Here is a 134,741-nt window from a genome sequence, read left to right on the forward strand (position 1 = left end):
TTGTATCCATCTGATGGGTTAAGCCTTCTTAAACTGGTTTTCATAGTTTGTTCTGACACGGAACCAACACTGACAAATTTTACCCCGCCTTATTTTGTTTGTGTCTGTCCAAGTAAGGAGCGTGTGATACAGTTGTTGTTGTTTGTTAATGTGTTTTATACTTGTTAATACAGTGGTTTTTGTTTTGTTAATTATTTTGTAATGAACTTTGTTTTACATTTGTAATTTTGTGTCCTTTTATGCGATATGGGCTTTGTTACTTGTTGAAGGCCGTATGATGACTTCAAGTTGTTAATTTGTATGTCATTTTGTCTCGTGTGGACAGCATGCTCCTATGGTTCCTCAAGTCATCAAATTAAGTTGAAGTTTATCTTAATCCTATCTGTGGTGAACAGCTTATAAGCTCGTTTAAGCAAATCAAGAATAAAATTAATATTAATTTTATAAATCAAATATTTTGCATGTTTTTAATTTGGCATCAACAAAAAGAAATTTCAGAAGAAAAACAATATAGAGGTAAACTATAAAAATATTCCCTCACATTCAAATTACATTTCAAGTAGTACACATTGTATATTCTGTCAAATTTAATTTTACTAGAGCTAAATTCCCTATCAGCAAATGCTTATGTATTGCATGCAGGTTGTGCAGGACAAAAACAATAACATCAAAATAAATACGTTCCTCACCCAATAATGATAAAAATAAACAGAAAAAATGTAATAAGAAAAAAGAATTTACTAGACGTATATTCCTGATAAGATAATTAAAAGTATATTTCAATTACGAATAACTGGTTTTTAAATCAAGAATGCGACCTCGATTATTTAATCATAATTTAAAATCAAGATAACATGAAAATGATCCAATTTCAAATACTAGTTATAAAAAATAAACAGCAAAAATACACTTAATTGAACAGAATTATAGCAGTACATTGTATTCGTTTTTTTATGTAAAGGCACCTTGCTCTGTCCAACTGGTTGGGAATCGCATGGATTGAAATGTTATAAATTGTCTCATCACGATTCCAACTTTTTAAATGCAAAGAAATACTGTCATGGCGAGGTTATCATGCCAAAAACAGAAGAAGAAAACGAAATAGTGAAAAAGCTGCTTTATCAGTAAGTATTTTGATCATATTAAAAGATCTTCTTCTAAGATTTAAAAAAAACTTGGCTGAAAGGAAACGTTTTACTTTTACATTTTTAGCGCTCAATAAAAATAAGGAAATATGATTGCCTTTGAAACAACATTCATCCAGCGTCTACATGACCGTAATCACTTCTAAATGATTGGCTTCTAAGGGTCTCAACTGTCTAAAAACTATTAATAAATGCAAGCTACTTACACCATCGTATAGCTGAGGTTAAAATAAGCTTAGAATAATGTTAACGAGTTTTGACGTAAGTCAGTCTTGTCTTTCACAGATATTTGTATTATAGATATCATTCTCATTTTATAGAGCATAACTATTTGCGAGGAAAAAGATTTAAAAAAAGACGTTTCATTTGTCAGTTTGTCATTTACTTTGTTCATGTTGTTTGAATCTGCATTATGTAAAAATATATTACCTGAAGGTTTAATATATACACATGTACTTGAATAATATCTTTACAATATAAAGGGTCAAGTTCGAAATTTCCTCTGAATGGAATGGAATATGGATTGGACTAACCGATATTGAAAATGAAGGATCATGGATTTGGAATGATGGCACAAAGCTAGATTCTGCATTCAATGATTGGCATTCTGAAGTTGGTAAGTATGTTGCATGATTAATATACTAATTGAACAGTTGTAAAGAATCATGTTCAAGATTCCTGATATCTTGAATAGAATTTGGATTGGAAATACCGATGATCAGTATGAACGAACATGTACTTGGAATAAAGGCAAATATTATACTTCTTCATATGTTTAGTGATTTGGGATAAGTATGTTTCATGATTATCAAAACCCAAATTGCACCTATTTTGACATTTTTTTTACCTGTGTTGTTTTATGATCCAGACAAAAGTTTCCATTTAGTGTTTATTTTGTAGATGTATCATTTGTTACTATATAGATACACAAATTAAATTTAAACCTCTAAACTGTGAAACGCCATGACTGCCTAATGTTAATGATCAGCATTACATGCAGTGCTCACAACATTATATGCAGTGATCACACCATTATATGCAGTGCTCACACATTTATATGCAGTGCTCACAGCATTATATTAAGTGCTCACAACATTATATTAAGTGCTCACAACATTATACGCAGTGGTCCAAACATTATATGCAGTGCTCACAACATTATATGAAGTGGTCAAAACATTATATTAAGTGCTCACAACATTATTAGAAGTGCTCACAACATTATACGTTTTTGTTGTATGATGAGATTGATGTACGATGAGATTGGTGTATGATGAGATCATTTGGTAAACTTCGTTTCCAAGTGGAAATTACCGAATCCATAATTAGTAAATTACTGTAATGTCCAGCAAACAAATTTAAAAAGTTATTAAAATCATTTTATCATAAGGCAGTATACAATATAAAACTGATTGAAATAAGTAATGAAAAGACGAAACTAAGAGGTGGATGATTGAAGTAGTTCTGTTCGTCGTAAGAAATAGGAGTGGCAAAATGTAAGTTAAATAATAACAAGTTTATTTAATGAAATATCGAAGGACAATTATTTGTATGATATATTCCTCGAGTTCATTTCCTACTGAAGAAATTTAGCAAGGTGCCACTTTATAGTCTGTACTCAGTTTTAAAAAGCTTAATTACCCTTTAAATAAAACATAAGTGTCATATTACGCCAGCTTATATATGTCATGATAGAGTCATTTTTGGCATCGATTTTCAGAATTTGGCATTTTTACATGAAAAAGTATCTAACAGATATTGAAAATGCAGTTTAAGGATGTGTTCTTCTTACATTTCAGTCTCGTTCAGTCTCGTTGAAATCTCGTTCTGGAATTATGTCTAAAACATGTGGTACAAGTGGAAAATATGAATGAATTTAAAAAATGTTATAATCAAACTCAACTATTTGAAAAAATTGGGTATTTCCAATGAGTAGTTTTTGAGTAATCAATTTTTCAAATTTTATTACCAATCAGGTCAGTATTTTTAGCCAAAATTTCGAGAAAATGGGTGAGGGATTCAAAAAATTATTTTACCAGAAACATGTACATCGCACATCCATTTTTTCTTTTCAAATTTCTTAGATATGTATGTTTTCAAACATTTATAACAAAGAAGTTGAAAAAATATGCAATTTGTACTTAAAACGGAGAAAAATCACAAATTTACAAAATTGACAACATGGTAAATTTGGCACAAAAAAGCATCAAAATATGATAAAACTTTCTTATATTAACACCAACCTATAGTTTTTGTAATTCAAATTTATTCAGATTGGTCCCCTTTATCTTTATTGAAAGTATGACAAAAAGTTTAATTGTGGAAATGTGATTTTTTTCATGATTATAGCCCCAAAATAGGTAAAAACTGATGAAAAATGAGAAAATCATCAAAATTGAGTACTTTCAAAGGGCCGTAGCAAAGAAAAAAGTGCACCACCATATGATTTTTTCTTCACCAATTATTTTTTTACAGTCATATGAACCCAAAAAACAGGGTTAGAAAAAAAGTTTAATTCTAGAAATTTTTGGCTCCTCAGAGGTGTACATCCTTAAAGCATTTCATTGTAGGTGTTAAACATAACTTTACATCAATTATTCCAATATTTTTACAAGCTTTTTAGCACGCCAAGTAGTTTGTCTTCTAAATATGATCAGCAGTCTTATATAGAAATATAAACGTTCATAAGAAAAAAATACTCTTTCAAGACCCAGTTTAACATTTTCATTTAAAGTTATTATCTCTAATGAACACTGAGTTTGTGGGGATGAATAAAACATTTACTACGTTTGTTCGTCAGTTTGCACGGTTAATATATATATAAAAAAGTGGGTCACAGTACGGCCTTCAACAATAAGCAAAGTCCATACCGCATATATAGTCAGCTATATGAGTATGACTGTCCCTTTGGTATATTTCGTCCCTCTTCTATAGAAGGCCCCGAAATGATAAACGTAAAACATTCATAATGTATGTACAAACAAACGATCGAAAAACTAACATGTATATAACACATAAACAAACAACAACCATTGAAATAAAGGTTCCTCCTGACTTGGGACAGCCACATATATACAGAATGTAATTTTTTTAACATGTTAGCGGGATACCAATCCTCCCTCCAACCTGGGACAGTGGCGTAACAGAACAACTTAAAAAAAAATTATGAAAATCAGTTGTAAAAGGCTTAACTCATCAGATGGGTACAAATATAAATACATCTAACAAGAAAATGGAGTGGACGTGGGCGGGAACTTGTATATCCCACCAAAAAAAAAAAGACACTATAGGTACTGATCTGAGTGTACTCGCAGTTACTGACAGCTAGTTCAAAGCCACTAACAACTAATAAAAATAAACATGAATCTAAGTTTTGCATTTAGGTAAAGATTGAAAGAAACTGTGAGTAAAAAAGAATGATTTGCTATTATTGGATAGTAACGATTGTCCATGAAAAAAGAGTCATTTTCAATGCACTTCAACTTTGTACTTGTTTGGATTTATAAATATTTTGATATGAGCGTCACTGATGAGTCTTATGTAGACGAAACGAGCATCTAGTGTAGTAAATTATAATCCTGGTACCTTTGATAACTAATTGACCTAAATTTATTCTGGTTAAGGTACATTAAGATTCAAAATATAATCAACTACAAGTCATAGAAGAATAATGTCTTCTAGATCGCACTTCTTTGATAACAATGGACCCCGACAAAAGATTTGTGTTTAGGTCCATATGATAGAAACAACACATAAAAGAGGAATGCTATTTGTTGCTGAGCACTTCTTCGATTTTATTTTATAAGTCCAAACAATTTTATTGTTTTTGTAACAGAAGCACACAAAAACAACAATACTCGTTATTATGTCAATATATAATTGTAATATAATGATAATAATGGAGAACTTCTAGTATTGTTTTACTGTGAGTTCTTCTCGTTGTTGTTATATATTGGCGTTCTAATTCTTATCACATACAAGCTTGTCTATAGTCTGGGGATTTCTGTTATTTTTGCAAACAATTTTTTCCCCATATCCCATGTTAGGATCAATGTAAAAGGTTGAAAATTTCATATCTGAATATTTTTTTCGTTATCTGGAAAGTTACCTTAGACGACGGTTCTTGATTGTTTCTGTGGGGCTTCTTTCTCATGGATATGGATCACTCACGGGGGGGGGGATGGAATATTGTCGAAACTAATTTAACTTTTATGTATAGCATAGTCCGAATTATATTCTTAAAAGAATTTAAATTCACAAACTAGTTATTTTGCACCAAACATTGCTGTGACATGCCCTTTTAAAATATGATTGAAAATTGTAAATGTTTAAGTAAAATTCTATTTGCAATTGCTATCCAACATTGATAAAAAAAAAAATGCAATGAACAGTATACTTCTGACAGATATTTGGTTCTCCTTGAAAAATACCGGGTCATAACATATCTGAATAACAATCCCGAGTAATCTCAATATATTTATTATTCAGAAATGCACAAAATATGTGTATAAATGTACATGTTTTAATACGACTGTCACTGCAAAAAAAAGAAATGAAAAAAAATGGTCGTATACTGCATCACGTCGTCGTCGTCCACGTCGACGAAGACAGATGTTTTCCGGATAATAACTTTTGTATAAGTAAATAGAAATCAATTAAATTTTAACACAAGGTTTATAACCACTAAAGAAAGGTTGGGATTGATTTGGGGGGTTAAGGTCTTAACTGTTTAGGAATTAGGGGCCAAAAAGGGGTTCGAAATAAACAATTTTTGTAGTTTCCAGTCATTAAGTGAATGAATCTCTCTGAAATTATACCACATGTTTCCAAACTTTAAAAGGGATGGTTATAATTTGCTCGGAGGGTTAGGTGTTATGGCTCAAACCGTTTAGTACTTAGAGGCAAAAATGAGGAAAAACAAGGGTATTTTGGTTAATGGTCAATTAAGACAATTTGAAACCAGTGTAAGGAAGGTAATCCAAATATATTGAGGTAATCTAGACATGTTTGATTACCTCCCTTACACTGCTTTAGAATTATGTGTAATAATTTTTTTTCTTATATCAGATTTCAGAGATTAAAAAGTAAAAAAAGTGGGGGATAAATCTTTCTTTTCTTGAGGTTGGGGTCAGTATGCAACAGCATAGTATATTGCACAAAACAACAAAAAAAGGAGGGATTTTTTTTTTAAATATTTGGAGCGGGTGGGGCAATTCGCAACAGCGTAGTGCAAAAGCAAAAAAAATAAGTATAAATTCAAATTATATAACCAATTTTTTGTTCTTTGACTACAGTTATTCTGTGTCAGAAACCTATTATGTGTCAAATATTTAATTACATTCCAAATTCAGACCTGAATCAAGCGTGAAAATTGTGTCTATTTTCGTCCAAACGGTTCAGGGTTGGACATCTGCGGTCGTGTCCAACTTCGTTCGGCGAAGCAATTTAATAAACACTTAAATATATATACATATTAAGTTGTGAATATGGTGAAACTGATCCTCAAAATAAGTTTAAAATGCCCTGGTTTGGAATATATTTGTGTTAAATTGATCATACTTCTTAATTTACTTATTTCAATCAGTTTTAAATATTGTATACTGTCTTAATGATAACATATATAATAATAAATGTTCAAATTTGTTTGCTGGGCATTAATTTACCGTAATTTACCAATAACGGATTCGGTAATTTCCGCTAAAAACGAAGTTTACCGAATGACCTCATCATACATCAATTTCATCATACAACAAAAAAACGTATAATGTTGTGAGCATTTCATATAATGTTGTGAGCACTTCATATAATGTTTTGACCACTTCATATAATGTTGTGAGCACTGCATATAATGTTTGGACCACCGCGTATAATGTTGTGAGCACATAATATAATGTTGTGAGCACTCACTATAATGTTGTGAGCACTGCATATAATGGTGTGAGCACTGCATATAATGGTTCGAGCACTGCATATAATGTTGTGAGCACTGCATATAATGTTGTGAGCACTTAATATAATGTTGTGAGCACTTTATATAATGTTGTGAGCACTTAATATAATGTTGTGGGCACTGCATATAATGTTGTGAGCACTGCATATAATGGTGTGAACACTTCATATAATGTTGTGAGCACTGCATATAATGCTGATCATCAACATAAGGCAGTCATGGCGTTCCATACTAAACGATCCAGGATTCCGTAATGAGGAGTACCCAAATTGCATCCATGTTTAAATTCACATCCTTAATAATTGAATAACAGATATTTAGTTCCATTTCTTCAAATATTAAGAACCATTTGGCATTTGGCATTAGTCCATGCTTACTATCGATTCTATAAGAAACAGATGCTTGTAACATTTTTAATTTACTCATTTTGTAGAGATGACTTTTTGAGAACGTCCCACGACACAGTTTCTGTAGATTTACTTTTTTCAATGAACGCTTCATTTGTGATATTTACTGTGAACGTTTTTTGTAATAAAATAAAATAATATTTCATTAAGTTCAGCTATTTTGAAAGACGTGTATTGTGTTATATCATAGAAATATCGAGTTTTTAATCTCAAAGAATTTAAGATTTTCTAAGCTATTTTTGTTGAATAGGCATGATAGGTGCAATTTGCGTACTCGGTGCAATTTGGGTACTGTGACGTTATACAATTTTAAAAAGTTAAAAGTATACCACAGCCTCCAATCGGAGATTAAAAATTTCATCAATGCTATCAATGCAATAAGAAGCTTTTAAAAAAAGTCACCAAAAAATTGATACGTATATGTTTACGCGTATGTATGATAAGCTTGGTATCTTTGATTACTAATTACACTCGAAATTTTAAGGATTTGTTTAGACTATCGAACACAGCAAAGGAGTATGTTCAGTAAGACCCACAAAATTGTGAAAATATAATGTTTTGGCTATTCACTGGAAAGTAGAATGTACAATTTTAGCATTATAGTTAAATTTTACACGTTTTCCGTCTTAAATGAAAGCGGTCGCATTCGTGTTCATTCATAATATTGGAATATAAGTTGTATTTGATATTACATAACATATATAAAGGTTGAGGATGAACACGGATGCGGCCACTTTCATTTTGGACAAAACAAAATATGAAAAGTGACGTTTTTTGGCATATTTGATACTAGATTTTTCATATTTAAGCTTGAATCGGAGCGTTTTTAATGACTAGATGTGTTGAAATCTTTCACATATACTAATTAAATTAACTGAAATAGACACTTAAGTGTTTAAAAAGTGTCCTAAACCTTTCGTTATATGAACCTAAAATTGGAGGCCAAAATTGACCCTTACCGGACATACTTCTTTAATTGATTGATCGATATGGAATATATGTTTCGCATATGACGATTAGAATGAACCGATAATGACACAAGTTATATATCAAAACTAAATTGATTTTTGAATCATCATAATTTTACTTTGAAGACACCAAAGTTGTTAAGCACCGATCCTTCTGCCAATAAAAAAAATTATTCTGTCCTATCCGATAAAGCTATAAATCACGTTACATAAACTGACTGATAAACGAAACAGGTACTGAACATTCACTTTTGAATAAACTCATCATACATACCAGGACTAAATTTAGTGTATACGCCAGACGCGCGTTTCGTCTACTAAAGACTCTACTAAAGTGACGCTCGAATCCAAAAAAGTTTAAACTCAACATATACCGACACAAAGTTTACCATTCAGGGAATCCTAAATAATTATAGATCTGTTCTTGGTTCCTTTGGAATTTTAAGCTAAAAATCAACGGTATTGTACATCTGAATTGTTTTGAAAACAACGGTATATTGCCGAGTCTACCAAGTGCAGAACAAAGCCTCTTTTAAAATAATTGTCATCAGAAATCAAAACTGGGCATTAGCGTATTGTGACTCTAGATAATGTAGAGAAGAAATGTGTGAATTAGATGTAAAAATGTAAATTTAACAGATAAGAATAACAAATAATCTAAGTCCTTTTCTCTAACAATAGTATTCAATCATTTGTATCCTTTGTTTTTTTCCTCATTTTTACCATTTTACTATGACTGTTTGTTTTGTTGACACATCATTGTCAATAAAATGGAATTTTATAAGTGAGAAGTTTAGCTAGCTTTCAAACAAGGTTAAATCCACCATCGTCTCCACAATCAAATGCCTGTACCAAGTCAGAAATGTGAAAGTGTTTATCCTTTCGTGTAATCTGTTCCAGCTTTTGATTGATCATTTGTGTGTTAATTCTCTGTGAAAATTTTAAACTCAGTTGCAGGAATCACCCTTGAATATGTTTAAGAAAAGGTACTTGTCAACGGGAACATAAATATCCGTATGATAAGGAGGGATAAATGATACTCTACAAATTTAATCATAATTATTACCACGTTTGTTAAGCTTGGCAGCTGTGTTTTTAACAAGCAATCGGAGTGCATATGTGATCAAATTGTACCAGCTTGTTCCTTAAATTATTAAAACGCAAAAGACTTGATACAGGATGAATAATAAGTCAGCTAGTGTTATCATCCTAGTCTTGTTTCCGCTATATAGATATATTCTCCGTAAATATTTCTTGTTTCATGGCTATGGTAAATAAAGTATCATGTTGACCTTGACGTAACGAATATCTCGGTTATGAGTAAGTCTGTGTCTTAAAACATCACTTATATCTAGCAATTAACAAAGTGGGTTGGGTATGAGTAAAAAAGTTTGCCTAATAAAAAGGGTTTTCCAATTTCTATGAAGCAACATTTCAACAGCGTATGTAGTATGTGTCTCCGAGATGATACCTACAACGATATTTATAATATAAGAGGCAGTAGGTTGTGTACCGTATAGCGGGTTATTTTCGCGGGGTGTTTATTTTCCCTAATTTTGGCGGGTCAGGAGAAATCGCCAAAAATAAATTCCGCGAAAATTTATGCATATGTTAGATACTTTCTTAAAGCTAACGCGTTTTGTAGACTATCTATTTTATCCCGTTCGACGGATCAATAACGGTTTATGTTAATTTAAACAATATAGATGCAAAAAGCCATAGTTTACTGGCTTTCAGGTGTTCATTAGTTTATTGGTTACATTATAAAATAAATAATAATAAAAGAGTGTAACGAAAGCTTGTCAGGTATTTTATCCTTAAAAATTAGGGTCAAACTATATACGAGTTGCAAGTCACTCATGATAACTTTATAAACCAATTAGTACATCAAAGGTCCGGTCAATTTCGTAACTAATCAACCGTAACATTAACAAGAAGTTTGTACACCTGTGACAAGTAACTATGTAGCTATTGATTAACTCTATCAAAATATTACCAATAAACAAGACGTCATGCAGGTAAAACAATCATTTAACCATAACAATAGACCCGTGTTTGTCAATTTTTTAAAACTGTTTAGCTGCAATCATTTCAGTTTCCGCCAAAATATTTAATTTGATCTCAAAATAAAAAATCGCCAAAATTTTTCGTATACTTTGTTGCCCCTAAATCGCGAAATTTTACACCCGCAAAAATAACCCGCTATACGGTATTTGAAACCTGTTACGAAACAAAGTCTCTTGTTTTGTTCCATTTATACCTGCATTTACAGTAATTAATGTGCATATTTTCTTTTTTTGCAGGACAACCAAGCAGGAGCCATGACGAAAATTGTGTTTGTATTAATAAGAAGAATAAAAAATGGCATGACGTTCCTTGTAATAAAAACTTCAGTGCAGTTTGTCAACTGAGAGGTATTTCTTACTTTCAAAACACTTGTAGTAGCGTCACAGAGGAGTACTATGTAGATAAAATGCGCGTCTGACGTATTAAATTATAAGCCTGGTACCCTCTGTGACTATTATCTTGCTATAGTCATATGAGCAAAATTAATGAGTATTCTTGACCTTAATATCAGGCGCAGAGCTCACATCCGTTTCGTACTTACTTCGTATCATTCCCAAAACTGAATATAACACACAGGAAGCGTACTTGGTATACGGAATGGAAACGAAAGCTGTAGGGAAATTGACAAGACGTGTGCCTCGTCTACGTAATAATCAAACAGATTCGCTATCCATATACAACCTCATTAATGAAATGATTTATAAAAAACTTATGTAATTCAAGTTGATTGAAATAAGGCAAGTACTTGAGGGTTGAATTCAAATTTGGGCAGAAAAGGTTTAAGGGTATGATATGTATAAGGAAAACAACTTATGTTTCATGTGAGCCATTTGAAATATCAATCAGTTTATAACAGGTTTAAATCTACAAAGGGTCGTTTAGACAAAAAAACGGGTCCCCATATTTTTCAAAGGACCTTGTTTTAATCAAAATAAGGCATCTCAGTTTTCACAACTAATGAGCAGAATGTTTAGTATGCACAACATTGTGAAATTATGCTTAGTTCGACAATGTAATATTTGCTATATATATTTAGTTTGTAGCACTCTCTTAATTATTTCTGTGCAATTTCAATCTCTTTAAGAAATGTTTAATTTAAGCAATAGAGAACATTCCTTTATCGTAGATCAATTCAAAACGAAATTTATTTTCAGTAATTGTATGGACGTGTACGATTAGTATCATATGATTTACTTCCAAAACAAAAATAAAAAGGATTTAGTTACTCTAAATTACTCTAAAACTTTTCATGATTACAAATACTAGATATAGATTGATTTTAAATGTTGAGTTCTTATTTAGTATACCACTTTCTAATGCTACGGTGATTTTTATGGTAATGTTTTTTTTGTAAATCCCTGGCATTTTTATATGATCTAAGCGAGCAAACTGTTACTTGTATCGGTTGACATGTTTGCCAATTAGACAAGTGGCCTCAGGAGAAGGTACAAATGTTTACAGAAATTAGAATATTTATAAAGAACTCTTTCAACATGCCATTTAGGAGGCGTTGGTTTAGCTGGCTTTCATTGATATAATGATGTCATAAAAAAGAATTGCTAAGAAACTTGCTTTCACAGTTTTTGATTTTAAACGTTTGAAATGGAAACTATCATCAGATCATAGATATCATTTTAACAGGATTAAAGTGTATCATAAGATATTACTATTTTTATTACAGATTTTATAGTCAACGAGGGTGAAAGTGTTAATCTTACTTGTGGTGGCGTGACATACACACTAGATGGACCAGATCTGTAAACGATACAAGTGTGATAGTGTCTGAACATGCAAATGGTTTGACTCTGCCACATCTATTATTAGATTCTGTTAAGTGGTCTGATGAAGGAATTTATGAATGCAGTTTTACCAATGCCGCAGGATCACTGGAAACCAGAATCACAAGACTACTCGTAAATACTTGTATGTTAAATTTATTTCATAGTAATAAAGTTGCACTATAAATTAGCCATGCTAACGATATTAAACTAGCTTCTTTTATATTTGTCTAGGAAAAGCAGGATAACTCTAACGTAAATATAGTGAACATAAAATTTCAATCTCTGACCACAGTATTTTACATTGAGCAGCTTTACAAACTAAGTAATGTTAGTCTTGTTTTTAAGTCTTAAGTATCAAATAACATTAACTGCTATTAAGGTAGAAAATTAACAGAGACCAACATACTACTTGATACGTATACAATTGTTGCACCCATCTATATTGATATGATGTACCGCCTTCAGCAACACTCACCACCAAAAATCGAAAAAAGGATAAATAAATAGTACGAGCTAGACGAAAACAAGAGGATATGTTCTTATACTACTTATATAATTAGATAAACTTTGTCAATTATGAACCAATGAATTTCTGTTTTTTTTCCACCAGCCGTTATATCCATGCAAGACTAGAAAATGAATTGTATATATCTACCACATTTATTATTGCTGCTATGTACTTAAGCTAGAGTTTCCAAATATCATTTATTTGACAGAGGTTTGCTGCTGACAAAGATATTATTTAACCAAGGTTTTTTACTAGTAAGGTTGACGTCATCCATTTAAAAGTTTTTTGGACGCCATTATGATTTGGGTGATGGTTATGGAATGAATTTGTTACAGATGACAACAAACACATACATGTCTTAGTTGTAGTAGAAATCGCTTCCAAATTTCTCGATTATGGCATCACCAAATGAGAATTATTACCAAGTATATATTTATTTCCTAAACATAATCAACACACAAGGATAGCATGTGTAGTGTACGATCTGCTTACCCTTTTTGAGCAGTAGAGATCAACCCATTTTTCACAGTCCTTAGTTTTATATAAAGTGATTTGTAGACTTGTTTATCATGCAGTCACTTTTCTTTTAAGCGACGATTCTTTGGTTTTCTCTTCGACTTATGATTGTGACGTCCGTAATACCTTGTTCTTTCAAATAAGTTTGGTGCATTCGAAGTGCTTCTAGTGAGTTGCCTTCATTCTGTAAAAAGAAGCTATTAAACCAAGAGATCAAAATGTTGAAGTTGAAATCATTTCTTCATAAATTTTATGGACGCTATCACGGGTTGATTGACCGTTAAGGAGTAACCGTTTTACAGATGACATTGGATGTGTTCCTTCTCTCATAACTACAATACCCTTCCCTTTTCACGAATATGACGACACCGAGATAACTTTGTCGAAATGCAAACTCCAATGAAAAATCTAAGTACAAAACAAAACCAAAACAAATCTAAAATACCAAACCAGGCACATGTGAACAGTTAGTCACGAGTAATTTTATCAAATATAGCAAAGAGCAGAAAACAGACAAAGGCCGTCAATACATCGTTAATAAAGCCAAAATATTCCTGGATGTGGGCTTGAGCTGGCCTTTATGTAAATCGTGTACCAGAAAAATACTGTCACACCAAACTTTATTGCATATAAATGATTTTAAAAACAAATCAAATAAAAGACTGACAACATGAACAAAGACCTACATAACATACATGAATTAATAGAGGAAAGGGGAATTAACTGTCACCAATACATTCTGGGAAAACTACCCATTACCCAAAACATTTCGCGTATCAGAAGGGTAACTCTGTCAGTTTTACTTAATACATGCATCGTTGAAAACTATATATATCTGTTGAAACAATAACACAAGGTTGACTGATGTATCCCTATCTTTGACATTTTACCTATGATGTTTGTTTGTTTTGTTCACACATCGTTGATGGAATTTTATACGACTGTTTTACAAATGACTGATTAAACTAACTATACAAAAAGAAATAATCCGCCTTTTTCTACATAAGAAAATCATTATACCAAGTCAGGAATGTGACAGTTGTTGTCCATGTTGCTTTATTTGTATGTGATTTTAATTTTTCCATTTAATAAGGGACTTTCCGTTTTGAATTTCCCTAAGTGTTCAGTATGATACGACACGAATTAGCGAATCAGTTTCTAGAACACAGAGACATTAATAAAATTTAAAAAACACATTTATACCAATATTAGTTTAATATACGGTTCCATTCGTTTTTGATGCGTTTTGTTTTTTGATTTTGCCATGTGATTATGGACTTTCCAAATTGATTTTCCTCTGAGTTCAGTATTTTTGTGATTTTACTTTTTTCTATATCAGGTGAATGAGGTTTATTTTGATACTGACATTTTTATCGTTTTATTAAGTAATTGGACGCTTAGAATACTAGTCCGACTTTGTATAATCACATACAGATAACATAGAAAACAGTATCTTTAGAGAATATGTATTGCTCCGTTTGATTTTACTATTTAACTAGTTATGTACTAAAGAAACAAATTATTTGTGAACAATGCAATACAGTTTGGTTGTCGAATCTTCAATTTTCTGCAACCCTACAGTGGTGTTATCGGTCAAGTTAATAATTTACAGTTACACAAAGCATATTTTGCTGTACACATATTTGCATTAAATTGAAAATTAATAGATTTTTTTTCAAAATGTACTTTTTGTAGCACAAATATTTACTAATAGTTTCTAATATTTTGCAACGAGAGATGCCAAAATACACCTATACAAATATTAAAATAGCGCTCTGTTTGTTATGTGTTTTCAGTAGTCCCATATATTCATTTTACATATATCAATTGATGAATTGTTCCTTTTTCAATTAAAACTATTTGATACTCATTTTGTCTATTTTAGCAACGCCAATGTGTCCTTGCCGATGTGAATACAGAAGAAAACTAGAATATTGGGGGTCGAAATTGCAACAAAATCAAACAATTGAAGAATTGAGGAAAGAGTTAGAGCCAGTCAATAGGCAGATTCAAGACCAATTAAAAGTAAACAAAACTGAGCTATCATCAACAATCCGCAAACTAACTTCGGCTAAAGACGAACGCAAGTCATCTCACATGATAGGTTATGTTGGTGCGTTATTCATCACTGTTATATTTGGAACTGTCTTTTTCATGGACCTAGTAATGTTTCGACAACACATAGACAACATCAGGCAAATCTGTGGTTATAGGAAGAAAAACAGGAAACAAAAACTTTCCAGGAACATCAATCATGAACAATAAAACTTGAAAAGAGCAGAACAATCGATGACTTTTAGATTTTTTTGAAAATTATTTGATATGCTTTTCAACGTTTTTTTAAAAAGTGTAAATGCTTTTCTTGGCAATGTCATCCTTTTCAAACAGATGAGTGTTATAGAATATTAAAATTATTCTTATTTAGCGTAACAAAAACAAAGACACAAAGCAAAATCTTCTAAAATGTCTTTGTTTTCAATATTTGTACATTACGACATGATCTACTTATAACTTATCACTATTGAATTTAGCAGTTCAATCAAGGGATTATAATTTATTATTCTAGGTGAAATAACAATTTTCTGTATGATATTTCACAATAATGTGTTGCACAAGTGATCTGAGAAATAAATAACCGAACTACCAACAATTACAAATTTACCGATTTGCTTTCATCGCGAACAATTTAAGAAAGGAACAAAATAATAAATTCTAGTTCATATCAAAACCTTTAAACATACACATGGTAATCAGTCAGAATAAACATGTTTTTGAAATAAACGCGCATTCTACACTGAATTAGTAGTGTTGTATAGAAGAAATTTCTAGAAAAAGACAGACGAAATGATTATAATCACGGAGTAATCGTTCCCTCAATAGCAACAGATCAGGAGTGATTTCCGTAAAATAAGCTTTATTTATATTATCTATACTATGTTACCAATGTACTATTCATACCATTTATATATGACAAAGTATTTTGTAACAAATCAATACATGTAGTAACATTTTTTGTTTGATTAAAAGTTGTTTCCATTGATAGTTATCTTTATTAGAACTTCTGAAACAGGAATATTCCAAGAAGAAATTTTCTTTCTCATGCCAGGCTTCATATTTTACTTTTTCTTCTTGATACATGGAGGTAATTAATGATCGGTGTATGGTTTTGATTATTTGTGATACTGTTTTAACGTGAATTATTTCTTATATAGCCATATCAAAAATGAAAGATAACTTGTGTTTATATGTTATTTAAGAATTGAATGCTTTTTATTGTAGCTTCATAGGCTTGTAAAAGCGTTGACCAAAATACATAAAATACATTTTGTATGAAGCGCTTCATTCTGAAAATGTGTGCTCGGTCAAAGCTTAACAACCCTATGAAGTTACAAAAGGAGCTTTCAATAATTACATTGTTTAGCTAGGAACATTAAAACGCGATTTTTAGGAAGTTTTTATTTAATTTACCTGTGCAATTTATTATGGGATCACGTATCATCATGAATGATAAATTTTATTGTTAGATAAAGTTGCTTAATGTATAATGCGAGATTGCAGTGTAGCCAATACGAACAAAATATTAGAATGAAACATCCGTCTAATGTAATTATATGCTGTTGGAACCAAAATAAATGTTTTCAAATTACCTTACTTTGTTTTATTTTGCCTTTTTGTGCTAATGCGGCCTAAAGCAACCACCAATCAATCAATTTATTTTGTCTTTTTTCTTTAAAGGAAGTAAATAGCATTGCTATCATGCTGTTTGTTTTTCCGTCATGTTGAAGACTACACGTATGCTTTTTTATGTATATATTTTGTCTTAGACGCACATTAAAAATCTAGTTGTTCTCATATTTAAAATAAAAGGTAAGCTTTAAACAGATTATTTGTATATGTCTATTAAAAAAAAGGTTTCTCAATGTTATTCATTAGTTGTACCATTCAACACAACATAACGATATATATTGTTCTACATCGATCCAGGAGATTCGCTTAACTCCAAAGGTATCATTTGATGTACATTTTGGAACTTAACTTAGTAACATTACAAATATAAATTGTTTAGTTTTTTTTTTAAAAGGCTGACATGTAAAAATAAATATAATAAAATCGAACAAGAGCATGAAAAACAACACGCTATATATAAAATAATGAAATGAGAAAACTTTCTAGCTGTGACCACGGATGAAGATAACTGGTCTCTGTACGGAATTCAACAGTGATCAAAACCAATACCGCATCGTGAGTCAAAAGGTATCGGCGCATGGAAGAAGTTTACAATACAAAAACATATGACACCAAATAAGCAAAAAAGACAACCCTTGATACCACTTAATTACAGGATATTAAATAGAAGAGCAACATGAAGAATGTGGCGTGGATGGAAACTTTAAGTGAACTCTCAAACATCAACATTAACTGGGACAGCATAGAATATTAAAAACTACAAAATAAATAAAACATTATGTATTTTTTTTCAGATATGGAGATTTGATTTTAAATACAACTAGTTTTATATTGATTCTCCAAGTAGTGTAAATCAGATATATATAAAATTGAAACTGAAATACGATATTGACAAGTGACTTGTTTCTTTGAAACCAATGGTTTAGAACACAATTTTGAACGGGAAACAAAATCTGACCAAGTAAATTTTTTTTAAAGCACAGAATATAAAACAACGATTGATTTTCTGTTATACAAGTTTCAATCTGATTAAAAGTAAAATATACAGCAACTCGCTTACTTTTATGAGCATATCGAAATCACGGATCAATATTTCAAATAAATTTCACAAGTGACACGTTTAGGTGGAATCTAGGTATTTTTTAATCGGATGGTTTATTGTCAATTTGAAAACTTGTAAAACATTTATGATTTGATTCCGATATTAGTATATTCAATAGCTTTCCATTCATTTATGTGATAATGAATAGAGTAATGATTAACAGGAGCATGTCAATTTGTTCAAATAAAATTTAAGATATTTTAAAAGAGGGTCGAAACATCCCAGAGGTACAGTCAAACTCATAGAGCGAGTTTAAACTAACAACGCCATGGCTTAAAATGAAAAAAAAACAACAGACAAATAATACACATGACACAACATTGAAAACCGAAGACTCAGCAACACGAACCCCACCAAAAAAACTTGGGATGTAAAATCAATTTTAAAATGACAAGGATTAATACACAAATGTTGATATTACCTCTAGTCTGTTAAATATTTGAATGTAATTCCATTCTTAAACACTATGAGTAAATACTTTTTTAAATTTAAAAAAAAAACTGATCTAAACTGCATTGTTGAAATTATAGATGGCAGTTGATATTAAAGATAAAAGACGTATGAAGTTAGATGAAATAGAATATTGATTTTTAAATTCTGTAAAGTGCTTGTTAAAGATGAAATGTTTAACTTTTCAAACGAATGAAGTTGGGAATCAAACGTGGAAGGTCGACAATAGAATGTTAAAAGATTGAAATTTTAATATTAAAACAAGAAAATTGAAAATATGAATGCTAAAACTAGAAAATTGAAAATATGAATATAAAAATTTGGAAAAAAGAAAGATGCATGTTGAAACAAAAATGTTGCATGTTGAAAAAAGAATGTAAGATATCAAATTCAAATGTTGAATTTTGAAATTGAATGTTTGAAAATTTGTATCCAATACAAAATAACGATTTGAATAAAATTGACAGTTGAATAAAGACAGCAGTCTAATTCATTTAGGTATTAAACTATATCAGTATGTGCACTCAGATGGAAATTGAAATTTAAATCAAGTAGATTCAATTATCCATTATTTAAAAAATTCTCGTTACTAATATCAGATATAGCTTTAAAACAGTTCGTATTGTTTTGTTTAAATGATTCAAACCGGTTGTGTCTGTCCACTTGCAGGAACATTGGTCATTTCTACGTTCTCACTGCTAAAAGGATCACGGCTAAGTAAGTACATAAATGGTATTCATTTTTTCTCTCCTTTTACTTACAATCTCATCATATTAATTGCCTCTTTTATCCCAAGAAAACAAAATACAAATGGTTAATTCTAATTGTCATGGATCTGACCTCCGATTTGTATTTATATAATTATAGTATTTCTATATATAAATATCCAAATACTGCTTTATATAAAATAAATATAATCTGTTTGTACTAGAATGTACTATGTATGTTCATACACTAAATAAAATGCAACAAGGATAGTTTTTGGACTTGATTTTATTGTACAGAGTCTTAAACGGCATTCATATGACATGTATTAAACATGTTTAGGTTAATAGTATTCTGAAGAACCGTTAAGACTAATGTCTCTTTCTGATAAATATAAAACTAGGAACTAAGTTATGATTGCCAATTAGGCAACTTTCCGTCAGATACTAATTAACTCATCGCAGATACCAGGATTACATTTGTATCAACGCTAGGCGCGCATTTCGTCTTCAAAAGACTTTTCAGTGACACTCCAATCATAAAAAGTTAAAAAGGCCAAACACGTTGAAGAACATCGAAAATCTAAATTCCCCAAAAAATTGCCAAATACAGCTAAGGTAATCAATTTCTGAGTTAGGAAAGCCTTAGTTTTGTATACAGTTAATTATAAATATATATGACAATATCAATGATAATTTATGACAGTAAAAAGCCTCACGGCATTCAACTTTAGAGAAGCACATACATAATGTTGGGATTTTATCCTTGTTTGCAGGCGCCCGACCCACCTCTAAATTAAAGCAGTGGTCTAACAGCACAGCATGAGATAAAAATTTAAGAGAGTAATTTGCTCATTACAATTTCGGTTTATTAGACTATATTTGTTAGCAATCATAAGCATATTAGAGTAATATTTCTACATATTTTATTAGACTATATTTGTTAGCAATCATAAGCATATTAGAGTAATATTTTTACATATCTTAAATGAAATAATTGTGTCGTACATGCCCATTTCATAGCAACAGATTTAAAACGACTAGAGAGATTAAAAGGCGAATGATTAACAGGTTTGTATTTCTCTTTTTCCAATGATGTTGCATGTTTAATTTTTTACGTTTTACGTTCGTCTTCAAGTCAAACAGTTTATAACTTCACGAGTATCTACCTACTTGATTTTCTTCCCGAAAATAAATTCTACAGCCCTAAATGTAGGTTAACTCTCTAAGTTCAAGTCTTCTTAACAATTGTGTGAAATGAGGCAAGGCAACTGGTCATGATTCTTAACTTTTCTGCATGTTTAGCCGAAATTTTAGAAGAAAGAGAATATAACAAGAATAATCAGTATAAAAAAATATTAATTTAATGACTAATATCGTCAAAACTAATTTTCTTTTTTACTGAAGTTGTTAACCAAGTTTTTACCGAAATTAGAGTATACACCGATGTAATTCATATTGTTGTATCGCTCATTCAATAATTATGTTCTTCATGTGTTTAGGTGTACAGCATTTGACGAGTGTAATGAAAATCTAAAGACACAATGTTTAACTCAACACTTTTGGGAATTATTTTATTTGGAACCTTTAGTCAATCTTTTTCAAGTAAGTAAATTTTATGAAGATATTTTATTTTGAAATAAAATAAACTAAACTAACATGCTAGTTATATATGGAAAGCTAAGACAACGCGAAATCTATTCATCAAAAAGATACAAAGAGTTGGTTTTCACGGTACATGTGTAAAATCAAACCGTTAAAATTCATATTAATCAGCAATATTTTTTCAGATCACTCTTATCGAAGTCTCATCATAATCTGTAGCAGTCCCGTATGCTACGTAGGTACGGTCTTTGAAATATATAAAGCACTTAATATTAAGCAATATAGGAACGGGAGTAAAACATGTAAAATATGATGAACTGAAACTTTACGCTCCACTTGTAGATTATTTTTTACCAAAACTAAGAAACGGAATTACAAAGATGATACATACATGTTTATATAAATATAAACAAAATGGTGCTCTTTCTTCGCTTTGTTAATTTTTTATTTAGACAATTTAGATTCATTATCATTTTATTGGTGTTATCTGCATACGCATAGAACACACGTGAATAGAAATTAATAAACATAAAATAGAAAATCGACTTAACTAAAAAAAAGACCCGTAATTTACAGTGCAGACAAAATTTATGATAATACAAAATCATCTTATTTCATAATTTTCAAATACGTGTGTTGTTTCTTCCGTTTAGTGTTGATAGGCCGACAAAATTATACACCGTTTGGTCAATTTGTCCGTTTGAAAAATATTAAGATGTATACCTGAATATATTAGTACTTGCGTGGGATGATGACAGTCGAGAAACATTTCTCCGATTGTTTTCGATGCTTGACCGAGGGATATGAATTAAAAAAAAATAACGCCATGGATATTACTGATCGAGTAGATCTTACCCTTTTGACATACCATAAGTGTTTTTGGGCAGTTGTGTTTATACCCAAGCTTCAGATATTTTTCTGCAGACTGTTGTTTTGTTTTTTCTTCTTTTCCATTTTGCCTAGTGTTATGAGAACTTGTAAAATAATGTGCTGTCACTACAAAAAAATATTTTGATAATGATAAGGTATAAAGGCAATAGTAAATAAAAAAAATCAAAGTGTTAATATTGATCAAAACGATCGAAATAATTGGTCATATATTAGAAGGTTAATGATGGTGTATTATAAAATCATTATAGATCATCCTGGAAGTGCAGTTGTATTTGACTAAGTAGAACACGCTCGATGAAATTGCAAGCTAGTAAAGATTTTGAATGTAATATAACGTTGTTTGTTTTATCTGCTATTTGAATTTTGATTTTAATATTTACACAATATATATATCTTTGGAACCAACTGTCTCATTTCGATGTTAAAAATCTTTTGACGTATTTATCAAAAGATGTAATTTTAATAGGTTGTCAATTCTACGTCGAACAAAAACATTAGAGAAGCACACAAAAGGACCTATAACCGTGGATTAAGGATTGAGGAAAAGTTCATTGTTTGCAAATAATTTATTTCGTGGATTTGTTTAAGTGTATTAACAGGCCTATATAAATTGTTTTTCAATCGTTGAACATTTAATTTCCGGGTTCTCTTGTACCTAAGAAATTGATAAATAAGTGAGTCCACAGTAATACATGTATGTTACTTTTTTGTATTATTCAGGCCTATTTACATGTTCGGAAGGCTGGAATCTCCAAGGTTCGAAATGCTATAAAGTGGATCAAGAAAAGAGGAATTTTACAAATTCAAAGATTTTTTGTGAGAAACTTAATGCTGAAATAATTATGCCTAAAACTGCAGAAGAAATCAGTGTATTATCAGTGTATGTGACATCTTAAACTTAAATGTTTTAATCTATAAGAAGTCAAGAAACCGTTTTGCGCAATAAAAAAACAAAATATCTGTTTCTTTATTTTTCAAAACGTCATTTGTTATCATTACACAATTGTAGAGTATTATTCGTTTAACATAAATTTTAGACATAACTTTTATAGAAGCGGACAAAATTTTGAGGATAGTGGTTGGCCTTAATGTCCAATGAATCTATTATTGAAGGTGACTGTAAAAACTGTATTGCGTCGATTTCAGACTTTCTTTCTTCTAACCAATTTGGGAGCGTTTTTCTATTTTGCATTTTGTAGATGTGTCTTCTCTTTGTTATAACTGCAACTTTGATAATAGTTATGTTTATCTGATCAAAAAGTAGTAGGATTGATTTTTGAATGCCTTTACGATCATGAACATTATCTCTTCTTTAGAGTGTTCCTGGTGTAGTAGTTTCGAATTAGAGTCACCTAATTTCAATGAATATATAAATGATATTTTTGTTGATGCTTTGTTCTAATAAAAAAAAACGTGAATTTGCTGTTGACAACACGAGTTGTCATAGCAATAATGCATTCTAAGTTGTATTAAAATTATATACACGTAAAGTAAAATGACTTCAATAATTAAGCTATAAAAAAAGAATTAGTTGACATTTCATACAATAAAAAAAAAAAAAAAAACGCAATCAAAGATCTTATTTATTTTCTTAATGATGGCATGACTTAAATTCTTCCACAGAATTGGTAATTTTTTTTGGATAGGACTTTTAATCGATCATGATAAAACAATTACACGGAATTGGAAATGGAATGATGGCACTGAATTGGAATCCAGTGATAGATGGTCACCAGGTATGTTTATAAGTGTCAGTTTTAAAAATAAAGAAGTAACCAATGATTCATTTTATTAAATTGGTTGCAATGAATAACATAGCTTTCCCAGTGAAATACAAACCGATAATTATCACAGGTGATATAAACGTGGTTATTTCACTCCTCTGACGTCATACAACAATAGGCGTTGTCAAGACGGCGGATCAAAACAAATTGTAAATGCGAAGAAAAAAATAAACCCAAAATGTGTAAACTGTTGTCATGAAAAGGTATGAAGAGATATTATTTCACATTATAGTTAAAATATTAAAAGCATGCAATCAAAGAGTTTAAATGCCTTTGTTGCAGACCGTGTTATGGTTGTTTGCTCATGCATTGTTATTAAGATTGACGTCTTAATTCAATGCCAGGGTAGGTAGAGTATAACAGTTTTAAAATTTGATACGTCGGACGTGCGTTTCGTCCACATAGGACTAAACAGTGACAGTGTGCATGTTACCATATGATTTACCATTAATTGTCATTTTGCTGACTTTTAAAAATCGCTCAATAATTGTCTGTTATATTCTTTTTAAAGCATTGTCGAGTCTTTAAGCGTCTCGTAGTTCATCAACAAATTAATTTTATTTGTCTCGTTGGTTTTTTACTAAATGCAGAAAGATTTATTAAAAGATTACAAACTATTTTTTTCTTTTAACTGAGGCGAGCCAAATAATAGTCAATCTCCAGAAGATTGTGTAGCTTCTGGTGAAAATGGATGGCATGATGTTCCATGCACGTTTGAGTATGTTATTGTTTGTCAGAAAAATAAAGGTAATATGAATACAATTGTGTTTTATATCAAGATCTTGTTAAATGAACATTACACACAAATCTCTCGTTGCTGAATCAATAAAAAACATCTTAAAAAAACAAAACCTCTTGTTCGTGACATCAACAGAGTATGCACCGATACAAAATATATCATATCAATACATGCAATAAAACGTTTAAGAATTTTATAAATCAATGGAAATTGGAGTCAAATTGGTAACCATGAATTATCCCCATAAAGGTGTAAAAAAATATGTGAAATTCAAAAAAACTGTCGTTAAAATGTAAAGTTTATGGTTTATTTCTATTGCCTACATTTTGTTCATTTGCTGTTTAACAGAAGGCATAGCAGACGAGGATAAAAGAGTAACCATTTCATGTGATGTGAAATACACAGCGGGTATTACAAAACTGTTCTGGACAAGATCAGTAAATGGTACCAGTATGATCGTTTCTGAATACGCAACAGGTGGGAACGTAACATCTCCTAGTCTAATTTTTGAACAAATAAAATGGACAGACGAGGGATTGTATAAATGTCATGTGGCATACATTTCCGGACTGACGCAAACAGATGAAAAGGTTCTCTTTATAAATGCAAGTATGTAGAATACAGTTTCCGTTTGTCATTTTGTTTGTTTTGTATTGAGTAAAAATTAAGAAAGGGGTTTGGGAGATTTAAACGCACATATGTTAATGATTTAAATTCGGACAACACTTACATGGTCATTTTTTATGCATGTTAATGTCATAAAGTCTGATAATACAGTACAATCAAGAAAACTATTTTGTTAGTTCGATTTAGAACACAAATATTCAGTATATACCATGTCTCTAGTTTCATGGTTGAAATAAATAAAATTGAGATTGGACATAAGTAATGTGTCAAATAGACAACAACCCGTATTTATATTTATACTGCACTCGTTCTATTTGAGCAGTCAAAATGCGTTGACCGTATATTTCTATGTCATATACAGTCACTGACCTGATATCACTTTTCCTCATGAATATTTAAATAGAAAATGTCAAAATTATATCTAATTATTCACACGACCTCTTCAACCTGTTCCTGTTTCCAATGTAAACGACGATGAGTTTAACGACTCAAACTTATTAAGAAGGGATATAATTACGATACTGTTGTCAAGTCATTAAAGATTGCATATTTTGGCGTTAATATTGAGTCACTGATAAGGTCTTTGCGTCGGAACTAAATACATTTAATCTAAAAACAGTTGTTGGCATGACACGGGTTATGTTCTTCTCATATATGTTATGATGGTATGATACCAAATCCCTAACGGGAAGGATTGTGCCTGATGTTCATATGATGAAATCATAATCTTTCAGTCAGTTTAATTGAAGTCAGTTAACTGCTAGTAGTCTGTTGTTATTTATGTATTATTGTCATTTTGTTTATTTTCGTTGGTTACATCTTCTGACATCAGACTCGGACTTCTCTTGAACTGAATTTTAATGTGCGTATTGTTATGCGTTTACTTTTCTACATTGGTTAGAGGTATAGGGGGAGGGTTGAGATCTCACAAACATGTTTAACCCCGCCGCATTTTTGCGCCTGTCCCAGGTCAGGAGCCTCTGGCCTTTGTTAGTCTTGTATTGTTTTAATTTTAGTTTCTTGTGTACACTTTGGAAATTAGTATGGCTTTCATTATCACTGAACTTGTATATATATGATTAGGGGCCAGCTGAAGGACGCCTCCTGGTGCGGGAATTTCTCGCTACATTGAAGACCTGTTGGTGACCTTCTGCTGTTGTGTTTTTTTTATTTGGTCGGGTTGTTGTCTCTTTGACACATTCCCCATTTCCATTCTCAATTTTATTGTTTCTTTTACATGTTTTACAATTTTTAGGAAAACATATTTCACTTATTAATATTTTTTGTTTTTTCAACCTATAAATCATTATGTTTTATGTTTATTGATGATATGTTAGTCTGTAAACAAGCGAATTCGTTAACCATTGATTGCGGTTTTCAACAGGTAATGATGTACATTTCATCGTGTTGTATATTTCTCCGCCTGTGTAATATGAGGCCTTTTTAAAGGGGGATTTTCCAAATATCTTAATCAAATAAATAACATTAACACACTAAACAACAATTGAAAATGTTTTTTTAGATTGCAGTTTAAAGAAAATAATAGTGCATTGACTTGACATAGCACCGATATAAGGATTCGGCCCGAAACAATATATGTTTAAAAATTTAAAGGCAAAATAGATAACGAAATACTAGCAGTTGTTATTATTTTCAGCAAATATGTGTCCATGTGGATGTGAATATCGGAGAAAACTGGAACATTGGGGCTCAAAGATAGTTCAAAATAAAACCCGGGAGGAATTGCTAAAGGAACTGGAATCAGAACTACAAAATATTCAAAAACAACTAGTAGTAAATAAAACACAGCTGTCTTCAAGCATCCGCAGACGATCATCTGCTCCTGATAAACGGAAATCTTCCAAGACGATGGGATTAGCCGGAGCTGCTTTTATTTGTATAGTCGTTGGACTAGTTGTACTCGTAGATTTTCTCAGTTTCGTTAAGTTTGTAAAGTCGACGAATACCTTTTGGAATACCAAGAAAATAGGAGAAAAGACAAAGAAAAAGAGCAAAGAAAAAAAACGAGCAAAATGAGATATATATTTGATATTAACAATAGGAAACCTCACACTTATGCATAAGAGTAAAATTCGAGCCAAAAAATATCTATGGACTTTTCTTCCAGATAAATTTGTAAAGTAAACTCAATATCTTGGCAGTTTAATACCAAGTAAATTAGTGTGATTTAGAAAACACAACATTTCATTGATCCTCTTTTATATAAATGTTTATAATTATAAGTTAATTTTGCAATAATCATTATTTAAAAAATTCCAAACACTTATATACCAATGTAGAGACACTTTTCAGAACGTCGGGATTTTAGTTTGAAGAATCAACCTACACGATACCAAGATTAAATGAGCTCTAATAATCATATTGTTCTTGAAAAACTTTGTAGATTTATAAAAATTATAAATGTGAGGGTCATTCCTCCTGGTTAGTTTGTAATTTAATGTTTATGTTTGTATTGTTCACATGTGCTTCAATATTTCATGTAATTGCTTATATATTCTCTGTAACTATGTAACTTGTAGTTTATGAGAAATAAAATTCATTCATTCATTCATTCTCAAAGCATGAAATAATGACCTGTGTCTTGTCTTCATTTTCCTTGATTAAGATGCACACTTAAATTTACTTAAACCATAAATTCGTCTGACAGTTTTCGCGGACTGTTGATAAAGACATAAACAAGCCTATCCTCCCTTTTAGACTTATCAATAAAATAATCATCGTAAACGCACATTTTAACATTCAAAACAGAAAATACTTACACAGTACTATGTATTTTGAAATTTGTGTCTTGCTTCCCGTAGTTACAGTTATATTTTTATTATAACGGTATACTGATTGTTTATGCTTACATGCAGATTGAATAGTTATTTTTATTCCATGGAACATTTGAAAACCAACACAGATTAAAAAAGAATTACCCACTTTAACGAATCGGTAAATAACATAAAATCCTGCAGATCTTTGCAGAAAATAATATTTGACGGTATATGAGTCAGTTCTTTCATATTCGAAGTTTTTGTGGTATAGCACACATCGGGGTGTCATGATTGCCCAAACGAAAAACCTCTCTACGGTCGGTGATTTACTTGACCAACCCTGACACCCCTCTGTGCGGAATAACGTGAACATGGTGGATATATCAATCATGACTTTCATAAAACATCGACACATATCCGTTTAACGATTCGAAGTATAACAGGAGACTTAATTCTTTTTGAAATTGTTATTCAAACCACAGAATATTTAACTTGGACTTGCTCCACATTCAATGTAAACTAAACAAGGCATATTCAGACATATAAACAAATTTTAAATTTATCTCTTTTGTGTACACTGTAAAACAAGATTACATATTGACAGTACAATGAAATACTTTCAAATTGTTTTTACTTTGCAGAAAGCGTGGCTTTCGGAATTGAAAACATAATTCCTATTACGAGTTGCTGCATATAAAATTTAAAACGGAAATTGAGAATCTGTCAAATAGACAACAACCCGACCAAAGAGCAAACAACAGCCGATATGTTACCACCTTTCACTGCTAACGCTGATGCCGTCTTTTGCATTAATTGATCTATAAGTTAGAAACGCAGGCGTAAATACTTCTGCTGTTGTTTTTTTATTTGGTCGGGTTGTTGTCTCTTTGACACATCCCCCATTTCCATTCTCAATTTTATTCTAATATATCAATCCATCTTAATAACACTCCTAATATAATTAACGTTGATATCATCAACCTCTATTAACAAAATGTTGTTTAGTCTAAAATACATCCTTTCCTTAACATAGTTCAATACATTACTAGTCCATAATTTGAAACGCGACAGTATATGAATGAACAATGTGGATCAATGTAATAAGCTGTTATTCACTTTAATGTTACTTATTCTTTCCAATTGATGATGACTTACGGGAATTTTGATTGAATTTCAATATGTCAGAAACACCAGTAGACCAGACAAAACACTTATACTGCAAAGAAATTTCACAATTAGATAAAGGCAGCAGTAGTATACCGCTGTTCAAAACTCATTAATCCATGGACAAAAAACAAAATCGGGGTAACAAACTAAAACCGAGGGAAACGCATTAAATATAAGAGGAGAACAACGACACAACACCGAAACGCAACGCAACACACACGGAAACGGACCAAGCAACAGACAAAACACCACGAGAATAACAAATATAACATCAAAACCAAAGACATGAATTTAAGAAAGACAAGTACCGTGCCACGTCTTAAGATACCCCAACTGGAAATTGTTTGGCAGATCAGACAAACTTGCCGCACGATAAGGCTTGGCGGCCGCCATCTTTTCCGCTGTGTCTGTCTGAGTCTCCGTGACAATAGCTGTTTAGCATAAATATGCGGAGCATAACCCAATATGGGCGATAGGTGAATTGATAATGACTCACGGAAATTTTGTTGAATTTCAATATGTCAGAAACACCACTAAACCAGACTAAACATTTATACTGCAATTAGTGCAATGCAAATTTCATAATGAAACCATTTGTTTACAATCCAGGGTTCAGTAAGGGATGCAAATTTGAAATTTGAGTCCTTATTTAAATTGCTTTTAAAATTATTAACTAAAGTTACAGTATAAAAACAATATTTGGTCAATTTCATAGAAATATAAACTATTTTTGTAATCGGTACAAAACTGGGGACGGCAGAAAATGACCTCATATTGTATATACATTCGCTTGATTGTTTTTATCAATAAGGGATATGAATATAATCAATAAGGGATATGAATATAATCAATAAGGGATATGTATATAATCTAGACTATTTAAGGAACAGACCCCTGAATCCTTACAAAGTCAAAATATTTGTGATATGACGTATAAATGTAGTATTTTGTACTTCCTAGATTTGTCTTTGAACAAAATTTTCAGCACAGAAAACGCTAAATTTAAGAAAATATCAACCATGTCCACATGTGGAGAGCATTATCGATCGGTGTATTATACAATGTATTTGTTTATCTAATTACTCAAAGACAGTATCATTTCAAGCCTTTTTGACTGATAAAGACACTTAGGGGTTTGAAAAATTACAAATAGTTGTCATCAGATGTATTTTATGTTTTAGACCAACATAAGCACTTAGTGGACTTTTTTCTTTAAATTGCCAATGAGTTTAGTTCAAAGTAACGATGAAGAAAAGCACAATTTCCTAGTAACAACTAGGTACATTATGTTTTCATATCCTTTATATTTATTAACCGACTGGCACCAAACAAGAATTTTCTTAAAGGGGCACAATTTACTATTTATAACATTGCGATTAATTTCTAAAGAGAAACAGTCGTCCGATTTTGAATAATTTGGTTACACGGATTTGTAAAGGCCGCTATGTGTCATAGAGGAGAAACATTTGAATTCCACTCAGACTGTTTTTGACCGACATTTTTTTATCATTTATATATCTATAGATATATTTGTATTCAAAATTTAACAGTTAAACACATTCACTTTACAACTAGAATGAAATAAACAAACCTTTAATTACCAAAAACGTAAATAAATATTCATTGACCATGCCAACTTTCCGCTGCAATTAGTTTGTCTTTTGATCTAAATTATTCAGATAATAATTTGATTTTCAAAATCTAAAAGGACAGTTTTGCTTATCGGACAATTAAAAAAGAAGGTGGTTCCATTTTCTTCTCTTCCAAAATCCTTTTCCCCCATATTTTTTGTATACCTCCACTTTTAAATTCCACAAAAATATTATAACTTCGTATTTTATAATTTTCTCATATTTCTAAACTTGTTTCTCAGCTATACCATAAAGGAAGATTTGACTACTATTTGTATCGGAAATGTTAAAGTGAATATATTTGTGTACATGCTGAATAGACTGTATCTACGTCAAAAATATATATATTATTTTTTTTTAATTTTTAATAACCTCCATAGCAGATACACATGAGACATAAAAGTTAAAAAAAAAGTCTGCTTAATTGACACTTTAGATTTAAAAATTGAAGAACATTCGGTGATTAATGACAGTTGAGGAAATGGAATCAAATGCCTCATAAGGTCTGAATTTTTCGTCCGAGACCGGTTTGTCGGAGGAATCTGCTTCTACCAATTGTGCAATCACATAATTCATGAATTAGAAACGACATAGGGTTGTGCACTATAAATTAGACATCGGCTTTCTCATTATGCGCTTAGTTTACCGTTAGTTTTTGCAATTGCCTTGTTTCAAAATTTTTAGAACGGTTTCCAATTATTGCTTACGTCAACTTCTTTTGAATGTTGGTGGATAGTTGTCTCACTAACAATCATCCAATATATCCTTATTTAAATCAGCATTTATATAAATTGAACATTAAGGATGTACACCTCTGAGGAGCCAAAAATTTCTAGAATTAAACTTTTTTTCTTAACCTGATTTTTAGGTTTATAAGACTGTAACAAAACAATTGGTGAATAAGAAAAAATCATATGGTGGTGTGCTTCTTTTTTTGCTACGGCCCTTTGAAAATACCAAATTTTGATGATTTTCTCACTTTTCATCGATTTTTACCTATTTTTGGGCTATTATCGTGAAAAAAATCACAGTTCCACAATTAAACTTTTTTTCATACTTTCCATAAAGATGAAGTGGACCAATCTGAATAAATTTAACTTACAAAAAATATAGGTAGGTGTTAATATAAGAAAGTTTTATCATATTTTGATGCTTTTTTGTGTAAAATTTACCATACTGCCAATTTTGTATTTTTATGATTTTTCTCATTTTAAAGAACAAAATGCATATTAATTCAACTTTTTTGTTATAAATAAATGAAAAAATACATATCTAAGAAATTTGAAAAGACCAAAATGAGATGGGATGTATATTATTCTTGTAAAATCATTTTTTGTATCCCTCACCCATTTTCTCAAAATTTTGACTAAAAATACTGACTTGAATGGTCGTAAAATTTGAAAACTGGATTATTCAAAAACCGTTCATGGTAAATACACAATTTTTTCACAGAGTTATGTTTGATTATAATATTTTTAAAATTCATTGATATTTTCCACTTCTATCATATGTTTTGGAAATAATTTAAGAACGAGATTTCAACGAGACTGAACGAAACTGAAAAGTCAGAAGAATACATCCTTAATGTGCTTATTCATTATGACAAAAAGGCTAACAGCGAATGCACATAATAAATAATTATTTCACATTCATACTATTGTTTGATTGAATTACATACAAGTTCGAAATATGTTTTATTCAACATAATAATTTGCACAGATAAAAATGTAGATATCATCTGAACCTATAAAATAGTTTTAAGGACGTTCTTTATTTGAAAGTATTGTATTTAACCCACTGCATGTAACTGGTAAACAGATAGACGAATACTGAAACTAAATACAGCTGTGAAACACTACAAGATAATGTGCATGCAGAATATTATTTCAAATCGAAAAGTTAGTTTACTACATTTGGATTTCATTCGATTTTCACTATTCGCAGTAACTTGTATTATCTTTTTTTTATGTTTTTACAGGCGTTTCTGACTCATTCCATTCACCGCTGCACTAATTTTTAAGGTAAAAGAAACAGGAATATTTGAACAATGAAACAAAACGACTATTGAAATATTAAAAAGAATGATGAATGTTGAAACAAAAATGTTTGATATTGAATTCAAATGTTGAATGTTGAAATCGGATGTTTGAAAATTTGAATCGAATGCTAAAAAGAACATTTTGAATAAACAAAATTGATTGTTGGATATTTGAATGTTGAGTATTGACACCAGTTAAATCATTCAGTTAGTAAACTATATCGTTCTGTAATCCTAGATGGAATAAATGAAATTCGAAGAAAAGTACATTAAATTTTATAAATTATTAACTAATTTCAATAATTAAAATAACCGATATTTGATTAAGCTTCAAAACAGTTCGTTATGTTATGATGTTTTAATGAGTCAAACTGGTGTTGTCTGTCAACTGTAGGATATAACATTTTGTAAGACTTTTTGTCATTTCCTAGTTCCAGCTTTTGGTAGGATCACAGTTAAGTAAGTTCAAAGATTGCATTCATTCTTATCTCCTGTTACTTAAATTTTATCTTATTAACTAAAGGAAACGAAATAAAATTATTTTGATATAATAGTCTTGGATTTGAACTCCGATTTGTATTTCTATAATTATATATTTTTTTGTAGATCATTATCTAGAACATTGCTTTATAAAAATATATATAAACTGTCAAAATTAGCTTTTACCAGACCCTTTTCCTGTATTTGCCATTGGGTGAAGTTCAAATTAACGATTTTGAAAAGATCAATTTCCATAGTAACAACTCGGGATCTTGTGGCATCATATCCTTCATATTTACTAAACAACCAGCACCAAATGAAGACTTTTGTTTAAGGGTCCCCAATTATTACTCAAAATAATGCCATTAATATCTAGAGTGAAAAAGTTGTCCGATTAAGAATAATTTGGTTACACTGACTCGACAAAGAAGCTTTGTATATACAAAATTTAGTCCAGGAATCTATGATGAGTTTAGTTGTTTTAGAGAGGAGAAACATCGGAATTCCAATCTGACGGTTTTTGACCAATATGTTTGTACCATTATACCCCGACAGATTGATTTGTAAGCAATAGTTACATTAACAGGACTACTGTACAACTAAATGTAATATACAAAACTTGTAATTATAATCTGAATAATCTCTACATTTACCAAGTCCACTTTATCTTTTTACTGTACTGTGCAGTTTTTGATAAAAGTATCGACAAATTGTATACGTTCAGGCATAGTAGCTTTTTTTGATTAGTTTGTCTTTATATCATATATGTTCATATTTGGTATCAAATTATAATTTGTTTTTCGAAATGTAACAGTAGTTTTATGATTGGGATAAGTGAAAAAGAGTTAGGTTCATTTTCTACTCAATTAAATTAAACAATTAAAACTTCCCTTTTCTTCATTCTCGTTTTGACCCCCCCCCCCCCCCAAAAAAAAAAAAACAACAAAAAAAACCACCTCTTTTATAGATATTTTTAATATTTTTTAAAACTTTTGAAAAAAAATCATTTGTTTTGTAATCGATTTTACCATCAAAGAACATTTGAATGCTGTTATGTTTAAGTTAATCTATATTTGTGTACCTATTATGTAGCCTGTATCTTACGTCAAATCTATCAAAAACTTTGACAAGTTGAATAACCTCCATGTCACTTACACTTGAGACTGAAAGTTTAGAAATACGGATTACATTCACCAAGTCCGCTTGTAACATAAGATTTAGAGATATGCTTGATTAAAAAAAAAAACTTATGACTGTTGAGGACATGAAATCAAATGACTTTACAAGACAGAAACGTCCGTCCGATATCTGTTGACCGAATTAGTTTTAAGATGATTGTGCAATCACATACAGATGGGTGCAGTCCAAACCTGTACAGCAAGTTAACTTGATAACCAATGATGAATGCAAAAGAACGGAAGTACACAAGCCATAATTTAACACCCGGGCCGATAACCTAGATCAGGGGACGCTCGTGCAAAAAACCCATAACAGTGCCTTTCGTGCAAGTTACTTCCAGTATTTCCGGTATTCGTATGTTTCCATTTTCCTTTTGATGTCAGATATCTTATTATTAAGACATCAACATTTTAAGGGGACTTTTTGCGGACAATAGCGGTAAGGTGTATTGGATCCAGTGGTTAATCTGTTTATACATAACCAGCTGTTATTGAAAAACAGTTGTTTACATGACTAATCTATGGACGTCGCCCAGTATAAAAAAGTCCGAAACAGACGTCACCATGGACACGGTGTCGTCTGATACGGCAGGTGTCCCCTCATCACCAGACATGACAAATAACCTAAACACGACTCATTCAGATCATCGTCCTAGTGACAACAGCAATATTACACATATACAGCCTTGTTCAGTTCTCCTTAAAGACATTTTGATTTTTGATGACACAGTACAACACTGTCGCATTTCAAAATGTGAGACCAAAGGGTGCAAAACTTGTGCTATTTTAATTACAGATGCTGAATTCACTAGCAATTTGACCAAGAAGTCATATTTTACCAGAAGTTACGATGATCTGAATTGTAAATCGATAAATGTCGTCTACGGATTAGAGTGCAACCTTTGCGGCTTGGTATACGTCGGTGAAACGAAAGGAAGGCTAATGAAACGTATGTGCGGTCATAGATCAGACATTAACCTCAATGCTAACGACATTCTATACCAGCATTTCAATCAGCCCGATCATTCCATCGTTTCTATGACAGTTCGAATTATTGAAAAAATATACCATAGCTCGAACAATCCTAATCTTTCAACGACTCTCCGTAGACAAAAAGAAGACTACTGGATTAGACAATTGGGAACTGCAACACCGTATGGCTGCAATGACAAAATTGATGGTATAGGTATTCTATCTAGTCCTTCGTGTAACTCGGTGAATGTGATGAATATTTTCAACTCGACTCCTCGACGTAGACGTAGTCATGGCCATCGTCATTATACATCACCTTCTGTGCATGATGTCTCTATTAATGACTTGCTGCCATGCATACAAAAACCGTTAGGTATTCATCACATTCGCACGAAACTTCATTCATTACCCCTTTCAAAACTTCATTCTCTGTTCAATTTATGTTTGGATTCCACTGTTACAAACCCTCATTCAAACCAATACAAACTACAAGCTATAATTTCGGATATTGCTAGTCACAGACTTTTCAAGCCAGTTCGCATTGGAAAAGATGAAAAAGAGAAAAGATCTTTTCTAAATCTTTCCTTTGCCAACAAAGGTCTCGATGGCGTCAACCTAGGCAATATCCTTCATCATAAATTAGTTCAATCAAAAATACCTCCTTATTTCAAAGACCAGTCTGTACCAATAATTTCTTATACCTATACCAGACCTATTGCAACTAAAATTTTCAATTACAAACGCGTTTTGCAGGATCTCGATATTGACGACTTCAAGTCTAAACCTCCTGATTGCACTTGTGCTCGTTCCCAATTCACATATAATCCTGCTGGCCACGTTATTACCGGTGACCTTAACATTGTTAAGAACACTTCTCTACGAAACGTGTTTTCGAAAGGTCCAAAATATCGTGAGCCTAAATCCATCAATTGGAAACACAACTTTAAAATTTTGAAGATTCAGTCGAGGATTATGCCAGGCAATGGGCTAAGCGCGAGAAGGAAGACGTAGACACTCTATCCGAATGGATTAAGGCAGTGAGGTCGTTAATACAAATCAGAATTAAGAAACTGAATGGGTCCATCAATGCCCATGCTACGTCAATCTTCAAAGATCCAAATGTTGCTAAACACCTATCTGACCTCCATGATGAATATGTTGTTGTCCCCGCAGACAAAGCCCCAAATAACATCGTTTTTATCTGTAAAAGTCATTACATTAATTGCTTGATAAACGAATTAGGTATAGACAATTCACTTGGAAACCCAACATATACCCTCACGACACTTACCAAAGAGGAAATCCTGGATAATCATAGGTCTGTTCTTTGTTCCTTTGGTATTTCAACCAAAGATGAAGAACTGGATCTTCCATCACTGTATTGGATACCTAAACTACATAAGTGTCCTTACAAACAACGGTATATTGCTGGGTCTTCCAAGTGCTCCACGAAACCCCTTTCTAAATTATTAACATCCATTTTATCAGCAATCAAAGACGGCCTTCAAAGTTATTGTGAAACTGCCTATTCTAGAGGTGGCGTGAATCAGATGTGGATACTTAAAAATTCCAAAGATCTTTTAGAGTACATACAATCTAATTCTCTTTCATCTTGTAACAGTATTAAAACATTTGACTTTTCTACTCTTTACACAAGTATTCCACATTCCAAACTAAAAGACAAATTAAAAGAGTTGGTATTACTTTGCTTCATAAAAAAGAATGGCCAACGTAGATACAAGTATCTTGTCTTAGGGAGGGATAAATCATACTTTGTAAAGAATCATTCTGATTCAAACAAAAAATTCTCTGAAACCGATATTATCAAGATGCTTGATTTCTTGATTGACAACATATTTGTTACGTTCGGAGGACGTGTTTTTCAACAGACTATCGGCATCCCAATGGGAACAAACTGTGCCCCTCTACTTGCTGACTTGTTTCTTTATTATTATTAGGCTGACTTCATGCAGGAACTTCTTAGGAAGAAAGATAAGAAGTTAGCAATATCCTTTAACTCTACTTTCCGCTATATAGATGACGTTCTTTCACTAAACAATTCAAAATTTGGTGACTATGTGGATCGCATCTATCCCATCGAATTGGAGATAAAGGATACTACAGATACAGTTAAGTCGGCTTCATATCTTGACTTACATCTATAAATTGACAATGAGGGTCGGTTGAAGACAAAACTTTACGACAAAAGAGATGATTTCAGCTTTCCAATTGTGAACTTTCCATTTCTAAGTAGCAACATTCCAGCAGCACCTGCATACGGGGTATATATCTCCCAATTGATACGATATTCCCGTGCTTGCATTTCCTATCACGATTTTCTTGATAGAGGGTTACTGCTCACAAGGAAGCTATTAAACCAAGAGTTCCAAATGGTAAAGTTGAAATCATCCCTTCGTAAATTTTACGGACGCCATCACGAGTTGGTTGACCGTTATGGAATAACCGTTTCACAAATGATATCGGATATGTTCCTAACGTCGTAACTACAATCCCCTTCCCTTTCATTAATTTGACCTACCGAATTAGACTATTTACCGGATTTGTAATCACATAAGCAACACGACGGGTGCCGCATGTGGAGCAGGATCTGCTTACCCTTCCGGAGCACCTGAGATCACCCCTAGTTTTTGGTGGGGTTCGTGTTGTTTATTCTTTAGTTTTCTATGTTGTGTCATGTGTACTATTGTTTTTCTGTTTGTCTTTTTCATTTTTAGCCATGGCGTTGTCAGTTTGTTTTAGATTTACGAGTTTGACTGTCCCTTTGGTATCTTTCGTCCCTCTTCTATAAAATTGAACGACATATATTTCAAAATGATGATAGTTTAGAACTTGCTAACAAATGCCATTGACAATTATGAATCATCTTATATTACAACAGGTAGTAATAATTATCGCAATTATAAAAAAGAAGATGTGGTATGATTGATAATGAGACAACTCTCCACAAGAGACAAAAATGACACAGAAATTAGCAACTATAGGTCACCGTACCGCGTAGCTAGCTGAAACGGTAAATACTTCTATTCTTCAAGCTTCCAATTTGTTTATGTTTCAAACTGCCTCTGTCATTGTCTATAGGAAATGGTACCCTAAATTTGTTTGTTGATGCGTTATTCATCTCTGTCATTTTTGGGACTGCCTTTTTCATGGACTTAGTAATGTTTAGACAGCACATAGACAACATAAGGAAAATATGTGGTTATAAGAAGACAAATATTAGACAAAAACTAACCAGGAAAAGGAATAATGAACAATGTAACATTTCAAAACAAGAATAGAGGAATCGATAGCTCTAATAGTTTTGTTCAAATGATTTTCAAAGGCTTTTCAATTTTGTACATAAGGTGTTGTTAAATCATATGTGATTTTCTTGCCACTATCAGGCTTTTTGAAAAGATGGGTAAAATTGGTTATTCGGAGGTAACTCTTATTTAGTGTGATAAAAAAAAAATTGCTATAATGTCATATTTTCTTATATTTAAAAAAACATATATGAAGCTAGCTGAAAATCAACAATATCTTTATATCCTCTTATCGTTTGGTAGTTCAAACTAAGGATTCTAGATTCTAATTTGATATGACAATTTCTTTAGTAAAGCTACGTCATTAAATGTAAAAAAATCTCTATATATATAATTACATGTATACTTCAAAAGGAAATTTCATATTGCTGTAAAGTGATCAGTATGAACTGTAGGCTACTGCATCTTGGTGTCCGTGTTTACAAGCACCTTGAAGTAATGTAACTCCGTTATCTTTTCGATGATTTACATTGGCCCCATGACATAACTGAAGTTCTATCACACGAAGTTTGCTATTTTTTGTGGCATAAACTAACGGCGTTTTACCTCATCCTCCACATACATTTATATTTGCCCAATTACCTATCAGTAGTTGAGTTTTATCTACGTGGTCTTTTGCCGTGCATTATGTTACGCAGTTATATTATCATTTTTTTTAGCATTTATATATCAGTCGTGTTGAAGGAATAATTTGAACTTATCTAATTACCTTTCGACGCTCGAAACAAAGCTGTAAAGGAGTAGGCCCTAAAATGGACCTTTTTATTTCTAGCTATAATTTCAAATTACCAATGTGGTAGAGTGAATTTTATGCCATTTATACTAGATGCATTGATTATTCCATATGTACTAATTTTAAATATCATTTCCAAATGATTTATCAGATAAAGAACTCTAGATTTCCTGACGTCAGAATACATTTGCATAGTAAATACCCAAACACAAGGCCAATATGGCCTTGAAAAACTGACCAATCGACTAAATGAACTACAATGCATTGTGGGATACTACGAGTTTATAGTACTTGAAAACACGTGAAATTAGTGAGAAAACTGTCAATTAATACAATGTCTGGGACTCTCAAAATAAATGTTTTTGTTCTGCAAATTGATTATTGTATAAATTTTATAACATAATCTGCAATTTGCATGCGCAGATTAAAAAAATATTGTTGCAAAAAAAAATTGAACAGGTTTTTTTCCATTGTTACGCATTGTCCTTGTGCAATTATTTCACGGCGTGAAACAGTGAAATTTTAGCTGAATTGAACACTGTCTAGTATGAACATTTTTTAAGCTCTTTTTAACCTGTATAATGTCATTTCAAAAACATTGCTGACCCGAAAATCATGAAACTGGCACAGAAACATTTCTACCTGTACTGGATGTGTAAAGTTTTTCATCAGGACCTGAACTAAAAGTAAGAGCCCCACAATATTCAGTATACTAAAAATAAGTTTTATAAAAGCGGGAGGTTAATAGCTTAACATATTTTGTATTATAAGTCTCATCAATTGATAATGTATGTCTGTTGCTAAGTTCATTCCAAAATATACCTCAGAGGTATTCTTATTGTTCGGCTGCTGTCTTATTGATGTATTTGCAAAATCTAAAATTATTTAAATTCTCTGGATCAAAGTGAGTTTCATATTACCTATTACGTATTTTTTCTAAAATGTGCTTTGTTTAACATAGAAAAAAGAAGACGAGGTATGAGTGCCAAGTGAGACATCTTTCCATCCAAGACACACTATTGTAAAGTAAGCAATTTTAGGTTCAATCCTGAAAAGTAAGCTATAAAAAGACCAAAAATAATATGTGTAAAACAATAAAAAAAAAAACCCAAAAAAACCCAACGGCTTTATTTAATTATACAAAATGTATACAAAAGAAGAAGAAATGTATCCGATAAATAAAACAAATATATTAGCTTTATTCCAACGCTGCGATTTTTACAAAATATATGAATGCTACGACCTTGTCGCACATAACATGGAAAATGTCATTAATGGTTAAAGGTTGGTAAATGCACGAGTCCATAAAAAATCCAATGTCTCAATCAGAACAAAATCGAACTTTGCAAAGACAAAAAACAGTAGTTTCGACGAAATATGATGGATGATAAAGGTTTTGTGCATGTTCTTTACCTTTTAAATTCTCAAAAGGAAAATATATCTTAGTGTTCTAAAGACGTTAGTAAATATATTTCATAATGGAAAATTGATCTTTCTGAAAGATTTATGTATACAAAAATAAGGATATGCGGTATGATTGCCCACTTAAGCTCAAATGAAGTGGGTGTAAGTTAAGTGATAGGCATATGTAATGCCTTCGACAATGAAAAATACCCATACCGTATAATCGGCTATAATTGGCCCCGATTGATAAATTTTCCTTGTTGTTTAAAACAAAGAAATAAACACATTGTTTCCTCGATTTAAATTACTTTTTAATCATAAAAGAAGGTACGATATCTTAAAATAAATTTTGTGTAATCTTAGAAAGTTTAGTAGTCTTATCAGATCTTTAAAAACACTCTAAGTCTTCGCCTTTTTACGAACACAAAATCAAAGGATCCTAATTTTTCTTAAACTATCTATAGCTACCAGCTATACAAAAGTTGCTGAACCCCATGACTATAAGTACCGGCTATTATCAACGGCTAACATTACATAGGTAAGTTTGTCTGATGGGTACTTGTATTTTTCACTGTTGTTTGCTGCTCTCTGGTGGACCAATACCTGAAATCACTGTGTCATTATCAAACTTATTAAAGGCTGTACATCGGGTAATTCAAACATTAGTTTTTTTCGCATAGAAAGAACTTTTCGTTAATCTGAGCATGGGACGAATACTTTATATCACGAACTATAAATGTGCGTACAAAACATCAAAAATTAAGCAATAGTGTTAATCCACTGGCAGCATTGCATGAAAAAATAACACGCTTGTTTGGTTGATTGTAAACACGTAGTAGTCCATCATGCATTGTTACTCATTTATTGGAGTGGTCAAAAACCCAGGTAAAAATAAATTGCGTCACACGTTTATAAACAAGTATATGTGCGAGTACATAAATATGCTAATTCATGCATTTCCCGACCTGTTTATTGTATTAGGTGATTTGTTTGCAATCTACTTGTGATTAGGTCTTATCTTATTGGTCATCGGTGGTCTTGTTATAATCATACAGAGGGAATTTCATTAAATGGCTGGTCAATTTTGTTCTTTGTTTATAAAAGTTGAAATAGTTTATTTATTGAGTATCTAGTCTTCGTAGCTACTTTTCATATAAGGATTGAAAAGGGGGTTGTCCTTTGCAATTAATTGCATTTACATCCATTCCTATATAAATCAATACTTTTCCTATTTCAATATGTTCGTTAAAGCAACCACTTAATTGCATCAACAGGTGCCTTATGTTTTCTGGTCTGTGCCTCCGTTCGTCCATTCGTTCGTTCGTTCGTTCGTCCTTCCGTGTGTCAGTTCACCCCACTTCAGGTTAAAGTGTTTGGTCAGGGTAGTTTTTAATGAAGCTGAAGTCCAATCAACTTGAAACTAAGTACACTTGTTGCTTATGGTATGATCTTTCTTATGTTAAAACCAAATTAGATTTTTGACCCCCAATTTCACGGTCCATAGAACATAGAAAATGAAAGTGGGAGTTTCAGTTTAAGTTTTTGGTCAAGGTAGCTTTTGATGAAGTTGAAGACCAAACAACTTGAAACTTATTACACATGTTCCCTATATGGTATGATCTATTTATTTTAATTCCAAATAAGAATGTTTACCGAATTTCACGGTCCTTTTAACATGGTAAATGTTAGTGCGAGTGGGGCATCCGTGTACTTAGGACACATTCTTGTTAATTACTGAGCTGCGTCGGATAGAAATCGACCGAATAAAAATGAATATCCATACATATTTCAGCTAAGTATAGGTTTAAGTAATCTAAATGCAAAGTCTGTGATTGTTTGAAAACGGATTTGTTACAAAATTCCTAGAAAATAAATACAAAAAAATCATGTTTATTTCGTAATCGAATGTTCTTTCCGTAGCAGCTTATTTGTTCTCGTCCAGAATATGCATAAAATAATTGCCACTTTACGTTCCAAAAATCCAAACGATTTAACACAAATTCCGATGCAGTAAATCGGTAATGCGTAAAAGAAAAAAAAGAAAAAACATCACAAAATTGTACTTTGTGTGTGTCATTTTAGCTCCATTCATCGCTTCAACAATTTAGGTAGCAAACACCTACCATTTTTTTTTTCATAATTATTGAAATTGAACTATTATCACTACCATAATCATGATAATAATATTTTAAAACAATTTCTATGAAATGAATTTTGAAAAATCGTAATTTCAAAAAATATTTTAAATTGTATACATTTATAACATTTATTCTAAATACTACCTACGTTTATCGTTTTTGTTTATATTTAAGTGCTGGACAACTCTAAATGCATATTTACAAAATTTAAAATCCGGAACGCTTTTTTAACAGACAAGGCATGTGTATGACCGTGCTGAAATAATTTTATGATTATTAAAGTACTGATCCTGCTCCATTAACCAAAACAAAAGCAATTACGTTTCATTTGTTTTTGCCTTAGCAGTTATTACACTTTTACTTTTTATGTTAACTAAAATATTTCATGAAAATATAAACATAATGCACGAACGTTATAGCTTAATAGTTAATAAAGTCTGTTTGGTTAAGGCTATGTCAGTGCCAATATAAATGATGATTAAAATTACATATTTCTATCTAAGGTGTATGCATATCCCTCGATAAAGCTAAAAACACCTTTCAACAGATAACTGTGACTAAAGGATGGAGGCTTCATGTATGGAATTAGAAAATAGTTGAAACTGTATATTGTCACCGATAGCAGTATGCATCGACGATGTTTCATATTATTTTTTTAACGTATCTCTGATTAATGGATGCTTTGCGGGAGTTAAATGTTTTGCATTTCATCGTGTCATAGAATGTTATATTTGATGAAATCAATAACTAAACTCTTGCTTTTTCATCAACTCTTATTAAATATGATAATATACTAATGAATCGTTATACATCGAATAGCTATAGAGTGACGCATTCATGTACTTGATGATCAATTAAACGTTTCATTATCAAATTTCCCTTTTAAGGTGGTACCTAACACTACAGGGAGATAACTCTGTAAAATCAGGTAAACGTTTTAATGACGTTGTGTTGTATAGGGAATATTAAGCTTCTCAATTATCAAAATTGGTGTTTGTCAAACTGCTATATAACCAGTGTAATTTTTCTGACAAAACGGTTGGTTCAAAATTATTGACATTTTTATATTTTTGTTAAAGGGTCAAAGTAAATACATTGACAAGATTTTATGAAAATTAAACGAGCCAAATTAATTTTAGTGAAAGTGTTGGGTATCACCTTAATTACATAATTGTTATTGAAAACTGGTCATTATCGTGATAAATGGACTTTCCTACGGGCAGTCTATGTATCACGATAATGACCAGTTCTTCAATAACTATTATGTTATGTCATTGAGGAACCATGTTTATTAAAATTTCTTATAAATTTTAGTTGTTCAAAGCAAACTCGAGTTATTGTACGATTTCTATAGGAAAGAGTGAAGACCAGTCATAATAATAACTATAAGTCACTGCCATTCAATTTTTTTGCAATTTTTTAGTTTGCATACAAAATATCTATAATCTTATAATTAACGAATTGCTATTGGGTTTTATTAAAGGGACATCACTCTAAATAGAGAAACCACGCCCCACTGGTCATTAACATGGAAAAAACCCGTTTACGACCGGTTTTCTGGTCCGTTTTTTTTCTGTAAAAGACCGATGGAAATTTTAAGTAAAGAATAAACAATGTCATTTGGCTACTTGTTATCCAATCAGAGAAGCTAATTTCAAATCGATAAGAAACAATATAGGATTAAACGCCTTTTTAAAGTAATTTATTGGTGTAAAAACTCGACCAATTCACTCGCAAAAAATCAAAAAGTCCGAATGCCTTTAATGATATGTTTATGAGTGACTTGGTCAAGTTAATACACCAAAACATCCTTCAAAAAAGTGTATAATCCTAACAATTCTTTTAAATTAGAGATACGAAAAAGTACTTAGGTCAACGTCGTCTATCGAAAAAACAAATAACGTCAAGAGCCTTTACTGGAAGCCCTCTCGACCAACTATGTAAACGTATTTCTTAAAACGTAAATCACATAGGAATTGTTGCACTTTGCCTAGTACAGACAGATTATTCAAACCATTTTGCTTATGGTTACTTTGATACGCGAATGGTCTATTCAGAACTATTTAAAAGTGATAAAAAGATACTTTCTATATAAAACACAACCCTCTCAGTGTTGTTATTACTGCACAGTAAGAATACGAAAAAAATAAAGGTAGTTAAACAGTTCCCTTTAAATGTAGAGATAAGTATAAATATCACGTTCAACATACTAATTCTACAGTGAGCAAAACATAATTTTATAGTATAGACAGCTATAATATACCCCGACATGACGAAAAATGAAAGAATAAAAAAAACAGAAAAAAAACGGCTTGAATAAAGAACAATAAACAAAAACACAAATTATGACAGACAGCAGTCAACAAATACCACTGAATTATGGGATGATGACGTGGGACAAGCACATATATATCAAGAATGTGGCCGAGTGAAACATGTCTGTAAGCGCTCAACCTCCTATAGAATGGAAAAGTGGTGTAAATCACCATATAAGAACAAACTGTTGAAAACGGTAGGAAATGTCTTGACATAAGATCGGCACGAAGCAAATAAAAAACCCAACAAAAAAGCACTTACATAAAGACAAAAGACACACAATACCAATATAACAGTACTTGCATTTACTGAAAGCTAGTTTCAAAGCTCATAAATGAACCATGTTCTCCCAGATTAAAGTATAAATCAGTACACATCAAACGAATTCAGTGTGAACACGTCATCCTTCTGAGAAAATCATATTAACCTTGTGCAATGCCAAAATATAAGAACTTGATATCGACAGGATGTAAGCCTATGATGTTTCATAGATGTATCATAATACATATTTTAGTTTTAATTATTCATCCTTAAAAAAAAACCTAAGTAATGTTAATACCAATAAATACATTATTCAAAAATCTATCTATGCAGTCACATTGATACTATTTAAGAAACTTTCTATACATTGATTCTCTTTGAAGCTGTCCGTTTCATTGATGAAGGCTATAAAAATTATTATATGACAAGAAAAAATCCTTCGAATGACAATTGATCAATGCATTTGATGTCTAACATTTCCAACTAAAGTAAAGACAACAAGTAATTGAAATGCAAACGCATTGAAAATATTGTTTTAGGTGAAGCAATGTACACACCGTCCAATAATAGTTAGTGTAACGTTTCGAGTCGTTAGCCATACCCTGGCCGTTTGAATAGAAAGTTTGTATTGCAAATCTTTGGTTTTCTGTCTTTTGAATTGTTGTTTGTCTGTTTGTCTTCCTCTTCTCTTAGGTATAGTATTGTCTGAATTTTTAGATTATGGTTTCAATTGCCTCCGGATCCCCTATTGGCAGTTCTCCGTTTTTTTAGCCGATATGTTCAGATAGTGACTGAATTCAGGAATCATAAAGTATTTTAAATTTAAATATAAGTCTACCTTGTATCATTTCCCCTAAATTTACAAAGAACACACCAAAACCAGGGGACACAACTTCAATCTGTACAAAAAAATGAACGTCACTGATTTTCTGACTAGACCAATACACTACTGAAATAAACCATTGATATAACCGTTTAGATAAATTTCATAAAAATTTAACAGAAAAGACAAATGTATGACCGTACTGAAATAATTTAAGGATGATTAACGTGCTGATCCTGCTCCATTAACCACAAAATAGTCAATTTAAAATATTCCATTGAATGACAATTAAAATAAGATTAATTTCACGATTTGAAAAATCTACATATAATGCTCGAACGTTATAGCTTATTAGTTAATAAAGTCTTTTTGGTTAAGGCTATGTCAGTGCCAATATAAATGGGAATTTAAATGACAAATTTCTATCTGAGGTGTATGTATATCCCTCGACGAAGCATATATTCCCTTTCAGCAGATAAATGTGACTTAATGATATAGACGTCATGTAAAATAGTTGAAACTGTATGCATCGATAATGTTTCATATTTTTTTCGTTTAACAATCTCTAAATTATGGATACTTTATTAAAATGTTTTCAATTTCATCCTGTCATAGAATTTAATATTTGATGAAATCAATAACTTAGTTTTAGCTTTTTCATAAAGTCTAATTAAGTATTTTTTTTTAATTTATGAATTGTTATACATTCAATAACTATAGACATACATCTACTTGATGATCAGTTAAACGTTTTATCATCAAATTTCGTTTGTAATGCACTTTGCCTAGTACAAAAAGATTGTTCAAACCATTTTCCATATGGTTACTTTGATACGCGAATGATAGAAGGATACATGTTAAGTAAAACACAGCCTTCTCAGTGTTGTTATAACTGCAAAGTAAGAATACGAAAAAAATAAAGGTAGTTATAAAGTGTCCATTTTAAAAATAGAGATAAGTATAACTATCACGTTAAACATATGAATGCTACAATGAGCAAAACATACATAGTATAGACAGCTATAATATGCACCGACATGACGAAATATGAAAGAATACAAAAAAAAAGAAAAAAAACACGGTTTCAATAGAGAACAATTATTAAAAACATGAATTATGACAGACAGCAATCAACAAAAACCACTGAATTATAGAATGATGACGTTGGACATGCATATATATAAATAATGTGGCCGGGTGAAACATGTCTGTAAGTGCTCTACCTCTTATAGCAAGAAAAAGTTGTTTAACATCACCATATAAAAACAAACTGTTGAAAACAGTTGGAAATGTCTTGACTCATCAGATCGGCACGAAAAAAATAATAAAAAACAACAGAAAAATCACTTACATAAAGACAAATGACAATTAAAACACCTACGTTGCAATTGCATTGAAAAGAGAAGCAGTTAAACAATTATAAATAATTAATATTGTGATATGGTTTATTTATTAGGTAAGTTCTTCATGTGTGTAGGTGTGCAGCATTTAATGAGGTTGATGGAAATCTGGAGATACAATGTTGAACTATAAACTTTTAGGAATTATTTTATTGGGAATTTTTAGTAAATCGTTTCCAAGTAAGTACATTTAATGCAGACAATTTATAAATTTCCAACAAGCAAATGTGGTTATATTTTGGAATAATTACTGTGAAAATATTTTAGCATTCAATTTGGTGTTTATGATAGAATTATATGCTGGTTATATGTCGATCGATGAGACAACAACGCAACAATACATTACACAACATAATATAAAGAACTTGTTTTCACTGTACATTTGTGAAATCAAACCGTTTTAGATTATATAAATCGGCAATTTTATTAAAGTTAATTGTTATCGAAGACCTGTCGTGTTCTGGAATAGCCCACTTGTGTATTCATTTAAATGAATCCAAGTGAAGGATTAATAAAGAAAATAGATACATGTAATTATCAAAAAATTGGTGCACTTTCTTCGCTTTTTTATTTTGATAGACAATTTAGATTCATAATTATTTTATTGGTGTTCTTTGCATTAGAATAAAACAACAATAAATTAAAATTATTACACAGATGATACAACATTATCTTATTACATGTATTACGCAATTTAAATACAGAAAAAAAATTGTATCCATCCGAAATGGAAGATCTGACGGCAATTCGTAAACCTGTTTTCTTCATGGTAGACCATATTCTTATCGATTGACAAATGACATTCAGGTCACCTGAAATATTAATAATGATCACTGACTACTTCATGTACTTTGACGTCATTTCTTGAAATTGGTTAGATTTTGGTATAAACGATAAAATCGTAGCTACCATTTGAAAGTGTGTCAAAGTGTCTGTCTTTAAAATGGTCGTTATTTAATTGACGTCTAGAATTAGCCATGGTGGCTTTATAAAAAGAAAAAAAAACAGAAGGTCTGGACTACACAAGTTAATTACTTTAAAAAAAATATATTTTAGTTTATCAGCAAATGTAGACTTTTGACATATAATGATATTATTGAACTGTTATGAAAGTTCCATCATAAATGAAATGCTTAATACTTTATAGTCAATACTTATAGTTAAGAAGAATCAAATAATAATCCGTCAGAAGCGGACCTTTTATATCTCACACTCAAGGCTCTGAGATAATATTTAGAATTTATAAACTGTATCAGCATTTAATTGATAAGCAATTATGCGCATGAAGGTCTGTCATTTTAAACATGAATAATCGAAACATATTCAGTATTGTATTACTAAAAAGTAGAGAAAGTTGCTGCATACAAGGAAGCTGTTTGCCATTGCACAGAAGGTTCTTAATGTTGACGTTCGTGTTATTTCCATGCTTGTTTTACGGACGTTATCATGATTTGATGTTCTTTATTTCATATCTTTATCTTTGACCCAGATCACCAATTGTCTATTGCATTTGGCGGTAACATAACTATTTCTTGCCGAATGTATCGATTGTTCCATTGCTGAATGTGCCATGAAAAAGATTATAACTTTCCACAAGCACCACGACGGTGGCTACATATGGTTGAAAAGGTACTGCCCATCCTGCCGGAACACTATCGTTTTCTAGTTTTATTCGAAGAGGTTTGGTTTGCCATTCTTAGTATAAAATAAGAAGATGTGGTATGATTGCCATTGCGACAACTCTCTACAACAGACAAAATTACAAAAAATAAACATCCTTAGGTCACCGTACGGACTGTTATTAAGAGTAAATCCATACTGCACAGTCAGTTATAAAAGACAACAAACGACAACCACTGAGTTAGAGGCTTCTGTCATGGGACAACCACATACTGGGGGGGGGGGGGGGGGAGGGTTAAACTAGTTTGAAGGCGCCAATCCTCATCTATCCTTGGATAGTGGTGTAATGATAAGTTCTCATTGCTATCTTATTTCAAATGTATGTGTTGATTTTGCCACTAGATGTTTTAAGGACAAATTAAAAACCCTAAAACCGATATTTTTATCTCAAACTTTCACATTCGGTCAATTTTTTGCATTAAAAAAGATTAACCTGGTACTAGTATAGGAATTAGGACACGACAAGGTGAATTTTCCCGCTAGTTTTCGAGTCGTACCCACCGGATATGAATTATTCAGAAATTTTGATACGATTAACACTATGGGTATTTCTAATCGGATAGAGGTTACCTAGTTTAAGGGAAAAGCGAATCGATAAAAACGTTTCTCATATAAGTTTTTTTGATGAAAAATATGTTTTGTTAATAAAATTCAAAATTGTAAACATATTGTTCAAATACAAACAACCATTAATTCTACATAAATTATCATATAATATTCAATTGTTAGTTAAAAGCAAAACATTATGTTCGTGTAAAATTTGAGGTTCTATGTTCTTCTTACATTGTATGTGCATAAATAAACAAATGCTATAAATTGTAATACGGATGCAATACTTTTAAAATATAATAGCAGTATTTTTTTAATGTCACTATAAGTAACATTGTATGTTAATAGGCAGTTTTAAGGTCACTGCTAAATGTCAAACTTTCTTTGTTAGCATCTTTTCAACGGGTAAAAGTCTTTGATATCCAATAAGAACTGTTTTCCTTGTCAACAAGTTTCTCAATGTTAATAATAAATACATCTTCTTCGTTGCTAACAAGTCTTGTGTCAGAACAAACTTCTGGTTTTACTCCAGTATATAGTGCTTTCTTTTAGTTTTTATGATCTCGTTAATTTGAAACAGAACATTAAGAAAGTCTCTTAACGTATCAGTGTAAAGTGCTTTCATTATGGTTACTATGACTGATTTCGGAGGAATATGTTTTATTATGCAAACAAAAACTGTTATATAAGAAAAATATTGCAATCAAATTTTTTTTCATATTAAGAACACATCGCTGTTATATTAGAAAAATATCGCATTCATATTATAAAAGATAGCAGTATCATTGAATTATAGGTGATTCTGGTTTAGAAAAGAATTGAATTAATCGAAATTGAATTCCACCAATTTTGCTAAATGATATTCATTGAATGTGTACATCTACAAATGAAAAATCGTGCATTTATGTTTCATTTATTCGACATATCGATTTTCTGATATTAATACAACTTGCTTGTTATTATATTACACAATTCATGAAAGTAATACCGGCATACGTTTGTTAAATGTTATCCTGTTTTAAGAAGAATAACCATTACTTACCCAGAACTCTTCATTTCTTCATACAAAGGTAAAACATCGTCTGAGATTTCCCACAATGCAACTCGTTCATCATGTTCATATTAGACAATATCGCTATTTCATATAAAAAACGTTTTTATCGATTCGCTTCTTCAATACACAGTTACCCTTTTGAAACAACTACTTGTATAGACATCATCGTTTTTTTTTGGGGGGGGAGGGAGGATTTGTTGTTATATTCAAGCTTTAGGTTTTCTGTATACTGTTGTTTGTCTTTTCGTCTTTGGAAAAGAATTCTGACGATTTTTACCATGTTAACATGTAGCTGATAAGAACAGAAAATGCAATTTAAATCATGATATGGTATAAATGCAATAGTAAGTGAAAACATCATAGAACTAAATATCTAAAAGATTAAATGATTTGTTATCAAATAATAAGGTAAATGGTTGGGTATTGTTAAAAAATAAATCGTTCTTGATGTGCAGTTGTATTTGATAAAGTAGGACACGATTAATGCAATTACAAGCTGTTAAGGAGTTCTTGTTCATTGTCCCTTTTTTATCTGCTATTTTAATTTTAATATTTATACATATTTCTATTAAACCAAAAGTCTCATTTCGAAGTAAACAATTGCATATCCGTTTTACGTATTGCTCTAAAGTCGTAAATTCAATGAGTGGTCAATTCTACGTCAAACACAAACAAACGAGAAGCATCCGTAAGGGTAATACATATACATTTCTTGTATTAATCAGGCATATTAACCTGTTCCGAAGGCTGGAATCTCCATGGTTCTAAATGCTATAAGCTGGACCCAGAAATGAGGAATTTTACAAATTCAAATACATTTTGTGAGAATCTTAATGCTGAAATGATTATGCCTAAAACTGCAGAAGAAAACAGTGTATTATCAGAGTAAGTTGTTTTATATTTAAATTTTTCAATCTATAAGAAGTCAAAGAACCGTACGGTTTTGTACAATAAAAAACTCAATACCCGTATCTATATATCAACGTTATTTTCTATCATTACTTGATTTAAGAGTATTTTTCGAATAAAATTTGAAGATATTAATTAATTTTCATAGACATGGAGAATTTTTACATATAGTTGTTTGTTGGATTGTTCTCATTTCTAGAAATCCGAATTAGTGTAAATCAATAAATCAGTTATTGGGGGTGACTGTAAAATCTGTTAAGTGTGGATTTCACATTATCTTTATCATAATCCAGCTGGGTGAGTTTTGCATTTGGTGAGTGTTGTTCTTGCATTCTTTAATTGCACCTTTCATTAAAGTATTATGTTTTTTCATGTTTCTTTTCTGTTACCTTCCAGAAGATGGATATCTGATGTTGATTTTAATTTTTGCCTTCTAAATTGATTCCCCTTTAACATAGGTGATTTTGACATTTACTACTTACAGTTAACGTATTAAGTTTAACTCACTCAGGGACAATTGCATTTAGATGGTTAACTACTATCCCCCTTGTAGTCATATTGGTCTCTACTTATTCAACCACTATAGATTGCAATTCTGTATATATAGAGAATACAATTTCCCATAGCAACTCCCTTTGCGGCTAAAACTGTTATGCTTTTACTATGAAGTTTCGTGACAAATAATATCACAGAACGGAAAGTTTATATTCGCTTCTATTTTATTTTAAAGGTGAAAATATCGGGCTGTGCGGCATATTTTCAACCTTTATATGCCCTGAACTTTTAAGAGTTTAAACTTATGCTAAAATTCTATATTACCCTTACCTCCATTTCTGGACCTCCTAAGAATTACAATGTAGGCGCTACCATGTTTTTCTATATATACTGGTTACATTTCAAAGTGATGTCTCTTTTTGATGACACACAGAGATCATAAATGGGAACCAGTACGTTAACCAATTATCATATCTATTAATATTATATATCTCCCCAAAAGGGGCGTCGTATGAGAAACATTTGTATTTACAAAGTGCAACCTTAAACACCATTGCTCAACACTTCTTTTTGTGTTGTATTGTTCCTGTTATAGATAACACTCCAGAATAGCGCTTTAGACGCACCACATTTATAAAGTATTATTTCATTTGATATCATGTTCTTATTTAAAACGTTATATTTCTGTTGCCAGCACGGGTTGTAGCGGATTTAATTTTTTTTTTTATTATTTTTAATTTAATACCCTTTGAAATTATAGACATGTAAAGTACAATGACTTCGAATGATTAAGCAATTAAGACAAAGTATTTGACTGTCCTGACATTAAAAAAAACCTGCTAGCAAAGATTTAAATATTATTCACCACGATTGCATTACTTTTGTTCTAAAATAGAATTGGTGAATGGTTTTGGATAGGACTAATCGATCATAATAAAACAACAGCACTGGATTGGACATGGAACGATGGTTCTAAATTCGAATCCAACGATAGATGGTCAAAAGGTACGTTAAACTTTATTAGTGTTATTTTTTTTAATTCCTTTTATCAGTGATTCATGGCATTTGAAATGATAGACTATCGACGATAAATATTGCAGGTATATTGAACATGTATATAATCTTCAGTGCCATGTATGGAACAGGAACCTCAGAGCATCTGAGATCACTCCTGGTGTTTTGATTGGGTTCAAATTGTTCAGTCTGAACTTTTCTTTGTAGTTTTCGTAGATTTTTGTGCATTCTTTGTCGTGTTTTGAAATGTAATTGTTGGTTTTTCTTGGATATCTGATTTTTGATAGCCGCTATGGTACTTTTCTTAATTTACCAGTATTATCACTCGATTGATGTCACTAGTACTGCTAGTGGACATTTTGCATCATCTGCCTAGCAGCGTGCAATGTATGGAAATGAGAATTATGATGTCATGCTCACTAAACTATTTAACGTTTTGTGTCTATGTTGAACGTATTTATTCCATCGAACTTGAAATAAAGGATACCGTTAAAAATGGCTCATATTATGACTTACACCAAGAAACTGAAAATAAGGGTCAGTTGATGAATAAGTATTTCGACAACAAAGATGATTTGAATTTTCCTTTCGTGATCTTTGAATTTTTATGTCCCAATATTCCAGCAGCACCTGTATATGAAGTATATGAAACGTCATATCAAATATGCAAGCAACAGTCAATCAATCGTTTTCTTAAAACTGTGTAATGTTCACATTATATTTGCTACTTTTTATGTTTTAAAATATTATCAACATTGATACTAATGTTTTTTCTCCTTTGATGCATTCTATCCCCCCCCCCCCTAACCCAAACCCAAACCCACACAAAACAACAAACAAACAATAAACAAACAAATTAAAACAAAACAAAATAAAAAAAACAAAAACAAAAACGAAAACACAGTTAGTTTTAATAGAGGCATAACATAGAATAAATCTGAAATGAGTCCCACTCAAATAACATGACTCTATGTTTCAATATATAACAATGCATATAGCTTCAGACTAGCTGCATACATATGGTTCACATTTGATCTTATTTTGGATCAATAGATTTCTTGTTAGCTGGAATCCCATCTTGAAATGTTATTGCTATTATGATAGAAGACGCATGTTCTGGACACTTGTTTCAATGACTTTATATTTTCATAGTTAACTTTGATCGTTTTCCAATTCAATGTACTTTTTGAAGATTGAATTATTAGTGATGTCATCACTGATATACGTATATATTTCTCCTTTTGTGCGTTTTTCAATGTGATTTACCGTAAAATGTTATTTTGTTGATGTTTTAAAATCGCTCAATTATTGTCAGTTCTATTCCTTTTAAATGATCGTCGACTTATATATCGCTTAGATTCATTGATTTCCATAGTTCAGAATGAAATCTAATTTTGTTGTCACCTGGGAATTTTACCAATTGTGATGGAATACATAATCTACAAAGTAACTTTTAATAACGCATCCAGGGCTTGCCAGTCAAGAAAAGCGTTTCGGACGCTCTAAGGTTGGGAAAATGCTATTAAAAATTTAAGAAATTAAGTGATCATTGATATAGTTAAGGTAAGGTTTATGTCAGGATACATGTATAATCTTGTATGTTCAACATTAATGCATAAATATTATTCAGGGGGGAAAATCAGATATTTTGCAAAAACAGTGTCGAGAAAAATACTTAAAACTCCCTGTAAAGCCAGAGGGTAAGTTACAAATCAATTAAAACTGCTTTGTTTTTTTTATTGAGGCGAACCAGATAATAATGACTCTCCTGAAGAATGTGTAATTTCTGGTCCGACTGGATGGGCTGATGTTCCATGTACAGGCACAAAGACAACTGCCTGTCAGAAGAAACCAGGTAATCTTCGTGTTGTGTAACGACACCTTCATGAATAAATATAACAAATTGTCTCCCATTGCTGAAAAAATCAGACATATGCCTAGAGAATTACGGCGACAGTCGCGTCTAATATGGGAAAAAATCAGCATATATTCATAAACACTAAAGATAATAAGCTAGGACGATAACACAGTCTTAATCTTTTACAAATACAAAAATAAAAAAGCGGCACCGGTATGATTGCCAATGAGACCAAATGAAGTAGATTTAAATCCCGGCTTACAACAATAAAAAATACACATACCACAAGCTATAAGAGGTCCCAATATGACTGAACATAACACTATTCAAACAAGAAAACTATTTTTTTATTAGTTACAAACAAAAAATAGCACGATATGTCAGACTTCGAAACCACCCAGTTCGACTATTAGAAGAAATTGAAGACAACATGGTGATGTTTTTAACTTGGACTGATAATTATGATAATCCAATGATATATTCTTTATTAAAAGAGGGTGACTCAAACAAAACTTGTTAAATTTTCATTGAGCCTCCCAAACAAAATACAATGTATATTTATTTACATAAATAACATTTCCAATAAATAAAAATGATTGTAACAATGTTTCTTGAATAATTCTACATAACAATATTTTTAGCTCACCTGGCCCGAAAGGCAAAGTGAGCTTTTCTCATCACTTTGCGTCCGTCGTCCGTCGTCGTCATCGTCGTTGTCCGTCGTGGTTGTCCGTCGTCGTTTACCTTTACAAATTAAACCAAACTTGGTCACAATCATCATTGGGGAATCTAGTTTTAAAAATGTGTCGGGTCGCCTTGGTCGCCTTGGCTGAAAATAGAACATAGGGGGAAATTTAGATTTTGGCTTATATTTCTGAAACGAAAGCATTTAGAGCAGATCTGACATGTGGTAAAATTGTTTATCGAGTCAAGATCTATCTGGTCTGAAATTTTCAGATGAATCGGAGAACCCATTGTTGGGTTGCTGCCCCAAAATTGGTAATTTTAAGGAAATTTTGCGGTTTTTGGTTTTTATATTGAATATTATTATAGATAGAGGTAACAATAATGTTCAGCAAAGTAAGATCTACAAATAAGTCTTATGTTCAAAATGGTCAATTGACCCCTGAAGGAGTTATTACCCTTGATAGTCCATTTTTTGTTTTACAATTTTTCGTAAATTATTGTAATCTTTTACACAAATCTTCTACTTCGAAAAGTCAAAACCGTCATTTTAGGGCAATAATTTCGTTTTCATAAATTAGTGCAGATGGGGAAAACTTTAAACAAAAATATCAAACTAAGGAAAATATTATAAAATAAAAACTAGACAAAGGAGAAGTTCATAAAATCTTTCAAAATTAAACGCTTTCAATCAACGGAATAAGTAAAAAAAAGCAACAGTTGGTTTATTTCTGATTTGGTTTATTTCATTTTTCAAAAAAAATGGTGGGTTAAACCTGGTTATAAACCTAGCTAAATCTCCCACTTATACATGTTATATGATAATTTTTGATTGTTCCGTTACATTGACAAAATTGGATTAGTAAGTAAAGCAAACAGACATAATAGGTCAATGTGATAATGGTTTTGACTCAACTAAAACTTTGTAAACATTAATCACCAGTGATCACAGAGAAACAACACAACTGACTTAAAATTAAAAAAACACTTCAGATTAATCTAGCAAAAAGATAGTAAATTTTATACGTTCAAAACATAGCTTAATAAACTCATCATAGACACCAGGACTAAATTTAGTATATACGCCAGACGTGTATTATGGACTTGCAAGTTTATAATTTAACCTCATTGAACCATAGTCATGTCACCTTCTATAAAACTCCGTAGCTTAAGATGGGTTGTGCATGTACTAGGCGTGTTAAGCATTAAAATGAAAAAGAACGTAAATATTGAAAGTAAGACTAGGGTGAATCATTGTGTTTACTGATTCGATACACAAAAATAATCATTATTACACAGGAAAAACATATTTTCCCCCTGAAACATGAAACCGAACAGACTAAGAAAAAAAACCAAATACATGTGCTAGCTATCTCTTTATATGTTTTTTATTTCCGGTTATATGACCTTCGGCAGTCTTCGGAGGTCATCTCGATGGTTAATTAAATGGAGTCTAGATTTAAATACACACGAAATGCTGATATATATATATATTATCGAGTCCATGCTTTGTTAATTGTTTGTTGGAGAATTTTGTAATTTGGATATACGTTTAAGTATTTTCTAAATCAAACCCGAGAATTTGACACCATCCCCATTTAAGGTGTACCGGAAACACATGAAGTGAGCCCTATATACAAAAAGTATGCTGTTAAGTTGTACAGTTTAGGATGAATGCTTTATTGCCTGCATTTTGTACATTTTCTGCTAAACAGATATTATAGCCGACGAGGATGAAAGTGTTACCCTTACCTGTGACGTCAAATACAAAGAGGGTATCACAAAACTGTTTTGGACAAGATCAATTGATGACACCAGTGTGATCGTTTCTGAGTACGCAAAAGGCGGGAACGTTACATTTCCTAGTCTGGTTTTTGAACACGTAAAATGGACAGACGAGGGATTGTATAAATGCCATGTGACAATCATTTCCGGACTGACGCTAACAGATGAAACGAGTCTCTTCGTAAATGCAAGTATGTAGAATACATTTTACGCTTGCCATTCTATTTATTTTCTATTGCGTAGAAATTAGGCAAAGTAGGTTGGGAGAATTAAATACAAATAGTAATGGTATAAATTCAGACAACACTATCATGGTCATTGACTAAACATCTTTATGTCATAAATTGTGATGATACGTTACAACTACTGTAAAGAAATTTAGCATTAATGGTAAATTGCATCTTTATTAGTTTGATTTAGTTCACATATCTTTAAAGTCTTAAGTTTCATGTTTAACACGCATGTATACATAAGTAAAATTACAATATGCTATAACAAACCCGCATGCAGTGTATTAGCCACCCAAGATAAGAAAATGAAGGTCAATTCCTATTAGCATTTCGAACGATCCAAATAAATAAAATATTATTTTAGTTTCCTCGTCGGCTTGAAAAGAGGGCAATATTTAAAATTGTAAACTGAATACCTCGCAGATACGCTGTTTTGTGAGTCGTTTAGGCTGATAAATATTGCCACGGAGTCACATCAATATATGTTATTTCGTACTAAGTATACAAACAACAACAAATATTTTATTTGCCAATCACGGCGCCCAGAATGAGCAGAATAATTATAATATAATTTTCAAACATAATGTAAAGTAAATTCAAAATAGGTTAAACAAAGTACATAATATGATTGATTTTGATTTAGTTGATTGATATAATATTAAAGAAAATGAAGTAGGCAATTTGTAAATAATAAACATATATAATACAATATGACCAATAGTCTGTTATTCTGGTCCCTTTATTGGACAGCACACCTCGTAGTATATACTAATAATTTATCAAATGTAAAAGAAATAACTTATATATGTAAATGCGTTTTTGATCATACATAATTTTATATAGAGAAATCTTATTTAATATTGTATTTCTGTTTATATTTAAAACCTCTAATAACTGACAAATTATTATCAAAATGTTTTTATCTTCATTTTCCATTAGCCAAATAAAAAGAGATTTGTTATCAGGTTTTTGAAATATTTTTATTTTTACTATATATTTTGCTTAGAAAGGGATTTCTAACATTATCCAGAGTTTTACATGTTAAAAGAACATGCATCTCATCTTCTATTTCCTCATTACAGAGTTTGCATATTCTATTTTCTAGTTTAATATTAAAATAACGACCTTTTTCTATTTCAAGTTTGTGAGCTCTAATTCTAAATCTTGTTAATAGTTATCAAAAGTACCAGGATTATAATTTTATACGCCAGACGCGCGTTTCGTCTACATAAGACTCATCAGTGACGCTCAGATCAAAATAGTTAAAAAGCCAAACACATCTTTGAATATATGGTAATTTCAATAAGTAAGGCTCAAAATTAAAATTTGGTTTAAATAATCGATAAGTTCTAAGTTTATTTCCAGAGGTCTTATTTTGTCTTTTATCATTAAATAATTCTTTCTTCCATATGCTGCAATACTTTAAATATAATTTCTTTTTCACCATATTTCTAATGTTTATTTTAGATGAGAGCACCTGATACTCTTTTAAATCAAGTAATTTTAAGATAGCATCAATACTACTAGCCCAACAATTCTTCCCAGCTTTAGATAATGTATTTGAGAGAGAGTATGCATTTGTTAATAAAATATTATTTTTAATATGAATTCTTTTCCAATATTTAATCATGTTTGTTAAAATATCTATCATTAGAGGATAACGACCTAATTCGCCAAATATGGCTAAATTTGTTGCGTGCTTATTCACTCCAAATGTAAATCTGCAGAATTTTAGATGCACTTTTTCATTTTTTAGATCTTTACATAATCTATAGAAATAATTAAGTTCTGTGTCATTATTTAACTTTTTTTGAATTAAAACAGCCCCATATTTTTGAACCATATAATAATACAGGTTTCACTGTGTGATCAAAAATGTGCATTAGAGTGGAGATATTAGGTTTATAATTAGTAAAATATTTTGTATATTTAAAGAATGCTTTTAAGCCTTTTTTATATAACATGTTTTTGGCTTCTGAAAAGCTGCCAGATGCACTAAAAGTTACGCCAAGATAAGTATAATGTTGGGTACTTTGGATGTACGTGTCCTCATATGAAAGCTGTTCATCTTTAATACGGCCAGATGTATTAAAAACTACAGACTTTGTTTTTTTTAAATTAACTTCTAACCCCCAATTTTGACAATAAATTTCCAGCTTATTTAATGCATTCTGTAAGCCTTTTTTAGATTCAGAAAGCAGTACAAGATCGTCAGCATGAAGAAGACAATTTAATGAAACATTTGATAGCAATACTGGGTCACAGGTTTCATCTAATAAAGATTTAAAATCATTTATAAATATTTTAAAGAGACTTGGGATAAGATTATCTCCTTGTCTTACTCCAATATATGATCTAAAGTCTGAAGTTAAGGATTATGTACCCTTCTTAACAAGCAAAATACAAATCATTGTTATTTCAATATTTCAATTCAAATATATACATATGATACACCAAAATGTTCCTCATAAAATGTTCTACTCATTTGCATGGGTAATTTCTTTAGTTTCATCACCAAATGATCATATTACCATAAAAAGTCACCAATTCTTGCAGAAAATCCACCATTGTCATTTCTTCACCAATTTATACAAAAAATTGTGAAAATCAAAGAATGAAACATAAACAATATCATGCTAGTGTTTATTTGTGATAAATAAGTTTCATGAACTGACAAATTCAAATCATATAAAGGGTCTCTTGAAAAAAAAATGGAGTACAAATTTTATTGGAACTACTTTTTTAATACTAGAGTATGGAGTGTCATATTGATATAAATAATAAGAAAATAATTTAAAATTCCTTAAACAAGTTTATTTATGTCTATTATACATATGTGTTATGTTAAATTGTTTTTGAAATATAGTTTTCCATAATTTGGGCTATTGAAATTACTGAAAACCACAAAACAAAATTTCAAATACAAAAAGGGAGATAATGCACCTTAATGATAAAACAAAGATTGATGGAATTCATATATAAAGTGTTGTGTGATAATTACAATCTTATATTTTTTATTGGCTAACTTGAATATTGTAAAATGGTTTTAAAATCCTTGCATTTAAACTTTTTTTTCTTTTAAATAAATAATTAAATCTACTGTTTTTGATAAATTTATGGAAAAAAATATATAATAGTCTTGATTGACAGGAGTTCAATAAGCGACAGGGGTAAGGTTGTCTGACATCACTTTATTACACAAGTAAACATAGTGATAAAAATAACCCAATGTTTTATATATCTAAAATATACAGTCAAAAAATTATGTTATAGGAACATGATAATCTATGTGTTCAGATATAAAGAATGTATTTCAAATAATTACATTTGTTCTTATTATGGAAACTTCAGTGAGTAATAAAAAACACAAAATACGATGTCTCTATATAAGTTTCATCACTATATATGGTTTAAATAAGAAGTATATATATTAAAATATGTAGGTCTCCAATTTTCAATAGTGAACATTACTGCTTTTCCAAAATCTTAAAAATGTATGTATAATATATAATTTACAAAGTCAAATATAATACATGTATATATACATACAGTATCAATTACAAACCGTAGACTACTAGTAACTCTTTACTCTTCTACCTACATGTATGTGTCACACTTTTAAAAATCTCTAATGCAAGTACAGTAATGTGTTCGAAATCCAATTGCATTATCAAATTCTAAGTGAAATTTCAACAAAATTTTACAACAAAAAATTAAATCCAAATATAGCCTATATATGTAATAAATAATTTTAGATGATTTCCTTAAAAAAATTCTGAAAGTTTTTGAAAAACAAAATTCAAGTGACACAATCAATGTGTGTCTTACAATTTCAGTACCAATAAAAACAATACATTCAATGTCAATCAACTAATCAGTATATATGAAAAGTTTTACTAAATGATGTTTAATTATAAAGTAAAAATATACACCAGTATATACATACAGATCAGTTTAAAAGTAACATCTAATGTCAAGTGGTAAACACTCAGGTGTATCAACATTTATGAGTATCTTATATTGCCAAATTAAAATCAATTCTTCATAGTCTTCTTCATTCATCAAAAACTTCTGATATTCTAGAAAAAAACTTGGTGCCATTATAAAATTCTTGGTTTATAGGAGTTCCATAAAAAATAAATAATCCTGCAATAACAATAGCATATGATAAAATCTAAAATACTAATAAATAATTTGTGAGACTTTTCTTAATGCTAATATGTTTATATTTCTCTTTTATTTGTTTGATAAATATTGTAGTTACATACCTTATGTTTAAAGAATTAAGTGAAATAAAAAAAGTCTAAAAACACAAGAGTAATACATGTATAAACAGAAAAATATGAAGGGTACAAAAGGAACCTATGTCTCTATAGTTAGAAAAGCATAATCAAATATTTATAGTCACATTATATCCAAATCATATAATGACTGAATAAAGGATGAGGAGAATTTAAAATAAAAGTCAACTGATGTAAATTTCTAGCGGATAGGTACATCTACATATTAATTTTACTTTCATTTAAGAATTGAATCGTTTTTTTTTGTAACGTTATTGGGGTGTAAAAGCGTTGACCAAAGTACATTTTGTTCCGCGCTTCAATCTAATTATGTGTGCATGGTCAACGCTTTTACAACCCTATGAAGTTACAAAAAGAACCATTTAATACTCATAATTACATTTTTAAGCTAGTGTGATCATGAAAACACAAAATTTATAATTGTTTTATTTAATTCACCTGTGCACTTTATTGTGGGACCACATGTTATCATGAATGAAGTTTCATTGAGTAATGCAATCGCTTAAGTAATTACATGTGATGTGCAGTAAGCCAGAATAAAGTATCATAATGAAAGAGGGACGAAACATACCAAAGGGACAGTCAAACTCATAAATCTTAAACAAACTGACAACGCCATGGCTAAAAATGAAAAAAAAAACCAACAGAAAAACAATAGTACACATGACACAACATAGAAAACTAAAGAATAAACAACACAAACCCCACCAAAAACTAGGGGTGATCACAGGTGCTCCGGAAGGGTAAGCAGATTCTGCTCCACATGTGGCACCCGTCGTGTTGCTTATGTGATTACAAATCCGGTAAAAAGTCTAATTCGGTAGGTCACATTCATGAAAGGGACGGGGGTTGTAGTTACGACGTAAGGAACATATCCGATATCATTTGTGAAACGGTTATTTCATAACGGTCAACCAACTCGTGATGGCGTCCGTAAAATTTAAAATGAAACGTACATCTAATGTAATTATGTGTCCTTATAACTACAAAGTTTCATGTAGTTTCACCGGAGTGTCACTAACAAATTGTTGCAATTATATATCCTGAAAAAAATCTTAAATTCAAAGCGGCATAACTCCTAAAAGTTTGAATCTATAATTCGTGTTGATATGCACATTTACATAATATGTCCATATAATCTTCAAATCATGATGAAATTCTTTTGTGTGGTATAAAAAGATTTGAACAACATGACAGATGGATGGGTGGGTCAAAAACACTATACTCTAGCAGTGTTTTTGAAGTATGAATAAGTAAAATATCCAGGCTGTTGTTAGGTGTAATACATACCTCACAAATCAATAAACTGCACTGATGAGTCTCTGAAATCTTCAACTAAATGGTTCACTATACAACTGGAATCTTCACCAAAGTATGTCATATCTGCCAATCTTTCACCCTCTTTTCCAGAAACTGCAGCTAAAACTGTTCCCTCATACCAAATTTCTTCTTCGTTAATCGTCCACTTGTGTTTGATTCTACGACCAACAAATTTAGTGTTTGAACACCTAAAATCATATCAATACTGTTGAATAATAGTCTTGTCTATGAAATTAATTTTTATACTATAGGATGCAACACTTTTATATATTCTACAATGGCATTAGTATAGGGGTTGGGGGGTGTTGTGATCTTATAAAACATGTTTAACAGAGTATTTGTGTCGCCTGGTCCAATGTTGCCTGGTCCAAGTTTACAGTGTTTTTGAGTTGTTAGTTTTGTATTTTTATATTTGTTGTTCATTTCTTTGTTTTGGAGTTTGGTGAACATGCATGAACAAGTACACTTTTTGTTAAATAGGGACCAGCTGAAACATTTCCCCTGGTGCATGAATTTGTGGCTGTGTTAAAGACCCATAAGTGGCCTACAGCAGTCTTCTCAATGGACAACTTGCTGTCCCAATGATACATTCGCAACATTCACAATATTCATTCTCAATTTTATAATTCCTTCTTTTACAATATTTTTTATCTGTAAGCGAACATTTCAATCAAATAGTAGCCTAAAACATGAAGACAGTTATACTCTTTAGAATTGAGTGAGTATTTAAAGGTATATAATATAGGCATATTTTATACAGAAAATATGCATTGGTGAAATTTTTTAGTTAATCTTGGGTTAGAGAGCAAGCACTGGATTCTAAAGGGGTATACAAAATAAATTTTCGAAAGAGAATTTATACTTAAAATGAAAATTACATGTTTGACAAAACAAAAACAAAAATTTCTTGAAAATACAAAAAAGTGTAAACAGAACAAAAATATGATATAAAAGAAAGAAAAGACAGCATTTCAACAATTTGTTTATCTTCAGTAGTATAACATTACAAATTCTTGTTATGCTTGGTATGAAGTTAGTGTCAGATTCAGAGGTTTTATTTTTTGGCTGCTGTGTTATGTTTTTTTTTTCCATTAATTTTTGTACATTCTATGTATGTTAGTTTTCTTGTTTGTATTGTTTTACATTTGTAATTTTGGGGCCTTTCATGTATGGTGTATGAGGTTTGCTCATTGTTGACGGCTGAACAGTGAATTAAAGCTGTTAAGTCCTGTATCGTTTCATCTCTTGTGGAGAGTTTTCTCATTGACAATCATACCACATCTTCTTTTGTGTACACTCCTATTTAATAAAAAAAAAAAGTCATTTCATGAATAAAAGTTTCAAAACTGACTAAACAGTTATCAAAAGTTTGGAAATCTTTTAACATTATAGACACTTAAATACTTAGTAATTAGAATTCAAAAGTCTATACACTTTTTAAGGGATCAGAAAGTAAATGATAGAAACAGTTGAATCACAGCAGTTTTACAAAACATCTAGACAATTCTTAGAAGGAAGTGAATGGAGAAGAAGCCAGGATTTGAAAATCAAAATGTGATTTTGAACAAACAACAAATAAATATTTTTTGCAATATTTACAGCTGATTTCCTAATGCTTGCAAAGTAAAACTTTGGTTGGCTTGCTTGCTTTGTGTGTATAGTTGTTTATGCAAGCTTTGAAAATAAGACTTTAAACAATATATATATTTTTATATTTGAATTTAAGTGTTTGTTATCCTAATATATTTGTACAATATACAATCAAAGCATGCAAGTTAACCAAAGTTTTACTCTACATGAATTAGGAAATAAGCTGTAAAAAAAAAGTTTTTTTTGTTTTAAGGTTAAAAATATAAATTTACCTCATTGATATTTTTCTTTTACCAGTGTATTGTTCAGTTGTACTTGTAGATGGCTTAATGTTGTTTTGCTGTTACTTGCATTCCTAGATGTAAAAAAGAAATCTCATATCATAAAAAGCTCATGCGTGTAATATTAAACAATTAAATGTGCAATACATCTTTTTTTAAGCCAAAGTTTATATATTTGGGCCATTAACAGCTTTGTGATATAATTTGCTTCATTATTGGCATTGTTCATTGAAATCTTAACCATTGTTAATGTGAACTTTGGCCTTTTTGTCTGAAAACCTAACCAATATTTGTAGTCCAAACATTAATCTCAGTACACAGTTTTATTGCTTGATTAATGAATGCTAGGCCACGATTCATACTTGATATCTTTATGACTGTAAGCCCCAGCATGCATAAATTTTGTATGCATATGTATTGAATCTCTCATTCATTGTCTCTTTGACATATATCTACATTTTGAGTGCTATACACCTCATTATAATTTCATTTTTGATATGAACACCTCTTCTATGTCATTTATGTGTATTAAAATGGAAATCATCCCAAACCCCATTAAGGCTGTCAGCTGTAATTTATATGAGGAGTTTATACTGTATCTTAATGATATCATTACTGATAGGGAAATATCTGTAACAATCATTATCTTATTGCTCTGGCATGTGAACTATTTTCCACTGAAAAAATATTGCTGGTTTCAAATTGTATGCAGTATGGCTGCAAAAAATGTGATGGTTGCAATACATACAAAACATAAAAATGTTTCACCTAAATCCTTTTTTTTGGTCAACATTATTAAATAATAAATTTGAATGAAAAATGTAAAGACCAGACCAATGTTTTGTGGAATTTAATGAAAATATAATTCAATTATATTTTCTCAGATAGATAGTTATACCACAAGAACTATTGACAACTACATGTTGTTTGATACATGTATCAAGTTCAACTCTTGTTTTTTTTTTAAATTACCATAACAATAATAAACTGGTTAATTTAGTATTATGTATATCAAGCTTACATACATGTATCAAGCATTTGTCAATTATAAGTCCTTGTGAACTCTATATGCATGATAAGTATTGATTATAAATATATCTGATTACAAATTTATACATTCATGACATTTCTTACTTAGAACTCTGGTTTTTGTTGGTTGTTGAATTGTCAGTATCCTTTCTTGTTGTAGTTTTTTTCTTGGCTACAGGTATTTTTCTTGGATTTCTTCTGTTTCTTGTACATGTTTTTATCTTGGAAGTGTTGACTAAAAACTGCAAATAAATAAGATAACAAATTAAAATGATATTAAAATTAGTATCCTAGGTATGGAGAATATTAAGTTATTATCATAGATTTTCTAGTGTAACTCAAATTGAAACACTTTGTATTTCTAGGGCAGCCAAATAAAAAAAATACAACTTTCAAATTGCACATTTGCAGGATTTATTTTCTCTTTAACACATTACTGAAGAGCTTCCATATATTTTTTTCTGCTTATTTCTGCTTACATTTATACATGTTATAGAATATTCTATGTAACTATTCAACTGCTCAGAGGGGGTAACTATATTCACATCTTGTGTTTTACAAAAGATATAACTGTCATGACTGTACTGCAATTTAAAAAAAATATATATTTGAGTACATGTTTAACATGTACATGTACATTTACTGACTAGATATAGGTAATTAAAAGTTCTATCAAACACCCACAATGTGATACATTTTATCATGAGTAAAGCATGTTAAATTACTGTACCATGTCATGTCAAGTGTATTTATAAAGAATTCTCATAGCTGGTTACTTTTTATGTTACATGTATATTTTTGTTCTTCCGTTTAATATTTAATATATATACTGAAACTCTTTCCTATCAATTGATTAAGATCTGAGCCTATTTTGGATAAGAACCATTAGGATTTTAGCATGCAATTTATAAATTTGATAATTGTCATAGCAATTAATTAATCCCAATTTGAGAAAATAACATGAATAAGCAATATATGCCGTACCCAATCACCAGGTTCTCTAATTCCTGGACTTTTGTTGTAACGTGGTGCAGCTAATTCCGGTAAAAATGCCAAAAAATAGAAAGCTTCTAATTTTGGAAGCATTGTATCATTCCAAAGAACCTCATCTCTGTATATCCTCTCTATGTGAATCTAATAAGGGCTAGTAGACCTTGCAATGAAGTCAAGCCAGGGTAGGCCAGATATATTCAAAAGGCCTTGACACTGAAAGTAATAGTTATGTTTCTTTTTTCAACTGGACTTTTTCATCGGTATATTGTAAACAGAAATTTGACACTTTTTTCGTTGCTTGAATGAATGACATATTCTTTTTCTGCAGAGTATTTTTAATTTCTATAACGCCCATTTCTCCATTTTCATTGACAAGTCCATCTGGACTGCAGGCTAGGAATTTGTGATTTTTGTCAATAATAAGTCCACTACTTTCAACGTTGACATTTACCGCAGATTCAGCTTTTTTCAAAATGTATTCATGAATTGAATTTCTTCTTGCCAAAATTAGAAGCTGTGAGTCTTTTTTTTCTTTCTGTTTTCCAAACTTGAGAGTTAGATTGGGTTTTTGTTTGTCTTTCAATAGCCAATATCTGATCATGAGTCAATATGCTGAGATATGTAATTATCTTTAAGTTGGTCAAGTTCTAATTTTTCTACATCTTTAGTTACTTCCATTGAGTCAGGACCATATTCATATCTTGCTTTTTTGGTGGTACTGTCAGTCCAGCTTTTCATTTTTCTTTTCCACCTCCTTGTTTTCTGTTCTGGTTTGTTTGTACAGTTTTTAGTGTTTATAAGATGTTTCTTTCGTTTATTGTATACTGTTTTAAAATAAAATCCTGCTTCATTGCCAGTTGTTTGAGACCAGACTTGGGGGGCCCACGCTGGACCTAGATTTTGTCTTGCAGCAGCTCCGTAGCATCGTGCGTGCCATGACCCACGATTACACAAGTTATAAAATTTACCCCCATCAAACTTACTTCTGACATGCATCCATGACTCTGCAATGTTTGTAGTATCATTTCCTACCAGTCGTTCACTCTTTGTAGCAAGTCTATTCAATAGGACTGTAATATCTGATAGCATTTGCTTGTCTAAGTCAGTATAAATAAGGTTGCTACTAAACCTTGATTCCTCTTGAGCTAATAAAGATGTACCTTCTGACCAAAGTAAGCTTTGACTTTCAAAAATGTCTTGAATGTCATTTGTACTTAAATTATCACTACTAGCTGTAGATGTTTCATTACGTTTCTCATTAGCTTTGCAGAAATTACTGCAGTTTTTGTGATTGCCAAATATGTGATGAACTGAATTTCTTATGTCATGTGTCAAAAGTTTTATAGCTGCAGATCGATTAGACTCCTTGGACCTCATTCTAATAGCACACCTAACTGCACTAACAATCTTTACTCTGGTTGTCTTGGTTAGCTTATTTTGACCCTTATAGTTTGGATTGTCATTTACCAGTTTTTCCAAATTTGAACGTAAACATTTGCAAGCATGATTTGAGCATTCCATTTTTGTCACAAATTTACCCCAAACGGGTACTCCTTCCTGAATTTTCGCATATACTGAGGAATCTCCATCTGCTATTAACTGCATATATCGCAAACCATGTACCTTTTCCGCCTGCTTGAATCCTTCAACTAATATGTCGCTTTCCATAGCCTGACTGGAGGCTGACCAATTCTTAAAACATATATGTTCTGGTGGTTCAGTTTGAGTATTTAATGCCCTGCTGCAGATATAACAGTATTTGTTTCGGACACCTATATATAAAATTTTGCCAGTTTGTTTACCAACTATAATTGCTACCCCACCTGAAGCATTATACGTGTGTTTGTGGGACCTTTCACTCCACCCACCATCAGCGATTACAGTTATGCTGGGTACACCTTCATTATAGTTGTTATTTTCAATGGCAATACGCCTTTCTTCTGCACCTGCTGCTAGCATTTCTTCCCCTTATACAGTATGCCCGAATGTAGCTTGTCTCAAACCCGGTGAGTTCATCGTCCCTAACAGCTCATTTAAATGAGATGCCCCATTACCAGTGACCATACTTCCCCACACTGCTCTTACATTAACATCAAAACGATTAATTTTGTCCTTAGACGTTTGTAGTCTTGAACTAGTGTTCATGGTGTGTATATAATTACACCCTTTACATTTAATGCCAAGGATACAAGCTATCCCATAAGATTTTATTTCTGTTAAATCTGTGTATGGTGAAATACCTTTTAATGCAATTTCAACAGCACGTTCACATGATATTGAATGCATTGTAACTTGTGAAATGAATGACTGCATTTGTTGAAGATCAATAAATCGGTAACCATTCTGCGTTGGTAGTTTTTTCTTTTTCAAAATTGCTTTCAAATAATTTGCATCCCTATATATAATATCATATTCAGAATCAAAACATGGTTGTTGTTTTGCTTTATTGATTTTATAGTTCAATTTGAATTTCGAAATGCAAATTTTAAGTCTGTTTCTGGGTCTACCGTTCAATTTTCTGTTGCTGTTACATGTGAATGAGAACATAGGTCTCCCCCTTTTCAAAGTACATTTCCCTTTTCTGATACATGTTCTTTTATAACGATGACCACCACCTCCTAAACCAAACTTATTGGTTCTCTTTTGATACTTCATGTCACTGTGACTAATAATATATACTTCTGCTAATCTTATTCTTGCTTGTGTGTTTAGGACTTTTACATGTGTAAGACTTTTATGACAGATGAGGCCATCCATACATTGTATGATGTTTACATACATGTTTGGAAATAGAAATACAGACTTTAAAGTTGAAATTCGGACTAAACTTACCTTTGTAAAACTGTTTGAAGCAAAATATACCTTTAAATTCACAAAATAAATTTATTAAAAAGTTATTTTAGCACCGGAAGTTTTCCCTTATCAACCCGTTGCATGCGATTGTATTTTACTTATTTTCATCAAAACCACTTACCCGATCTATATACAACTTTGCTCAATGCAAAGATATTACCAAAATGGAAATATATGCTCTACACAGAATGCAATTCTCATAAACGATTTTCTAAAATTCTCAATGTTTTCATCTTTTGTACCCTAAGAGCACTTCCGGAAGTAAATGCGTAATAGTATAGTTCTTAAAGAAATATTTTCATATTTTATCTTGTTTCAAAAATTCATGTATCATTTTCGTTGAACAACAGTTTAGAAGAATTCAGTAAGTTTTTTTTTCGAAAAACGATGTAAATTAAATGAGATATCAATACCGCGTAGTAATTTAACAATCAGACCGGGAAAGACAAAATGTAAACATTACGAACATGCTCAAGATTTTTTTTTTTTTTTTATACTTTGTAAGTTAAACTTCAATGGAATAGTCAGAAGTTCCGGCTGAACATGATTGCCATGAAATGAATGTGAAAAATATCAAAACTAACACATTTCGATTCTTCTGTGCGTGTGTTAAAAAAATCGTCAATAGTTTTCTTTAAAACCCAAACATGGCGGCCTCCATCAACACATAGGGACACATGTTTAACACCAAGGTACTGCATTATTTGGGGGGAAATAACCAGAATAAATGCTAGCACGGTATTTATCATAATCATATGCATCACTATATGTATACAAGATTACCGAAATGTGTGATTTCAATGTGCTGGATTTTCTATAAATTTTGCAATAATTTCAATAAATAAACTGAAATAGCTTCGTTAGGTACAACTTTTAACAAAAAATAATAAGTCAGAAGCCTTTCCCCCAATATGAATTACAGAGAAAACCTCAAAAGTTGGCATGTTTCCTCTGTTATGTTACTTTATTTTGGTATTAAAATTTTTTTAGTTTGAAAGACCAAGAAGGGTACATAAACCTTAACATGTTTCGTGTTTTTATACATAGTATGTTATTAGAATACATACTTTTGATTATATTATAAAAATGAGTTCCTACTCCAATTTTACTAAGTTTATAAAACAGTCCTGTGTGATTAACCGTATCAAAAGCTCTTCTAAAGTCAACAAAACATGATTATAATGGTTTCGAACCTTTTTGTGTGTGTTTATCTATTAGAGTTTTTAAGACAAAAAGATGATCACTAGTCATTTTACCTTTAGAGAAACCAATTTGTTCTTGGGATATAATGCCATGCTTTTCTAAATATTTTTCTAATCTATCATTTAATATTCTAGTAAACAACTTTCCAATATTACTAATTATTACAATTATATACATGTATAATATGTGTCAATTAAACGGAAGATATTCTCCAATAGATATCGTATATTTTAACATGGCAGACACCACGTGACACATTTATTTGTTTGATTTGCAAGCTTGGAGTATCATTTTAACTGGTCATGTAGCTTCCAATAGTCGACCTCACATGTTTACACCATCTGTTTTTTCAATAAGGATGAAAGATTTTCCTTTCAGCTTATACCTGCATTGAAATGACTACTTTTCTGATTGGATTCCATTAATATATCCCCCATAACTAGAAATTAAAGAAACAACAGACACGGCTTCCTCCGCCTCATTTTTAGACTTATACCTCGATTGTGACATAGGTCCGAGACCTCCATTGTCGTTCCTTGATTTTGATATAGTCCCTAGTGTTGACAGTGGGTTACTTGTCATTACTTTTTATTACTCTTCCAAATTTATTTCTCCATGTTTAATGCCTCAAATTGCAAGAAAGGGGATGAAATTACATTGTAAAAAAAATTGGGTCCAGAATTTTAAAGGAAAGTAGTGATATGGTCCAGCTGAAAAAGGTTGAAAATGAGCACTTCGGAATCTGTCAAAAGATTTCAAGACGCCCTGAACATAAAATTGTCCATATTTTCAGTTAGAGCTGATGAAGTTTTCTATAATTTTGATATAATTTGTCCCAAAAGTAGTACAACACACTGTAAAAGTTTCTTTGAGAAAGCGCAAGTGGGATTTTTTTATTTTCATTTATGTTCTAAAAGAAATGCACTACGAATTAAATGTGTTCTTGGACCATACATGGTCATCTCAGTACCAGAATCTATGACAAACGAGACGATTTTATTTTGGAATTATCCAGTTCCCCCACCTAAGTACCAATATTGCAACTTCACCTGCATACTGGATATACATTTTCCAAATCATTCAACTTACAGCTGCTATTCAAACTTTGTATAATGTCACCAGTGTCTGAGTAGAAAGCTGATGAATCAGGGTTATGTCACAGAGGTTCAACGGAAGGTACCAAGATCATGTTCGTAAATATTCCTTGTCAACTTCACAAATAATACACGATGGTCTTAAAGTATAGATACTAGGTTCTGATGTTGTTTATCATCTTAATAAACTTGTCATAGTATTCTTTTAAAATTTGTCTTTATGGATTATACTTTTACTGTTTAGTCTGTTTTTCAATGTGTAATTGTTCTTTGGTAAAGATCTTGTATTCTTGTATTGCATTTTTGCTGATGTGCTTTTTCTATATGTCCTTTTGTGTTTCTTTGTTATATATTTATTTGTTTTGAAAGTGATAAAGATTGTAACACAATGTTGACAGCTGTACCCCTATTGTTGACATTTTTACCTATTATATCTGTATGTTTTGTTCACACATCGTTGTCAATATAATCAAATGTTATGCGACTGTCATACAAATGAGAGGTTTAGCTAGCTATAAAACCAGGTTTAATTCACCATTTTCCACATAGGAAAATGCCTGTACCAATAATTAGAAATATGACAGTTGTTATACATTAATTTGATGTGTTTGAGCTTTTGATTTTGCCATTTAGTTTTCGGTATATTTGGTTATTAAACTTTTTAACACTACATACTCGATACCATATTTCCTAAAATTATTTAACCGAACGATGAAGAACATGCTTTTCCTTCATTTCATTTAAGACAACTTATTTTAAATGACAGAAGTGTGTTATTTTGCTATCCAAAATATTTTTTGTGATTATTTGCTTTTTTTTTCAAATTTGTATCTTAGATTAGTTATAATCATGCATTTTTATAATGGATTTTGTAAAAGACCCAACGATTTCTATTCGCATTATTGTCACGTCTTGTAAACAACAATACATTATATATATAAGTAGGTCTAAACAAGTGATAACATTACGACAGATCCATCCATTGGGTTACCAGTGAAGGTGATACACGGCTGAAATTACATATTATATTCATATCCACTCTAAGTATCAGCACAACAATAATAAATCTGAAAATTTGCGGAAGTAATTTTTTTTTCTTTCCTCGCTGGTGTTCGAACTCATGCTGTGGATATATCGAGACAACATCACCTGTACAATGTCCAGCGCTCTAGACCACTCGGCAATTAGACTGAACTGAAACATTCAGCTTTCGGCAGCCTTGTGTGACCTTTACTCGTCAGTAAAATCTACAGTTGTAAAACAAAACATGATATATTAGGCATGAAGATAGAATTGATTGCAGATTAGCTAAATTATCGTTGTTTTATCGATATCTCAACAGCATGAGTTCGAATCCAGGCGAGGGAAGAACAAACATTTACTCTATCAACCCCCAAAAAGTTGTGACTTGTAATAGAGAAGTCTAGATGACCCGAATAATGATTTTTTTTATATTCTTACTACACTAATGTACTACAACAACGATGAGTAATGTCAAAATATAAAGGTAAAACTAGAAAAAGAATATGCCTTATGTTATCTCAACTTTCATATTGTATTCTACTTCGACAAGGATTTGCAAGCTTTATATACCGTAATAAAATATAATCAAATGACACGAAAATATAGCATTGACACTTTATTGACTTTATTTTGAAAATTTGAAAAAGAGGTAGATAATACAAAGGGAATATTAAAAACTCATATGTCCAGAGGAAACTGACAACACCACTGCAAACTAAACTAAAAGAAGACAAAAAGACAAACATGTTAACACAGCGCTTCATAGAAAAACTTAGGACCCAGCAATACGAACACCATCTAACACTGAGGTTGGTCTCATTTGCTATGTACGGGTAAACCAAAACTGCTAGCTCACATAGCTGCATCCCTCATGTTGTTAATGAAAAGTACACATTCGAAAATAAGCGCATTTTAGTGATATCACAATCAAAATAAAGGAGACGGGATTATGGTTACGACAATTGGAACATATATGTAGTCATCTGTGACATTGATGTTCCAGGTTCCAAGATATTAAATACTTGTTCATTGACAGTGTTATATATACGTATTTACATATATGTTTACAAATAGAAGGACAAATGAATAATCATATAATATCGGTGTCATTATTTTCAGCAAATATGTGTCCATGTAGATGTGAATATAGGAGAAAACTAGAACATTGGGGTTCCAAGATAGTTACAAATAAAACACAGGAAGAGTTGCTGAAGGAACTAGAATCAGAATTACAGAATATTAAAAAGGAACTAGCAGTAAATAAAACACAACTATCGTCCAGCATCCGCAGGCGATCATCGGCCCCCGATAAACGCAAATCTTCTGAGACGATTGGATTAGCCGGTGTTGCTTTTATTTGTATTGTCGTTGGACTGGTTGTCCTTGTTGATTTACTCAGTTTAATTAAGTTTGTAAAGTCGACAATTACCTTTTGGAATTCCAAGAAAATAGGAGAAAAAGCAAAGGACAAGAAGAGGAAAATATTTGATATTCACAAAAGGAAAACCCAAACTTCAGAATCTTCTGCATGAGGGTAAAATTCTAGCAAACGAATAACTTTATGGCTTATAATTTCGAATGAATTTGAAAGAAAACTAGATATCTAGATAGGCTGTTTAATATCAAGTTGATTAGTGTGATTTAGAAACAAAATTTTCATTGAACAATATCTTTAATACCAATGTATCTATTAGCAAGTTTGGCAATAATTATTAATTAAAAATTATAAACACTTATATACATGTACCTATGTAGATTAAATTTCTGTCAGAACGACAACTCTTTTGTTGAAGAATCCACCTGGACGATACCAATTTTCAAGGCATACAATAATGACCTGTTTATGGTAATTATTTTCCTTGATTAAAATGCAAACTTTCATTTTCTTAAACATTAATTCGTTTGATAGTTATCGTGTGCTGCTGATAAAGACATAAACAATACTGTCCTTCATTTTTTAGACTGAATTACAAAAAAAACGTCGGAAACGCACATTTTAACTTTTGAAACAAATACTATGAAATGTTGTTAATTTATCGCTAAAATAAAGTGGCAATATCTGAGATGAATTTGATTATGCAACACTCGTCATTACACTTTTAAAACAAACCAGAACTAACACATTCGTGGAACTTGGAAAATCTTATTGTGTCACTCTATTGGAAAATACATTAACCTATGGATATTCGTTTTTGTGTTATTTGTATATGTATCACGATGTCTTGCTCTATTCGTGTCAGTTCTGAATAATTTGATATATATATATATTTTTATCGTTGTGCAAATCTTTAGAGTAATATAATTTATTCCTTATCTGCATAGTATCGTATTTATTAGACGATCCGGTACATAGTAAATTTGCTGGTTGGTCCTTTTTATAGAATATATATATATACGAGTCTAAATTGAAAACTATGTTCAAACCTATGATTGCGTTGGATAAAAACCGATTTTTTTTTACGTGTGCATGTAAATCAAATTTCTTTGTAGAAGGGCCTAAAAACAACACAAACAACATTTTCCAAAAAGACCCTACAAAAGTGAAAAAGTATATTTAAACAAAACGCTTTTGACTAACAGGTCGAACAACTGATGTTCTTTAATCCTGCTGACTTCCATTGGCGATTGCCAAAAGAAATTGATCACAAGATGTAACAAAATGGATCCTAATATAAATTTAATACTAAACAGAAAACAATTTAACTTGTGGCCACGATGTTATGCCACAAATATACGGTGTCAATATTATGTTAGTACATCAGATCCGGATTTCGACCATAAATGTCTCTTCAGTGATGTTAGGGATCGAAACGGTTATTGGAAGGCCACATAAAAAGTACCCTCATTTTTAGAAAAAGTACCTCATTTTTAGATAGACTCGACTCTTGAATTTAAAGGGTCAATATAGGATGAACGGATCATGTAAACCGGAGGGAAAATATGATACACGCCCAAACGAAAAAATATAAACGAGTCTAAATTGAAAACTACATTCAAACATATGATTGCGTTGGATAAAAACCGCAATTTTTATACGTGTGCATGTAAAACAAATTTCGTTGTAGAAGGGTCTAAAGACAGCACAAACAACATTTTCCAAAAGACCAAAATAGTGAAAAAGTATATTTAAACAAAACGCATTTGACTAACAGGTCGAACAACTGATGTTCTTTAACCCTACTGACTGCCATTGGGGATTGCCAAAAGAAATTGATCACAAGATGTAACAAAATAGATCTTAATATAAATGTAATACTAAACAGAAAACAATTTTAACTTTTGGCCACGATGTTATGCCACAAACACACGGTGTCAATATTTTGTTAGTACACCAGATCCGGATTTCGACAATAAATGTCTCTTCAGTGATGTTAGGGATCGAAACAGTTATTGGAAGGCCATATAAAAAGTACCCTCATTTTTAGATAGACTCGACTCTTGAATTTTAAGAGCCAATATATGATGAACGGATCATATAAACATGAGAGAAAATATGATACAACCCCAAACGACACATTTATATAAACGAGTCTAAATTGAAAACTACGTTCAAACCTATCATTGCGTTGGATTAAAACCGCAATTTGTATACGTGTGCATATAGATATGTGTATATATATATATATAAATATACCTTTTTACTCTATCTAATGATCAGTTACTATAGAATAACTGTCATGTACTTTATGATATTGTTGAGTTGGGGATGGGGTATTATATTTAATTCTTAATTCTTTGTTTATAAAAAAATGCATTGCCATTCAAAAGTGAAGAAACACAATAATTCTGAACAGCCTGTTAAAAACTGTTGACAAAATAATCTGCTTTTCCGCTATGAAAGTGTGACGAAAATGAACCCATAGCCCCCTGTCATTAACTAAGTTGTTGATAGATTACTTACTTACACTATGACTTGCATTTTTCATTCATCGTAACAATTCATTTGAGTCTTGCTTCATGCAGTTAAAGTGATATTTCTGTTATAACTTGATAATCATAATCATGATTGATCATGTTTATATCTAGATTAAATAGTGAGTTTTACTTCACGTTACAAAAAAGTAAAATCACAAAAATACTGAACTCAGAGGAAAATCAATTAGGAAAGTCCATAAACACATGGCAAAATCAAATAACAAAACGTATCAAAAACGAATGGACAAGAACTGTCATATTCCTGACTTGAGCCATAGAGCGTATCAAACTGACACGCATTAGAAAAGAATATCCCACTTTAATGGGGTCGATAAACTAGGATGTAAATCCTGCAAATCTTTGTAGAAAACGATATTTCTTTACGGTATATAAGTCAGATAATTCATATTCTAAGGTTTTTTATGTCGTAATTCCTATGGCGAGTGGTTGCATATGTATACACCTCTCACAGCCAAATATACGCCTTGTTTTGTTTTAATTGTACAGTCGGATAGAAATACAGGGGCCAATACTTCAAATACATCAATTAACACGGTGGGTATGGTTGTGCTGCGAGAAAACATTATGTGCTGGTGATTTGGTCCTGTCAGGTGCTGGTGGGTCCTGATTCTGTGCTGGTGGGCTTGTTTACATTGTATCAGAACGGCAATAAAACGACTGTTTTGTTGCTTAATTTTTCTCTGATGCGTCATAAGTACCTTCCAAAGTATATTACAACAATATTATATTGCAAAAGTCGTGCAAGTTCGTTAAACGGAATTGTCCTGACGTTGTGCTGGTGATAAGAAAAACTGTCCTGGTTCTGTGCTTCCATGTCCTGGTTCTGTGCCTTTATATTTTACTAAGTAGTTAAAAGTGGCATATATTCAAGATCATTGATGCTCTACTGTTATTGAATAATTAACTTATGTCTGCTTTCTTGAATTTGAAATTGTTGTGAATCTGTTTACTGTTATTATGAGAGAAAAAATACCCCTAATTTTTTTTTTAATTAACTGTAATCTTATTTATTGGCTTGTTAATGGAACCCTTCCTGTCCCCTTTTAAGATAAGAAAATATGTTTACGATTTTCGGGATAACGATCATTTTGCAAGATCACCAAAAAACGTTGTAATGTATACACTACTTATATAAAGTAGATGATGTAGTATGTTTGTTGTCAACAAATTTCCATAAGAAACCACAGGAAGTATGTGTTTACAACCATACGTCATCGTACGACCTTCAACAATAACCCATAAAATAAAAATGTAAAAGGTTTTGCATAAAAATGGCAAGCATAAATATAGAACAAAGGACTTTCTGAGCGTTTGAATCATATGTCTTTAGCAGCTTAAAACGCATTTGTTTGTGAACAATTAAGTGCTGACTATAAGAATGACAATAGTATTTCGGGTGTGTTTGGGGCTTTTTTTGGGGGGTGGGGGGTGGTGATGGGGGATAATATAGTATAGTAAATATCACTAAGCTTTTAAGTTTTGTGTGTCAAAGACACCATCTCTGTAGTAATGACTCCTTACTAAGATATTTCACTTCATCCATTTTTTTTCGGCATTTTTTTCAATTGTGAATTCTTAGTATTATTATATTAAAATGTAGCCTTAATTTATATTTAAAAAAACTGACTTTAAAGCCAGATATATCAAACATTTTTGTTTCCATCTATCCGTTTTCAAGACTATAACAATCAACGTAAACACGCCTGGAAAGTAAAATGCGTACTCGGCTGTCTGTAATCGACCATTTATAACGCCCTCCTGAAAAAACAAGCCGGGGTGGGGGGTTCAGAGATGCAAATTAAGTACTTAGATCAATATTTTATCTTTTCGTGTATGGTTTATGACCCCTTCAATGGCCTGTCAATTACGAAATGTGCAAACTGCAATTGTATCAAAACAGAACAGACAATGAATAATAGAGATAAAATGTTGTACATATATCAAAGGGAAACTTCTTGCAAAGCATTGTTATTTATAGTTAATTATTGTATTTAGTAGAAAAAGAGAATTTGGTAAAAATAAAATCACTATTTTTGTAGAAAATTCACAGACCTTTGTACAGAGATTTTTGTTATGTTTAGCATGGGATCGTTATAAGATCATATATAAGCTAACCTGTGTCGAGGGGTCGTGTGAGGTTCATTTATTGTCTTGGCGTCCGCAATTACAAAAAGATCTTTTCTGAAATTGATACTGGACCAAATGTTACCAAATGATTTTTCAAGAGTATATCTAGGAAAAACAATATTCATCAACAAACATGACCACTGTCTGTTAAAATGTATTCGAGTTTTTAGTTACAGACGACTCCATTGAATTCTTTGGTTAGCTTGCTTGTTGGCTAAACCGTGAAGTCATTGTTAGGTAAGGTATACTACCCTCCTTTTCCTTTAGCCTGGTCCTACAGACAGAAAGATGTGTCATTTGTCGGACTAGTCTACTCCTAAAGTAAAGTAGTTTACATAACCTAACAATGACTTTTCTGTTCAGCAAGTAAGATAACCAAAGATATTACCTTTGTCTACACACTCATTGAAATCGGCTTTAATATTGCAAAAGTTCAAGCAATTGGGGCAAAACTTACCGAGTAAACAAACTCAAAATGTCTACCTACCTTGCGCATTTCAGAAAATTCAGATCAGATAACGAAACTGGGTCCAGCAACATTTATAAGCAATTTAATATTTTGATCCTCACAGTTTCCATTCACCACAAATATTCTCGTTACAACGAATCATTTTAAATACAAAAATACCAGCTGCAGCCTTTTGTTTATCTATTAATATATGTATACGGATAAAGTTATGAAAGGCAGCAGGGTCACCAGGGTGAGGAGTCCAAGTCATCTGAAATAAATGCTAAGCATAGATCTAGAAAGCGACAGATAATCATGACATTAAAAAAACTCTCTTCTTTTCGACTTTTTTACTCGACACGATTGGGATTAAAAAAAAACTATTGATTTCTTTTTTTCCTATGTATTCTTCCGTACCATTTCCTTCCATTTATGATCATTAAATTGAACTGTAAATATTTCTTGGTACCTCCTTCTTAATTAATTTATCAGTCTTATGTAAACATAATTATGACAATAACTGGTGTAAGCACATAATTCACTGCACACTTTTAAAGTTCTACTTCATCAAACAATAAAATGTGAACCTAAGTTTTGAGACTTTTTTAATCGACACGATTGGGATTTTTGTATATGAGAACATAGTTTATCTATTAGTTGAAAATGCAGCTTTGAACTAGCTTTCAGTACCTGCGAGCATTCATTGTTCAATAATGCGTGTCTTTGTGTTATTATTTTACGTGGTACATTGTTGTGTTGGTACACCACTGTAACAATGAAGGAGGAAATGAGGAGGGTTGGTTGGATGGAAGTGGGGAGCGCTAACAAACATGTCTATGCAGCATGGACTTTGATAATTGTTGAAGCATCAATGTAAGGGGCATTTAATATCTTAATAAAACTATTCTTATTTTAGATACTATATATTATTATCTGATATTGAACGAAAGATGTGCCCTTTTATGTAATTATGTTATACAAGTTACGATCATTTGAAAACACATATTAAACAGCCAAATGGATGCACAAGAGTTAAAATAGGAGTCATAGATCCTATTGACAACAATTATCTGCCCAATTTTATTGATTTGGTAACATTTGTTTCAAATATGACCAACTTCTTATCCAAAATCACCAGCACCGTATCAGGACCTACCAGCACAATGACAGGACCCACCAGCACAGTATCAGGACATGAATAAATTGAGAAAATGCTAAATTTTAATAAATTGCAATGTTTTTTCACAAAATAATCGAAGGATTGATTTGCATTCAATAGTTAACAAACAGGAATACAATGCAACAGCAGAAGGTCACCAACAGGTCTTCAATGTTGCGAGAAATTCCCGCACCCGGAGGCGTCCTTGAAAAGACCGATTTTTTTGAGCTACAACTCCTTCGAACCCATACAAAGTCGAAATATTTGTGATTTGACGTATAAATGTAGTATTTAACACTGCTTGAATTTGTCTTTGAACTATATTTTTTCCACAGAAAAAGTCAAATTTTGAGAAAATACCCACCATGTCCATATATATAGATACCATAATTGATCCGTGTCTTATACGCTATTGCGCATGCTCAATCAATGTACTGCCCACACAATTTATCTAAAAAAATAAAGTATTGTAAGACAGGGATATATATTCACCATTCCAGGCCCCTTTTACTGCAAAAAACACTTATTGGTTTGAAAAAAATCAACTATCTGTCATCAGATGTATTCTGAATTTTAGGCTAAAATAAACCCTTACCAGACCTTTTAATTTGAATTGCCATTGAGTTAAGTTTATCGTAACGATGTCAAAAAGCTAATTTCCCATAGTGAAAACTAAATCCTTTTGTAGCATATCCTTCATATTTGCTAACCGACCGGCTTCAAACGAACTTTTTTTATTAAAGGGTCCCATATCATTACTCATTATATTTCCCATTAATATATAGAGTGAAAAAAGTTGTCCGATTTATGATAATTTGGCTACACACTGACTTGCAAGGACGTTATGTATCAGAGAGGTAGAAAATTTTAATTTGAATCTGACGGTTGTTAATAATTTATACCTCGAAGGATTGATTTGCATTCAATAGTTAACAAACAGGAATACACTACAACTAGAATGCAAGTAACAAACAATTTAAATAACAAAAAACCTAAATTAACTATACTTGTGTAGAGAATCCACATTCCCACTGTGCGCTTTTTGATAAAAAGATGGACAAAGTGTATACATACATTAATGGATATTACATATTTTGATTAATTTGTCTTTTTCAGAAATATTCAAATTTGGAATCAAATAATAATTTGCTTTTCAAAATCTAAAAGGTTCATTTTCTATTCTATTAAATCAAATGCTTGACAAAATCTTTTTCATATTCTCTTTGATTTTCCCCCAAAAGTCTAAACTTTGTTTTTAAAAGATATTTCTCATATTTTCCAAATTTTAAATATTACACTCCGGCTTTCTCGTCATTTTTCCGTTAGCATGGTTTGTAAACTGAATTACATAGTTTCATATTTTTCATGTCAGGGTCTTTTGAAGCCGACTATTTGGTATAAGACCCCATGGTTTGAGGCCGCACGGCTGCCTATGATTACTCCCATCAGCAGCATTTGTACCTTAGTTGAAAGTTGTCTCGTTGGTAACCATGTCACATATATTGATCTTTATGTAAATCAGCATTGATTTAAATTCAAAATTGATGATGCTTTATGACAAAGAAAAATAATAAAAGGTCAACAGCGAAAAGTACATAGATAATATCACATTCACTATATTGTTTAATCAAATTCTATATAATTTGCACAGATAACAATTAAAATGTTGTTTTCCGACCCTACACAATCGTTTAAAGGAAGTACTTTATTTAAAGTATTGTATTACACAACTAGTAAACAGGTGGACGATTGTTGAAATTGTATACAGCTCAGGAACATAACAATATGATAATATTTCAAATTAAAAAAGCTAGATTATTGAACAGCCTATTGCTTTTCCGCAACATCATTGTGATGAAAATTGTTTCTACGGGTATTGTGAGAATACTTGTAATCAGTGTATGTAAAGTGCGGATCCTAAAATATCATTTTTACTGTATGTGCCATAAATGTCTAATGTAGAATGATAAATAAACAGACGAACTTTTTTTAATTTTTGAAGAAAATGAAGAAAATGAGTTAAAATGTATATGTTCAGAAATACATAATACTAATAAAACATAGTAAGAGATATGAGCGGGGTTTTATCGCGCCTAAAGCCATCCAGCTGTGAAATATATACCAAAATAGGTGAATATTTATGACATTTCACGAACAGATCGTGCAGGTGCTTTATAACTAACAAGTAAGATGTTGTTGCAGTAAAAAATATTCATTTTAATACAATTATTAAAGTTGTATAACGTAGAATATCTTTTGTCCTTCAATTTTAATCATATTTAACTAAATCCCACTATGATGATTTCGTAATGCTAGTCATGTTTACTGTCGAATAATGAAACTAATCATTCTTTTTCACTGTGGAGCGAATCATTAGTATTGTATATGCGGTATAATTATTTTTTTTATCTATTACAGCTCTTTTCTTTAAGCATGTAGAGCAAGACTTTAGTTGATTTGCTTGCTTTTTTTTGTTGGATAATCATTATGATAACACCCAATTCAATTCAAATATTAAAAATACAGGTTAAACTATGCCTATTCATATGGTTTAAAAATGTCAATCTTATTTACAAAGTTTGTATAAACAATTATACAAAAAAAGCAAGCAAGCCAACCAAAGTTTTGCTTTACATGCATTAGGAAATTAGCTGTAAAGCCTTAATTTAGCCGACTTGCTCAAACAATAGATAAAGTAAGAGAAAGATTTGATAAAATTTTACTTACGGAGGAAAGTTTGGTTTTAAAACACTCTTATAAATTCAATAGAAATAACATTTATTTCAAATGTATTCCATTTAGTTTCTTATAAAGCGTATAGGAATTCTTTATCCTTATTTTTTTATCCATTTCCATGACACTTCACCACTAATTACGTACATCTTGATATAGATTGCACCTTTGTTTTCCCGTTTAAAAGGTTTTACACTGGAGCCCTTTATAACTTGCTGTTCGGTGTGAACCAAGACTTCATGTTGAAGACCGTATTTTGACGTAAAATGGTCTACTTTTATAAATTGTGACTTGGATGGAGAGTTGTCTCATTGTCACATACGACATCTACATATGGCCCAAAAACGAAACGAGACGGGATAAAAAGGGATAAAAAAATCCACACTACTTTTTTGATATATTTATGATGGGCTTAATATGAGTCAAAATAGAGTAAAATAATGGGTCGCATTTGGGTATAAGCGTCACGTCGGATTGCCGATTTTTTGCAAGCGTGACAGGTGAAAGTCAAATGATTGTGTAGTGAAAAACGGGAAATGAAGTCTAGCGGGACACGGATAATTACAAAAAATTAGAACTGCATAGTATAAGCGGGATACGGGAATCTGACAAAACAATAAGCGGAATACGGGAATCTGCCAAAACAGTAAGCGGGATCCGGGATCAGAACCCCCCATTGAGACCCCAGAATAAGATATTTTTGTATATTCATCCTATTGTTACAGTCATGCCTTCAATAACAAATGTATCCGATGCATGCATTTTCTTATATTTTTGGTCCCTTTTTCAATTTTGTGGGGTCCAAATTATTAGACAAAATTCCTTTAATATAGATATTTGGAATTCGTTGACATGCTGAATCTAACCGTGTATCTAGTTTGGGGATTTTTTGCCTTGTTGCTGAAATAGCCCACATAGAGTTCCAAAGGGTCTAAAATCAACAAAAATGAATTGTAGCATGCATTTCGTGTACAATAACCCAAACGTGCATGGTTTTACCTCTGCGGTAGTATCCATTCGCGGATCTAGATTTTTTCATAAGTAGGGGCCCACTGACTGCCTAAGAGGGCCCGCTGCTGTCACGCTCCAGTGATTCCCTATATAAGTTAAAGTCAAGGAGAAACGTAATCTGAAGAATACAATATGACATTTTAAGAATCGCTTTTGTTACAAGTTTGAAAAGCTATATATTTGATGAAGAATGAATGAGGAGTTTGTATTTCAATTTGAAAATACATGTATCATAAATCCTAAAGTCATCAACTATTTTTTTTTTCATTTGTTGCAAGTGCATTTATCACATAATTCTACAATAAAAATTCCTCGCATCTTTGAAAATTCTACATTAATAATGACTGCACTAACAGTGATAATTCATCGCATCTATAGTTAAAATGGATCGCTTTCAATAATCGATAATCTATATTATGATGCTTTTATAACACTTATTTGAACTTTAATGCTATGTTTGTATATTATAAAGACATATCACAATGAAAATTTGTTAAAACTTAACTTAAAATCCTTTTACTTGATATTTTCAAAACGTAAACAAATACAGTTTTCCCATGATCCTTTATTCTACAATAGACATACCCGCATATAACAGTAAAAATGAACTAGCTGGATTCGCACTTTATATACACTGTGTAATCAGATTCGAGATTGCTAGATTGCTAGAAAGTAAAGAAATCTTGTCATTGTTTGATATATAATCTATCGTTTATAGAATATGCATGTTGTATCGTTCCATTTTTTTTAGTCGTGCGTTCTGTAAGCTAAATGATCATGCGGTTTTTTTGTTGTTGTATTTCTTTTACAAAAATATTTTTAGATTCAATGATAAAATAGAATGCTGCATGTTAAATGCTTGGATTTGACTGTCAACATTTGAATCAAAACGAATATTGTTGCAAAAAATCTAATATGAAAGGTCTAAAATGAAATTTAAAAAAAAAATGTTGAATGATGAAAAACGAATATTAAAAAGTTAAAACGAATATAATTAGTTTCAAAAAACGAATAATGAATGTGGAAAAAGAATGTTCGATATGAAATGTAAACAGTGGATGTTTGAAATCTGAATTCTGGTTTATAAATCGATTGATGCAAATAACAATTTGAATAAACTAAATTAATGGTTGGAAACCTGTAATGTTGAATATGGACACCAGTCTAATTCATTGAGTTAGTAAACTACATTGTTCTGCAATCCTAGATTGAAAATGTGAAATTCGAAGACAAATAGATTTAATTATTAATTAATTTCAAAAATAAAAATTACCAATATTTGATTTAGATTTAAAACAGTTCGTTATGTTACGTTTCAATCAGTTAAATGGGCCGTGTCTATTTAATTGCAGGATGCTTTATTTTTTAAGACTTTTTGTCATTTCTATGTTCCAGCTTTTGATAGAATCACAACTAAGTAAGTACATAGATTGCATATATTCTTTTCTGCTTTTATTTATAATGTATCATACTTAATTCCACCTTTTACTAAAAAATATGAAATACAATTGTTTTATCGTGTGTCTTCGTTTTTATTCTCCTCTTCTTATTCATTAAAAAAGTCTATAGAAAAATATCTATAATATTGCTTTATATGAAATACAGATACTGTTTTTAATGATATGTATTAATTAACAAGGAGTATGTTTTTGGATTGATGACCTAAAGACGACAAAACACAGTTACCCGTTTATATATATTTAATTCTTGTATTGATGATGCTTCCCTGACGCAATGGTCCCAGCAACCTATTGCCATCAGTTGGATTCGTTTGTGGTTATCGTCTGTTAGGTAGATTGAAATATTCTCTTCTGAAACAAGAAAATCATTTTAAAACAAAATAGGCCACAATCTTTATGTAGATATCAAATTCATCAACTGTGTACGACGAATTCGAATTCCGACCAAAATTACCCTATGGCTCAATATAGAACGTGTGGGTAAAATCAATGTTTTCCTTTATCATCCACATAACTGCTATTGAAAGAAAGATGCTTACATGTAAGTATCTAATGTCAAGGTACATCAAAACTGTAATACTACAATTAGAGGAGTTGTTTTCCGTAGATAATAAATTTTACATTTTTTGTTCTTTCTTTGCTTTAATCTGTAAACAAACAAACAGAAAGAGACAAAACCGCTATTGCCCTTATATGATGATGTTTTACCTTGATTTCGTTTATTATCTTGACAAATATAAAAAATATATTGAAATTTTAAAAAGCAAGACTGATGAACAGGACGAGACGTCAAACACGTCAACGTGACTAAACATATTGGTTAACTCTTAACAGAGTTATTTCCTTCTATTAATGAGTTTCACCAAAACGTGAACATACATGTTTGAAGGTGCAGGAGAGCGACCCATGCTCTCTATAGTCTCTTTTTAGGAACATGTCAATTTTGGGTTGTACCATCTAGCAAAATTGGATAGTGGATTCACATATGGTTTTAGTGCAATAATTTCAATTACAATTGAACGTCTCGTCTGTTCTTTGTTGACATATTTTTTGTAGTGATAAAGATTATAACACAATGTTGACGGATGTACCCTATATTTGACATATTTAACTATTATGTCTGTTTGTTTGGTCACACATAGTGGCCAATATAATGAACTTTTTAGCACCTGTCATTCAAGTGAGAGGCTAGACATCATCAAACTATGTACCTGTCCACCACTTTCTACATAAAAAAAAACGTTTCTCGGAGTGCGGTACTTTTGTTTCTTAACATTAATTACACAGGACTCGTCAAAATTACTTCGTATAAAAAATTTCTGTTAGAAATAATGATTGAATTATATATTTCTACCAAAAAAAATGGGTTACTTCGGAAAAAGGCAATAACCGCTATTATTAAGTACCGATGATCAGATATCGATGATATAAAATATCAGCAGCGAGTCACCCTATGAAGAGTAAGAGCAACGAACGAGACAAAAAAGCCTACACATTGGTGTCGAGTAGAAGATATCAGGTTGTCTGCATTTCATAACGCAGTTATCTGCATTTCATTATGCAGATAACTTGATATTCAATGTATCGGGCTATATTTGCATCTTTTGAAAGTGTTTTTTGTATGTTTCACCAGCAAACTAGACGATGACCTACCAAAGTCGGTTTAAACATTATATCGCCGTTGTTATTTCTGGGCCAAAGTTTTGAACGACAGGTTAATATTTCTGACGTCACAAAGCCTTGATAGACAATTTTATTCAAAGCTGTGCATTTTTAATTACAATGTGATGCAATTTAGACTATTTATCAGACCTATGGTTAAACGAAGATGATATAATAAAGAATACACACGACTTACCAAGAGTATCTAATAAAAAAATGATACATTAATCAGTACGATAACAAAACACTGTGTTTAAATAATTTGTTTGATTTTATACTAGGTAAACTAACATGTCCTAATGGTTGGGAGTCTCATGGTTTTAAATGTTATAAACTGTCTCATCAATGTTTTGACTTTTCAAATGCAACAAAATACTGTAATGATCATAATGCTGAGTTAATTATGCCAAAAACATTCGAGGAACAGAATAATATGAAGACGCTGCTTCGACAGTAAGTTGTTATGTCACATTTATATAAACAAAATAATCTGTTTTGCTATGAATTATATTAAAAATATATATTAAAATACGAAGCCTTTTTCAAAATAGCATCCGACTAGTACATTTGTGAGTGCTTTATTTAAATCAGAAGATGATTGACATTGACATTAGTACCTTCATTTATTGCATATCAATATAATATATCCCACACTAAGAAATTAACAAAAGCTAGCGTGCAATAAATTATAATATTGCACTAGAGCAATAAATATTCAAAATTCCGGACGTCATCAACGACAAAATCTTAGTTTAAACCAAAACCAATTTTTACTTTCGAATTTTTTATTGCTATACAATAAAGGGGTTTTTGCATGGGTATTTTGATATATTGTCCCTCGTAGACTCGTGCAATATAAAATTCTACTCATTATATAGCACAATATTCCCCAATATTCATGCAATAACCCTATAGTACCAGTGGATGTAAACAACTGTAAGGCACTGTAGCATATCAATGGTATTCAACACATAGTAAAAACGTAGTAAACAACATTAAAAGCATATAAAAAGAGAAATCCCACTTCCTGATTTATACATAACGAATTTGTTATTTACGTACAACAAAGAACGTTTGAATATCAGGGTTATGACTTATGACAGAACACACACACACAGAAATAACTTACAAGAAAATGATTTCAACTCCGATGTCGTTTTTAAAAGAGAGCATTCATCAGTGAATATGCAAAAAATAAAACATTGCCATTTTATAGTATGCGCATAGTGGAATGTTTTTCAACAAATGACAACTATTGTGAAATTATGAACATATGTAAGCCAGGTAAATAATCAAAGACATGAGATTCAGTAAGTAATTAGATTGATTTATGTGAACGTGACACCGATATTGTATGGCATCAGTTGTTCAAACTTTCTAAGGCAAAGTCATGAAAGTTGACCGTCGCCGAATTTATATATACTTCTTATTTAATTTGTGCCATAAAGGATCTACAATTTCAGGTATTTCAACATCCTTGGTTTTTCAATATTGTGTTTGAGCGTTCCTACTTAGGTTTATACAGAGAAGCTCTTCGGACGCAATAAATTTAGAGTGATTGTTGTTTAGTATATCTATCAAAGATCGTATTGTTAAAACAAATGTTATTTCAAAGAATTGAAAGTAAAGATGGAAATTTGCTTCTTGAATTAATATTGAGCGGATATATGGGCTTGCTGTAGTATGGATTGCAACCATAACTTCATATGCGATGAAAATAAATAAATTCAAATTTGATATTTAACGACCGAATTGAGATTAGTTTATACATAAATGCGACCTAATTTACTATTTTTATGATGAACAAATAAATATCTAAATATAAAGCTATAGTAAGATTGTCATAGATTATTTAAGTCAGTTATACATATTATTAATAGATCTAATGTGTCTAACTCAGCGACAAAAAGACAAAAATGGCAGACAAATCATTGTCAATTGACGAGTAGTTGTGGCGTTGACAGTCATACCATATCTTCCAATTTATAAAGCAAACATTTGAACTGTTGGCGATGAAAATGTATAAGAAATGAAAACTGGTCATTTGCCTTCTCCTTGTTTCGATACATATGCATGAAGTATTAAACACATATTATGAAAAAGTGTCTTGTATTAATACATACAATTGATACAATTTAAAGGCTAAACAGTACTAATGAAAATGATGGAATATGGATTGGACTTAACCTTGTTAACTTTAATGCATCTGAAAGAACATGGATTTGGAACGATGACACACAAATAGATTCCGAAAATGTGGCATGGAATCCAGGTAAGAATGTGTAACTAAATTACAAGTCAAAGAGTTGAGATTTCTCCAAAACAGTTTAACTTATCTATTTCACCAATATTTATATCGATAAGAGGTATTCAAAACACATCTCAAATAAAGTAAATTATATATTGACAAATTAAACACTTAATAACATTTAAGCCTAACAAAAACATCAACTATATAGGATCATATAGGGTAATGTAACATAAATATGTTAGCCATGAAAAACAGTAAAATGAATATTTTCTATTAAAATCTAAAACAATTTGTATTAAAAAATTACTTCATTTTTCTCAGTTTGATTGCAATTTGATTATAGTCTGGGCTATTATATGTCTTGCATTTTGTTCTATGTCAAACTTTGTCACTTTCGTGATAGAAGGGTTAGTGACTTGAAAAACTGATGTTATGTCATCGTTGATATTTAGACATTTCTATCGAAACAGTCGTATACATTCAATCGACAATATCAGCAAATTGAAAACTAACCTTTTTCTGAAAAAGGGATTATTTCCTCAAACTGTGTAATCCGACACGGGTGTATTCCAATACACGATTTATCCAACACAATGTCCTGGTCCCATAGTATGCCTATCCTTTCAGACAAAGACTGTTTATTACGACAACTTGGTTAATCCGACATGTTTTTTCTGGCCCCCCCCTTAGTGTCGGATTAGGCAAGTTAGACTGTCCATATTATGAAGTTTCGTATATATGTAGCTGCACTGATGTAAATAGCTCCTTCACATGGAAGACTACAAGTAGCATCATTTGTACAGTATTGAAGAACTTATGCAAAATTCACTAGCTGCTAATGTAACGAGATGCTAAAACGATTTGGTTTTGGATAATCTTTGACAAATTATTTTTGGACAATTGTGACATCACCGGAAGCGATCTACCATTTTGCATGACAAGTGATGCATGCTGGAGATAATTACTCTTTCAACGCAACCATATGCGTTCTTTTCGGAGTTCAATTTTGTATATAATCTATTACACTAGTTAAATTGGCATGAGCATGGTATAATTTGTCAATTACAACTTAATTAGCCCTCAAGGGAACCTTGTAATTCTGGGCTCACTATCGGTATATATATAAGAAGAAGATTGATTATTCATAGTGCAACCTGAATATACAAATACATACATGTTTTGAAAAAAAAATAATCAGCCAGCCATTAGGCTTATGATGCACTTTCTGATGATAATAGTCTTTTCTGAATCATGAAAATGGTGTTTGTGCTGCTATGTTGTTGATGGGTTGTTGTTGGGTTGTTGTTTGATTATTTTTCCTTTTTGGAACATCATATTGGCTGTTTGACGCCTACTTATAGTTTTTGATAGCCTCATAACATTCTTTTTGGATGTTTGATGAAAATCTTCCAATATTTTTCTTCTTTGTTTCAATGATAGACAATTCTTATTTTTACCAATTTTCAATATTCTTCTTATTTTACATGAAAAAGGACGTATCTACTTATTGAATGGTCCCATTGAGGAGTTGTTGTCTTTAATTTGCACCTTTTACTTTTATTTCTGTTTCAGTCAATTTTCGCTTAATCTAAATATGTAAAAGATAGGTAGAAAAAGAGGGACGAAAGATACCAAAGGGACAGTCAAACTCGTAAATCTAAAACGAACTGACAACGCCATGGATAAAAATGAAAAAGACAAACAGAAAAACAATAGTACACATGACACAACATAGAAAATTAAAGAATAAACAACACGAACCCAAACAAAAACTAGGGGTGATCTCAGGTGCTCCGGAAGGGTAAGCAGATCCTGCTCCACATGCAGTACCCGTCGTGTTGCTTATGTGATTACAAATCCGGTAAATAGTCTAATTCGGTAGGTCAAATTCATGAAAAGGGAAGGGGATTGTAGTTACGACGTAAAGAACATAGGTAGAAACTTGGAACATCCAAAATTGATAAGCAATGCATGCAATACAAAACTTAAATATTACCGGAATCATTGGATGACTGTTTGATAATTATTTGCACTCGAAAAAGTATTTTAGACTGTTTAAGTTATCAACAAATTATTCTCGACTCAGGTAAAATGTATTCAAATCTTTAAAAGAAGACACACTGTGTATCCTTTGAGCAGACCTCTCGGGATAATATTGTGGTCTTTGGCTGATGTCGTTGTGAGATATGTAAAGTCATATCATTTTCCTCTAAATAAAATATATTGTTTGAAAGAAAATTAAAAAAAATGTAAGAGATATCAGGTATCGCATAGTCTAGGAGACAGCAAACAAAATGTATTGTATATGCTGGTAGTAACAAGGATGACAGACCACTACGAAAAACATGAAAAAGTTGTGAATCATATGGAAAAGAAGTGACAAAATACAAACTATTTTACTGATCCAATCTAGTGTTGAATTTATGTTGTATACATATCATGTATTATATTTGAAGGTGAACCACAATATTTCATTAACGAGACTTGTGTAGTTAGTCCGAGGAAAACTGAAAAATGGCATGATGTTAAGTGTCATACTACATGTTCTAGTCATTCGTATAGTGCAGCTTGTCAGCTAAAAGGTATTATCCATACAATTATAGTTAAAGCTTTTATACTGTTTAGTCCCCCTGAACATTTTTGTCGTACGGTACAGACTCGTCAAAGATACCAGTATCATTGATTCAGTGCGCCAGACGCGCGATCATTCTACATACGACTCACCAGTGTCACTCGAATCAAAACAGCTTGACAGGTCATTAATACATGAAATCTTTTAAAAAAGAACTGATCTATTAATAACATTTAATATCATTTAGAGTCAGGATAGATATGTGTTTTTAAATAAAGCCATTGTGTGCTGTTACCACACTGTTTAATTTTAGTATGTGCTGAGTACTCACAAACATGTTTTACTCCGTGATATTGTGCAATTGCCGGTTCTATGCATGGCATGTTATCCAATTGTTGCCATGGGGTTGGTCTGTCATTTTTGTGTTTCTTTGATTGTTTTGTTATGGAGTCAGGTAAGGTTTTTTGTTAACGCTATTTCCCATTTTGTCATGTTGGGCATTTCGAGATGACTTCATTATGTGGCTTTTGCTCATTTTGGAGGTCATAGGATGACCTGTAGACGAGTCATTTTACTTCATTTTAATTTGACTTGAACATAATTGTCGTTTTGTCAATCATACCATATCTCACTGTAATAAAAAAATCTTATCTTATCTTATTTCTTATTTTTTTTAAACATCGATTTCCACTAGTTCGAATTGTCAGCACTAAAGTGAACCTGAACAATTATTGGTGAAAATATTTCGCCGATCAGGGCAAAGTACACAGAAATTGGAATATCCTACGTAGATCTCTCCAAAAATGACATCTAGAAGGCGTGACCACAGCTGGTTCTTATTCGTTTGATGAATTGCACGAATTTAAATATACATGATGGCACATGTTTCCACAATAATTGCACAAGTAAATAAACAAAAAACTTGATGGTTATCGTGTTTTCTTAATCATAGCAGAAAAAAAAGTTATAACTATTGAATTCTTCTTGTAGTTATTTCATAGGGTTGGAAACGCGATGACCGTGCTTACAGTTTTCGAATGAAGTGCTTCCATGCTTCGTACAAGTTGTACATCGGTCAACGGTTTTACATGGCGTTGTCAGTTTGTTATAGATTTACGAATTTGACTGTCCCTTTGTGTCTTTCGTCCCTCTTTTACACCCTATTGAATTTGCAAAAAGGAGCATTCATGTCTAAAATAATATTTAAAGCAATTGAAGTAATTTAAATCCAAGGAAACTAGATTGCACATCTTACGGTTTTCAATTTTGAAATTGCAAAAAATGTATAGATAAAGTTTTTAATATCTGCTAAAAATACGACTTTTGTCTAGGTAACAACCGTTGTACTATATATGTATATTATATTAACATAATTTAAGAGTACTCTCATAAATTGATATTCTTCTACAGATATAATAGTCAACGAGGGTGGAAGCGTTAATCTTACTTGCGGTACAAGCAATTCACAGACTAAATGGACCAGATCTGTCAATAATACAAGTGTAATAGTGTCTGAGTATGCAAATGGTTTGACCATGCCTAGTCTAGTATTTGATTCTGTTAAATGGTCTGATCAAGGAAGTTACGAATGCAGCTTTACCAATACCGCAGGATTCCTCGAAAACAGAATCACAAGACTATTCGTAAATACTTGTATGTTATAATGATTTCATTTTTTTTAACCGAACTAGTTTTTCCTATTTCCCTTTCCTTGACAGAGTGTTGCTACTTAAAAGAAAGCTATTGAATCAATCATTCTAATTCTTAAGTTGAAGTCAGCTATTTCAAAAGTTGAATTGACGCCACAATGATTTGGTCGATTGTCAAGGACTGTTTTTGTTACATATAACAACGGAAACATTAATTTTCAAATGTAACAAAGTAGATGGACAGGTACTTAAGAATGACGAGATCTTGAATAGAGTTTGATGGTCAAAATCTTCGAACAACTTCCTATTGCAGTTTTTGCCCTTTAAAATCATTTTATGCTTTTTCTTGTTTCCTAAGTCTGTAAAACTCTACTAAAAAGATAAAAATTTACATGAGCAAAAATCATCAACAAGATAAGATCTACACGTAAGTTGTAACATTGTTGAAATTTTCTGATTGCCCTTTAATGGAGTTTAATGTCTTTAAGGAGGCTCGCGGGTATAAAATTTTCAGAAAAAAAATAAACATTTATTTTTCATTACAAATTTTAATTATTACCTTAAGTAGTTGTTACTTTATCATATGGTGCAAAAATCATTCCAAAAAATCAATTTGTGTTGGCCCCAGGTGACTTTTAAAATGTAGATACCATTGAAAAAGCTCCAAATTATCTCCCTTTGGTGCAAAAATGCCATTTTTTGGCATTAAAATTGAAATATCTTTTTTAACTCATCGGTGACCTATATTTTTTATTGTTGTTTTCGAATAAGCTGTACATAAATTAAATAATTGTAAAATTTAAGCGATTTCTGTAATTTAGTTCTTTTTTTATTTCGATATTACCGCTATTTCACCTATTAGGTCAACAGAAAAAAAGGACATTAACAAAAATGTATGCTTCTTTCAAAGGCAGATTGTGAGCGTAAATGAACGGTGACCCCATTTTTTTATTTTATTTTTCTATCAAGTATAAGATAAAGTTCTTTTATAGAAAAATATAGCGATTTCCTATATTAAATAAAAAAAATGATTTAGACCCGCGAGCCCCCTTAAGGATGTCTGCTTGTCATGTTTTGGATTTTTTGTCAGATTTTCGGAATCCTCTGGTTTTATCCATTTGAATGCCATAAAAAAAAATCCCCATGAACCCCCATTTTTCTTTTACAAATTCTTTTACATGTATAATTATAAGTTGTTTATAAAAGCTTTATGAAATTTTATTTATTTTTTAATAGTATTTGAGAACTTAATCTGGTCAATGATAAAGCTATGAAAAATCAAGAGAGAACGTTTTCCCGCCAAAATTCCAATGGTTAATATCTCGAAAACAAGCACATGAACCCCTATATTTTCTTTGCTATTTTGATTCCTCAATTTATGCCCTATCAATACATACTAGTTTTATGAAAAGTTATTTATTTTGAAACTGAGCAGCGAACATCCTTAAGATCTACCCGAATATTTCTGGGTTTTTTTTGACAACTGAAAACTATGATAAATAGATAGAAACTTTAATAAGCAAAATAAAAATCAGTTAGACAAAATATACAAATAGACTTATTGGTTGTAACTATAACGTTACTCCTAATTGGAGTAAGTGTTGCTTTAATACGATATTTAGTGTTCTGTTTGTTATGGTGAAGACTTATATGGCCATTTTGCTTCAACCATTCAAAACTAAGAGTGATAGCACTCAATTAGATAATAAACAATGAAAAAGCCAGAACTACATGAATTATTCAACGATAGAAATACTTGGCGAAGAAAACTACCATTTACCTTCAAAACATCCTGACGCTCCAGCTAGTCAGCTCTGTCAGTTATACTTGTAACTCTCATCATGCAACTCTTGTTTGAATACGTTGATGCGTCAACTATAGTGATAAGGTATAGCATGTTTCAGATTAACAAATGGTTCTTGATTACATGTAACACAAACACATTACCAAAACTATAATCAAGTATTGTTAATATTTGATACTTGAAGTTTTCAGTAACAAGTTGAACTTTGAAAATACAAGCTCTACATTATATCATCAAAGATATGTAGAATTAAATAAATTATATAAGGGGATTTGTCTTACGTGTTTTGATTGACCATGTAACTATTGTATACTTCAGAAACAAATCAGTTTTAAACAACAATTAAGTTCCTTGGTCAAATTAGTTTTCACCTTTCTGAAAACCATCAGTCAAGTGATACTAAACACGCATAATACGTCAGTAGTTTTCTCAAATCTCTGCGTTAATATCCTTTGTTTTCATTGAATTGAAAATCAAAAAAAATATTTCAAAACATTGTTGCGCCTGTCCCAAGTGAGGCGTCTCTGGTGTCTGTTAGTCTTGTATTGTTTTCATTTTAGTTTCTTGTGTACAATTTAGAGTTTAGTAAGGCGTTCGTTATAAATGAATTAGTACAAATGTATATATTTGTTTAGGGGTCAGCTGAAGGACGCTTCCGGATGAGGGAATTTCTCGCTACATTGAAGTCCTGTTGGTGACCTTCTGTTGTTGTTTTTTTCTGTCGTCGGGTTGTTGTCTCTTTGATACATTCCCAATTTCCATTCTAAATTTTATGTATAGTACAATTTTTAATCATGAATGTGTGAAGAAAGACAGGAGTATTCCCTCATTCTAACATATAATCGCGCCCTGTTTGTTATGCGTTCTCGTTAATGGAAAATATTAAAAAAATGGATATATTATCAATACTTCAAAACTTATCAATTGACGATTTTTGACGTTTTTAATTAAAACTATTTGATAATCGTTTTGTTTATTCTAGCAACGACGAAAATGTGTCCTTGCCGATGTGATTACAGAAGAAATTTGGAATATTGGGAGTCGAAACTACCGCGACATCAAACACTTGAGGAATTGAGAAAAGAATTAGAGCCAGTCATCCGAAAGATGGAAAATCAATTCAAAGTAAACAAAACTAAGCTTTCGTCAACTATTCGAAAACTTACATCGGCTAAAGACGAACGCAAATCATCTCATACGATTGGATTTTTTGGTGCGTTATTCGTTTCTGTCATTTTCGGAACTGTCTTTTTTATGGACCTAGTAATGTTTAGACAGCACATAGACAACATCAGAAAAATATGTGGTTATAAGAAGAAAAATCGTCGACCAAACGTTTCTAGAAAAAGGAATCATGAACAATATAACTTGTGACTCAATTGATGACTTTTAGAGTTTGTTGTTATTAATTTGATGGTGTTCAGTGTTGTACATCATGTCTTTAAGGTAGATTATAAGTATATATTTTTTGAGACAGAATTTTCTTATAATTTGCCAAAAGGTAGATTTTACTTTGCTGTTTTCAAAAATATTACAAAACTTATGGGTCACTGTGCTATTTTTCAAACTATGAGTCGTTGAAAATTGCCTAAATTTGGTTACTTTGTTCATGAAAAAACTCATTAGTCTGCATAAAAAAAAATTTGAGACAAAATTTTGAAATAAATTGTTTAAAGATAGATTTCATAATATGTTTTAAGACCTTGAACATTTAACGTTGTGTTTCTCTTGTGTCGCTTGTTTTCTCTTATATTTGAGTGTGACTTCCCATTACTATGAGACGTGTCACGGTTCCTTTCTATCCCAAATTCATGAATTTGGTTTTGATGTGATTTTTGTTATTCTCATCGGATTTTGTCTAATGCTTAGTCCGTTTCTGTGAGTGTTATATTTTAATGATGTGTCGTTGTTCTGCTCTTATATGTTATGCGTTTACCTCAGTTTTAGTTTGATAAACACATTTTGTTTTTGTCCATAGATTTACGAGTTTTGAGCAGCGGTATACTACTGTTGCCCTTATTTAAGAAATTGAAAAGAAAACAATGTGTCACCGTACTTGCTATCTAGCTACAAATCTAATTAAAAATTTCCCTATTAGCCCAGAATAAGTTTTTTACTAAAAGAGTTATCGCTACATAGACATGCCCTTAAATGGGCTCATTTGAAAAAAATGTTTTTAAAAACCTAAAAAAATGATATTTGTTATAATATTTTGAATAAAACAATAAATTAATAAGTTTTCCTAATTTAAAAAAAAAAACACAGTCTAACCTTTTAATTGCAAATCTGTCTCCAAATTTGCAGATTTGGGTAAATACCTAGACCGATTTTGTACTGTGATTGTACATTCCAATGTGGCGGTATACCATGAATCTACCATACAAGGATAAATGTTTTTCTTGTAACTTTTAGGCATTTTAAAAAGAGGAGTAAAATAGGGTATCATTGTCATATTGTTAAGTTTCTTTTGATACCTATTCTGACATCGGCATAGGACTTCTAATATACTTAGTTTTACTGTGCATATTACTGCGTGTTTGTTTTTTTCTACATTGGCTACAGGTATAAGGGAGGGATGAGATAAAAAAAAAATTCAAGTGACACACGCCGCATGTTTGCGCCTGTCCCAAGTCAGCAGCCTTTTGCGTATTTCCGTTTTTTACTTTTGGTGTAAATACTTCATCGGTTGATTTATTCTGTAAACTATTTGTGTATATTTAATGCTGTTAGACGTGCATAAGTTAGGTTATATCTTTTCAAATAAAAAAAAATAAAATTTTGATCAGCTTCTTTTATTCTATCTTACTGCAAGATGCAAATATTTGCATTGCTCATCATAAATTCGACAAGAAGATGAATCCATGTTATTCAAAAATTATCTCCGAATTAGTAATTACTACGAGCTATATGGCAGATTTGACATATAGTACATGATATGCTTACCTTTCCGGAACACCCGGGATGACGCATGGTTTTTGTTGGGGGAGATGTTACTCAGTCATGCGTTTTTCTATGCAATATTGTATAGTTTGTTTATGGGAATCTTTGTCATTTCATTAATATTTTGTATAATGTTGTCGCTAACTTTTCGAACTTATAAATTATAATTAACCTTTAGTAAATTACGATTCTATTTAACATGATCATCTTTTCTACACGTTTTCATAATAGAAATACTTCATATATTTTGCCCTTAATATATTTGTTTTGCAAGGTTTGAAGCAATTACACATTGACCTATCGTACGTTGAATTGTATGCCATTTTAAAGCTTTTTCATACCGTTAACATTATTATATTCCCATTCAACACGAGTTAAACAACAATAGCAATAGGTTCACTAGGTATATCTTTCGTAAATTATTGAACATCATACAAGACTGGACTGTAATCAATCGCAATGAAGTTTCTTTTTTTTTTATTAAGACTTATATTTTGCTATGCAACATGCATCGTCAAAACAAAATAGATAGAAAAAATACAAACAGACCTATAAAAGTACACTGGACAAAAAAATAAAGACTGCGCAACACGAAATCCACCAAAACCGTGGGGCGATCTCAGGAGCTACGAAAGGATAAGAAAACCTTGTTCAATATGTTAACATGTAAAGATTGTGTCAATTTGTCAAAACGAAGTCCCTTTTCGGGGCCGACGATATGATAGCGTATTCGTTATCTAACACGGCCAAATTGAACGCATCTATTATGAGTTCAGAAAAAAGTTTCAAGTGCACACTATTTTCTGCTCCAAATGTGGAATTGTCATGTTGTTTATTTTATTGCAAACCCAGTTATAAGTATAATTATGTAGGTCAATTTCAGAATGAAAGGGTACGGGATTGTGAAATTGATATCATGATACCTTTTACATTCATTCAAAATCAGAAAACATGAACAAGCGAAAAGTATGTTGCTTGTCCTCTGTAACTGCACTGGAACGTGTCTCGTATATTTCTGCATATTATGTTTCAATGAAATACTGCATGTACACGTAAAGGATTTGTTTGTTTTGCTGTTTTATGCGGATAAAAATAATTTTTCGATCGAAGGTTCAAATCATTTTAACAATTCACCGTTCTTAATTTCTTGTCATCTGTTTAAACAAATGTGTGCATATTGAAATTCCGAAGAGCATGTACACTATTTGCAAATCTGTGTAACTTAAGTAATTTTTCAATTTTGTTTTCTTATTTGTTGTTTGTCTATAAAACAACAAAATCCAAATAAAAAATAAGCGCGGGGATTTTTTTCTCAATTTGATTGTTTCCGACAGATGACATTTGAAACCGTAGTCAATTTTCAGAAACCATCTCAGAGAAGGTTTCCATTTTCTTTAATTTGTACTTTGCTAATCTTCATTCAAAGATCAGACGAAATTACTTTTCCTTTTAACTGAAGGCAGTAGTTTATCGACTTTAAAATAACATAAACGAATAAGAATGTTCAACTAAAGATAGGCAACAAGTGTTAATGATATAGCAAGAATTTCACAGAAATAATACTGGGTCAATTTTCATGGTGCTGAATGAATAGTATACCCTTCCGAAGCACCTTAGATCACCCCTTTTTTTGGTTGGGTTCGTGTTTTTATATTCTTTAGTTTTCTATGTTGTGAAATGTGTACTATTGTTTGTCTATTTCTTCTTTTCATTTTTTGCCATGGTTTTGTCAGTTTATAGTCGATTTATGAGTTTTACTGTCCCTCTGGTATCTTGTGTCCCTCTTTTATGTTACTGATAGAGTTTGTGCTTCAAAATCAAGTAGATTTGGTGTTTGGATTTCTCTGATATTTATCCTAATCAATATTTCCAAAAAACATAATATTATGTAAAAAGTTTAAGAAAGTCATTCTGTTTTTTTAAAATCATTTTGACTGATATATACTAAATAATGTTTACCTTCTATTAGGGTGGTATGGTAGTTTTGAATAAAAATGACAGAAATGTGTTCATGATTTTGCCTTTTGATTTTAGACTTTCCTTTTTGAATTTTCCTCGGAGTTCAGTATTTTTGTGTTTTTGCTTTTTTCATACTTTTTCCAAAACGTAGTATATTTCATTGATTTATTTTACTTTTGTTTTATTAAAAATGATTGGTCACTGCGCATTCCCTCAAACAACAGGTTGTAATAAAATGTCACATTTTGAATGGAATATACAGGAAAATACATCATTATGTGATTAGAAGCTAAACTAAATGATATATTTGTAAAATTAAATGCTTTGAGAATATCAACAGAAAAGACAAGATCAATGTTCGTTTTTCCGTCTGAAATACAAAATATGAAAAGTTCCATGTATATTCCTACGGAAAATGCACTGTTTTATAGTTATCTTACCTTAAAATGCAAGTTTAAAAACATTTCAGCCAAAAATATTCTATACTTGTGAGAATATTTATGTTTGAATTATATAATTATTTTCTTCAAAATGAAAATTCACATTTAGTTATTTACATTCCGGCATACAAATTTTCTAAATTCTTTGACAATCTGGACCTTAAGGTATCTGTTATTTACAAATCAAGATGGCGAAAGACACCCATACCACCTCAAGAAATAAAAGTTAGTAAAAGTGTTCAAAATTATTGTGAAATATTAGAAAAACATATATGTTCTTAAACATAAAAAAACATTGCTATACTAAAAATTAATCAATCTCGAAATCCGGTTTTAACATTTCCCGTTACGAGTGCAACACAGATATTTTATATCTGTTATAAGTTTACGTAGGTATTGCACATGCATAGACGAGGAAAAGCTGTATCATTGATCCTTACTTAATTGTGTAATCGTAGTATATATTGTGTTGGTATTAAAATACAAATATTTGCAAAATATATTATCAGTTATCAAATATAATGAAAGGGTATGTAACTAATTAATTTTTATGTAAAACAATGATATCTTTCAAATAAACTAATAACTCTTTCAAATAAGGAAGTACGTGATATTATTTGACACGTTGTTTGTTTTAGTCTCCAAATGGTCTGGTACTAAGTTGATTCCTGTTTATATATATAGACAACAGTGTAATTTTCAAATTTAATAATTAATACGATTTAAAAATAAGACCATACTTTACCATGTTTATGACTTAAACCAAAAGCACATCGCAATACGCATATGATTTCGAAGTAGAATGATACAGCAGCATTTTTGTTTAATTTTATTCCAGACATTTTTGTTCTTCAACACATTCCTGGCTATAGTTGGTAAGTATATGAAATAATAAATAACTTCTTTAACTAAATACTGTAAATACATGTAACGGTTTGAAAAAAAACAACTAACAATTTAACGGGTATAGTTATAATCATTAGGCATCAACTGTTTCTTTGATTAAAAGCTTTTACCAATCTTGTAGTGTAGTTTCATTTCATGCAATGCTTTTTTTCTGGAGAAATTACAAACGGCAAAGGGTGAATGACATGTCACAAATATAACAAGATGCGATGTCCGTACGAAGTGTCCAAAAATCAAAGATTGTTTCGTCCGTTCTGCATTTCCTTACATTTGCCTTGAATTTGACAAAATGTGGTCATTTCAGTGGTCATCTCAGTACCATCCTGCTATCGTTTTTTCCCTATGGTACCCGTGAGTCTGCCCTGAACCACATAATGTTTGTGTTAATTATTCTATCAATCACAGCGTTTTGTGTAAATATCTCTGTCCGATTTATTTATATGTTGTTGGTTTTTTTGTCAGCTGTGATGTATGTCTGTAGTGTGTGTTTACACAGTTTCTTGCCGCTGTAACCCTATTAATTTTGTGTCATCATATAATGTATGTTCTGGATGCTCCCCTAATTTTGTCAATATAACGGAACTACACAACATTTACAAAATAAGTGGGAGGTATATTTAACTATACAGATACTGTTTAACATACATTGGCTAAGCTTTCTAACCCAAAGAGTCAGTATACGATTTTACAATTACTTGTCTTTTGTCGTCCATCAACTGTTCAAATGGCCATCTCCTCTCGGACTAATGGGCAAATTTAACCAAAGGTGTCCACATTAATCAAAGTTGGCATCTTCAGTATATGCTGTATTGAATTCTTTGCCCTTTAATGATACTTTCTTATGGGTATCTATTGCTTGGTATCTTGAAAACTATAATTATAAACAAATAGAAACTTTGAAAAGGAAGAAAATTTAACAACAGACTAGAATATAGATATACTTCAACATGCATGAACTTGTCAATTATTCCATTAAATTATGATTTTTTAATACAAGTGGATATCGTCCAAAGTTCATGTACACGTACGTGAGTAACATATGCTTTTTAGAGCCTCTAGGTTTTAGAAAAATATGTAATTCGTTTATAACGATTGGTTCCGTTTATTTTTGTTGACATCCATTTACGTTTTGAAGTGTTAATTACTTATTAATTATTATTTGGAATTTTACACTGCATACCTGTACAATTATCAAGCGTAATTTGATTTAACAGTCTCAATATGTAGAATACAAAAAAAATGAAATTGAAAACATCACGGTTTGATAGTTTGTTTTGATTTGTTATTTGATCAGGGCTTTGTTCCCATGAAAACGTCAGGCGTATAGATTTTGTTAGAAAATATTAATAATTTATTATGTTTGCAAACATCTGTACATTCTAGTGCTGCTCGTGACAGTCGAGATTTTTTATTTTTGGTCGAGTACATTGCAATAACAATCTATCGAATATTGACAATATGACGTTTTCGTGATTTTAGCTCGAGAGTGTATGATCTCTTTTTGCAATTATTTGATTAAATCTACAAAATTGCAAACATACTTCCTTTGCTTTTAAGTTTTGTTATTTTGTGTCAGGGATGTACACCCCATATCATTTGTGTATTCTATTAAATAGCTTAAAAGTGCTTAATTGGGCTACAACATTAGGTGGTAGACACCACACGTTAACGGACGATAACACACCAGTGAAACAGATTCAATAAAAGTAAACTTGTGCTTTTATTAATCAGGCACATTGACCTGTCCCGCAGACTGGAAACAACATGGGTCTAAATGCTACCTCCTGCATCAAGGCAAGAATGATTTCTCAGAAGCCATGACATTCTGTCAGAGTGTTAAAGCTGAAATGGTCATGTTAAAGACGGCAAATGAAAAATTTATAATGTCAACGTAGGTTTTATGAATATATATAAATTGTCTAAATACTCTGTATAAATAGATTGTCTATTATTCAAAATTAAGCAAACAACACCATAAGGCAATTCAAACCTACGTAAAGAAATTGCTAAAACCATGGCAACAAAAAAAAACAAAACAAACGCAAATCCACTTCACAAAAAATGTAAGACATACTGTTTTGTCAACTGCAAATTGTTTAGGAAACATTTCTTCCTGGTCTTTCATTTTACCTGTAAACGCCATCTGTTGATGAAAATATTGTTCACGCTTACCGCCCGCAAAGAGCCTTGGTTTCCATAGTCCGTGTACGACGTTTTCTGCTTCGCATATCTTCTACGCTGAAACCAATAACCAAAACAACAAGGTATTCAAAGATGATATTTGTGTTTTTCATTCTTGCCAGTCAGCCAACTTAATAATGATAATGGTCCAGTACACCGGCATAGAAAAACAAAGCATGTATTGTCGAATATTTTAAAGATATATATAGGTAGACATTATTGAGGGTAGTCATGTTTCGAATGTCAATATCTACCCAATTGATTAATGTCTAATTCCGCAAAATGTCAACTTCAAATTGTAACCTGTAAACGCCATCTGTGGACAGAAAACATTGTCTACGCTCACTTGCCGCAAAGTGCTTTGATTTCCATAGTCCATGTACGACGTTTTCTGCTTCGCATATCTTCTTCGCTAAAACCAATACAACTAGGCATAAATAGATGAAATTTGTGTTTTTCATTCTTGCCAGTCAGTTAATATAATGGTCTAGTACACAGGCAAAGAAAATCAATGCATGTATTGACGAATATTTTGAAGATGTAGACATAATTGAGGGTAATCATGTTTCGAATGTCAATATATACCCAATTGATTCATGTCTAATGCCTCAAAATGTTTATCTGAAAGTACTTTGGCTAATAAGAGAAATAATCAGCGTTACGCAATATATAATACAAGGTTAACATACTTTCTTAAATTGATTTTCAGTAAGATTTTATTATTTTCGTTACCTAACGCAGTAATTTGAAGTGCAATATTGGAATGAATATCGACAATCTAAAAAAATAGCTATTTATCAATGCTGATAGATGCAGGTTGTGTACCTACAGCGTCAAAAAAGAGGGACGAAAGATACCAAAGGGACAGTCAAACTCATAAATCTAAAACAAACTGACAAAGTCATGGCTAAAAATGAAATAGACAAACAATCAAACAATCAAACAGTAGTACACATGACACAACATAGAAAACCAAAGAATAAACAACTGATTCATATTATAATTTTGCCAACGTTCTTTTCATTTGTTTCTATCTTAGATTAATTTCTAGGTGTTAAGCAATATTCTACAAGTGTTTTATTCGTATGTTTCATTCCGAAATTTTTTGTCTTTGCTGTTCCTCTTGCCTAAGTCAAGTTAACATTGCGTCCTTATACATACAATAGAATTAAACAGATGCACTGTTTAATATTATTCGTTCAGTTGTCCGAAGTCTTAATAAGATGTAACCATGTTAGCAGAAAAAAATGCCCTACAAAGTTCACATGCTTATTATTCTAACAGGTTGGGTTACGGGTATTGGATTGGACTAACATATCACAAAAAATACAACTTAAATTGGACCTGGATCGACGATACCACATTGCAATATACCGATAGATGGGCACTTGGTGCGTTTAAATGTGTTATTATTTAGAAGTGTCTGATAATATATCGAAACAACTATAATTTCCTCCTTCATTCCTTACTAATACTATATTTCAATTGCTTATAAGAATTTATTATAACTGAGTTGTAATTACGCATGCGTACATACTAACTCGCCCGCATTATTTTGATCCTCATTAGAAGAACGATGTAGAGAGTTATTAAATATTTTAATTTCCGAATGTTATTTATCTTTAATAAATTTTCTTAAAATCATGATAATCAGATTGCTGCAAGTAATGATTAATTAAACAGTAACAAGCGAGTAAAACCACAAGATTAAGAAACATTTTCCTCAACACTCACTTCAACAATAAAACATTCACTGTGCAGTATTACATCTTCTAAAAATATTTTTTAAAATTTATTTTTTTTGCTGTTTAGGCGAACCTAAGTGTACCACACCTCCCAAGGAATGTGCTGTAAATGGTGCAATGGGATGGTTTAGTACCGAATGCCGAACCAGTAGAAAAATATGCTGTCAGAAACATAAGGGTAACTTAATTATTGCTAATAGATGAACAATATTTTCACAAAAAAACATTTACATGTGTCACATCATCACCGATAACAAGTACTTCCAAAACCAAGAAACAATAATAGCGTTAAGTTCTTATTGTTATCCTCGTACAATATTCAACTGTTTGTTGCTAAGCGCCATACAGTTGATTTGCGTATCCCCTCGATGTATTGGTTACCTAAACTACACCGTTAATATCGCTTCTTCTCGTGTTTTTTTCTAGTGTTTTTAACTATTGCTTTTACTACTATCAAAGAACTGATCAATACATTTTGGAATAAAGCATATGAACATAGGAGAAGTAACCATTCGTGGAATAAACGTGAATATCGCACTTTTGATGGACCTTTTAGTTCGTTTGTACAAATCGTTTGTACAGTTTTTATTTTTATACTTATATAACTACACTGAAACACAATCTAATAAAAAATAATTGTACCTATTTAATGGAATGGACTGTAGGTTAATCTGGTTGCAAAATGTATTTGCTGTAATCTATGTAAAGCCCTTTTCTCAAATGTAAAATCAAAATATGATGACTATATTTACTGGAATTGTGATGTAAGTAATATTCCGACCATATTCATCGACAGATTGGAGATATATCTAGGGGCACAAATTGTTTCCCTTCGATGATAGATTTTTCCTATATTTTAACAAACCAAAGTTTATGACCAAATTCAGGAAAGACCAGTATTACTTTCATTTCATTGATCAATTTAATATCGGTAACCGGTATAGTGATGACATTGTTTTCATTGAATAATCAAGAATTCTCTAAATGAACTGTAGTGATTGATCCACATAGAAAACTACCTTAAGTACTACAGGTGTAATACCACCAAATCATGGTACGTCACATCCGGTTGCACGAAAGTAGGTCTAAACAAATATTCCCTTGAATTTGACCGTTGTAGGTAATTAATCCTACATTTTATTGCAGTAAAACTATTTCTGTGTCATAAACATATGTCTTGGGTATTTCAAAACACCATTATTTTTTAATTTGTGATTTTTATAGAAAATTTTGTAATCTTGAGGTTACATGGTGACTAAACCTTGTACACAGATAGAACAAGGAAAGAAATTTGATTTGTTAACTTCCAATGATGGTTATTTTCTTATATGCAATGAAATGTTATGTGAAACATTTTCTATAGAACTGGATAGGATAAAACTTTACTCATGCCAAGTATTTCTTTATTTGAAACAAAGATAAATTCTGCACAATTTTTGAAAAGTGCAAATTTAACAAAGACTAATAGGGGAAAATCAATGGTGGTATCACTACAAAAGTCTAAACGTCTGAAAAGACCAGTTTTTGTCTTAATTTGCATGAACTTGTACTCGACATTCACCAAAAGTATGACTTGTGTCTTAATTTTTCTTGACAAATTCTCATTTATATCAAATTTGTTTGAAATTTACTCGACATATTCTTGACATTCTTAATATGGTCTTAAAATTTCTTGACAAATTCTTGACGTTTGAATACTGTCTTGAAATTTCTCGACATATTATCGACATTCTTATTTTTTCTAAGTATGGCTTGACATATTCTGAACATTTTTAATTGTGTCTTAATTTTACTTGACAGTTCTGAGTTTTACAAATCAAGACCAATATGATATAACTTTAATCGTTATTTCTCTTTATATAAAACTTTTCACAACAAAAATAAAAGTTGGGCATGTAAAATAATTGAAAATTTGGGTTTATAAATATTTTTACAAAATCAAATATAGCTATGGAATCTAATGTATAAACTAATTTAAATGTGGGTGACAGTGTGTTGATATCAAACAATTTAAATAAATGTGGGTTTTACAAATTTTAATTCCTAAATCTTATAAATGAAATGATTAAAGCCGATCATAATGTGTAGTAGACATTTTTCATTCATAATATTCAATGTTAATATGGTAAATAATTATTGTAAAAAATGTGGTTTATATAAATAGTAAATTATGATGATATACAAATCATTCATTTAACAGAAGAAAAAATGTGTAATGTCATCTATCGGAATATAAAATAAGAATTACACATGAACAGGATGTTCCCCATAAAATAAAGGTATTCGACACCCCAGAGTACCGCAACTGTCAAATAGAAATTAATGCTTTACCTGAAATCAGCCATACAACTTATCAGTTGACCGACCATCCCACTACAATTTAAAAAGTGTGTTGATAGATAAAAATAAAAATCATCACTTTGATGAAATAAAATTGATTTAAAATGGATTGTTTTCATCAAAATTATGAAGTTAATTATTTTAACATAAAAAAATGAATAATTCCCAAAGAATAAAAGAAAATTATTATCTACTCCAGGAATAATATTTTTTTTTATTCATAATGGGTCTCATCAATGATTTCTATAGAAATCATTGTTCTTATAATTAGAGGCTCTAAAGAGCCTATGTCGCTCACATTGGTCTATGTGAATATTAAACAAAGGACGCAGATGGATTCATGACAAAGTTGTGTTTTGGTGAGGGTGATGTGTTAGTACATCTTAATTTACTGAATATTCTAGCTGGTTACAATTATCTCTATCTATAATAAACTTTGCCCAGTAGTTTCAGAGGAGAAGATTTTTGATAACTAAGATGTACGAAAAAATGGTTAAAAACATGACTATAAAGGGCAATAACTCCTAAAAGTGTCAACTGACAATTTCGGTCATGTTGACTTATCTGTGGATCTTACTGTGCCAGCATTTATTGTTTTTTTACAGTGTATCTCTATCTATAATAATATTGTAGATAATAACCAAAAACAGCAAAATTTCCTTAAAATTACAAATTCAGGGGCAGCAACCCAACAGCGGATTGTCCGATTCATCTCAAAATTTCAGGGCAGATAGATTTTGACCTAATAAACAATTTTACTTCATGTCAGGTTTGCTTGAAAAGCTTTGGTTTTTGAGTTATAATCCAAAAACTACATTTTAACCCTATGTTCTATTTTAAGCCGTGGTGGCCATCTTGGTTGGTTGACCGGGTCACGCCACACATTTTTAAACTAGATACACCAAGGATAGTTGTGGCCAAGTTTGGTTTAATTTGGCCCAGTTGTTTCAGAGGAGAATATTTTGGTAAAAGATTACTAAGATTTACGAAAACTGGTTAAAAATTGACTATAAGAGCAATAACTCCTAAACTGACCATTTCGGTGATTTAACTTATTTGTAAATCTTACTTGCTGAACATTATTGCTGATTACAGTTTATCTCTATCTATAATAATATTCCAGATAATAACCAAAAACAGCAAAATTTCCCAAAAATTACCAATTCAGGGGCGGCAACCCAACAACAGGTTGTCTGATTCATCTGAAAATGTCAGGGCAGATAGATCTTGATCTGATGAACAATTTTACCCCTTGTCAAATTTGCTCTTAATGCTTTGGTTTTTGAGTTATAAGCCAAAAACTGCATTTTACCCCTATGTTCTATTTTGAGCTGTGCCGGCCATCTTGGTTGGTTGGCCGGGTCAATGGACACATTTTTAAACTAGATACCCCAATGATGATTGTGGCCAAGTTTGGTTAAATTTAGCCCAGTAGTTTCAGAGGAGAAGATTTTTGTAAAAGTTAACGCAGGACGACGACGGACGACGGACGCCAAGTGACGAGAAAAGCTCACTTGACCCTTTGGGCCAGGTGAGCTAAAAATGGATCTCAAACAGACATGCATACTATAGATATAAACATTTTTTTCTTGTCACAAACATTTATTTTTGATAAAATATTATAAAATTCCGCACTCAAAGTTGAACAAAAAATGTTTTTGTGTTGTCCTAAAAAAGGAATAACGTTTTTGAATCAAGATTAAAACAAATTATTTGACCTACACAAAAGCTCCACCCCCCTTTGTTTAGCAACACAAACCTAAAAGATGAATAGGGGGGTCAAAAAAAGATACATGGTCAGTTTTTTTAAACTGCCTCAAGTCACCAATTTTATAGTAAAAGCAAATTTGACTGGCAGTTTGGCTAACGGCAAAAATATCAATGCTGTTTGTCAGTAACTTCAATTGCAACCGACTTATATTCCAAATGAAAACAATTAATTAAACGTTTAATAGAAATAAATCAAAATTAAACTACATGGAAGATTATTCAGGGTTAATCAAACTTAGTTGAAAAAAAGGTTATCTTGCTGTACCAAATCAATCCTGGATTCTTAAAAGTTTAGTTTAGCAATGATAAAAAGGAGTATATAACAGCAATAGAATGGCATAAACAGCGCAGAATAAGTTTATTCACATTTCAGGCTAAATTTATACTGTTGAGATAGTGTCAAGACATATTTAAGACTGTCAAGAATGTGTCGAGACATATTCAGACATTATTTGGAATGTCAAGAATATGTCAAGACACATTTTGACATTATTAAGAATGTCAAGAATATGTCAATAGAGACCGAGACAAATTTAAGACAGTCAAGAATTTGTCGAGACTAATCCAGACTCTTATCAGATGATACAGGAAGTGTCGAGAAATTTTAAGACAATGTTCATACTGTCAAGACACGTATCAAGAAAAATAAAGAACCTTACAAGACAAATTCATACATGTCAAGTTCAAGAATTGTTACAGCAATACGCGTCCTTTCCTAGATCTAGACATTTTAACTTTACGCCAGAAACTGCACGCAAAAACTTACGCAAAATAAGAAGAATTGTCTTTCCCTTTTGCTGATTTTTCCTCTATCATTGTAATAAAGAATTAATATATCCTATGTGTCTATACTGAGATTTGTGATTTCAATGAGTGTAATATATCTATTTCTGATAAATTTTGACGTTATGGAATTTGCTACTACACATTCCCGTCTGAATACAGAGGTTTTGTTTGCAAGTTTGGCTGTACCTATAACAACTTATTTCAGACGGATTCTTGATTTTCAGGTGATTTGGTTAACCGAGCCAAACAATCCATATCTCATCCCGGTAAAAGTATTCGTAAAGGTTATAAATTTAGCCCTGTTATTAAATCTTTTTACAATGTTTTTTTAGTATTGATTTTGTTACGGTTTAAATTAGACTAAAATCATACTTAATATTATTGTTATAAAATTAAGAATGGAATTGTAGAATGTGTCAAAGAGACCCAACCAGAGATCAAAATGCAACAACTTACCCAACACAGTAAAATAAAAATCCCGCATTCGGAGGCAGGTTTTAGCTGGTTCATAAACAAATTGGTAGTCGTTTAGTTAGAAAAGACGTCACATTAATCTATGAAACATATAAATAAACTAAAACAAAAGTATAATAAACCAGACTTAGAAAGGACATTTGCTCCAGACTTAAGCCAGGCACAAAAAAAGGCGGGATGAAATATTAAAATATGTTTTAATATCTCAACCTTCCCCTTTACCTAAAACAAATCATTGCCAATGTACAATTAAAAAGTTACGAGGTAATACCAACATTTAAACTCAGCTTAAAGTCCAATCCGATGTCAGAAAACCACAAATGTTTATCTCACGATACGTCCATTTTGGCACTTTGGCAGTGTATCAGGTCATATTATTTCCCTGATTGTATGAGGATACTCTTTACACTAAATTCGTCGGAAGCTAGATGTTTACTTGGCGATATTTGGATATTAATTAACACGATTTCGTTTTAAGTTTTCTTAAGCTTATCAATGGTGGCTGTCAGTACAAGATGTACAAATTTAACTACACATACTCTGAAATCTATATATCTATTGATAACGAATTGATAAATACTTTGCCATGTCAGACCTGTGTTGTGTGGTGTTTTCTGCTTGAATCAATCGGTATAACCAAGCCCTTTTCGACTGGTTTTTACAGTTTTCTCTTATGTTTTACTGTTACACCACTATTCTAGGTTAAAGGAAGGATGCAGGGCTGACTAATATAATTAACCCCGCCATTTTCTTCATGTGCAGATCCGTGTTTGTGGTTTTTCGGAAACTGATCCTTGATAAATTAGCCCTTAGTTTTTGCAATTTAATTGTTTATATATTTTTCATTTTAAGGTGTTTTATGAACGACTATACGGTATACGTTCTTTATATTGTTGTGCAATTGCCAGTAACTTTGTTCGAAATTGTTGAATACCATTAGCAATCATATCACAACTCCTCCTTGCTCTGTGCTTTTTTATTTACTTTAGATATTTAAATTTAAAAATATTGAAAGATTTTTTTTTATTATCTCGAAATTATATGATAAAACGTTACGAAATATGATAAAACAAAATGACTATTCGTATATTAAAATCATTTCCATGTTTAAAAAAAACAACATTAATATTACCTTAAGGAGAACTACAATACTACACTATGGATCGCCGAAACTGTGTTGTTATCCCTAATTACATTATACGATGTGTACTCAACTTTATATGGTGTGCACTTGTCATTATATGATGTGCAACCACATTAAAAAAGTTTATATGATATGAAAACATACTTACTTGAGGTGCATATATGCTTATGTAAAGCTCATTATGTAAGGGAAAATGCACATCATATAAGTATATTCTAACATTATTTAAGTACATTTGCATATCATATAAGGATTTTTCCTTATCATATAGCAATATTTGCACATCATATAAGTAGTTTTATTGACGTAATCATTCTTGTACTATCATAACTGTAGTTACCGTTAAAGCTTTAGAAGTGTATAAGTTCATTTGCACGTCATATAAAGATCTTTGAACATAATATTAATACATTTGAACATCATATAAGTACATTTGCACATCATAAAAGTACATTTGCACATCGTATAAGTACATTTGCACATCATATAAGTACATTTGCAAACCATATAACTACATTTGCACGTCATATAAAGATCTTTGAACATAATATTAATACATTTGAACATCATATAAGTACATTTGCACATCATAAAAGAACATTTGCACATCATATAAGTACATTTGCAAACCATATAACTACATTTGCACGTCATATAAAGATCGTTGCACATAATGTTAGGATATTTCTTTATTATATAGGTATATTTGCACATAATATAAGTATGTATGCACATCATATAAGTATGCATGCACATCATATAAGTATGAATGCACATAATATAAGTACATTTGCACATCATATAAGGATATTTGTATATCTTAAAAGAATATTTGCAGATCATATAAGTTTGTTTGCACATCATATAAGTATATTTGCACATCATATAAAGATTTTTGGACATCATTTAAAGATACTTGCTAAAAAGTGAAGGAAAATTTTACGTCAAATAAATGAATTTGCACATCATGTAATAAAACCATTACAGTTTTAGCAATAGTAAAAGTTCAGTGATAAGTTAATATTGACATTAAAAGACCTCCGAACAAAAAGAGGTGTTCAGATCCCCGAGCCCGGAAGACTCTATAAGTATTTTTATTTATCTGTTTTTGGGTTGCTGTCGCGTTAATCATGTTAATGGATACATTTAAATCCTTTAATTCAAAACCAAATGATTCGCTTGGGTATAGAAATATTGACATCTCTGGACCTCTTTGAAAATGCCAGTACCGATGGGATTTGATAAACAATATCGTAATCAAATAGCTAGATCTCATAAACATGTTTAACCCCGCCGCATGTTTGCGCCTGTCCAAAGTCAGGAGCCTCTGGTCTTTTTTAGTCTTTTATTATTTTAATTTTAGTTTCTTGTGTACAATTTGGAAATTAGTATTGCGTTCATTATCACTGAAATAGTAAACATTTGTTTAGGGACCAGCTGAAGGACGACTCCAGGTGCGGGAATTTATCGTTATATTGAAGACCTGTTGGTGACTTTCTGCTGTTGTTTTTTCTATGGTCGGGTTGTTGTCCCTTTGATACATTCCCCATTTCCATTCTCAATTTTAAGTATCAAAATTATTGTTAACATATATAACATTTTAAAGCAAATTTTATAATGAACGCAACGCAATAATATATATCTGCTTTGCTCGCAACGCACGTATGGAAGACTTTCTATATTGATAACAATGAAACTAACTTCTGACAGAGTCTGACCTGTACTTTCAAATCTCCTTTTTTATACAAATTAGACCGTTGGTTTTACTGTTTGAATGGTTTAACACTAGTAATATTTTAGTTCCTATATTACGTGGTGTTCGCTGTTAACCAAGGCTTCGTATTTAAGGCCCTATTTTGATCTTTATTGGTTTACTTGAATCTTTTCATGGACAGTTGTCTCATTTGAAGTCATGCACCATCTTCTTATATCTAAACATCTTGAAATTTTCCTCTTATAAATAACTGCTTTCCAGTCCTCCAAAAACGTTATTTGGGTGCTGAATCTTTTGAAAAGTGCAATATGAACTCGCACACTGCTAATGCCTGAACGGTTACTGCAGTTATGATAGTACAAGAACGATAACATCAATAAAAATACCAAATAAACAGCACCGAACGATCTAAAATTATAAATATAGAAAAGATATATACACATTGCTTACGTCAACAGACATTTACATCTTATTAAATTGTTTTCTTAACATTTATTTGTTTTCATTGAAGAAATGAATGTATAACAAGCGATACGGATTGTTATTTTGCACTAAGAAATGATCGCGTATTTATACGATCGGTTACCAGTAAAAAAAGTCAGTCAAATTTCTGTGGCAACAATACATCGGAATGCCCTCACGGTCATCGCGATGTAAATAAGCGTCCTCGCGGCGAGCTGATTATGTTCATAGAGATATCGATTTACCAACGGGAAAGGTCTTTGATATACAAAACAAAACTGTTTCCCTTCACAATATTTTTTTCAATGTTAATAATAAATACATTTTATGTAAGACAAGATTTTTGATTTTGTTGGATCTGAAGTTGTTCAATTTATAGCCAGAGGCTACTCCGTTGGTATCTTCAAAGTTCGGGTCATCAGCATTTGTACATTTTTATTTGTTTTGAATATTTCTTTTACAATTTGAATATGCATTGTTATTTAGAGCTGTATTGGATTGGATTGTTTTTTCTTCCTTTTAAGTAATGATATTTTTTGTCTATTTCGATATTACCTATGTGGATAGGCTATAGCAGTGTGACCTCAAGGACGGATCCAGCCGTTTTCAAAAAGAGGTTTCAAATCCAGGAGTAAAGAGCGGGTCCTACCATATGTTCCCATTCAAATGCATTGATCGGCCAAAAACAAATACCCCCTTGGATCCGCCACTGGACCTATATTAGAATATGATAGTTCGGTAGACTATTAACAACCTCATTTAAATTCCGCCATTGCATCATCACTTCAAATAAAATTAGTCGGTTATGAGTTTTGAACAGTGGTATACTACTGTTGCCTTTATTTTGTCCCAGGCGGATAATTCTGGCCTCACATTTTTTTGGAACTTTTGGTCCTCGGCGATCTTCAACTTGGTAGTTGTTATGGCTTTCAAACTTTTTACATCTGAGCATAGTGTAGACGTGTCGTGCGTCTGGTGTATACAAATATTTGTTAAAAGAGGGACGAAAGATACCAAAGGGACAGTCAAACTCGTAAATATAAAACAAACTGACAACGCCATGTTAACCTGTTACGTTTGGATGGCTATTATTCGTTTGTTTCTCTGTCCTATATTTTCTTCCATTTGTATGTTTATTTATTGAACTCTGGCGTGTACTGTTGTAATTCTGTTGTTATAAATAACACTGTCATTCAAGCGGGAGGTATGGCATGCCACAAAACCAGGTCCTTTAAAAATGTCCTGTACCAAGTCTGGAATATAAGATAAACATCGCTTATCAAACAATTGAATTCATCTCAATTGCATTCCACTAAATTTGCTACAAGACTTACTTTTATTGAATTTGTACATCTACACATGATAAATCGTGCATTTATGTTTCATTGAATCAACAGTTCAACAGTTCAATTTTCTTGTTTAAAAACACCTTGCTTCATAATAATTCATGTAGATTATACATGTTATATAGTAGACGTATGTCGTGTTAAATGTTACCCTGTTTTAAGAAAAGAGTCATTACTTTATACCGATTAATCTGCCTTTCTTTGTACAAATGCTTACCTTTTCCTCAGTCGTTGATAAAAATAGTAGTAAAAAAAAATACAATGAATAAAAAATATGGGTTTTTTTTCTTCAAGAAATTAATCCACAGTTAATGAATAGTCAGACATACATAAAATTATCAAAGATTTACCGTTCCAAATATATCCCTTTTTGTTTAACAGACATTACAAAGCAAGAGGATGAACGTGTTAATCTGACTTGTAATGTGAAAGACATGCCCAATATCACTGAACTGAACTGGACAAGGTCGGTGAATGGAACCAGTGTTATAGTTTCTGAGTACGCTAGAGGCGGAAATACTTCATCACCTAATTTGATTTTTGAACGCGTAAAATGGACAGATGAGGGTTGTTATAAATGCAATATGAAAAACAGTTCCGGATCAAGGCAAACAGTGGAGATGAGGCTGTATGTAAATGCAAGTATGTCAAATCTTTAGTGCATCATTTTTTGTTTTTGTTTTATATTGCGTTAATTGTCTTTTGCAAACGATTTCACTACAACCAATAAGATATATTATTTTGAATGTTTTTAAAGTTAAAATGCAATTGACATCAACTTTGTCAAACACATCTTTTTTTAAATATTGTTTCAAACATGTTTTTGACACTATTTTCTAAATTATTAAAAGAGATTTCAAACAAGATTGCATCATGTATAAAATGTATCCAAATGAAAGCATTAGAGCATTTTACACATATGTTTGCCTCTAATTTATATTATGATAAACAAGATGCCATACACTATTGTATCATGTACAAAATGTATGTGACTGTCTGAAAGCCTGAGAGCATTTCAAAATGTCTTTGTTGCTATAGTTCGGGGTTAAACACCAATATAAGTGTGTGATGCTCATGTTTCACGGAAACTATGCACAAACTATTTAATCAACAACAGCTTACAATATATAATATAGAAATATACTGTATAAATCAGGAAGAAAATACGTGGAAAAAACACTGTAATAATAGATAGCCTCAAAATATGCTTGAAGGTTTTTCACCAGAAATGAAATACATTTGAAAAAAAAGTTTTATTGACATGATGTGCCAAAAAGATTCGATAAATGTCAATTTCCAACAGAAAAGGGTTAAGATTTACTTATAATAAATCGGTATGCCTTTGAAGAATCAAAAATGGGTTGTCTATACCGTATCCATAATGTGTAACGTACAATCTTGTTTACATAAAAAATTTAAAAAAAACATATTTAAGGTGGTACCCAACACATTCACTGAAATTTACTTAGCTCGTTTAATTTTCATAAAATTTTGACAAATGATTTAATTTGACCCTATACAATGCTATAACAAAAATATAAAAGCTTCCAAAAATTTAACCAACCATTTTATCAGAAAAATTACACTTATTATATAGCAGTTTGACAAACACTATTTTTTATCATTGAACTAAATTGAACCTAACTATTTCTTTAACAACACAACGTAATTAAAACGTTTAGCTGATTTTACAGAGTTATCTCCCTGTAGTATTAGGTACCACCTTAATCAATAATCAATTCGAAAGAAGCTGCAATTCCATCCTGTTTAAAAAAATTGTTTGCATCTACCAATAACGCATTCTATTTGAAAAAGAGAATTTCTATTTTATTCTCTTTTTTTGGTGGTTTCAAATTCAGTTGACGATGTGAATTGAAATTAACACTTTTTGTCAACAAATCTATAAGATAATGGAAATGCGCTTACTTGATGTTATAAAATTTGAGTAAATCTTCCCACTCAATGAAGAAAAATAGTCTTCTTGAATTGAAAAACGTACCAGTGGAGAAAATCCCCACATACACATATAAAACCAATAACATTAGAATGGGGAAATATCCCCACATTCACATTTACAACCAAAAACATCAGAATGCGGAAATCCCCACGATAAGATAATTAATTAGAAAATACAAGCTTTAATATTGCTGACCATCAAATGGGGAAATTTCCCCCATAATCTCATTATGTTCAAATCATAGAAATATTGTTGACTTTCAATTGGGGAAATTTCCCCATAATCTCATCATGTTCATATTAGATATTGTTGACTACAAATTGGGGTAATTTCCCCATAATCTCATCATGTTCATATTAGATATTGTTGACTACAAATTGGGGAAATTTCCCCATAATCTCATAAGATTCAAATTTACGGCAAATCAAATAATTGTTTGTACTAAAACTGTCATCCCAAGTCGTGAAATTTAGACAGTGTTAAGACATTTGACTTCTTATGAAACAACTGTGTAAAATTTGAGACAACTCTCCATCCAGGTCCAAATTTGTAAACAAAACAACATAATATGTATAAAAAATGTCTTCAACACGGAGCCTTGGCTCCTACCGAACAGCAAGCTATAAAGGGCCCAAAATGACTAGCGCAAAACCATTAAAACGGGAAGACCAATGGTCTAATCTATATCAAAAACGAGAAACGAGAAACACTTATGAACCACATCAACAAACGACATCTACTGAACATCAGATTCCTGACAAAATGTTTGAATATGTTGTTGTTATCCGTATAAAAAAGGCAGAATGATTTGAATACAGATTGCTTTAAAACACGAGGAGCTTACGTTAAATCGTCATCATTAGGAACAAACCTCCTTAAAAGAGAAACAAATGATACCAGAAGAACATTCAAACTCATAAGTCGAAAATAATCGGACAACGCAATGTTTGTAAGTACATCATCATAAATTTTAATATGCTAAGATTGTGTTTACTAATGACTATAAAAAGTGCTCTATGACACATTGTTACATGTTTTAATATTGCAACTATATTGAACAGCTTTATGTGCATAATATTGAAACACACTTGGCGATTTATAACTTATTCTATGCACATCTATCTATTGTTGATGATTTTTGCATACTTTTTCATCTATTTATTTTCGTCATTGATGTTGTCTCATTGATGGTGTGATAATTACTTCTTATTCTACATACAGTTTGTCATATTAAATTACAACCACATTCAGACCAAACAAGCTTATTCTGTGAATGTTTGTTTTTTATCATTAAGATATCATGATAATGTCCCAATATAAATTAAACAATATATATAACCTTGTTCATTCTTGTATACATGTATAGATATATAAGATCATTTGACTGATGTGAAATGTCTTTTGTTCAAGGACAAGGAAATACAGCTTCCTTGTGTTGTTGATATTGTTTATTATATCCCGTTTTGAGAACATTATCAGATGACTTGTGAGTTTCTTGTAAGTCCATATATATATGAAAGTGTTTTGTTCAACAAAACACCTTCAGCTGAATTCATCTCGATATCTTTTTTCGCAGATTCTGTAGACTAACACTCTTACTAAGTTGCCGTCTGCAAACACGACTTTGTAACCTGTAAAATAGAGACTATCCAATCAAAGGGACAGAAAACCAAACACATATTAAGCATATTAAAATAAATCAAATATATCTTCATCTTTCCTTTCATACGATGTTTCCCTTGACTTTATCGAAATGTTGAATCCTTAGTGAGTCTTTTTACTTCGAATGCTATGTACATTGTTTCTGTTGATTAGACATGTGATGCTCTGTGTTCTCCCCAGATACGCCAATTTTCTCAGCCAATAAATGCAAACGGTCATTTTTAAATTAGACCGCTATTCGTTTTCCTGTTTGAATTGTTTTACACTAGTGATAGTTATAGCTTGCTGCTCAGTGTGAGCCAAAGATCCGTGTTGAAGGCCGTACCTTGACCTATAATGGTTTACTTTTATAAATTGTTATATGGATGGAGACTTGTCTCATTGGCACACATACCACATCTTCCTATGTCTATGATATAGCCTAGGGTGCACAATGTGGCCTTAAACAACAAAAAAACTACCTGACTATCAATCAATTCATTAATTATCGTTCTTTTGTAATCTCTCTTTAATTTATATCATGGTTTACCTGATTTAGTTTTTTCTAGGACTGTTGAATTATACCATTTCTTTTCCGGTTTCCAGAAGCGTATTACTTTTTCGTTCGCTCCGAAATCCTGAGAAAAAATTTAAAACAATGTAATCATCTTAAGAATTTCACCTCTGTTTGAATGCTGCTTTTAATTTTATTGAAATATTATGTTTAAACTAGATAGGTATACAAAGATGTGGTATGATTTCTAGTGACACTATCACATAGACGTAAATTGATTTGGATGTAAGCAGCTATATTTTACTGTACAATATTCAACAATAAGCAATCATATGCCGTAGTGTAAGCTTAAACTAGAGGCTCTAAAGAGCCTGTGTCGCTCACCTTGGTCTATGTTAATATTAAACATTGTACACAGATGGATTCATGACAAAATTGTGTTTTGGTGATGGTGATGGGTTTGTAGATCTTACTTTACTAAACATGTTTGCTGCTTACAATTATCTCTATTTATAACAGCAGTTTCTGTAGAAAATGTTAGTGAAAATCTACAAATTTTGTGAAAATTGTTAAAAATTTACTTTGAAGGGCAATAACTCCTTAGTGGGTCTATTGACTATTTTGGTCATGTTGACTTTTTTTTAGTTCTTACTTTGCTGTACATTATTGCTGTTTACAGTTTATCTCTATCTATAATAATATTCAAGATAATAACAAAAAAACAGCAACATTTCCTCAAATTACCAATTCAGGAGCAGCAACCTAACAACCGATAATCAAATTCATCTGAAAATTCCAGGGAAGGTAGATCTTGACCTGATCAACAATTTAACTTCCTGTCAGATTTGCTCTTAATGCTTTGGTTTTTGAGTTATAAGCCAAAAACTGCATTTTACCCCCGATGTTCTATTTTTAGCCATGGCGGCCATCTTGGTTGGTTGGCCGAGTTACTGAACACAATTTTTAAACTAGATACCCCAATGACGATTGTGGCCAAGTTTCAATTAATTTGGCCCAGTAGTTTCAGAGGAGAATATTTTTCTAAAAGATTACCAAGATTTACGAAAAATGGTTAAAAATTTACTATATAGGGCAATAACTCCTAAAGTGGTCAACTGACCAATTTGGTCATGTTGACTTATTTGTAAATCTTACTTTGCTGAACATTATTGCTGTTTACAGTTAATCTCTATCTATAATAATATTCAAGATAATAACTAAAAACAGCAAAATTTCCTTAAAATTACCAATTCAGGGGCAGCAGCCTAACAACAGAATGTCAGATTCATCTGAAAATTTCAGGGCAGATAGATCTTAACCTGATAAACAATTTTACACATGTCAGATTTGCTCTAAATGCTTTGGTTTTTGAGTTATAAGCCAAAAACTGCATTTTACCCCTATGTTCTATTTTTAGCCATGGCGGCCATCTTGGTTGGTTGGCCGGGTCACCGGACACAATTTTTAAACTAGATACCCCAATGATGATTGTGGCAAAGTTTGATTTTATTTGGCCAAGTAGTTTCAGAGGAGAAAATTTTTGTAAAAGTTAACGACGACAGGTGAGCTAAAAATACGATTTAACATAATGTCAAACAAGAATGTGTCCATAGTACACGGATGCCCCACTCGCACTATCATTTTCTATGTTCAGTGGACCGTGAAATTGTGGTCGAAACTTTAATTTGGAATACAAATTAGAAAGATTATTTCATAGGGAACGTGTGTACTAAGTTTCAAGTTGATGTAACTTCAACTTCTTCAAAAACTACCTTGACCAAAAACTTTAACCTGAACTTCGCACTATCATTTTTTGTGTTCAGTGGACCATGAAATTGGGGCCAAAACTATAATTTGGCATTAAAATTAGAAAGATCATATCATGGGGAACACGTGTATTAAGTTTCAAGTTGATTGGACTTCAACTTCTTCAAAAACTACCTTGACCAAAAACATTAACCTGAAGCGAATTGCCGCACGAACGAATGAACGAACGGACGAACGGAGGCACAGACCAGAAAACATAATGCCCCTCTTCTATTGTAGGTGGAGTATAAAAATTTAAACGTTAATATCAACGACCGATAAATAGAAATGAAATCATAGATCACAAACAGCAGCCAAAACGACCACTAAATTACTGATTTCGGACAGACACATAACATGAACAAATGTGGTCCAATTTAACTTGAAGTAAAACGCAAACAAATATTTCAATTAAGTGTGAAATCGTTCCAGCAATGACACATGGCTGGAAATAACTTTTAGATTATTTTTGAAGTTCACAAAAAATGCAAATGTATCATGATGTTCAGGGGTTTACACCCCCTCCCCACCTTTTCCGCGAACTGGATCCCGACCGGTTTTCCAAAAAAGCTGAATTGTTACACACAACGTGCAAATCTGAACTTAAAAATAATATAAATATATGTTTTCTTTTGGGTGCTCGTTGATATTTTGCGGAGAAGACAGAACTATAACGGTTGATAGCTTAAAACTACATTGCAAACACATATTATAGATTTCACTGATTCACTTTGCCAAAGGCATTACAATCAAATCAAATATTATGAACATACCTCCAAGTTCTTGATCATGATATCTTTTTCTGCTATAGTTTTCTCATTCCGTTTACAAGATTTCTAAATAAAAAAAGCCATCCCATATATCAATATAAAATTAGAGATGTGGTATGATTGTCAATGAAACGACTCTCCACAAGATCATCATTCAATTTTCGAAAAAACTATGGCACTAGGAAAAAGATATCGTCTTGTAATTGCAATTGCAATTGATAGATTTTGGTATTGTTTTCTGTTTTTCTGTTAATGAATAATTTAATAAACATTTTTTGTTATTAACAGTTTAAACATTTAAGCAATTTTTAAAACTATAAAGACGTGAATTGGTGATCAAACAGTGTACTTCTTTTCAAAAGGCATGCATCGGCTTTCTGTCACGATTAAACATGATTAAAAATACTTTGGCCGTGAACACTAGACTCTTATTTAATTATTTTGTTTCTGTCACTAAGGGTATCACATGCAACACTTTAACCCTTTCATTTGCATATAAGTTCATATATAGCTATAAGTGTCAACATAGACTGGTTTATATATTTTTTAGGGAACTAATTAATGGTTACTTCTTTCTCTATGGTCTCAATAAATAGATAGTGCTGTAGCGATTCGGCTTGGTCATTTTTTTGCTTTTCTAACAAGATGATTTCGGAAGCCTGAGGAAATAAAATATAGGGAAAAATTTTGTATTTTCACATTAAGCATGTTTAATCTAATTCTACTCTTTAAATTTGTAAAAGGGCGAGGTCATACAAACAAGAGATATGTCCTCAAAAGATATTATTTATAGTGAGCTTCATGGACAACCGTATCTTTGTTATACTCAGTAGTTCAGTTATTTGTCTACATCTTGAATCGTATAGGAAGAGTCAACTCAAGTCATACGTTGTCAAATAAATATTCATTTATCATGTTTATGTCAGGATGGACAATGATGGAATGAACCTCTCTATGAAATCCTTGATTACTTTTAGTTTCAATCTTAACCTGACAATATACGCTTTTAATATAGAATAATACCGCGGCGTCACACATCAGCGTATAGCTCCGACGTGCATTTAGCTTACGAGAAGGCTCAGTGCAATAATAAAATCCTGCACCTAGAGTTTGGCTTTCTATATTTAAATTATAGTGCGGTTTTGGCTGCATCTTTTGAATGTCGCCGGAAAAATAGAAAATAATTTTATGCTCAAGGAAGCGGAAGCCAATTTCCCCCGTAAAACACGTTTTTCTGTACATATACATGTATTCAATTGTGAGGGTTTTTCTAAAATTTGTATCCAATGTGATTGTTACTCTTAATCGAAGATTTCATTCTTATTCATTTATGAAGCATTGGAATGTGACAGTTTTGTACAAGTAATTTCAACTACAAGTTTTAATATCATTGCATTGCAACATAATTTATGCTTGCTCAATATCAGTTTATCTTTATTTATAATTGTTTTAAAATTATTCTTATTTTCGTTTATCCTGATAAATCTAAAATGATGAAACTGTTATTTCATTTAACTAAAAATGTATATTAGTAATAATTTTGATATTTTTTGTTGACAATGCACATTTCCGTAGTACTTTTTTTATAAAGAAAATATTTAAATTAATTCTTTACAAATGACCGGCAAAATAACGTATTTACTGTTTTGCTGGATCCAACTTAAAACCCCGTATATATATGCTATTATGTCGGCTTTATTTCGACATTTTAACCAAGGCTGATAAAATAGCATATTTTATTATTTTGCCGACGCCTGAAAATTAGCCAATGCCTTAAAAAACAATTATAAAAACAATAATTTATTACCTCGATCTTCTTATACTGCAAGGAGCTTTTAGCATACTCAATTTGTTCTTCAAAATCTTCAATCCCTTGGATATTCAGTTTGCCATTATCAATTTTCCAATTCACCATTGTTGTAACGGAGGTACATGTATATGTCGAAAACGAGCAGTTTGTTTGTTAGATGATTGATTCCAATATGATATAAATATATATACTAATGTGGTTGATGCACGTGACAGATGGGCAAACATGTCAAATATCATTCTTGATCATTCACACGGTTTTCCCCACAGGTGGTATTAACAAGATCCGATGCATGTTTCTAGCAGGATCCTTTGTGTAATCATACACTGATAAATGTATCCGTGTCATCGATATAAAATAAACATGTAAGAAACAAACACTGTTTTGTTTTATAAGTTTCTGAGTAGGATTGGATAAATGCTATGTTAGTAACTCAGAAATTACAGTATTTAGACTACATCTAAAGTGCGTGTTGTCACTAGTACAAAGGTTCTTAAGGTCTCATCATTATATATTTTGATAGATGCATGTATAAGAAAAACATTAATTAAAACGCTTTGACTGTCTTACAATTTCCGATATTTCAATATGAACATTGCTACCTGCTTTAAAGTAACACATTTCAATTAAAATCAATATTGCACCATTTAACTTTTAAATGCATTTTTTAAATATTTGGGTAAACAAATGGTTTGTCCAGCAGTTTTTTCTATCAAAAGATGCCATTTTATCCGGGCACTAAGTATACCACAATTTATTAAAATGAGCAGCCACAACAACAAATCATCTGTTTCTATCACAGTTTCATACTTTTGTCATTTCTTTACGGATGCTTACTTTGCTGTTTCGTAAACTGCATTACATCTTTTAACAGACGTCTCAAATAGCATTTTTTTTAAACAAAAATTAAAATGTAAAATGTAAAGCTATAAACTACATTCTAGGAGCAAACTTACACGATTTGATCGTGGAGGTCAATTAAAGTGTGCACAAGTGATATTAAATGTGTAAATACAAACAATCTTTTTGAACATACAGTTTGTCAGTTCCAAAACGACCGGTTCCAAAACGTATGATTTTATGGTTGTATGCATGTAATAAGCAAACACCTTTTACGTATTTCATTTAGAATTTGTTAACATCTGTATTCAATTAAAGCATTTATAGGCACATTCTAGGGAAGAGGATGGACCAGACCCCTTTATTGAATCATAAACATATAGACTTTTAATCTGATCCACTCAAATCTAGCTCTAGCGTTGGTCAAGCGTATATCTGTTCGCTACACACACGTAATAAGTACGTTACAAGGGCGTTGGAATAAGTTTGCAACACGTTTAGGGAACGTTGTTTACGCGACAAGATCGTTTGACCTATACTTTGACTTTTACTTGGACGAATGCAGGGCCTGTTTGTAACATACATACAGTATATACGCCTGTCGTAGTTTCAGCGCTCCATGAACGTACTATATATAAAACGCACCTGTGGCGTATTCAAAAAGTATTCTGACATTCGTATTTAAAACGTACTATAATATTCAACGAAACTTGCTCTGACATTTATAGGGCCATATGTCCGTGAATTTACAAGACCATATGGATACAGAAGTAGTACAAAAACCCATATATTATAATTACATGTCCGAGACACGCCGGCGGCACGGTACGACTGAGACACGTCGCATGTACATTCAAATGACTATTTTGCTATATGTAGTTGCATCTACGTTAGAGACACGACAGACATAAACCATCATACGTTACTGGAACGCCCAAACGCTTTTGTACGCTTCTAGTACGTCCTAAATACGAATAAAGCTCGTTGTGCACACGAAACAGATGTGATTGAAGAGTTGAATGTGTCCAACATTTTTAGCGTATGGTCAGTGTACATGTTGTTTTTACCACGCCCAGCGTACGTCGTTGATATACGCTGATGTGTGATGCCACTATAACTTCATTTATTAAAGTTGTGAACATACCAAATTTGGAAACTTTACATCTTTAAGATATTTTACCAGTGCAACATTGAAAAGTTACATACTAGTATACAAGTTTCCGTGTTTGTTTTGTTATGCAGTGTAAAGTTCAGCTGTCTCGTTCAGATCAAAACAGCTTTTATAGTCTCACCCCGACGGAAGGAGCATTAACTTTTATCCTCGTCTCTATATACGTACATGTACGTTTGTCCGTACGTCCCAAAATATGTTTCCATTCTCTTACTTTAGTTTGCCCTCAACACAATGCTTATTACCTGAAAAAAAAGTCTAAGTTTGAATTTTGAAACATTAAAACACAGAAATTAATTGAGGCCCCGCCGATTGTCGAACGCCATATAGTGTTCAATCTGTCCGTCCGTCTGTCCATTTGTCCGTCCGTCCGCCAGTAACAAATTGTGACCACTCTATATCTAAAGAACCGTTATGATTTCAAACTTTAAACTTGACATGTATATAAACCAACAACAGAGGGTGTGTCATAATTTATGTACAACTTCCTACATGTACGTCAAGGGTCAATGTCAAAAACAGTTCAGTTGACAACCCCATGTCCTATGGTAAAGATACGAATTTTCACCACACGTTATTGACAGCGTGGCCCACAGCGGTGCATGGCTCCCATCTCAATGATATCTTGTTTTGTAAGTATTTATGATGCACAACAGTGCTTTGATTTCATATTAGCTCATTTTTAAAGTTGACCCATAATTGCTTCAATTCACCTTATATATGTTCTAATGGTATAGTTGTTCCATAGTCAATCATATCAGTATTTTAACCATAAAGTTGCTTATATATATAGGCATAGGCGGATCAATGGATGGGGGCCCTTCTGTGGAATACATTGTGTTGGTTATATAGGGAATCAATATTGCATGACTGGAGCGGGCATTCTTAGGTCAGTCAGTTGACCCACTCCTTAAAAAAAGTTCTGGGTCCGCTACTGTTAGGCATATCAGTAATGTCATTGTAACCAAAATATAATATTCTCTCTTCTCCATATCAACCAAGTTTGTTTAGTCAAAACGATATCTAGAAATAAGAACATTATCTGTCACTGTATCTTCTATGCTTCAGAGAAACTGGTCTTCTCGCTATAATGTGTCACGCTGTACATAATGCAAGCGCTGAAGATGTGAGGTCAACTGCTGTAGATTTAAAGTCTTAGGCCGTTGGTTTTAAATAAAGTCAAACACTGTAGATTTAAAGTCTATCGCTATAGATCTAAAGTATAACGCTGAACATTTAAAATCATGCGTTGATTTTACATCTCCATCACTTGACTTTAAATCTCTGATTCATTGCATTGCACAAGGTTCTGTTTTTCTTTGACTGTTAACGACGTTTGTACATTAACTCCATTGGATTTTGGATGTGTACTGGATGATAAGTTAGTCCAAGGTGCCTAATGTTACATTAGTTACTATCTGCTTTGAAGAAGCTGTCAGTAAATGCGAGTACTTTTAGATCTGTACTTACGTTTCTTTTAGTAGTTGGGATGAACAAGTATAAACCAAGCCACGTCGGACGTTTTGTTTTTGAAATACGACATATTATTATAATAAAATTGTTATTTAAAACATAAATTGTTTATAGAATCCTCAGTAAACCCATGCGACCTTTATTTTGTGAAAATAAGAGAATACTGATATACTTTTTGGAATATGACACTTAATGTAAAATAAATTCATGATACATTAGCCATACTTATTTGTCTTTTGTTGAAGACGGTGTTTTCTAAATCTGTATTACTTTATGTTGCAGTCAATATAGCAAAGTATATTCCTTAAATCTTTTTGTATTTCTATTTGCAAACTGAAAATTTTTCAGGTAGCTCATTTTTTGTATAGGAAATATGAGAAATGTGAAGGGAACTAAGTACTTTAGCAAGACATAGGTCACCGTACGGCCTTCAACAATGAGCAAAGCCCATATTGAATAGTCAGCTATAAAAGGCCTCGAAATGAAAATGTTAAACAATTCAAACGAGACAACTAACGGCCTAATTTATATATAAAAACAATGAAATGACTTAATTGTTTACACACAAATTAAAGTAAAGAAATTGAGTGAACTCTTTCCCAATTCATTGTTAAAACAAGGCGCGAGATAGATCCAACTGGTTTGAAAGAGTTGAGTAATTTCAGAACTTAACCGGATGGAATAGATTACTATAGATATAAAATTTCTATCGGCATTTAATCTTCTATGGTTCTTGTGATATGCAATAACTTGTGTTTATTAGAAATATAAATTGATTTCATTTCATCGTTTAACACATCTACAGGAAATAAAGCATCTGTTTTTATTGACATGCTGACATCCGTGGTTTTGTCTGTAGTTCAGCTTTGAACCCTGCAATTGATTATATATACTAATAATTAAATGATTATGTTGTTAGATATATTACATCTTCACGTCTGGACGACTACTGATAAAATCACCTAAATACACAGATTAAGATATGTATGTTCCGAAGGATATTAATAATACAAGCATATTAGCATTTATCATAATCTAACTAAATAATAATACAATAAATTACAAAATCATATTTTTATATTTGAGAAGAAAAATAAAACTAATGCATTCAAATTGAATCCCTTCAAATTTAAAACCATTGAAATTTGAATATTTATTTTCAATGCTTTAGTGATGATTAAAACCTTTTGAAAAACATTATTCACTGTATTTTTCCAAAGTAGGAAATTTAACCTTATACCTTGTAAAATAAAATAATCACACTTTAATTACTTGGATGGATGTACAAATTAGTCAGTAATTGAATTTTGAAAAGGAATGACACTAGCGGAAGTTGATATTCATAAGAGGGACTGTCACAGTCAAATTCATAGTTCGAATTTAAACCGATAACGCCATGGCTAAAAAAGAAAACCACAAACAGACAAATAATATACCGATAACTGATTTAATTGGAAAAAAATGTAGTAGGTCTGTTAAGTGAGTTTCAACAAAAGAAAAATGTCTCATAATTAATTTTAAACATTTATAAATAATAGCTGCACCACCTTACAATGAAACCTTGAAGGCCCCCCCCCCCCAAAAAAAAAAAAAATAAATAAATAAATAAATAAATAGCCCAGTCATAAAATGTCTGAAATTTTAATCTTAGATTCAGATATTGTTTTCATCATAACTTACGATCATATTAAACTAAGAATAGAAATATGGTCACTTTGGTTTTTTTTCGACCGACAGTAAAACTCTTGTCAAAGTGGTTTGTCTATTTGACTGTGCCAGATGTAAAAGTACACAACCACGTCCGATCAGAATCTGTATTTAAGGACCGTCATATAGTACTTGTATTGTAATTTTTTCTCGTCCTGATCATGCCTGCTCTCTTGTCGGATTATTGTCTGTTTGGCACATTCCCAAATTCCATTCTCAATTTTAATATTTGCCACTGAACTTTATGAAACCAACAATCAATCAGTCCGTATAAATCATAAACATGCTTCTATACCAAGACGTCATTAAGGTGTATGGAAGTCTTATAACGTTAATCTCGAAATGTATCTTAATGTTAATTAAAATTGAGGATTAAAATGGGGAATGTGTCAAAGAGACAACAACCCAACCAAATAAAAAACAACAGCAGAAGGTCACCAACAGGTCTTCAATGTAGCGAGAAATTCCCGCACCCAGAGGCGTCCTTCAGCTGGCCCCTAAACAAATATATACTAGTCCAGTGATAATGAACGCCAGTAATTAAGACATATTAAGTCCCTTTAGAAGTATAACTAGTTTATGAAAAAGAGAAATATTTCCAAACATGTTCTCTGAATATTGTCTTTTGATCATAAAATGACGGTTTGACAAATTTATCGATGTCCAACTTTTTTACAATAGACTGCACTTAAATATTACCGACATCTACGACAGAATGAATGAATGACAAATCTCTGTTCCGCGACAAAATCAAATGACGCAGGCTCTACATAATTGTAGAAAAAAATGTTTTTACAGTTGTACATGTATACATTGTACCTATATTTCCATTGTGTTTGATATACCAGTAGCATGAACATTTTATATACTATTTTAAGTGACATGGGGCCTCAGCCACTCCGTAACAGGATACCGTATATGAAGCAACCAATGTTCATCAGTTTGACCAAGGCTTGAAACATAAATCTGTCTTTTATGTTTTATTTATCTTGTTGACAATGGTTGATATTGACCTGAATTTTGGTTTCAAGAGTATATTATTTAATATATTAAGTGGCACGATTGACCGTGAATGTGGTGTTTAACCGTACCAATAAAAGGAGATTGATCCGATGTTAACGTCATTGAGACAAAAATCCAACGACACAACAAGCCATTCGAATGATTATCAGCACGTCTGTGAAAAACTAAGTGGATAAAGATTCATCGGCACATTTTATGTGTTTATTTATGGATATATAAACTTGAATATTTCATTTGAAAAATTTGTGAGTTAAAGGAGATCATGGTGATATAAGATATTTGTGAGTTAAACAACGACAAAGGGTATCTAGAAAATACAGCGCTATCCAAACATAGTGCCAAGCTATAAAATGAAGTAGATGTTTGTAGCCATAAGGCCTTTGTATAGAAGTGACACCTAGCATCCACGTATCCCAACATCAATCCGAATTTCGATAGCAATCAATCTTATTCGGAAGACTCCGTATACATACTATAAGTATTTTATTGTAATTATATTAAAAAATATTGATCACATGATGCTAGTATTACTAGACTTGCAATTGCTTCAAATCAATCCGACATTAATTTAATGTTTCGACGAATTTTGTATTATATACTAAATTAATGATAAATGTAAAACATTTATGAAAGGGTTTAAGCATTATAGGCCCGTCATCATCACGGATTTACCTATATCAATTTATTTTGATTTTGTCGTTGTCAATAGATCTGCAATATTTTTATGCTTTTTATAAGCTATTATTGGTTTGCGTGAAAATATTTCGTTGCAAACTGCATCCTGTTTTAGTAGATCCCAATGTTTACTAATGCATTGTTTTAATTTATGAATGCATGGATTAAATTTCGTTGCCAATACTAAAGGAATTTCCTTTGTGTTTGTTTGGCCTTTTTCTGATTAAATCAGATCTATTATATGATAATGCCTCAGTTATTTTTCTATTTCAATCTCCGAAAACATAAACCTCTAACGAAAACATAAACCGGACGTGGCAAGCTGTATTTGTTCATCCACAATAACAAAAAAAGACACCAGGTATACCCATCAGTATACACAGAACTGAGTGTTTCTACAAATGTAAGTTGTGAATACAACAAAAAAAAACAAATGTAGCATTCAGGACCAACTTTTATAAATACCAAAATTAACACAGTATGACATAGGCATGTAAACGCTACATGATTATCAGTTTATTAACTTATGAGACACACCTATATAGATTTTGCGGCATTAAATTTGTTTATGTTTTGGCTGCCATCGGTACAATATGAAAATAAGAAGATGAGGTATGATTGCAAATGAGAATTTTCACCAGAGACCAAACATTTAAAAGGTAAGCAACATTTGCTATAGGTCACAAAATGGCATTCAACAATGAGCAAACTAAAATCGTACAGCAAACTGTAAAAGGCTTAGAAGGAACAAATGTAATGCAATTCCAAAGGCAGTTCATCTTACAAAGTTTCGATCTGTCATTTTGTCAATTGTCTTTATTCTACTTTTCATAATTCAGCGACTATAAAAAACACTGCATACTTATTTTGTGAAATTCATATTAATTATAACTAATGAAAATACATATTTGGTATACGAGATTCGTTCCATGCAGGTATTATATATACTAGAACACACCCGCGAAATCGCGGACATTCAGAGCGTAGTTTAAAGTATATATAAAGTGTTGTTGGAAGAATTTTTTTTAAATATTGAATGACTGGAGAATTTCAGCAAAAGTATCATAAGTCATAGTTTATTGGGGACAGGAAAATGCTTTTTTTTAACCCCATAGGCGGATTTAGTGGGGGGCAGGGGGCCCGGGCCCCCCTTTTTGGAAAACAAATTGGTTGCTTATATAGGGAATCACTGAACTGTGACTGGCGCGGGTCCCCTCTTAGGTCAGTCAATGGTCCCCTACTTATAAAAATTTCTGGATCCGCCACTGTAACCCTCCTCCTTTATTTCCAATATTCCCATTTTTTTGTTTTCTATCAATTTCAATATGAACATACATTTAGTATGTTATGAACATTCAAGTAAGGAGCCTGTAATTCAGTGGTTGTTGTTTGTTTATGTGTGACCTTTTAAAGCTGAGTATGCGGTATGGGCTTTGCTCGTTGTTGAAGGTCGTACGGTAAACTATACTGTTAATATCTGTGTCATATTGGTCTCTTGTGGAGAGTTGTCTCAACATGGCAATCATACCACATCTTCTTTTGTTTGTAATCAATTAATTTTGTAAAAGATTTAATGACTGGAGAATTTCAGAAAAGGTATCAAAAGTTCACATGAATATTTTTAGCGCTTTTCAGTATATTATGAACATTCATTACTATATAAATATAGTGTATTAACTTTCAATTCTAGGTTTACTAATCGATCCATAGTGGTCATTGATATAGTATACAGACCCTCTCTATTTAATAAACTCTGTGACTGCCGTGGACAGTAAACTTGAAAATGATAGCAGATAGGATTCTGAAAATACACTTTATTCTTTCTATATGTATGTTCAAAGTATATATAGAAAAACGCAAACCGGAAGTCTAATCTGACTTAAAATTTCGTCCAATGACGGGACAATATCCGGATGCCTTTTTTCTTGTTTTTCTCTAAAAAAATTCAATCTGAGTCGTGTTGATCAATTAATTGTGGAAAGAAGAGAAGCGACACCCAAAATGAGGTCTTCTCGTTTAATTGTATATACATGCCCATCAAAACGAGTTTCTCTTATGAGGTAACAAGTATGATTGACACCTTACTTTTTCGGCAACTGTTTAATTCTCGTTTTTTTTTAATTATTTAGTTAATTAAGCAGACATTCCTATTCTTTACGATTCAATACTGAGACGCTACACACTGAATTCAATCAAAAATCAAAGTACTGAAGTACTGAACATCGGATGACCGCAAGTTCTTGTGGATGATTTGACAAGCACTTGTCTCAGAAAAAAACCCACGTCTCTATACCTGAGTGATGTTAATGTTCAGATATAAAAAGAAATGAGACAAATGCGTGCATTGATGATAAATTAATGACAGGGAATTCAACCTCACCGTAATGACTACTATATTGTAGTGATACAAATCAGTATACTCTTAGACTGGTTTATTGTTATATATTATACTAATAATTGTGCATTACAGTTACTTGTATATTTTATTTTCTTGCATTTGTATTACATTCTATTCTACTTTATCAATAATAGTGCAACTACCTGTGCAAGTGCATGGTGGACACTGTTCCAGTAGCTGTAATAATTCGATTTTTCTTATAGAATGGATTTGAGTTGGGCCGAGAAGAACGAATTTGAGTTTCCTGTAACCCGATCGACCCTGTTTTTTTTTTAAGCCCCGACCCTAATTTTTTTATTGGATCTTCAAAAAAAAAAATTATATCAACCGACCCCGTTTTTTGACACAGGCTTCTGTTAATCGACATACTAATTTATCTAACTTGCTTCTACTAACGCAGAAAGTCAGTAAAGCGTTTTA

At 31.5% G+C, this 134,741-nt stretch overlaps 4 protein-coding genes and 1 long non-coding RNA gene across 6 annotated transcripts; 4 read left to right on the forward strand and 1 right to left on the reverse strand.

The window, feature by feature from the left end:
- Positions 1–19,175: 19,175 nt before the first annotated feature.
- On the forward strand, positions 19,176–23,782 carry LOC134695658 (CD209 antigen-like protein D). The gene is made up of 4 exons (XM_063556992.1): positions 19,176–19,298; positions 20,788–20,890; positions 22,502–22,661; positions 23,405–23,782. The coding sequence occupies exons 2-4, from the start codon at positions 20,830–20,832 to the stop codon at positions 23,574–23,576; spliced, it is 393 nt and encodes a 130-aa protein (XP_063413062.1). The 5' UTR covers positions 19,176–19,298; positions 20,788–20,829; the 3' UTR covers positions 23,577–23,782.
- Positions 23,783–23,813: 31 nt separating this feature from the next.
- On the forward strand, positions 23,814–27,246 carry LOC134697765 (uncharacterized). The gene is made up of 4 exons (XM_063560053.1): positions 23,814–23,910; positions 24,202–24,312; positions 24,653–24,913; positions 26,589–27,246. Exons 1-4 carry the CDS (start codon positions 23,814–23,816, stop codon positions 26,966–26,968), a joined length of 849 nt encoding a protein of 282 aa, XP_063416123.1. The 3' UTR covers positions 26,969–27,246.
- A 5,653-nt stretch (positions 27,247–32,899) lies between these two features.
- On the forward strand, positions 32,900–75,193 carry LOC134696576 (uncharacterized). The gene is made up of 7 exons (XM_063558431.1): positions 32,900–33,003; positions 47,629–47,752; positions 51,581–51,740; positions 53,155–53,264; positions 55,018–55,128; positions 57,531–57,791; positions 74,637–75,193. The coding sequence occupies exons 2-7, from the start codon at positions 47,692–47,694 to the stop codon at positions 75,047–75,049; spliced, it is 1,116 nt and encodes a 371-aa protein (XP_063414501.1). The 5' UTR covers positions 32,900–33,003; positions 47,629–47,691; the 3' UTR covers positions 75,050–75,193.
- Positions 63,514–70,467, reverse strand: LOC134696321 (uncharacterized). 2 transcript variants are annotated; one of them, XR_010102929.1, is made up of 4 exons: positions 70,319–70,467; positions 66,457–66,593; positions 65,314–65,396; positions 63,520–63,639 (listed from the first exon to the last, which is right to left on the reverse strand). It is a non-coding gene; the product is annotated as an uncharacterized LOC134696321 (long non-coding RNA). The 2 variants fall into 2 exon arrangements; XR_010102930.1 differs by lacking the exon at positions 65,314–65,396 and having other exon boundaries at positions 63,514–63,639.
- A 15,704-nt stretch (positions 75,194–90,897) lies between the features above and the next one.
- Positions 90,898–99,057, forward strand: LOC134697767 (uncharacterized). Its single transcript, XM_063560054.1, has 4 exons — positions 90,898–90,958; positions 92,761–92,886; positions 94,287–94,529; positions 97,312–99,057. Exons 1-4 carry the CDS (start codon positions 90,898–90,900, stop codon positions 97,701–97,703), a joined length of 822 nt encoding a protein of 273 aa, XP_063416124.1. The 3' UTR covers positions 97,704–99,057.
- Positions 99,058–134,741: the final 35,684 nt, after the last annotated feature.

The sequence above is a fragment of the Mytilus trossulus genome, chromosome 14, assembly GCF_036588685.1.
Source record: "Mytilus trossulus isolate FHL-02 chromosome 14, PNRI_Mtr1.1.1.hap1, whole genome shotgun sequence".
Lineage (NCBI taxonomy): Eukaryota > Metazoa > Mollusca > Bivalvia > Mytilida > Mytilidae > Mytilus > Mytilus trossulus.

Coding starts and splice junctions, on each gene's coding strand:
- LOC134695658 (XM_063556992.1), top strand. CDS start 20,830: ATGTTTAACTCAACACTTTTGGGAATTATTTTATTTGGAACCTTTAGT. Junction 20,891..22,501: donor CTTTAGTCAATCTTTTTCAA/GTAAGTAAATTT, acceptor TGTATTATTCAG/GCCTATTTACATGTTCGGAA. Junction 22,662..23,404: donor GAAATCAGTGTATTATCAGT/GTATGTGACATC, acceptor ATTCTTCCACAG/AATTGGTAATTTTTTTTGGA.
- LOC134697767 (XM_063560054.1), top strand. CDS start 90,898: ATGTCCTGGTCCCATAGTATGCCTATCCTTTCAGACAAAGACTGTTTA. Junction 92,887..94,286: donor TGCAGCTTGTCAGCTAAAAG/GTATTATCCATA, acceptor ATTCTTCTACAG/ATATAATAGTCAACGAGGGT. Junction 94,530..97,311: donor AAGACTATTCGTAAATACTT/GTATGTTATAAT, acceptor TGTTTATTCTAG/CAACGACGAAAATGTGTCCT.
- LOC134697765 (XM_063560053.1), top strand. CDS start 23,814: ATGCAATCAAAGAGTTTAAATGCCTTTGTTGCAGACCGTGTTATGGTT. Junction 23,911..24,201: donor CGTCTTAATTCAATGCCAGG/GTAGGTAGAGTA, acceptor CTTTTAACTGAG/GCGAGCCAAATAATAGTCAA. Junction 24,914..26,588: donor GGTTCTCTTTATAAATGCAA/GTATGTAGAATA, acceptor TATTATTTTCAG/CAAATATGTGTCCATGTGGA.
- LOC134696576 (XM_063558431.1), top strand. CDS start 47,692: ATGTTGAACTATAAACTTTTAGGAATTATTTTATTGGGAATTTTTAGT. Junction 53,265..55,017: donor CAACGATAGATGGTCAAAAG/GTACGTTAAACT, acceptor TTTTTTATTGAG/GCGAACCAGATAATAATGAC. Junction 57,792..74,636: donor GAGTCTCTTCGTAAATGCAA/GTATGTAGAATA, acceptor CATTATTTTCAG/CAAATATGTGTCCATGTAGA.